Source organism: Pezoporus flaviventris, unplaced genomic scaffold (assembly GCF_033815535.1).
Source record: "Pezoporus flaviventris isolate CSIRO_AGI_PZ_B2104156 unplaced genomic scaffold, CSIRO_AGI_Pfla_v1 ptg000055l, whole genome shotgun sequence".
NCBI lineage: Eukaryota > Metazoa > Chordata > Aves > Psittaciformes > Psittacidae > Pezoporus > Pezoporus flaviventris.
Genome location: NW_026892603.1, coordinates 1,309,893 through 1,436,759, shown reverse-complemented (window position 1 = coordinate 1,436,759; position 126,867 = coordinate 1,309,893). Strand labels below are relative to the sequence as shown.

The following is a 126,867-nucleotide window of genomic DNA, read 5'->3' as shown; positions in this document are numbered from 1 at the left end:
GGAATATTTTGGGACAGAAGTGGGACCTATGAGGTAGATTTTGAGATGGAAAGTTTGGAAGCTGGGAACATGTGTGTAGGAAACCCTGGATAAAAGCTGGACATGATGGGTCAGTACATTTGAATGCAGCAACTACTGTAGTGACAGCAGAAAAGCTGATCTGTGGCAGCTAAAGCTGCCACTCACTTTGGAAGTGGGTAGGATGCCACCAAACCACATCCTTTGGCTTTTGCAGCATTACTGGTAGTGGTGGCAGGATCCTGGATAGCTTGGGAACTGTCCTGGGTTCAGCAGTAGCAGTCATTTTTCTCCTTCTTAGTAGCTGGTGCAATGCTGTGGTTTTGACTTTCAGCCTGGGAACAAAGTTGATAACATCGATGTTTTTAGTTACTGCGCAAATGTTTAGTCTGACCAAGGACTTTCTGAGTCTCACACTCTGCCAGGGAGGAGGGGAAGCCAGGAGGAAGCAGAGACAGGACACCTGACCCAAACTGACCAAAGAGGTATTCCATACCACAGCACATCATGCTCAGGATGCAAACTGAGAGTTACTCAGAAGGGCTGGTTCACTGCTCGGTCAGGCTGGGTATCGGTCGGCGGGTGGTACTGTGTTCTCTTCCCTTGTTATTTCCCTTATCATTATTATTGGTGGTAGCAGTAGTGGTTTTGTGTTATACCTTAGTTACTGGACTGTTCTTATCTCATCCCGTGGGAGTTACATTCTTTTGATTCTTCTTCCCATCCCTTCAGGAGCAGTGGGGAGGGAAGAAGGGGGGAGTGAGAGAGAGACTACGTGGCTGATTTACATCTGAGCTTAAAACACGACAGCAAAGTAAACAGTCACATTCCAGATTGATATAGCATAACATATATGGGAAGTCACAGCCATGTCTTCACTTCTCATTTGACTACATTATCGTTTTCCATTTCAGTGATTTTTTTCTTTTTTGCCTGTTTGTTTAAATAACTACATATTTTAACAGCGAGACCTAGCAATGTTTGCAGAGGCAAAGGTGTCACTTACAGAAAGAACCTATTTTATTTGCCTGCAACAGATTCTGCTGGGGCAGAAAGTAGCATAACTTTTGGACTGATCTCAGTTTTGCTGCAGTTTTTATCAGAAGAACTATAAACACGCAGGCTTTAGTGTACATTAAATATTGTTCTCATCCTGCTTGTTTCAGTTGTTCTTAAAGCTCATGAGAAAACAAATATGATACTGCTGCCCATCAAACCATTAGAAGAGAGGCACCATAAACCCTAGGCTATGTGACAGTCACCTGTACAATTATTTCCAATGAAATTTAGCTGTGGCCACTACACCGTAATTTATGCATGCATGTGTGAGAGGAAATAAAGGTACAGTGTGAGGCCATTCTGGGTATAAAGAAACTACTCAGAAGTGGTGACATACATATGTTTTTTCTCCCCCACGCTCTCTACCATGGAAAAACTTTCATGGCAGGGAATATCCTGGCTGAAGATGTTTACATATGGGGTAGCAGCTTGCACATACCTCCAAATGAAATAACATTTAATAACCAAGAGGTGTGGGGGTGAAAACTGGGTTTCTGCCATGTCTATGCTAGAAAACATTTAACAGTATAGTTATGCTGGCAAAAGCAGTTTGACTGGTTTTACTGATTTCAGAACCCTGCATGTAATCTATACGGGCAAAAGCACATCATCTGCCAGATCTGTGTCCACGTTAGGGCTGTTGCCACAACCAAATGCCACCAAAAATCACATTCCTAAGGGACATTGCTTCAATTAACGAAAGTTTCTAATGCAGAACAGGCTTTACAAACACTAAGGACTACTCCACCCAGGCAGGCAAAACCACCTTTCCTGATAAATAGTGAACCAAAGCAATTGGAAGCTTGTACCTGGTTTCTGAAGGGCGGGATGCAGTTCTGGGCAATGTTAAATGTCAGAAAAACAACTCAAAGCATGTTGTGTCCTCAGCACTTAAACTCTAACACTTTAGTCCAGGTGAAGACTTGGTTTTAAAAAACAAATAAATCTGTGGCATCGCATTTTAATGAACACATAGAACTTGTGGCAACAGTACCACAGTATGGGAAACTACAGCCAAAGTCAGCAGCAAAAATATATACTGCAACTGCTGAAGGCAATAGACCAAATTGAAACAACACTGTGCAGCACAGAAGTTAGCAAGGAAGATGTAATATAGAGCAGCAGAAGCTTTATCTGTATTTATTATATCTACTTATGCTCTGGAAAAAAATTAAATTTGAATCAGTTCTTCATGGTGAGCTTGACCAAGAACTTTAATTTGTTTAAAAAAAAAGATGGGCAGAAATATCACCCAGAAAGTCCTAGTGAAAATACAGTTGTTCTGATTTGCATATGTCAACAACTCAAGGAAAATCATTGGTTTCCTCAAATATTTATCTTAGTGAAGGAATGAGTATACCATACCCTTATTCTGAACATTATATTTAAAAGAAGTTTATCTTTCCTAATGAAAACTTTAAAGAGGATCATTCAGTCATAACATTAATATGGGTAAGTAGCTGGCAAATTGGACTGAAGAATATTAGGACAGGAACCTTCCTGAATGGTGAGCATATGGTTGCCAAAGGGGACTTGGAGTAAGGGCTCAGAAAGTATTAGAGAAATATCTCTCTTGAAATAGCCAGGGGGCTGCAACTTGTGCCCTAGGGAAGGACTCTCAAGATGTCTACTGTAACATGAAAATATTTGTTTCCTTTCTATAACTAAGCTGTTTCACTTGGTAAGTTGGTAGATTACTTTATGCAAAGTGTGCTCATTAAATAATTTCTTCTTGTGGTTACACCATTTTCACTCTGTTGCTATCAAACCTCTCTCTCCCACAGACGAATCTGCTGCAGTCTGCAGGGAATGTTCATGTACTATACTCCCACAGAGAAAAAAGACACCACGTGATTTCAAAAGAAGGAAAACAAATCTGTCTTGAGCATGCAAGCCTACCACCTCCATCAATAAGACACAGGCAAAGACCCCAAGTAATGTTTTGCAGAGAACTGTCCTCCAGTGATGCTTCCAGATCCAAGGCAGAAGTAGCAGTAGATGACACTGCCACATCTCACTTACTCCTGTGCCATTAGACTGGGCAAAAGAATAACATCTTTCAGATTAGGAAAACCCTATTTTTGTCCTATTTCCTCATTAAATCCCACAAACTCATTAAGAAGGATCATTTCACTTATATTGCACATCACCAAGGAAAATGTTCCATATGACAGTAAAGAAAATTCTGCAGGTGGGAGCAACAAGCCTGGACAGGCTGGAGAGTTGGGCAGGGAATAACTTGATGAAGTATAACAAGGGAAAGTGTAGAGTCCTGCATCTGGGCAGGAACAACCCCAGGTTCCAGTATAGGTTGGGGAACCACCTGTTAGAGAGCAGTGTAGGGGAGAGGGACCTGGGGGTCCTAGTGGACGACAGGATGACCATGAGCCAACACTGTGCCCTTGTGGCCAAGAGGGCCAATGGCATCCTGGGGTGTATTAGAAGGGGGGTGGTTAGTAGGTCGAGAGAGGTCCTCCTTCCCCTCTACTCTGCCCTGGTGAGACCGCATCTGGAATACTGTGTCCAGTTCTGGGCCCCTCAGTTCAAGAAGGACAGGGACCTGCTGGAGAGAGTCCAGCGCAGGGCAACAAAGATGATTAAGGGAGTGGAGCATCTCCCTTATGAGGAAAGACTGAGGGAGCTGGGTCTCTATAGTTTAGAGAAGAGGAGACTGAGGGGTGACCTTATTAGTGTCTATAAATATATAAAGGGGGAGTGTCACGAGGATGGAGCCAGGCTCTACTCAGTGGCAAACAATGATAGGACAAGGGGTAATGGGTACAAACTGGAACACAAGAGGTTCCACTTAAACTTGAGAAGAAACTTCTTCTCAGTGAGGGTGACGGAACACTGGAACAGGCTGCCCAGGGAGGTTGTGGAGTCTCCTTCCCTGGAGACATTCAAAACCCGCCTGGACACATTCCTGTGTAACATTATCTAGGTGTTCCTGCTCTGGCAGGCAGATTGGACTAGATGATCTTTTGAGGTCCCTTCCAATCTCTAGCATACTGTGATACTGTAATGGGGTTCAGGAAAAAAACATTCATGTCTTGGAGTAATGAGCAGTAAGACAAGAAAAATAATGTTCCATCTCAGCAGCTTTTCTTATATTGTGTTTCTATAAATTATTAGTACACTGTATCAGCCACACTTGGGTAGAAAATAATTGATTACTAGAGGTGAAGCAAGTAAGGTCTTTTTAGTTGTTGTTTTTAGCCAAATTTCCTCAGGAAACGAGGGCTGTACAATCATGCCAAGTCTGCCCAAGACTGACTGATACCAGATACCACCAATTTGTGGATCCATTAACCAGTTCAGCTTAATGCAGGGATAGAAATTTCAAAAACGGTAGAATGCTGCAAGGTTTATGAAAAGGCTCATCCAAGTAAAATAGAAAGTTGAGCATCTCTATGAAGGAAAGGTTACTATTGTATTAAACCTCAGAGAATCACACAGAAAACAACAAATGAAAGAGGGGCTTTTATCAAAGCACAAAATCCAGAGGAGGTTTCTTTTTTTAACAGTTTAAAATCCAGTTCAAAACACAAATTCATGAGAAATTCAGCTCTGGGAGTTCCTCTTGCTCACAGGAATACATTATTTTTCTTATGGTTAATAAATGTCCACACACAAAAAAAAAACACAAAAAAAAAGAAGATACTTATGTGCATTCATACAACATAGATGTAAAGATTCAGAATCTGAGCTCACTGCAGATCTCAAGCAGCCCTGCTGAATTAGGTAGTAGGTGGATAGCTTTGACCATATAGATTGTCAATATGGACCAGTTTTTCAGCAATGAGTATGTTAAGCACTTAAAAATATGGCCACTCCCTCACTGGGAGTCAGGAGATACCAGATACTCTTGAAAGTCAAGCTTTTTAGGTGCCTATATTGAAAGCAGGTGCTTCTAAAAATCAGATTTAAGCTGCCAGGGAAGGGCTGAAAAGTATATTCTTGCACCATTACAAACTTAAAACCGATTGTCTCCATATTAGATAGGGATTGAACACTAACATAAATAATAGGAGTTTCATGTCCTTTACATGAAACTTTAAAGCTGAAAGTAAGTATTTACTAGCTGTGGATTTTTCCTTTTACTTCAGAATGATCAAAATCAATTTTGGAAAGGCTTAAACTTTGTGTGTGTGTTATACCGTCTTACCCACTTGAATAATTATTTTTCAAATATCTATCAATTACAGTATACTTAGAACTTTTTACCTATAAACCAACTATTCATCCCTTTAACACAGACTGTATCTCCACCAATATAGGTGCTAATAAACCCTGAAAACTAGGGCCCAAATTCAGTGGTTTTTTCATTCTAAAGTGAGAGTTGTTTGTTTCTGTTGTTGTTTTTTTTTTTCTCCAGTTGAGAACATTTCCTCAGTTCAGTAAAAAATATTTCTCCTATTTTAAGTTTAGTAATGCTTTAGTCTATGTTTAATAATACACCCAAATATAACTGATTTGCTGAACTCTGGTCAAAAAAAAAGTAGCTAAATAGCAAATTAGCAGTGAAGCTGTAAATGGAGCTGAAGGCCAGCTTCTAGCCTCTTCTTGTAATCACCTGGCACCCTTAATCACAGCATGTTGCTGCTTACTATGATGTTTCCATGAAATGGAGTCTATTACAATAAACCAGAAGACTGCATATTTCTGCAATAACTGAAAATAATCTAGATCTACTACATTTTTGACCTGTCATACCTGATACCTTATGTCTAATACCTTAGCTATTCATTAGTTGTATTTACTGTGTGGTATTATCAGATAAAGAAATATAAAGATTTCCTTTCAAATGTTGCATACAACTAGAAATATGAGTCAGGGTTTGCATAATGTCTGTAGCATGAAAAACAATATATATGTAAAACTACCATGGAATTGCATAACAGACATGGACTGATAAAGTTTTATTCATCAATTACTTACACACCATTTTCATAGATTAAAAATATAGAGGTTTTGGTTGCATTTTTCATCTATTTTCACAGAATCACAGAATCTTTAGAGTTGGAGGGAACCTCTGGATATCATCCATTCCAACACCCCTGCAAAGGTAGGGCTACTTAGGGCAGGTTACACAGGAACAGGTCCAGACAGGTTTTGAATATCTTTAGAAAGGGAGATTCCACAACCCTCCTGGCCAGCCTCTCCCAGTGCTCTGCCACCCTCAATTGTAAGGAAGTTCTTCCTCATGTTGAGGTGAAACTCCTTTGTGTCTTAGCTTATGGCCACTGCTCCTCATCCTATCACTGGGCACTAACAAAAAGAGCCTGGCAACATACTCCTGGCACCCACCTTTGGGATATTTATATGTATTAATGAGATCCCCTCTTAGCCTTCTTTTGTCTAGACTAAACAGTCTCAGCTCCTACAGTCTCTACTCATAAGAGAGATGCTCTAGGCCCTTGATCATTCTCTTGTGGCCCTCCGCTGGACTCTCTCCAGTAGCTCTTTGTGTTTCTTGTACTGAGGAGCTTTCTTGTATTATTCATCAGGATCAACTAGGGAGAGAGAATCACGTCCCAGCGCAACCCAGGATACCATTGGTCTCACAAGGGCACACTGCCAGCTCATAGTCAACTTGTCATCCACCAATATTTCCAGGTCCTTCTCAGCTGAACTGCTCTCTAGTAGGTCAGCCCCTAATCTGTACTGGTACTTGGGGTTCTTCCTCTCCAGGGGCAGTAACTTACACTTGCCCATGTTGAACTTGATGATAATTTGATCATACTTACTTTTTATAGTGACTCCAGTTAACTTCTACTATGCCTTTGTTACAGATCAAGAGGTAGAACTGCGGCTATGAGCTCTCACTGTGCGCTCATTGTCTGGAAAAAGGCACTCTATTTCTCACTATCAGGTACTTCAAGCAGGGGAAAGATTTTACGACAATGCAAAGCAAAACCAAGATGAATTAAAAAAAAAAAAAAGCCCACACCACTGATAAAGAAACTGTTCAGCTGTGTAATCACTCAGTTGTTCAATTAGGTTTCTGAGTCATCAAAATATCAGTTAAACTTGTTGTTGATGTAATTCTGATGCATATTTAACTGTATATTTAGGTGTTTTGCTCATTAGGAATAGCATTATCATACTTACATTGCATATGTATATGTTTTTGTCTGAGCTGGAATCTAAGCTCTAGAGTACTTACCTCTCAGCTCCACAAGCAACTGATTCTAGCCAGACACTGTCACCAACCTGATAATACTGTCTCACTTTTTAATACTGAGATATAATTTTCCAAATGCTTTAAAAGCACCCACCTGATCTGCAAAGCACTATTTCTGGAGCCAAAAATCTTCTTCATATAGCAAGAAACTTCTGGTACACAATGAGCACACCACGCTTTCTCTCAATGCAAACTGATACCACTCCTTTCAGGAAAGGACTGGCATTATCAGCCTTGCAAGGCAAAAACAGGACCCAGATTTAACTCCCAAGTGACCTCACATTGCTAATCAGAAGCACACCTAATGTCACTGAGACCTTCCTAAATGGTCTTTAAGGTTTTATACTAAAAGGGAAGATAATTTCTGGCTGCTTCAGGAGCGATAGGGCTGGAACCCAAGAGCGTTAAAGCTGAAAAGCCACTCCCAGATTGGCCAGGAATAGGTGCTGTCACCTGCGGGTCCTGGTACTTAAAAGAGATCCTCTTACTTGATAATACCTACCGTCAATTGCCTCTGATTAGCATAATGGCTGTAATTAAAGCTGGTGCTACCAGAGCAGTGTGTGCTTATACAGCAGCTCTCCACCCACCAGCCTCTGAGCACTCCTTGTATGTACCAATATTTTTGCATTGAGACTGCTAATATTGGAATAATAGTAATGCAAGAAGATAATATTCTGACCTCATTGTCTTTTAATATAATGTTTCTCTTTGTTTTCTCTTTTAAGACTTTCAAAAGTTCCGACTAAAAATTATGTGCCAGCTTAGAGAAAACCTGCAAGGTGTAATACGATTTAAGTACAGCAAAAGCTGAGAATGCGTTATAAAAAAGAAATAATGCCAGATCTTCAGCCGCTATTAATCAAAACTGCTGAAGCAAAGGGATTAATTCCAGTTTACATTTTCTGAGAATCCGATTTGTACATTTACCACCAAAGCTGTTAAACATAGAACATCGCTTCAGTACACTATGTCCCTGTTAACTGAAAGCTGTGGAAATAGGAACATATTTTGTTTCAAGGCATTTATGGGACCTGTTCTGGAAGGCAGATTCCTGTAATGGGCTGAGTATTTTCAGTGCTGACTGGCTAAAGGGAGTGCTTACTCAGAAATTTTACAAGGTTCATTCCTGCTGCCTTCATTTTGAATGTAACGATTTATCTTCATTGACACCTGCAGTAGCAGGATAAGATCAAATAATGAACTGCTTTAAACTTCTTCAAATTGCATGGGTGGTTTCAGGAAATGTTTTCTAGCAAAATAACACAACCAATGCTTAACCTGACATCTTCCAGTGTCATAACAATTCCCTTTGACTTTTACAACTCATGCAGTGAGGAAGCTGTGATTATTCAGGGGTAATGATATTGCAGTTCTGCACCAAAGCTGATTGTGGTGTTAACAGCTGCAACGTCGCTGACTTCAGAGAACTTTGAGTTGAGACCAGCAGTGATACTGCCCTGTGGGTGGAAGTTCAAGTAGGAACAGCAAATAAAAACGGCTGTAAAGTCATCTCAAAATATACCAACAAAAACACCCAAACCAGTTCCATCTCAGTAAACACACGCGCAAAAGTTAATTAATCTGTAAAGATGATTTTGAATAACAGTTTGGATCACAGAGGATCCAAGATGATCCCCTCTAGAATTGCTGAAGGCCAAGTTCAAAAACATATATAAATTGAGTAGTGATGCTGGTATGCTTCAGTAAAACTTCCAGAGTATGACAAGTAAGAACTGCTCATAAATATTCACCTATTTCAGAAAAACTACATTTTTGCTACTCTGTTCATGGGCTTAGTTTACTGGAATTTTGGACTTAATTCCTATATAAATAAATACTTTTTGGAATAGGGGCTCATTATCTCACTTTATTAATAATGGACAAGTTTAGTCATAGTAAATACTATTCATTACAATGTTAATCTTTTAAATATGAGGGAAAAGAGCAACTTACAAATCTGTAAAATATCCAGAGTGATCTTCCTGACAAGCACCTTGAAGTGAATCCTTCAGCAACATCTGCAAGTTGTAAGTCATCATTTTTTCCCCCTCATAAACATGTAAAATCATATACAAGTTCAGCTATGATTGTTAAATTGTGGATCAAGGCCACAGTTCATTATAATGAAGACAATACTTAAATATGCCCACAAAGAGCATTCCTTATTGGTGCCACCAAGCCTGTTCTTACTGCATCCACTGGTGTTGAAAACAGATTGTATTGGTGGCTGATTGAACAAGTGTACGTATTTCTGATCTTACTCAAACAATCTCATTGTGCTGATACTGCCTCACAAGATATGAACTGCCTGTCACACTTCACACGCTGAGACTGAAGCTCATACGCACAAACATATGAAGCGTATTTAATAATTAACTCAGCAAGTGGAAGATGAGCTGCAATTGACTCCAGTCTCTTCTGCAGCTTGGGCCTCATCTCCTGCACTGGCTATGCAGTGCCTTTGCTCTGGTTCTTGCTGCTATTTATTTGCTGACCAATTGCACTTGGAGTGTTAGCTTACAGAGAAGGGGAGTGTGCTGGATTGCCCCATATGGAATGACTTCTTCCAGGACTCATTTCTCTGGTTAAAATAACATTACTTTGATGCCAAACCCTTTGACTCAGGTCTCAACCTCAAGTCCCCCTTTCCATCATTCAGAATCTTCCTCATGCATTGAAGCAGATGGATCTTGAAAAGAAACATAATAAATAAATAAATAATAAATAAATAAATAATACTAATAAAGCTGGGAAATCAGTCAGTCAGTTTCAGTGATAACCACCCATCCAAAGCATGTCTGCTTAACATGCTTCTGTTAAGACTGACATCATTATAAGTGTGCAGATCTTATATAATTGGTGCTTTTTCTGTTCAATGTTTGATTGAGTGCTGGATATTGGGAAATCTATTTAGGAGCCAATGCAAAAGTCATAAAATACTGTGATGAATCTGAGTGTCTAGTTTTATTTGTCAGCCATGCTTTCTCTGGAGCTTTCTTCTTCCCTGGAATCTTAGGCATCTCCAAGTATTTCTAACTTCACATCTTTTTGGTGGATTCGGCCTATAATATAACCCTTGGCAAATCATTTCTGCCAAAATATCTGTGGCAGTTCAAAAATCACACTCTTCACAGGTTTTTATCCTTGCTTCTCCTCCAAGGGTTCTGTAGCTAAAGTTCTTCTAACATAACATATCCAGTGAATGCTCTTCATTGCATACATATCTAACATTGTATAATGAAAAACCTCCTACTGCAGCCCCATTTTGCCATTTGGATTACAAGGTGATAGTCTTTGCTTGGTATCTTATTTGTAGATTTCAGCAACATGAGTGAACAGAAGTAAGACTTGCCTTCTTTTGCAAAGGTCTACCCTCCCTGGAATTTTTCTATATAATTAGTATGAATGAAGATGATTTTTAAAACTCACAATACATTGCAATCAGTTCAAACAATCATTTTAGATTCTTTCTTTGCATGTCTCCCAGTTTTCCTATTGCAACATGTTCTCATCAGTTCAGAAATTAAAACCAGTGCTCCTCCAAATGCATGCTATCCTTTTGGTCAAATTCCTTATGATGTCATGATTACTCTTCTTTATTTGGCCTGAAAAATAATATCCTATTTGTATCACTGAAATTAAATTTGATAGTTTTGTAAACAACTACAGGGGTATCACATACAATAGCAGTATTTATACACTCTGAAGCCGTGCCAAATTCCAAGCATGGGCATTGTAAGAGCCCTTGCCAGCTCCATTTTGATACCTATACTAAACTTTCGATGGTATTGGTGTCCTTGCAGAAGTTTCCATAACAGTTGTTGAGCCTCAAGACTGGATAAAGTATTGTAACTTTACCACTCCAACTACTTCTCCACATTGAGTAATCTTTTGGACTCTATATGAACTTTCTTTCATTATCCATCTATGCTTGAATAAAATCAGTTGCTTTTTGCTGGGGAGGTTTGCTGTTTCATCAGCCATAATTGGATACTGTTTACAAGAAACCATAACAAAAATAGCCCTCACAGACTCAAGATCCATGGTTTCTCTTGTCTCATTTTGAGTAACTGGAATTGTGCATTTGTTTTGGTCCTTTTCCAGCTGTTATAAAATACCAGGATCACATCTGCTTGCAAAAAGCAGTTGAATCAAGTTGCACCCAGCTTCTGAGCGGCAGGCATGTCTTCAGCTTGCTTAGTACAGTGATCTTGTGGTGCAAATCTTTGTCTTGCAAGATGATTAATACTATTTATAATTTTGTACCATTTAAATTAAATCATTTGCTCTTTTTCCTTCTTTCTCCTGTGAATACTGAAAACTTACCAAGTCACTGTCATTCTTTGTGGCTCCTTGTAGAGTAAGGCTTTGATGCCTCAAACTTCTTTTCTGATTAGGGGACCAAGGGTAAGTAAATGTTTCTTCTGTGTAGGTAATCAGAGGTTATTCACAATTAAAAGCTGCATAACCACAGAGATGGAGCTCATTGTCACAGACTTCAAAAAAGAAACCCTGAAAAATCTTCAAATTACAGTGAGCAGAGGACGGGTTTCATTTCTCAGAGTTGCACAGAAGGAAATGCTTCAGTGTCCTCTGATGCAATGTTTCAGCTGTTTTCCTGGGATCAAGCACTGTTTGTTCTCATTTTGGATGCTGATAAGTATAGGCCATTATTACACCAAGAAAAATGTTTCAATTTTTGTTAGAAACAGAATTCCATTTTCTATTTAAAGCTTTTTAAATATGTTTCACTTTAAATATATTTAATCTTCTGAAAATCATCATACTTTCTAATTATTTTGTTAAACCATTACTTATTACATTTCTTAAAATATATAGGACTCCTGAGAAATCAAATTGTTCAGTTAAATTCAGGTTTACTTGTTAACTGTTCTTTTAAAGTAATCTGAAATACAGCAGAATAATGGAGAATAAGAAGTTCAAGTTCATACTTGTCCACAGAAGAAGACAGAAAAAGTACCTTTGCTTCTGAAATAACTATTCAGAACCAGTTTGTTAAAATAGAATTTTAGAGAAATAAAAGGGGGGGCAGGGGGGAGAAAAAGGTTAAAAATATTTTGTTCCCTTTTTTTTTTCCCCAAAAAAGACTGGCAAATTCACAAAAAAATACTTTTATTTTAAAATATTTTCAATAGCAAAAAGTAATTAAGCAGAATTTTTTATTAAAACCTTTTGATCACTTTTCACACAAGGTCCACAGGGTCCACCTTTACTTCAGTGCCTTATATGAAGTTCCCAAATGACCTAAGCCAAACTTTCACTAAGTATCAGCTTTTCTGTAATTACCACTTTCCCTCACTTCTTTCTTTTTTCTTTTTTTCTTCAACAGAAAAAGAGATATGTCTGATAAAAAAAACTTACTATTTATTTACTGTTGGAGATGTAGTGCCAAATGCTTCAGCTTCATTTTCATAAGAAAGAGCAATATTACCAGAATTGAAATATGTCCTTGTGGCTCTAAACATCAGCAAAATACTGATGAATCAGGAAGAAAGAAGTATGCTGCCAAATCATAATTTCAACAGAATATATTTTTATTTTAACTGAATACTTTGCTAGAGATAAAACACTGTTTTACCAAATCAGAGGACTAAGAAATATATTTCCATTAAATAAACAGAAATGAATTGTCCTTTCTTCATTCCATCACCAAAAACGCGTGTCCTAAAAAGTAAAAACCCAAGAGCCATGTTTCAGGGGGGTTGGGTCAAAATAGAAAATCTGGTTACATCCATGAAGTATGAAAGGTTGTACTTTTCTCCCTATCCCTTTCCTTCCCCTTCTGATTTCTTTTAAAATTATCCTTTACTCAGTCAGTGTTCATCATGAAGACCAGCAGTAGCCTGCGTATAAAGGATCAGAAAACTTTACATTGTTCTATAAGTTCAGAAGTTAATAGAGGCTTAGGTTTTGATTTTGAGTATTTGGATTTTACTGCCATGTTTCTTAAGAAAACAAATGGTAATTTCAGCATGCAGAATGACTTTATGTATACCTTAAGAACTTTCTTGATACCTTTTCTCATTGTTGTTATATTTTCTATAAAGACCTTACCTCAGTTAGTCATCGGTCATTGAATTCACGCTTTTCTGATGTCAGATATTTAAACAAAAGAAGTCTTTAAAATTACATTTCTACAGTAACAGACACAATTTTTTAAAGTTTACTATTCTGTAACAGATGACACATGGAAAGTTGAACAAAAAGTGTGATGAAGTGATTTTTTATCCACATCAACTTACTTTCAGATGATTTGACTCAAGAGACTGTCAAATGTGATCTGTATATAAACATCTGAAATCAGGGTTAACAGACATCTTGAAAACAAAAATCCTCTAACATTGTTTACAAACATTTCCACTGATGGAACACCCATGATTCATATTTTAAAAGCTTTTCAATAAAAAGCTGCTATAACAGGGCTCTATTCCACACGCACACAAAAAATCCGTTGCAAACTCACACTAGTTTGATAGTGGAATAATTCTATTCCAGAAGATCTTCTTTTGCCAACTATTGGTTTTTTGTTGTTTTTTTTTGTTTGTTTGTTTCCCTATGGAAACAGCAGATCTTTCCCCATGAAATACAGGCTGGAAACACAGTGTACTTAAGCACCAGAAAAGCATATGCATTTTCATAGACCCTCCTTGTAACAGGATAATATAATTAGAAATAAAAGCATATTTTGCTTTTATTTATCTTTCAGTCAATGAACTCACATTTTAAATGAGGGATTTATCCTTATCATTAGAAGTTGAAATAAATATATAAATGAGGAAAACAGAAGTGAAAAGGTTTATAAACCATTTTCTAAAACTTAGAATTTTCAAAACCTAATGAAGCTTTATTTTAGTTTACATAAATTTCTTTTAAAACTTACTTCCTGGATCACTAATTAATATACTAAAAAAACTTGAGTCAGTCTATCACTGGCTTACATATTCCAATTAGTCAGAAAATTAAGCAAGCAGATGTAAATCAGGCATGTTTGTGCCTTGCAGCTTTTGTTCCAGGAACAGAGCTTTTTAAGAGAGTAGCAGAGGGATGCTGCACACTACAATTGCTTTCAGGTGGTGACCTTCAGAGTACTCAATGCGCCTGGCATCCTACCGCCTTTGATAAACCATACAATTTGCTATGCAGATCTTTACTACTGAGGTTCTACCAGAAATAGTGCCAACAAAAAGTGAGGAAAGTATTACAGAGAAATATTAGCCTGGCATTCTTGGATGGGAAGCCTACTGAGAGTTATGAGATAGGTCTTTGGCAGATCCATTCAAGTGCAATCTTTTTCAGAGACATTATGTGGAGTGTTTTATGTGGGAGGGCAAAACAGGTGATCACAACAGTCCCTTCTACTTTTACGGTCTATGAAAATCAAGGATCCCATAAACTCCAGAAGAGTATTTAAGACACTGATATGGCCGAGCCTGTGAAGAAGAGAATTTATAGAGCCAAGACTGGCCTAATGTGCTACAGCAACAAAGAGCAGGTCAAGGATGCTTTGTACTGAAAAAACTGTACTAACACAGCTGAAGGGTTTGGGAGAAAGGGCCAAAAGATGAAAGATGTAGAACAGCTTGGTAGGGCCATGTGATAACTTCAAATGAGTAAGAGCATCAAGAAAAAGCTTGGTTTGGAGTCTTCTCTTGACAATGTAGTTTTCATGCAATGATTACAGTAAGACAGATTTTAAAGTGTATTTTCCTGTTTTAAAAAGACCTGAGAACCCACTTCCGCCCATCGGGCTGAAGAGAACAGTACATAGCAAAGAGAATAATACATAGCAAAGAGAACAATACATAGCCCTTACAAATACTTGAAGGCTGATTTTTTTGTATCAGTATCAGTATCATGTTGAACACAATTTATCATTAGCTCCTTGTCATGGTTTAAGCCTAGCTGGTAACCAAGAGCCATGCAGCCACACGCTCACTCCCTCCTCTTCCTCCCCCGGCTCCCAGACGGATGGGGAGGAGAACTGAAAGAATGTAACTCCCATGGGCTGAGATAAGAACAGTCCAGTAACTAAGGTATAACACAAATCACTACTGCTACCACCAGTAATAGTAATGATAAGGGAAATAACAAGGGGAAAGGATACAACTGCTCACCACCTGCTGACCGATACCCAGCCCGACCTGAGCAGCACTCTGGCCCTTCCGCATAACTGCCCCCAGTTTATATAGTGGGCATGACGTGCTGTGGTATGGAATACCTCTTTGGCTAATTTGTGTCAGGTATCCTGTCCCTGCTTCCTCCTGGCTTCCCCTCCTCCCTGGCAGAGCAGGAGACTCAGAAAGTCCTTGGTCAGACTAAACATTACTGAGCACCAACTGAAAACATCCGTGTTATCAGCGTTGTTCCCAGACCGAAAGTCAAAACCACAGCACTGCACCAGCTACTAAGAAGGAGAAAAATGACTGCTACTGCTGGACCCAGGACACTCCCCTATGTTATTTTTCTTTGCCAAGCAGTGTGAATGCAGCAGAAACACAAGACAGTTTCTGCACAAGTCATGACATGGCTGTGGGCAAAGTGTGTGCTCTGAGGGCTTGTGGCAGCACTGGCTGGCTGAAGCCACCTCATCAGCTTCAGTAGCCAAGGACGACATGAGCAGAGTCTCTGTTGCCATGATATTACTTTCATATTAATTGGAAATGATCCGTGGGTTTCATAAATGATGTCACTCAATTATCAAGCTGAAACGTTGCTAAACACCTTTAAGTTATCAGAGTTTATGCATCCTTTTGCTTCTTTTTCAGTCATTGTCTTTGATGTTCAGACTGCACGTTGTCTTAAGGGAGAAAGAAAAACTTTATTCTTGTTCCAGAGCAGCTTTTCTGTGTTTTCTTTTTGTAATACTGACTGAAAATAAACCTGTAGGGTTTATACTTGATAGCTGCCAGAAACACTGCAAAAAGGTGCTAGTGTTGTTCCAGAAAGCCTACAAAACCTATATTTGAGACCTGTTAATCCCATGGGCCATCAGGATCTCGAAAGAAGTTGCCTCCTGGAACAGAGGTAAAAATACTTTGAAATCATGTAACTGTGCACAGAAAAAATCTTAACTACAATATTTCCTAACTTCTGAGCGCTCGATTTTGCAATATACACTTTCAGTGGAGGAGTGGGCATGCAGACCACCTCTTTATAGTCTTGATTAGATGGAGAGAACACAATTTTCTTGTGTTTAATGGGGTATTTGCCAGGCCTCTGTGGGATGTTAATTGTAACACCTTTTCCTTATGCTAATGACTGTTGGGAGGAAATTACTGCTTTCAGGCTACAAGTAAATGCTGAGGAAAATAGTTAAGATAGCCTTAATGCATGTTTGGTTCCTGGTTATCCAGTAGCTAAGGGTGATGAAAGCTTTCTAGTGCTGTTCATAACAAGTGACTGTTATCAATCTTACAAGTCTCTCATGGAAAACCATCAGTCCTAGCAGCAAAATCTGACTTGTGTATATATATATTTCAATGTTCAGTATAACCAGCTATTGGCCCCCAGTGGTCTGCAGACCACAATTCTGGAATCTGTGCTTTAAAATGCTGGCTAAAATAAACAGAACTGCAAAGCATTGGGATGCTTCTGACCATTAATGGCAGTAAAAAAAAAAAAAAGGTTTGTTTTAAAAAAAGGTCATTGTGTACTTTGTAGGGACAGTTTGTCACTTGGAAATAGGAAGTACTGGTCTTGAAAGCTGATTGTAACAAGTTAGGTGTTCCATTAAAATACCCCTTTTTCAACTTGATTAGGACTTGGAAGCTTCTCTATTTACAGGAAAAGGATTCCACTCCTAGCCTTGTTTTGCAGTCTTTCATCCTACTATCACACGTGTTTCCAGAGGTCTCACTGCCAAAAAAAGCCACAGGTGTCAGAGTTGCTCCAGGTTTTGAAGGAAGATCTCTCACTGAAGTATAATAATAGTATTTTGTATTAGGGGAGCTCTGTGTTATACTCTTTACTGTTTAAAGATCAGACTATGGATAAAATAAACTTGCTATAAAACCACTTTGTATGAGATTCTTACTTTCCCTTAAAAACTGCATCAAAGGAAGTAATATGCAAAAGGATTTTCAGAAATCAATTAAATTCCAGCTTACTGTTGTCATTGGGGTGCAAAATAGTGCAGGGCTGCTTTACCTTGAAGAGAAGCTTTTGCTGCTCAAACTGCCTGGCATCCAAGGGAAGAGAGACTGTTCCCAGCCATCTGGCTGGCTACTCAGTCTGCAGCACAGAGCAAGGAGAAAAGTACATTATAATCAGGAGAATGAATATGAATAGTAGCTTAAAAATGTGCCTGCTCAATATGTGTCTGTTAATGCAATATATAATTCACAGGCTGCCCCTCCAAAGTACAGCCTAGATATAAAACGAAAGTGAAAGATGCCACAGTCATTTGTATACTGCACAGCTCATTGCACAACTACTATTACTCCTTTAGCTCAGCAGATTCAGAAGTGATTATAAACTCTCACAGAATTTAAAGGACCATGTTTTAGAACAGAATCAAGGTTACACACTTAGAAATGTAATCTTGTATATTGGGAATATTGCTAGTTTGGAGCAGAATAGAAAGTGAATATGCTATTCACCTGGTGAATTAGTGTTTGTCATATAGGTAAAGTACAGAATAACAAAGATTGTTGTGTATTTTTTAGCCCAGAAATAGTACTGTCCTGGGTTAAGGACAAAGGTAGCAAATAATGGTGTCATTCTGGTCCTGAGAAAGAAAATTTGTCAAGCAAAAGTTTGGCGGTAGTTCTGCATAATTCTCATTTTGCCAGACTCCTAGTAAGAATGGACAGGCTTTACACAAATATTTTTTTTGAAGATCTGTATTCCCTGGATTAATACAACCTTATGAATAGTTCATAAGTTTATAGTGAAAAACCTTCTAGTAATTCTTTTTTTCTAAGCTTTTGCATTTTCAAAACCATGAATTTAGCTTTTGTGTTTGTTGTTTCTCATGTCTGATTTGAATTTAAGAAAGAAAAAATGTGAAGTCTATTTTTCTTTATTAAGAACAGACTCAAACCCATATATAGGAAAAACATTGTGTCTAAAACCTAAGGAAGTTTTGGGATGGGGATGTTTTGAAAAATTCATCTTTAATCGAGTGACTTGTCAAATTCTCGGAAAGGGGTTAGGAAAGATCTGGGTAGAAAACTCGGTTTATTTGGAGAAAAAGATGCAATTCAAATATGTGAGTGACAACCTAGAACAAAGAATGTTTGAGAGAGTGATTGCACTCTGTAGCATGCATTTCTTTGGCAGAATAAAAAAAGCTCATACATTTCTGAGGACCAGCACAAGGAGTGAAACACTTAATTACACTTGTAGGTGAACACTCCTGTAAAACACTCTGTGCTTTCACTTCACAGAAAAAAATTTGTGGGATCTGAATGCCGGTTCAAACCTCTACACAACTTTTTCTAAAAGATATAATTATTTTTGCCTTTTTTTTTTTCCCCCCTCCTTTTCCCCAAAGGGATTTCAGGAATCTCTTCTAGCAGTATGTTACCTAGCATATTACATAGTGTGTGGAGGGCACTAGCCTTGAATCTGACTGAGACCTTTCCTTTAGGTTTCCCATGTGACCTTAAATAAGTTATATTTTTAACATAAGCTAAAACTATTTGAAGGTCAGACCTTAATCTTGCTTCTTTATCTACCATTCTTTTTGACATATAAAGTGGAGATAACAAGACTTTTCTACCTTATGTGTCACACGAAAATACAAATTGAAAAATTTAATGCAGTTAGATACTGAAGGCTTTTTTTAATAAAACTGTTATGAAGCGTTATACATGTAGTCTGCATATTTGTTCTTGCTGGGACAAATTATTAAATTATGCAAACTATAATTATACACTTGTTAGTCTCTGTCTTTGAAAGCAAGATACTGCCTGTAAATTGAGTTAAGATGCCAACTTGGAATTTAATATATGATAACTACTAAAAAAAATTAAGCTATTTTTAATTGTCATGACAAACCTGTTTAATCAGATCATTTTGAAAGATCTAAAAAACAATATAGGTCATTGTAAATGGAAGATTGAGAATATGAATGCAAACATGAAAGAGTTCATATATCTCCCTTTTATCATGGTCCCAACAGAACAAATTATTTTCTGCCAGAAAGGCTATGGAAAACAGATGTTTCAGGTGTGTGTAACTGGGAGTGATTTTCCCCTGAAATTAATCTATATATGGAAAAGTAAGTACTATGCACAGACTTTCACATACTTATATGTGAACATAGAAAAGTACACATAGGTATGTGTATCCATCTTATACTGACTGAGAAAAGCTAGTAAAAAGCAAAAAAAAAAAAAAAAGGCAACAAAACAAAGCAACTGTAAAAGATTAAAAACTGACAGGCAAATTAAAAAGATGTCATTTCACAATTCTGGGAAATAGAGCTTTGGCTTATTATTTTGAGTTTGACAGTAATTACTCTGTAACAGAAATAACATCAGTAGTTCTGTTTCTTGGGATATTGCCTAGGACAGAATAATTCTGGAATCCATATTTTGTGGCATCATTTTCTCACTTTTAGTTAGTTTAAATTTATAATTCATTTGGAGTTTACATACTGAAAGAACAGGGCCATAAAGACATGCACAAACATATGAAGCGTATTTAATAATTAACTCAGCAAGTGGAAGATGAGCTGCAATTGACTCCCCCCTTCATAGCTGTCAGACATAATGTAGATAGTTTATTATTTTTTCTCGGTGACTGTGATAAAAGACACACACGATCTTGCCTGAAGAGCCCCTCCCTGAATGGCAAAAGGGTAAAAAAAAGGATTTCTGATTGTAAGAACACAACATGCATACTCTTACAGATACACACACCACTTCGGCACCTCACCAGCATCATATGAGGAAATAAAATCCTGTTGTCCTGCTCAAATTGTCAACTCTCTAACTCTAGACAGTGGTTTTAAGTCTCTATTTCAGCAATCAATGATGTGTCTTTCAAATACCAAATTTCTGTATTCGTGTATGAAATAAACTGGAAAGTATAATGACAAGCACCAATTTATTGAACAGATGCAGGTGAGGGAGAAGATCTAGATCAAAAAAATAAAACCAGTAGTAGAATGACCTATCATTATATGAACATTCAGCTGCATGATTAGTCACTCAAGTCTAAAATGATATTTCATTTAGGCTGTAATGAATATTAACTCCAGCATATCAAAGAGAATTTCCTCTGATGTGTTCTGATGTAGATGATAAATATCTAAAAATCTATCTTAAATTTAACATTCCTGTATGATTTGTCCAGGGTCATTTCATTTGCAAATGACCATGGAAGAGTATATAGAGGAAGGAAGTAGGGTGGTAAGATTAAGCAAGAAAAGAGCAGAGAAGGCCTCTAGAAACGTGTGCATGGGAGCTGAAGACAAGCTTATTGTGATGGGGTTTGCTGTGAAAAAAATGAGAGCATGTACTGAAGCATCACTTTTTGTTAATTCAAACATGACTTGAAAAAGAAATTATATATTATTATATTAATTGGGAATAGTAAAGCTATTGGAGCTGCAGAGAGAACACAATTTGTAGTAGGAGGAAGAATGTAAAAAGGCATTTGAGGTGTTTCCCAATGGTAAAAATGAGACATGGAAGGCTAAAAATCACCAAAATATGGAGAAACACTGGGGCTAAGCAGAAGCCAACTCAGAGTCAACTTTTCTACGTGTTTGACATTTTGGTTCATATTTGATGGTTTTTTTCTGTCTCATATTTTTCATTAATTATAATTTTAGTTTGTGTCACACTGAGCCTTTTTATCAGTTGACTCCATGGAGAGACCCATTTATCTCTGATTTTGCCCTTTCTAACCTTTCAACCTCTCTAACCAGAAGAACTGTGTTAATTATGCAAAACTTGAAATATTGAAAAGGTCACAAAAACCTACAGAAGAGTGAGATGTAAATTGCAAATCTTGGGACAGACATTTATGCATGTCAATCTATCAGGTATTCACTCAAATGCCAAGCTTATTTTAGCCTTCTTCAGGCATGCACTTTACAGACTTCCACATCACCCTTCAGCTAAGTTCTCCAGCTCTTTTCTGGTCATTGCTACTTCCAGTTTTCTTTCCACTAGTCTGACTTTTCAGCCTTTTTCTAGGCTATGCAGCAGGGCATGCAATAGGGAAGAAACCGCAGCGTAAAGCTGCTAGAAAGTGATGTGAAATCTGGAAAGGTTCCTTTGCAAATGGGGCAACAGAAAAGGCCCAAAATATGCCCCCATGTTGTGCAGTCTGGGAAAATAGGAATGGAGATAAAGGCGTGGGTCTGCCACCTGGTACGTGAGACTTGACAGGTCGGCCCTGTGTCTGCTACGGGTTAAGGCTCCCTGTTCCATTTAACATCACAGGGGGAGTGCCACCTACTGGGTGACCTTCTGGAAGCAGGTCTTTAGCTCGATCTAAGCTGTCACAGGAATTTATACAGAGCAAAAACACAGCATGGGCCTAAAATTAATAAATCGACTAATCAGACTTGGTGAGAAGGACAAATTGCACTTAAAGTAGCTTCCCTACAGTTTCATTACCAGCTTGCACCTCTTTTCTGGCATGCTGGTCAAAAATCTGTAAAGCTGAGCATAACTTGTCCTCTTTATATGCAATGAAGCTTTTCAACAGGCTGCATGAAGAGCCTCCCTGCTTCCTAAAACTATCACAGACTTTAAGGTTTGATTCTAAGGTGTGATACTGTTGTCTTTGTACACAAAGGAAAAGAAAGAACTGTCCATCAGCTCTTGACAAGGTCTTGCACCTACATGTATCAAAGTCAAACCTAAAATATTCTTAGTCCTCCTGCAGATCCCGAAGGAATTTTCTATGGTTCACTGAGTATAACTGTGACTAGCCAATGGGATGGATCAAAATTTTCCAAGCAGTGTTTTAAATATGCACATGTCACCCTGCCAGTCTGGACTCCAGGATTCCTGAAGTGGGGAGACTCACAGCAGAGGCCAAGAAAGGCAGACTTTTGTCTTGGCTGGGGACATCAGAGAAGATTGATTTTGCAAATTGCTTTAGGCTTTCTTAGCTATTTTGTCTCTTAGATATGCCTCAGAAAGCTGGCCTAATGAAGTGTATGGAAGAATTTTATGTCTAGAAAATGTCGCAAACTGCATATTGAAACTGCATTTCTATTACTTTCCCTGTTACAGGAAGTGTTCTAAACTAAGGTGCATATATAAAAATGTGGTGCTTTATAACCAGATTTGTGCAGCTGTAATGTACATGTTATCTCAATCTTTATCTGCAGTTATTTGTGGGGAAAAGTCTAAACAAAATTCTAGAAATATGTAATATTGTAAAGAAAGATGAAGAATTGGAGAGAGAGCTGAACTAAAAGAGTGATAGAATCCCAGACATTCAGCACCTGATGATAGATCTCAATGGGCTGCCCAGGAAAACACAGCAAGGTCTGTAGTGAATGTCTTGGCTTCAGAACCAGAAAGGAGGCTGCCCAGAGAAAGTCAGTCAGGGTCCAGCACCTGACTTCTGCCAAAATACACATTGGAAATGTGGAAGTGATTGCTTAATTAAATACAACAACAGTGCCATCATTTCCCAATATGACTACTTCCTGGTAAGATAAAATGGTCTCGACCATGATCCTGTGAGAGCTCACAGGAGTAAATCAATCAACTTCTGTGTGAGAAGTCTAGCAAAGGACACAAAGTGACTGCAGCAAAGGGTAAAGTAGTAGAAAAATCACATATACTGGCATTAGTTTAATATAATAGTCAACAGCCAAATAACACAAAAATTTCAGTTCAGTGGCTGTCTGTGGCCAAATAAAAGAAGGAGAATATCTTGCTGAGAGGACTTTAAAGGGACTACCTACAAGAAGATGCAGTGGAACTGAGAAAGTGGAGCCAGGCTGTTCATGGTAATGCTTGAGTGAAGGTTGAGATATAATGGACAAAGAAAGAAAGAATGATGCAGACTAGATATAAGAAAAAACTTTTACCATGAGGACAGACAGACAGCTGAAACAGGTTGCCTGGTTATGAGGAGTGTGTGCTGTCTCCATCTTTTGGTTTTGAGACCACAATAAATCCCAGAGCAACCTGGTCTACCCTCATAGCTGCTGTGAGCAGGAAGTTGGACCAAGATGCTTCCTGAGGTTCCTTTCCAGCCAAATTTTCTGTAAGTCTATGATTATGTTACACTGTGAAAGTAAATAACTGAAATAATGATTTAGACTGATATAAATCTGCATGAGAAGAAAATAGTTTTAAAATTGATTGGCAGAAGAGCTATATGTTACGACAAAAACAAAAACTGCCCAGTAAAATTCAATTATGTAAAGATCATACAAGCATATAAATAGCTGATGTATAAATATCACACAAGAAGTGAAGTACCTCAGCTGATGGGTAAATGACTGAATAACAATGTTAGCTTAAATGGTAGTGGTCAGGATGAATAGAATGAGAAGTTAGAAAATCCCCATAACAGAAATGCACTAAATAAACTGCAATGTTGAGTGAACTAGGTGATGATTAAGCAAGTCACAATGTCAAGTTAGTGGCCAGTAAGGAGGGGCAGAAGAATAACTGCTGCATAGAATGAAAATGGGATTTCTTGGGAGAGTTCTGCATAAAAGGGTAGATATGCAGAGAATTATAATCAGAATGTCACCCTGGGGTTTTGTTCTAAAAAGCTGAAAATCTTGAGATGCACTCTAAGAGGATTGTCTTTTTGTGAGTAGTCTTGCCTTCAGTCTTATACTGATAAATGCTGTGTGAACCTGCAGCTGTAGGCTCAAAACAACTGATGATGATGCAAAGGGAAAGACAAAAACAAAACACAGATATGAAGTTGCTCCATTTTACCTGCTATTATGAATATTTTAAAAGGGTTTCATTGTCATACTAGTACTAATACATAGTATTTCCATTTTCAGCAGATTAGTTTTCTTGAATAGAGTAACTTTGCATCAGAAAATGCCCACTGTCCTTCGCACCTTATTGCATTTCTGCACAAAGAGCCTGTATATACAAAATACAGAATTTCATCACAGCTCCAGCTTCCATACTACACTGATCACTGAGCCTCTTCCCAGCACCAAATCTGCATTTATCTCTCCAGATTGTCTGGAAGCCTATTTTGCAGAAGCATACATGAACGCTTCTGATTTCTGCAATAGTTCTTGACTTAGATGTTTTGGGGTTGTGCTAATACAAGAGAATATGACCTTTTCCCTGTCAAAACTTTGTGAATCAGGTATTCAGTAATTATATTGACAACCTGCTCTTCCCAAAAAGTTCTTTGTGCAGGACATCATTAGCTCATCTTTTATATCACAGCTAAGGGTATCATGCCCAGTTGTGCTTAGGGACAGCTTTCCATTAGATAAAAAGAAAGACAAAAAAAGCAACAGTACCTAAACACCCCCCCCCCCAAAAAAAAACAAAAGTGCAGTTGAAGAACTAGAAAAGAGCTCTTCAGTTTTCTTGTGTAGTTACCATATGTTTGGTCCTCAGCAACAGAATAATGAGTCTTCTCTTGGAATACAGAAGTTATGGACTTGTAGTAAAGAACTGTGGTTTTCCCCTTGGTTTAGCAAAAGAAAGAAAGTTTTTTATTGATGTCAAAGTTTCAGGATGGTACTGAGCCTGGTGGACAGAACAATTGTAACATATCAAACTGTTAAAACCTAAAAGAGGCAAGAAGGTTATAGCTGAGGTAGATAGGGAACAGAAAAGCTGAATACAAAAAATGGGAGAGAGATGTGAAAGTTCTAGGAAGAACAACTGGTTATTTATGAGGGGTCATCTCCTGTCAGAAACCTGAATAATATGAAAAGAGTAGACTTTATTGCTCCTGATTCTCATATTTTTACACTCCAATCAGATATTTGCATATAGGATATGTAATTATGAAACACCTGTTGATAATGTCTTCTGCTTGATTAGAAGTGATACAGATGGAACAATATTCTTAGTGGCTTCAGTCTCGTATGGCTTTTGTGACATAACAAATCATACTGTTTGATTTGAGCCAAATCTGTTTTGACACTGGACCCCTGCCTTGAACTACTACTTCATTATAAAGCTTTAGATATTTTACATTGGGTTTGGTTTTTGGGGAGTTTTGTTTGTTTGCTTGTTTGTTTGTTTTTTTTAAGAAAGAAAGGTCCTCTAATTATTCTAATTATTTAGTATTAGTTTAAATTCTGATTTTTTGTAGTTCTATTAATTTTTTTCATTGTTTTTATCACTAACAAAATCTTGTTCTTAAAAGTGATACCACTTAATTTCTTCAGAGTTATCTACTCCTTGGGGCTCTGGAGACAAAGAATAAAGGTACTTACACTGATTTCATTACTCTGAAATGTCTGAAATGCCATGCTATGGCATAAAAATGTGCCACAGTCAATTCAGGGTGTCAGTATTTGCATCTATGAAAGAGAGAGCCTTTATAAAATACTTGAACGCCTAAAGTAATCCAATTTCAACAAGCTTAAGAGTAGAACATTCCTCTTGGGATTTCTTTCATTGTAAAATCATGCTTCAGTTACATTTTTCATTTTTTGTATTTGCTTACATCTTGTTTGACTCAATTTTATTCACTTCCATTATTCCAAGCTGGACCAAAATTTGCCTGTAGTTCACTTTTATTTTTACGTAGTTTTTAAAATGCCACCCCCAAACTTATAATTTGGATTTTCCCAATAGAAATCTGTGCACCTGCACAAATCAAATTTTCCTTTAAAGCGTAGTATGGATTCCCCCAAACCAGTATTTGATGTCATTTTTTGATGGAAAAATCTAGACAAGCATTACTATCACCAGAAGCCACTAAGCCGTAATTTCCTTTTCAAAGACTCTGCTTAATTGTTTCCCATTTTGTAAGACATTTATATTTCGTTAGTGTTGTGGTTTAAACCCAGCCGTAACTCAGAACCACGCAGTCTCTGTCTCACTCCCCCTCTACTTCCCCCCCACCCCCGCTCCCAGAGGGATGGGGAGGAGAATCGAAAGAATGCAACTCCCATGGGTTGAGATAAGAGCAGTCCAGTAACTAAGGTATAACACAAACCACTACTGCTACCACCAACAATAGTAATGATAAGGGAAATAACAAGGGGAGAGGATACGACTGCTCACTACCTGCTGATCGATATCGAGCCCGACTGAGCAGTGATCTCACCCTGCCCAGTAACTCCCCCAGTTTATGTAGTGGGCATGATGTGCTGTGGTATGGAATACCTCTTTGGCTAATTTGTGTCAGGTGTCCTGTCCCTGCTTCCTCCTGGCTTCCCCTCCTCCCTGGCAGAGCAGGAGACTCAGAAAGTCCTTGGTCAGAGTAAACATTACTGAGCACCAACTAAAAACATCCGTGTTATCAGCGTTGTTCCCAGACCAAAAGTCAAAACCACAGCACTGCATCAGCTACTAAGAAAGAGAAAAAATGACTGCTACTGCTGAACCCAGGACAATTAGCTTATATTTCATCTCCAGATATGACTTTGTCTTCTTCAGTCGCTTTGCTTATCACCTACATTGTGTGCAAACCATTGTGCTGTAAGCTTGTATACATTGTACAGGGGAGCTTTTTTTGTCATTGGGTGAACTCAATGTGGGGGTAGGTGAAGCCTTTTTGTGGGTTTATTTTTTTTAAAGAGTTCTTTTTCACATACTCCAAGTAACATAACCTCCATTAGCAGTAGCTTAATAAGCTTTTTTAAACTACAATACTAAAACCCCTCTCCCCGTTGAGAGTATGTAAAGAAACTGTTCATACCTGGCTTTCTGAGAAACTTGCTTCAGGTTTCATATGACCAAAGTGTGCATGTGTTGAAACTTTTTTAGAGGCAGCAGGAAATATATATGCCAGAGCAGAAAGGCAGACATCCCTGTGCTTCTCATGTCAGGTTTTTAACAAAAGCCAGATTGGCCCCTAAAGTCTGTTTCAAAGGACGTGCACCAGCTTCCAGTTGTGTTTACACATCTGCTTCAGAGGAACACAGGGCTATATATACCAAAAAAAGCCTCTACCTTGAGACTACTGAGGGAAGATAATGTACTACCCTGTCCTGATGGAATAGCTCAAGAATGCCAACTGTGCCACTGTGCAAATCCCTGGCAGGTATTTCATACACTCTGGCAGCAGCCAGGTTCAATTATGGAGACCATCACCTCTGACTAGGAGGCCAGTGCCACCAGTGACAGCAGGGTAACCAAAGGGCTCACTCTGTGCAATGCAAGAGAGGTTCCAGCATTACCTCTTGCCTCTCTGTTCTTGGCCTCTATGCTTCCAGTTAATCTTATCCTATGATGTCAACACTCAGATATCTCACTTTTATGCTATTCTTTGCCACCACAAAAAATTTGACATGATCAAGAATACATGGTGGTGCCACAGCTTATTTAGAAATAAGCATCTGGTTTCAATATCTCTCTTGCTAACATGGAAAGTGCATTTGTTTTCAGTACAGTAGCTCAGGCTGCCTGAATGCAATCATTTTAATGCACTGCTTCTGCCTAAAGAACGTTGCCACTGTCCACCGATTTGTTACCCATGTAGTGTGGAGTGTGCATTCGTTGCTTGATGAGATTTTAATGTAGCTGTGACTCTTATTAGTGCCCAAAGGTTAGATTTGCCATGTTTCTTTCTGATTATATTTTCCTGTCTGTGTCATATATATACCTTTCTCAATAAAAGCAAAACTTTAGTTCTTTTTCACAGCACTAATGTTTTCCCTTCCTGTTTAAGCTTTTAGTTATACCCTGGTTACAGAAACTTGGTTACCCTTTACACTTTTCCAAAGCTTCAATTAATTCCTCCTCTGTTTCCAAGGACGAAACCAGTTATGTCACACACATAAATTAGCCTGTTTCAGACAGCACAGGGAACGTTGGTAGTTCTTGGAAATTAAGTTTTCCCTATTACTAACCTTCACAAGCATACATATATTCCTTTGAAACCTGACCTTACTAATGAGAGAGTAACTAAGAATGAGCCTTTAATAGCCCAGCTGGTGTTCAGGTAAAGAATGGGTTCAAATAATATTTCTGAACTCCTAAGGGCATTATTTTAACAATCTGCTCCAGAACTAAATAAGGAGGTGACAGTCCAACTTAATCAAACACTAGTGACCATAAAAAACTAAAAAATGTCAGTATGTTCCAAAAATGTATTTTTAGAAATGAAAATGCAAGTGATCCAGGGAACTCACATTCAACCTTTAAGTTTTCAAGGAACTGGAGTTCATTAAAAAAGAGGTATTTGTGCATATACAGAAGAACTCTGGAGGAGAGAATTTGGTGCCTACTTCTCATTTGATCTAGCAGTTATTTTGAAGGGCTTCCAAATATTTTAGTTCTCTAATGACATTAATTATGAGCATAGATAGACCTCAATATTAGGTAATACATATGAGATAGAGAACACAGTCAAGTTTATTCGAAAACCTGGCTGTAGAGAAATATTTAAAAATCTGTGACTTATTGTCTCTAAAACATCCCTGAAGAGAAGTCCAGTTGCTTTAATAGCTTCCAGATGTTAGGAATAAAGTATACATGAAAAACATATATCTAACCTATAGCTTGAATATTTTCTTCTTCATGTTGTGGTGCTACACAGTGATGCAATGCTATAAAAGGCCATGTATACTGAATTCCACAAACTACTTGCAGAAAATGAGAGAACTATGAAAATAATGCTTACAAGAAAAAAAAATGAGCTTTTTGAAACAATATACTAGGATTCTTACTGTTTCACAGAGAGCTAGAAAAAAATGTTAATACAATGAGATACTTAATCTTAAATAGAAGATATCATTTTGGACAGCATATGCAAGTAAAATAGTGCTCTTTAATAAATGCAGCACTGACACTGGCATGAGTTTTCTGTTTGAAGAATTGCTAGCTAGAGGACCTGTTACCCAAAAGCTTAATAAAGTCTTTTTTTTTATGCCAAGTGACCAGTGCATGGGTTTCAGAGCAGAAGAACTCATCCTTTCTCTCTCAGAAGTTCAACATGGGCTTAGCATATTTCATAATAATAAAGAAAAAAGAATGCATTTTTACACGTTTGTTATGAATACTGAACTCACAGCATGTAAGATCTCTTTACATCAGCAAAGCCTTCACCACTGCTTTTGTCTGAAAAGTTTTATCCACTTTATTGCTGATTTACCCTTTTAATAGCACTTAGGCAGTAACAAAAAAGTTTCTGTATTGTCCTTTATGACAAAAAAAAAAAGTAAAAGAAATACTGCAAGAATGACTAATCTTCTAAAAGGTGTTGCTAAAACAACAGATTGTTTAGGATTAGGGATATTTTATTGTACTTTTTATGGAGAAAACAAGAATATCAGGACAGTGCTTATAGAGTTTAAGCAGTGTACTTATGCCTCAAATTGCATTCCTCTGGGGAATCTATCTGTATGTATATTTTGTCTTTGCTCTGGTTCATCTCCATAGCAACATGTTTGTTCCTATGGAGAATCTGGATGAATAATTTCAAATTGAGCCTGAAATTTTTAAAACAAGATTTCTGTTCTCTATAAAATAATTATGGACAAAAGCACTTTTAAAAACCCTCAGAAAATAAACATAATTTTGTCCTTGTTTCTTTTACCATGCCCTAGACATAGTTAGCTATGAACAAGCTTTTGATCTCTCTTTCCCGTGATGTTCAGACTGGGAGCAGGCTTATCCACATGACTTCAGCATCTGTTATAAAATCTGGTGGGAAATTTTTCATTCCAATTTCAATGGCTCACTGTATTCACTAATTATGTTGTTATATACACACATTCCAAGTTTTCCCTCAGAACCTGCTATCTTTGCTTTAAAAAACCCCAACAAACAAAAATCTCATGAGGAGAGTGGTGAAAAGACCAGGGCAAGATGACTTTAAGATGACTTTCAAAATAACATGGGTCATTTTAGAAGTGGTCTTTAAATTATAAACAGTATAACTTCCTGATTGTATCTGTATCTGTCTTTGATCTCAGGGAAAGATTCTATGGCTGAGAACTCTTTATGGCTACAAGATAACAGTGTTAAAAAATAGTTGTTTTTCTTTTTAAAAAAAAAAAGAGAGAGAAGGTATTTCCATCAGAACATACAGGAAAAGAAAATAAAGAAAGAGAAAATTATCTCTAATTATATAGTACATTTTTTATCATGAGTTTTCATAGATAGGTACATCTTTTAACTCTAGTAGTAAATTGATCCAGCTAGTTTTTCATTCAAATTATTCCAGGAATTCTCATGGAATTGCCAATTTTTTCTGGCCAATATGAGCTGTCCTGCATTGCACAATAGGTCTAAGACTGAAAATCCCACATACAGACTGGCATAAAAGGAAGGACCCTTTTGTTTAATTGCTCAGATAGTGTCAGCCTGTTGAATCCAGCTCAGATAATACTACTCATCCAACTCACCAGAATTACTGCTGTGAAGTTCGAAAAATTCTGCAATATTTTAAGGCAGACGCAGCATCTGCGTCATCTGGAAGTAATGAAGCTTTCATTCTCTATGCCAGCTATTCAAGTCTTATATCTGATACTCAAAAAGTTTTCACATATGGTCCATTCCAACCTGTTCTTTTTCTGCTTCCCCTGGATTTGTATTTTTTTTAGGCATTTCTCATACGCCTACTTTAAGATCTTTAAATAGGTGGAATATTCTGGTGAAAGTAATGAATACTTTTATTCTGCTTCCAAATTCTTTCCCAGTGGTGCCAAATGCACATTAGACCTGGCACACCCATAGTTTGAAAAGAATCATAAATTTAAGAAGCAAAATATGGACCTGTTTTATATAATAGTGAGTCACTTCTGCATTTTAATCATACACTACAGACAATAAAAGAGAAATGGAGTGTCAATGATTTAATTGGCAGTAATAGGCAAAGGCTGTGTAGAGACAGCAGTATCTCTTTTAATTATAAAAACATGTTCTTTTATGGGATAGGTGCCCTGCCATCAGCCGATGGAGACAACTTTAAAATTCTACATGGCTTAAATAAACAGCACATACAATTATGGAAGTGGTTTCTAAATATCATTCGAAAAATATCCTTGACATAAGAGTAACTGAGAAATAGCTACTGAAGAAAGATGGTATCATTCATTTTGAGTAAAAGTATCAAAAGAAAGAAATACGTTCCTATTCCACAAAATGAAAAAATAAATAAGAAATTAAGCAGTATCTGTGATGATTTATTGTTAATCTAAATTATTAATTTAGATCATTATTTAGATTATTTAGACAACCTTTTCTAGATCAACTAGAGAAAAAAAAAAGAAGAAAAAGGAAACATAGAAAAGTGTGGCAGCTTTATCTGGCACCAAGATTGGATTTCTGTAAGAAAAAATCCCATGTAGCATATGTGGCTTTTATCATTGTAATGTGTGTACTGAACTAGTCAACCATCTTCAGATTTCAACTTGCAATCCACTTGATTTCAGGGGGAACTAGAGGGAAAATCAGCTCCTGCCTGAATCAAATGTCCAAAATCGTGTTGCTCTGTTTTGAGGTACACTGAATTCCAGGCCATTTTTGAAAATTTTGGTTCAGTGTATAGCAGACTATATTCATTTGAAGAGTCCACTCTTATTTGTAAATCAGTACTTCTGCTTGAGAAATCTATGGACACCTGCAGAAGGAAAGAAGAGCATGTTCATCAGAATTAAATGTACTGAAGACAAATTATATTATTACTCAGATTCATGCAGTTTTAGTGTTTTCTGTCCTAAAAATCAAGCTGATAAATATATCCTGCAGTATAACATCTGTGTACCATCTCACAGTGAAAATTATGGGCATTCATCAACTCTGTGGAATATAAATTAAAAAAAACCAAGAGTGTGAAGTACTGAAAGATTGTTTTTATGTCACATGAATAAAAGGGAGAATTAAAAAGGAAGTCAGGAATAAAAAACACTGAAATGTGAGAAGAAAAAACAACAGCGTAATTTCAATAAATTCAAGTGATCAGCAAATCTCATATGCAGTTTTTTAAAAGCTCATGGATAGATACTTCAGTGAGTTATTAAAAGGCTAAAACCCTTTTCCTGACAAAGGAATATACGGAGAGTAGCCATCTAATAGCAAATAGACATGGATAAATTACCTTTACCCTTTAAATCCAAAGACTCTCTAAGCGTGTGGAGACACCATAGGAAGCCCCTGAGAACACTCTAGGTGTTTTGGATCACATAACAACTAAGTGATTTTTAACTGTGGTTATGCTGGAATATGTGTCTTTCTAAAGGTTGTATGAGAATACGTCAGGTAAAAGTTAAACAGTGTAAGCTGATCAAAAAAAGAACCTTATTACTATTTATTAGTCTTTGGTACTGTATATATTTTATATAGCCTCATCTCATTCTAAACAAACGCTACACTTTCCTCATGAAGGACACGGTGGGGTGTCATGTTAGAACAGGTTGTTTTATATATATCTATGTTAAACAATGCTAGGCCAGATAAAAATGCTTTGCACTTGGAAGAAAATAAGGAAATACCGAAGGTGTTTTAAAACTTGTAGAAGGCAATTACTGTTCTTCCACATACAAAAGTTTTACTTTTAAAAATTAAGAATAGTTTTACAGAGCTGAAATAAGGGCATAATATACTATACCATGCAAGAGACAGACAGACATTCACACCCACCAAAATAGTAAACCAGAAGTTAGGGCACAGGCCCAGAATTTGAAGTTTGTTAATATAGAGAGTGCGTTAACTAATACAGCAGCTTTTCCATCTTGAGTTGAGGAACTTGTCTCCAGGACAATGTATCTAAGCCTATGTATTGCCAGAAAATATACATGACTTTTTGCTGGCCTTATGGATAATGAATTAAGAGCATGTTATCAACTACTAGGATAAGACCTAGCTAACTTGGGATAATATTAACAATCAGAAATAGTGCTTTCTGTGGAGCATCCATAAGGAATTGAATACAACACAGACACTACAAGATGAATTAGCCAAATGTAAATTTGTATGAACTGGAAAAAAACCCTTCAGACTTCTCTTTAAAGCTTCTTCATCCCTTCTTAGCTTTAGCACAGTCTTCTATGAAACGTCCTTATCCAACATTCAAAATCATCTTGTTAGCAGCATGGTCTTAAGGGATGAACATTAATTATAACATTTACATTTCACGCTAAACATAGAAACACTCATTCACATAAAATAAAATCCTTCACATGCACCCTTATATATACACACAGAGAGATTTTACATGACAGATGCAGAAAAAAGACATAACAATGTGTTAACAAAATAACAAAGTTACCTAAATACAAATTATCCCCCTGACAGCATTCCCTAAACTCTATCCGTTGCATTGAGTAGGATCATGCAGTGCTTACTGAGCAGCTCTTCCTGAAAAAGCTTACCTGGAAATGTAAATGTAATTTCTGCTTTTTCTACTTCATCACCTGCTCTGTGGCTCTGGCCTTCTGTTGTGTTTCTGTTTAGAGAGTAAAAATACTTCTGCTTTGGTGTTTCTCCCCATTTAATGCTGTTGCATAGCAGGGTATGGGTGTTGCATAATTGAAAAGCCTTGGCCACGTAAAATGTGGCTGTCAGCCGCGGTTGCTAAGAAACTACAACTTAACTGCTTTCAAATACAATTTTACTAAAGTGCAATTACCCACACCTGCTATTGTTATTTATATGAGCTGATGAGTAATTCCTTCTTCACCATACTGGACACGTCCTCTCTTAGCTCCCATTGCACTAAGCTCCTTTCCGGCAACTTGTGAGATCATTTCTCATCTTACTCAAACAAACATTTTAAACCACCCCCATATCCCAGATATTTCCCAGGCAGGGAAGTGTGTCACAAAACATCTCCATGTGGCTCAGCACAAGACAGTGGATAAATGCCCAGCTGGTCAGTGTCACTTACAAAACCAGTGTCACGAGACAGAGCCTCCAAAGAAAATTTACACCAAGAGAGACTGCAAAGCTGAATAGGAGGTGATGGGCATTTTTTAATTGGAAAAAAAATATGTTTATGCAGTAATAAATTATTTAACAAAAAAAGTAAGTAGATCATTTAGTAACTCAGCTTTTAGTAAGCCAGCCTCCTATGTTTTGTTAGATGAACAAACAAAATGCCAGTAATAAGGAATATACATGCAAGAGGAGTGGGTGTCTCCTGACTGGAAAACTTTTGTCTTTATCTTTTTTATCATGTAAACATCTATTGGTGCCTCTTGAATAACAAGGGCATCTTTTATAGTATCTTGGCTATATTCCACATCAGCACAGACCATTCTGTTTCCTAAGTAATTTCAACCATGTGAATTAGATGCCTTATTCTTTCTTTGCTTCCTGGAGGTGAATGCAGACATCTTGTAGCTAGTCAAGTAGGAACTTGATGAGAGGAAGCTTTAGCCAGATGATGGGAGTGAATAATTAAAAAGCAAAGAATTTGTAAAGCATGTCTGCCCTTTTCTACCCCATGGGAGGTGAACTAGTATGCAGCAACAAAGGAGAGGAAGGGGATACAACCTTAATAAGAAAATCAGGGCACCTCTCCACAGGTGGGAAAGGCCAGGCTCAGTTACTTGTTCCTTTCACTCTGCTTCTGCTCAGAGCTAACTAGACAAAAACCAACAAACAGGCTCTGCAGGGAGGCAGATGTACTAGCTCTAGTCCAAGTGTGTGTTAAACAGCTGGAAGTCTTCTGGAGAGACCCTTGCTTGTACCTGAAGATTCAGAAATAGTGGAAATGGTACTTACATATGGCTTCAGTCATTTACATGGGTTCACACAAAATAGAGAATGTGAAAACAGAGAAAGGAAAGGGAGAAAAACTGCATCTTACCTAATAAATACCTACACACTAAGACAGACCTGACACATTCACAAACACTGTGAAAAGAAGTTATATATATTCTAATGCAAATCTTGATGTAAACCAATTTTGTTAGTCATTGAACCATTAGTCATTTAAGTTAAAGTACTTGATTTTTAACATTTGGTGTGCAATCAGGGTACAAGTATTTGTCTCACTGCTGAACTTGGATGTTTGTTCTGCACGTGTGTAAGTTCCTGGCACCACAACGTTCAATACTTCAGCCTATCTGTACGATGATGAGATGATGCATGCTGCATGAGAATGCAGAGGTGGACAACATGATTTGTAGCTGCTTGTGATTGCTAATGACAAAGAAAAATTTGGGAACAGTATAATAAACAGATGAGGTTATTTGTAAATCTCTCATTTTCTGGTTTTCACTTCCCAAATACATAATAAAATGTGGCTATATTTTCTTGCATGAAAATGACAGTAAGTATTTTAAAAAGTAAATTCTATACCAAAAGGTATCATTGCGCAGCTATTTGTAAAAACAAAGATGCATTTTCTTGCCTAAAAGAAAATCTCTGGAGTCTACAGTTTCTTTCAAATAGTTTTACCTTCATTGCCAAATATTTTGATATTTTTAGATGACTTAATAACACATTGTAAGGATATATTTCAGCAGAATTTCAACATGGCTACTACATAATTGCAGCAAACTAACCTCGGGATTTTGACAAGTCCATTCTTTTTTCTTTTACATAACATCACAAAGCTCTGTTTTAGAGTGGCATGGGGATAACAAGCCTGAATTACAATCTCTGAAGATATCATTTGAATGACCATCTTTAGGCATGAAGCCTTCCACAGCATGCCCCAAATTGCCCAGGAGACTTGTTGAGGCATTACAGTGCCAGAGGAGGTGCGTGTCAGGGGACCACCAAATGTTTCCAACCTCCTCCCAGGTCCAGACACACATTATCATTCATGTTCTGAATAAAACATGAAAGCATTATATTGAATGACATTTTTCTAACAAATGTATCAATAGAGATATGATGTTAGTTAAGCTTTAGGGTGTGCTTTTAAAAGTATTTTGAAAGAAACAGAGGGTGGCAGAGGTCCACAGAGGTTCCAGGTGCATTTCTGTATATCCAGACATATCCAGCTTTTTAGAAATTGTTTTACCTGTGTGAAATTTCTTCTGCTTTACTTCTGGATGGATTAGAAATTCATTTGTCATCATACCCTCTTTGCCACCTGAAGCAGAGACCATAAACCACACAACCAATAAATCTACGATTCAAACTGTAGCCCTTGGCTGCCACCTAAAGGTTTTGTATACTTCTTTAGAGGGGTACCATCAGACTCTGTTCCACTGTTTGGAATGGAAAAATACTTGCCTAGTATTGTTACAGACAGCTTCTACATTCCCTGTTACTGAGAGAGATTAAAGGGAGGGGACAAAATTGCTCTGGAAAAAAAAAAAAAAAGGGAGAGGAAAACCCAAAACATATTAAGCCAAGGGTGCTCCAGAAAGAGCAATTCCTTCTTTCTGCCTACCCTTTGGACTTGAAAGCCAATGAAAAACCTAGGGGAAAAATTAGTATATGTTACTTGCAGAAGGGGCCAGTATGCCCAGCCAGTGTTTGAGTAATTCAACAGGAGCTGCAGAAAGGTTGTGTAGGTCTTATGCTCTCCACTGTGGAGAGATTGCTCTCTCTAAGCACTCTTCACAATTCAAGCTACTTGAGAATATCAGGAGCTCAGATGGCAAAGAAAATCCTGGCCACTGACTCCTTTTTGCACCAGCAGGCAGAATTCTGCCTCAACTCTCTAGCTAGCTACAACTTTCATTTATTTTCATCAATTAACTCAAAATCATTGCTTCTTATTCACCGTGTCTGTACTAGGTAGGCAATTTACAGGTATTTTGGATCTATTATAAAATGTTCTATTTCAATTAGCTATCAGTTTTACACAGTGAAATCGTATGTTGGGAAAACTTTTTCTAATGTATGTATCTAGAATTCATAACATTATGATAGCAAATTATACATTTTTCTCCTTATACAAGTGGATCTCATAAAAACTTTCTGGTTGGCTATAGAATACAGAATGAGGATCTGAATAAGGAGAAAAAGAGTGATCTGAAGTGATATGGCCACAAAACCAGAGAATCAACCTATAATTTGAAATGAAGTTGTACTCAATTATTAGTGTTAGAGTAACAGAATTGCACAAGCTCTTTATCTTTTCCATGATATGTTCATCATATATGTCTTACATTCTGGAGCACAAAAAGCAATCAACAGGACAAATTAATTAGGAGATATTCCAAGAGAGAAGAAACTATACTATCATAGGCTCAAAGAATTTCTGGATAACAAAGAACTGTATTTCTGCTTTGGTTTTGCAGTTTAATCCTGATTTACACATCCAGCTCCATTTTCACTCTCCACAGGATCTGTTCTGGTTTATTTTTGGTTTACCCTCTCCTCCTACAGGAATGATACCTCTCATGTTCTTAAAGGGAAGTGGACTGACCAACTGACAACGATGCACCAAAAAATAAACCAAGAGTCTACAGAGAACTAGTGGTTTCCACCCACACATGGGAAGAAGCTTAGTGAAAGCAGCATTTTGGCCCACATTGTGAAAATGAAGACAAGTAATCAGTAAACTCATAACTGTGTGTTTTCAAGCTGTGATCATAGTGTATTTGCAGTATTCTCTGGGAGACAGTTAATGGTTAAGAGCAAAAGAACTAGTTGTTCTCTTTTGTCCTTTTGAGTAGTCCATGTGTCTGTGTCTTCTGTGGCACACAGTTATATTCAAGTTTACTACCTTGAACAGATCTCTTTGAGATCATAACCTTCCATGGCAGCTATTACTATGATGGTTTGTGCATAGGTAAGGTGCATGCCCCTGTTATTTGTACCGCTTACAGTGCTGGCTGTTCTCTCTTTTACTTCAGTCTTGCACCTGTATTTCTCTTCTGAGTATAGTGAAATTTCAGTTTAATTTGATGTTTCAGAGACAGCCAGGACACAGCTCTTACAAATTAACAATTTTACATTCCATTTTCTTCCAAGTACAAGTTATACTGTTTTGTTACTTACCTGTAGAAATCTGGACACTTAGAAGACTGATAGAACTTAAATTGAGAAAGAATTATAACAATCATCTTTTCTGACCCCCCATGTTATATACGCTATACAACTTCACCCAGCAATTTCTCCAGTAACCTTAATACTTCTGTGTGATATATAGTTTGTCTTCTATGCAATCATTGGGTCTTGAATTAAAGACCACCCATGATGAAAAATGGTGCCAAAGAAGAAGTCTAATCAGAAGCATTTTTTTCAAACACAGTTAGGCTTACTAAATTATTTTGCAACCTTTATTTCCCCTCACCTTCCAGTGTTCTTTAGTGTGTCATGTCACACAAGTATTATTTGCCAGTACAGTATTTCATTAACTAAATTTTAAAGGAACAAATTTCTAGTTTGGCTGTAGCTTAATTATGTAAAATATTTTCCATTTGAGATAAAAAGATAAGGTCTGGCAAATCCTAAGGTAGCTGTGTACTCTTATCAAGTACATGCTTACAGTGTGACCTTAATTTTGGTCCTCAGTTCATTCTGACTCCTTAAATACCATTGAACTATTCCATTACTTCTAGACTGCTTTAACTCAGGCTAGAAGTGTCTGTTCCAAACGAAGTGATGTCTGCTCCTTAGCAATACAGAAATCCCATAGTTCCTCGCATGCCTTACCCTGACTTCAGTTAACAGTTAGTACCAGATGCTTCAGCAAAGGTAGAAATCATCTTTAAAGGACTGCATCATTATGTGGCTGGAGGAAAATTTCTCTGCAGCCCCAGACAGTGGTTGATTCTTGTTCTGAAGCATGAAAGCCTACCTTCGTTGTGAACTTTTATCCTGGCTAGTGTAAAGGCACATAAAATTTGTATAAGTATCTAATCTGTTTTTAAATCCTACAAAGTTCTTATCTGGAGCCACGGAATTCCACAAGTTACTTATACATTATTTTTAAAAGAATCTTATTTTATTATAGCATAAAGGAAAAATTAATGCCTACAGCTTTACTGGATCCTGGAATTAGACAAGAGAAGGTTTATTTATATGAATAAAAAAAAAAAAATCAGAAATGGGGATATCTTTCAGAAGTAGGGATGAACTCATGTGAGGTGCTGCCCAAGCATACATGCTCCTATGCCAAAATGATAACAATCAAAGAATAAGCAGAATGTGAGGAGACATATATATAGACACATATTTGAAACAGTTACAAAAATCAGTAAGTAATGGGGGTTTTATTATTTCTAAATGTCCCCATCTGCCTCCATTCTTTCTCAATTTCACCATTAAATATTTCTTGATTTATTTTAGCTGTCACATTAGCAGTGAATCTTGAGCAGCAATCTGGTGAGAAAGGAGAGGGAATATACCCCAGAGAGAACATCCTGGCTGTAATGGGCACACCATCTTTCAAGACTGAGGACAAGAGCAGATGAAATCCAATCAGACAGGCTCAAAACCTTCGATAATTCTGGAAAACATACCTTTCCTGTCCCTGTTCCCCCCCCCCCCCCCCCACTTCCCCGACTCTGCCATGTGCACCCAGAGTTTGCCTGTGGGATTTTTCAACCCATGCACTAGATTGAGCAGCTCAGCCACGGACAGGAGAAATTATTTGTACTCATCAATCACCCAGTTACAAACTTCTGCATTTAACTGTAGAATACTTCTGAGCCTGATCTGTAGAGTATATACTGTGCTAAAAATAAACTTTAATTTCTATTAATCAATACTTGTGCTCTTTCTAAAACCACAATTTCGCTTTCCCTTTCAACCTCTAACACTTAAATTTCTCGGGAGGAACTTTAAGTCCAAAAAAATACTTCCTGATATTTCTCCACTACATGCTACCTTTTTCTTTCTACCAGCTCCTTGTAAAACATTACATAGGAAACATCAGGGAAATATGAGTGAGCTAACGATGACAGGGGCTTACCTGGGAATTTTCTCTGAAAACTTTCCAAAATGTTGTCAGGCCTGCTGTATTATTATGGAATATTTCATCTTCCCCTTTGGTAACCCAGTATCTTAAATCCTGGGGTCAGAGAAGGGGTAAAATCATCATGGAAAGAGGATGAGGGAGAAATTGCAGTGCTGCTTGAAATAGCCGTAGAAGCAGCAATCATGACCTTAGAACTCCATTAGGGAAGTGAGAGAAGCAGAGAGGGGGTAGATGGGGAAAAAAAAAGACCCGTAAAGTATCATCTGAGGATCCATCGAAAGTGACTGATGGAAGAAAATAATTAAAAAAAAAAAAACATGAGAAGAATTAAAAAAATAAATCAGGTGAGGATGGAGGCAGATTGAGAGTAATAAAAAATAAAAAATAAAAAGGAGGAAAACCTAACTTTTGAGGAAGAAAAGAATTTAAAAAACCTGATGTGAAACACAGTCACTTGATTGGCACCTAAGCCGGCTCTCAGCGGTAGCTGGAGATTGCACACTTTTCTCAAGTACCAGGAAGAAAGGTAGGAGATAGGCAATAAGAACAGAAGGAAAAGGTGGAGGTAAAAAAAAGAAAAACACACAGAGTGCCAGTGTATTATGGATAGTTTCAGCTTGCAATAATAAAAAAAAAAAAAACATAAAAAAGTGCATGACTGTTGCTGAACTTCACAGAGGTTTTGCTCATCTGTAGAAAAGAAAATGCTACTTGTTTATGTTCACAAATGTTCTTTGAAATCAATATTTTCAGAGGATTTCAGCAGCCTTAGTGTCTGTGGATCTACACCTACATCTATCAAGAGGAAACCTGGCCTTCACCCATCCTCCACGGAGCTGGAAAACCACACAGTGAGCATCAAAATTGTAATGACTGGTTTGGTGTGGGCTGCAGTCCCTTGTGAATATAAAACTAAGTAAAATGATATGCTCTTCGCACTCTGTTATTCACTGAAGGAAAACAGGAAAGACAGCAACACAAGGTCTGGTCTACAGTCCCTCAGGCAAAAGTTCCACTGAAATAAGGTTAACGAAATAACTTATCAGGCCTACTGCTCTTCTATCCTTCTCCTTCCAGAAATCAAGATGCAGTGTCTGTAAATCTGTGATATAATATCTAGAAAATATCAATGACTGCATTTAGAAGAACCCCAGGTAAATTTTGTAAAGACAGACTGCAGGGGAGCTCTTGTGTCTGAAGTCAGAAAAGATCTCAAAGCATACCACAGGTTTATTTGTCAGAAGGAAGAAAACACTTCCATCTGAAATACGAGTTCCGTCACATGAAAAATCATAGTGGAAGTACTGAAAAATCCTACTGAAGAGTGTTATTTAAAACTCTGCAAGTGACAACAATTAAAATGTTCTTCTTTCAGGATACATCTGTTCAACTGTATATACTGCAGGGTTTCTTTCAGTAAATACTTCCAGAAAGAGCATTTCAATAAACAACCCTATGCTTTGACGACTTGTTATAATACATGCTTTTATGCTTTTGAGCATCTTATTTGAATTACACAGATAATTTCTTATGCTTGTTTGTCTCTAGAAAAATCATCCTAGTTTTTCTTAAACAGAGGACAAGGACACCTTCACTGAGGCCACCTCAATGCTAATTTACAGATCAGCTGTCTGAAATACAGATGCCCTAGGAAACGAGTGCCTGTATAGAGCTTAAAGCATTGGTTTTGACCTAGTAAACCCTAAACAGACTGATACCTTCTTACCTGAGAAGCCACTGCTGCCTCTGTGTCAACTGCGTGCTAACCGTTTTGGTTCAGAGTCCATCTGTACTGCAATATTTCTTCTCACAAAGCTGTGAAATGTCTCAGGTTTATTCTTATAACACTTTCTCAGTGGGCTTCTGGCAAGCACTAAAGCACAGAAGATCAAGATCTAGGATTTCTAGGGGACTATATATATTTTTAATACACAAATTTTGGAATACAATTGGTGTATAAGAAAGGAAGAGAAGTGCACTGCTGAGTTTTGCAATTAATTCTCTACAGGAAAGCAGAATAGATGGAATATTGCTGGCACTTAGACCAGGGCGGGGGGGAACATCATTTTATATTTAAACCCATTCAAATAAATTGTGAATAAAAAGAAGACACAGTTTACACAAGTCACTAGGCTGAGTGTATGGAAAATAGAAGGTGTTATTCCACCCGTCTCTGCATAACATTGGCCAAACTGTTAGTGTTAAGAAGGTAAAAGCAAGAAGAAATGTTGTCTGATTGTTTCATGCAGACCTACTGAAGTCACTGAAGTTACAAACCCAAACAAGATTTGTGAGCCCATAGGAAATGCCCTTGTGAAATCAATGGAAGCCTTCATGAAAAACTCTTAAACAGAGTATCAGCCATTTGGGATTATTGTTTTTCCTCAAAATGCACCATTTTTTCTTTGTGCCTTGCGCATTGGAAATATCAGTAACTGGTAACTATGGTAGTCATTAATGAAAAAAAATAATGAAAAATACTATTTTGGGAAGTAAATATTCTATTTTGAAAGCTGACATTGCCAGTTTTCACTGTGAGAACTGAGCCCATAAATGAGAAACAAAGAAGATAGTTGCAATATCTTTTATGGAAATACATCATAACTTTGTAAAAATTACAAAGTTACATTTTTTCAAAAATTTTGTGTATTGCATCAGGCAGTTGGAATTTTATATAGATTTTTACTGGATATAAAAACCAGCATATATGGGTTGTTCATAATCTGCACTGCTGAGGGAGAGGCCTATAACTCTTTGGTAATCTGTTTCTTGGGAACAGCTATTGAATTTGAATTGTTCCATCGCTTTAAATTGATGGATTATGAAAGATTTGCAAAATACATTGACTGCTTTATCTGAAACAGATGCAGTTTAGATTCAACTGTTGTATAAAAAAAAGAACCCCAGCTATAGCAAATGCAATTGTATCTGACAGACAAGAATGTGATCCTTTTACTTAGTTATATAGCAAAGAAATACAATTTACATGTCAGTGGGATCAAATGAAGCCACCAAATCCAAAACAATTACTGTTCTCGAGCAATGCTTTACATTATTAAAATAGGGAAGTTGAAGGAAAGTGCAATTAAGTATACCAAAATGCTTTCTGTGGGGATGAAAGATGCTAAGTAATCATGTAACAAGCTAATGAACCCATAACACATTTTTTATTTAAAAAAATAAGTTCTGTTATTAGAAGTTGCAAAACACCAACAATCTGGCAGTGTTCAAGGCCAGGTTGCACAGAGCCCTCGTCAACATGGCCTAGTGTGAAGCATTCCTGCCCATGGCAGGGGGGTTGGAACTAGATGATCTTAAGGTCCTTTCCAACCCTAAATATTCTATGAATCTATGATTCCCTTTGCAATCTTACTTTGGACTCTCCCCCCATGAAATGGCACATCAAAGATGGTAGGGTGTGTTCAACCAAAAAAGGAACATGTGTTTTGTAAGAAATTCTGTGGGGTTTCTGACCAGCTCTACCCTCTTCGCAAATGCAACATTTTCAAAACTTACCTGAAAAGGGAGGCTATCACCAACACTGCAATAGACAATTATATTTTGTTTTCAATAAGGCAAATGTAAATACTAGAAAGAAACCATAGTGATAACACTTCAGAAAATTTGGTATTCATGTAATGAAAGAACAGAGAATTATATGATTTCCACCATAAAAATCCAGAGTAAGGTTGGAAAAAGACCCCCTGAGGCCCAGCTAGCCCAGTGTTTTGGGGTCAGGCTGCTTGGGAACTTGTTCAGCTGTTTCAGATATATCCAAGGACAGAAATTCCACAACCACATTACTCCAAGAATGCATGGCTCTGTAGATAGGACAATGGAGTGAGACTTAAATCTATTTCCGGTGGTCTTAAATAACTTGTTACAAGTCTTTTATGTGACCTTCAGCTTCTCCACTTGCAAAACTAGCAGAATTATTCAAATCTGTATGATGTTCTTTGAGATGCAACTTATTGCATTATAAACACTGTGTAAACAACAATATACTCAAAGATGTTATCGCTGCAAAGTAAATATTTTTAAGTCTTTGGATTTCACTAGGGAAGGTATGAAACAAATAGGGAGAAACTGCATTTTACATAAACCATCAGACCACTTTCAACAACAGCTACAGCAGCCTCAACTCATAGAGGCCTCAACTATTGTTAACTTCAGCTCTTGGTTTCTTTGTTACTGCTGATACTGGTGACTTTTACTGCTCAGGGTACGTAGTTCTCACCCTAGACTGGCATCCTTTTCATCATGTTCTCAACGTTTAAATTAATGACTAGTGTGTTCATTTTGGTTATCCTCAGATTTTATAAGAAAATCACCAATTTATTTTTCTTTCATGTTAGACTGTAGGTCTAACATGAAAGAAACATTCTGCCCAGAATGCTGAATCCTTGGGTGGCATTCTCATCAGTTGTACTGCACGTAAGGACTCTATTTCCCTGTTCGTTATGGTGAACAGCCTATGCTTAGAAATGCATCAACACTACTTAGACTATGAAGGTGAAAATCCCAAAGCAGAGAGATCTCTGTTTCAGCAACTTCTGCTTCCGCTGGGATTTTGTTTAAAGATAATTTCTTTAATTCTTCATGTCTCATCCTGGACGTTTTTTTTGCAGATACATGTGAATCACCATGACTTTGCAACATTGTGACTGAGGGGACAGATATTACAATGTTAAATTCAGGATTAAGTTGAATTTAGTTCCACCTGTCAGAAGTGTATCTCATTTCAAAGGAGAGTACCCAGCTGAGGTCTCACAGGATACATAGCTCACCTATTACACAGCTTGAAATTATGATCTCTGAAATCAAAGAGCTTTTAGGTCACAAATGCCACAAGATTTGGAGTCATGCAATGCTACCCTTTCCTACTGCCACCACTGCTTTCTCACATCCCATATCCCCATCTGGGCTGTGGCCACTTCAGGAATGACATTCAAACGTCTGAAATGGGGGATTTCTCCAAGATGAAGCAGAAGGGTGATACAGAGATTAAAAGCTCCCAGGAGTATGAGTGTAGGTAGGACTCACACTCCATGTGGGTGGCTCTACTGCCATCTCTTCCTCAGTGACCTCGAGCAAACACAGTGTACATTCAGTTTCTGACCTTTTGCATGCAGATGATAAATCGTCCTTAGCTCTGTGAGACTTAGCACAGGATCAGAAAATACTTCAGCAGCCTTTCATCCATGAAGACTGAAACAGCACAGTATTTACACTGGTTGTGTTTGCATGACTTGTGCTGTACCCCGCACTGGCAGACTCGAACAGCTCGTTGAAACACTATTTTGGGAACCTGCATGCACTGACCTCTGCTCGATTGTATGGGGAATGAGGCTGTGGCATGGTGATGGCTAATGTAAATAGCCCAGCCCGGTGACAGGACGAGGTGCTCAGGCGCGTTTCACCTGCCGGTAAAACTCTGCCGAGGCCGAAGAAAGATAACAAACCGAAGGGCAGGGGAGTTAGGGATCAGCGCTGGGCTGGGCCGTGCTGGCGGGCAGGAGAACGCACCTAGGCCTGGCGGGGCTTTCCTGGCCCGCATGGCGAGGTACTTTCCGCCCTGCAGCAAGCACAGTTAACCTTTGCGTTACTCCCACTTCGTCCCAAAGGGTGGAAACTCCGAGCAGAAAATACTCGGGCAGGGCGATAGGAGCGATAAAAGGAGGGAAGGTATTTTTAGGTAACTTGAGGTAACCGGAGGCGGCGGGGGGTGACAGGGTGGGCTGTGGGCGGGAAGCGGTTTCCTACCCCGCACCACGGACCGGGCACGTAGCTGCGGTTGCAGTACAGAGAAAGGGCCATAACCGCGGGTAGGGCGGGGAGCTGCTGGCAGGGCAGCGAGGCCGAGGCAGTGGGCAAAGGTGCCATGGCCGCGGCCTTCGCCCGTCCCCCCTGCTGCTGCCGTTGTCGCGGCCGGGGGCAGATGCGGTGCGAACAATGGGCGCCGCCGGCCGCCACAGAACAAAGGCGCGGGCGGGCGCAGTGACTTCACCGCCGAGCCCGCCCCCGCCGAACCTGCCCCTCTGCCGTCTCCTAGCAACCGCGGGGACCCACGGGCCCGGCGCGCACCGACTGCGGCGGGGCCCGACGCCTCTGCGGGAGGCCTGGGTGGCAGCGGCGCCGGCCGCGCTCCCGTGCCCGTGCTCCCCAGCCCCGGACCCGTGGCGCAGCGGCCCCGGGGGAGGCGGGTGCAGCCGCCGGGCGGTGGTTTCCCTGAGGGAGGTGCTCGGCGGTCGCCGCTCCCCGCGCAGTGGCAAGTGCCTCCCCTTGCGCGCCGGGCTGGAGGCGGATGGAGGGAGCAGCCCTCAGCGCTCGCCCGGGACCGCGCCGCTGCCTTCGCCTCCCGGGGGCTGCCCTTGGTGGGGTGCAGGGGCGCGGCAGGCACTGTTCCTGAGATGCAGTGTTACGTGCCCGCCCCGCCGCGCACCCTACCTGTGCTGGGCCCGCTGCCGCTCCTCCCCTGGCCCCGCCGCCGCCCCCGCGGGGGCCGGGACTGAGCGCGCCGCGGCGCCGAGACGCTGCCCCGAAGAGAGGGAGAGGGAGCGGGACCGGAGCCGGCCGCGGCGCACAATGTGGGTGCCGCTGCTGGCGTGCCTCACCGCGGGGATCATGTCCCTGCCCAAGTGTCAGCGCGGTCCCGGACCCCTCCTGGGAGCTGCCCGTCTGCTGGCCGCCGTGCCGGGACTCTGCCAGCACCGTAAGTTGCCAAGCCCCTCGGGCTGCTCGCCGTGCCTGTGGCTGGTCGGGGTTGTACTTGGGGTTGGTTTCCGCGCGGGGGCCGTGCGCTGGCTGGGGGCCATGTTCGGGCTCGGCGGCGGTCTTCGGGGCACAGCCCTGACAGCCGGGGCTGCCCGGCGCCGCAGCACGCACTGCCCCGGGCGGCCGGGAGGAGCGGTCGGAGTGTACCTGCGGGGAGAGCCGGACGGGAGCGGCCGGCCCCTGCCCAAACGTCACGCTGCTTAAGTACTGGTAGTGAGAGCCTGTGACCTAATGGTACGTACCGGAGGCGGCCAGCCTTTGACGGAGCCATGGCAGCTCCCCGGGAGCGGGTCCTGAAGTGCCCGCTCACCCACTGGAAGCCTCCGAGAGGCAGCGTGCAGGACCCCCGGGGGGTCACAAGCTTTGGATGGGCCATTCTTAGGGATGAAAGCTCTCATGTTTTTATCTTTTATGTGACATTTAGTGGCGGGTTTAAAATGGATAGAGTTATAGGGAGGTGGCCTTCTCGTTACCTTGAGTAACGTGTATGCTGACAAGTCCCGAGAGCTGTGGTATGCTGGTAGCAAAGGCTCTGGTACATTTGGGTAACCCCTCAGGGTGCGGAAGGGCTTCCTCAACCCCTGAGCATCAGCTTTGGTGCATGCAGGCTGAGGAGTTTGTGCAAATGTACCTTAGATCATGCAGTATTTGATCAGACAGAGCTATCAAGTTAGTCATGTACTTCATAAAGGATCAAAAAAGCATATCAAGTTGTCAATCACTTTTCCGTATTTTTCCCCCCTCTTATGGAATAATTGAGTATTCCAAATTTAAGCCTGGAGTTAATTTAGAATGTTAACATGTAACCTCTAAAAATAAGACTGACAATGGGAACGGTGTATTAGTCTTAAGTTTTTCATTGCATATGTGACAAATTCATGCCTAATTCAGTAGGATTTGCCCAGTGCCGTTTAAAACAATGGAATAATTTGTTAGTTTTCATAAGATAATTTGGTTTGCTTTTTTGGCTTCATATTTTGGATTCAAAACCAAACTAAATGTCAATAGGAAAAATGTAATATTATTAAATTTCTTATGAAACATGGCATCTTGTGTTTGGTATCCCAGATTCTTTTTTATGCAGTGTAATTGAGTGAAAGATTAACTGAAACTTTATGAAGAGGATAGTTCTGTGCCCGAGTGGGTTGTTGTGCTTGCTCATGAGCATCACTCCTGAGTACACACTAGTGCAAGAAATGCATTGGAAGAGAATGCTGTAGGGGAAGATGGTGCACGGTACTTTTGTGCCACAGGATGCTTGCTCTCTCTGTTGTGCTTGATAGTGAAAATAGTGAAATGGTAATGAGTTACATGCTTAATGTGACAACAGCTCCCAGATTGGGCAGACTGTAACTCAGACCTTGGTTTTTGCTCTTCATTTGAAACCTCTGCTAATTCATGAAAGCTGAAATTCCTTTCTTCACACTGAATTCCTTTCTTCATACATAATCACTTCACAGACTTGAGCCACAGTTAAAGCAAGAAGAGGGTTTGTTGTGTTTCTGTGAATGGACACATGAAATTTTTCATTGTTATTGTTGTTATTGTGTGCTTTTTACTTTTGTTTGTGGTAGCTCTCTCAGCCACTGCAGCACCACCTGGACTCTTAATCTTCCGCAGGCTGCTTGGAGAGAGACTCTGGGCTCCAGCTCCATGTACCGCTATTTGTCAGCACAGCTTTGTTGAAGCAGCCACTCCTCTTTGCTTCTGCACTGACAGTGCTCAGCATGGAGAAGAACATCCTGTTGTTCCCATGCCATCAGCAAGTTCAGTTTATTTGTGTGCCAAGTTGGCAGAACCTGCATATCTGTTGCATGAAATCTCCAGTTCTAAAAGAGACTGGAATTAATATTAAATGTACATGGAATTCATGTTTATTCATTCTTGTTGGAACATTTATGGCTCTTCTAATTGAAAAATGAATGGTTTGATGCTACCTGAGTATGTGTTCTGCTAACCACATTTTGAGATGCCAGTTACTGCTTGGGAATAAGTCAAAGTAGAACTTGGCCCTGATTTTGGAGTTATGAGGAGCACAAAAGGAAATCTCACAACACTGTAAGTTTGCAAATCGTAAATTAAGGGTTCTGTAAGCTCAGATAAAAAACTTAGTGTTGCCTCCTTCTACAAAGGGTCCCTTGTTCAATATGTCTCACCAAAGGAAATTTGCAGTTCGCTAAGCCAACTATAACAAATACCTGGCAAGAACTGAGGTAGTTCTATAGTGATTTCTACAGATCACAAATTTATATTTGCATGCTAAAGCCTTACAAACTCCTAAGGATGTGAACCAGTGAACTTAGTAAGAACTGGATTCTACAGTAAGAGCATGTGTTTGCAGTATGGTAACCAGTTGTGTAAATGCTCATTTCAGTGGGGACAGTTAGTTCCCTTGCCTTGTTCAGAAACTGAACTGTTGAAACCCTTTAGTTTTTATCTGCTGTATAAGCACATGGAATATGTTGGTCTTAAATACTGAGCAATGACTAATTAGTCAAGGTTAACAGAGGACATTGGTTCAAATCTCAGCAATGTCTCAAAAACAGTTTTTATGTGCATTAAAATTTGAAAAATTAGGTATTTGGTGCTTTCAGAAATATCTAGGTGGTCATTGCTATGAAGCTCAGGTAAACAGTTTACTTGTGATGTGCACACAGGGATGGGAGGGTGTGAACATCTGTCCCTAATTTAAGAGTTGGAGAACAATCTCACAACAATTCTCTTACACAGTCATGGCTGACAAGTCTCTTGACCATTTAAAAGCTGTTTTTTCTTCTTCAGAGTGTCATTTGGAACAACTGTTTAGTGGGTTTGGGAAAGGAGAGGATCTGTGATCATAGCAAGAACAACTATTAATTGATTTATTCCCAACAGCATGACTTCTGATGCCGAACAGATTCATCAGTGTTGGTTGTCTTATCTGGCCCTTTGGTGTTTTGCCAGTCTTGTCACCTGAGTTTCTCATGTGTGTTCCCTCTAGTTAGAAAGTTCCATAAGTCATTATTGTGTTACTTCTCAAAGGAATAGGAAAGGTCAGTCAAAGGAAGAGCTGTTTTTGAAGAGAGGTGGTCAGGAAATGTCCCTGCACACACATAAAAAAGTCTGAAATAAATGATACATTATTATAGCTTTAACTGGTGTTTGTTGATTTCTCTTCCTGTGCTGGCCCATTTCCTTCTGGGGCTCAGTGGAAGAAACTGTGTTGCATGGGATACTCAGCACTGAGACAGTTCTGCTTTTACTAAGGTTTGAATCAATCCAAGAAAAAGAGAAACCCCATTTTTAATTTCCTGAGCCTGCATGGGTGATCTGCTTCTGGGGGGTAATGGACCATCTTCGGGAAAGCCAGCCTGGGTGTTTTTGAGGGCTGTAGGTTGCAGTTCTAAGGAACAGCAAGGGGGAGGTTTGTTTATCTGCACATTGCCCAAGGAGCACATTATGGCAATGGTATGCATAAATTTGCTTTGCAGATTGAACACTTCCCATAATCTGTTGCAATTTCATGTCTTTTCGGGGGGGGTTATGTGGTAATTTATTGTTTTTTTAATTTATGGGTTTTGCAGGTTGAATGATACTGGTGATTGCATGTATAGTATTTACAATGTTTCCATGCTAAAGATGTTTGAGATGGGGTGACACTGGGAAAAGAGATGGGCAGTTTGCTAACTAGAAGAGCAATACGCGTACTTTTGGTGCTTTGGGAAGTTTTTGTCTCTATGTCACTGAGGTCATGCTGTTGCTGAAGGAAGCTGTGAAGGCAGCCTGAAGATTGTATGTAGTAGGAATTCCCTGTGTAGAAGTTTGAAGAGGCAGTAGTTTCTTTTCTGGTCCTTAAGCTTTCAAGGACTGGAACTACAATGACTGAGTAAGCATTTAAGAGACCTGAATGAATAACTTTGATTTTGCATTAAAGTATAATCTAAGTTTAATTTATCTCCCCTCCCCAGAACATCAGAAAGATGTCATAATGTGAGCTTTATGGAAGCTTTAGAAATTATCCATCAAGTAAGCCCTCATCTGGTTGTATGTTCAACATGAAGATATTAAAATATCAGATTATAATCTCCTTTATACTTCACACAGTGCATAAATACTGGTAACATTTTTTAATTCCCTTGAAAGAATTCATGATGACATGTCCATGCTAATTGTGTCTTGAATTTGGGACAATTTGTAGGAGGTATGAGAAGAGAAACATAGAATATTATTTTTACAAATTGTGTAAATTGACATGGGCTGCTGCTATTTATCAAGACTTACTCAGAAAGTCAGATTTATCATCACTGTGTTTGTGAGTAAGTCCTTTGTTGGGAGCTCCGAACCCCAGTTCTTTAGAATAGGCTCATATAAGAAAGAATAGCATTATCACACAAATAAACTCTACACTACATACAATAATTATTTATCACCAATGCACATTTTTAAAACTGCATGTTGCTAAACTGTACTTTTGTAGTATTGGGATAGGTTTATTGTAAGCAGTGATCAGGATTTAATTAGTTGTATCAGGGTAAGAAGGACAAGTGGAGTGATTTTGTGTCCTGAGCTTTAAAGTTTGCTCAGTGTTCTTAAAATACATTAATAACACTAAAATCATATGTTACATGTACAAGACATACATGAACTATCCTCTGCTTTTACTGTAACTGGTAGGGCAGATGTCTTGGTATTAATCTGGTTTCTCAAGTTGAATGTACTAAAAACAAAAATCCAGAGAGGTGTATCAATTCCTTTGTGTTAGTAAACTTTTTGTGTTTGAATTTGTTTTTTAGGGTTGTTTTTTTTTTTTTTTTGGGGGGGGGGGGGTTGGTTTTTTTTATTTGTTTTTTTTTTAATCAAATTCTTACAGCTTTGGTGTTTCTCTTTCTATTTAAATCCTCCTTTCAAGCAAAATATTTCTCCAAAGCTCCTGTATGTGTTCATTACTAATTGCTGACTTCTGTCTAACCAGTGGAAAGATGTAATACTTCTTTCTGTTCTGCTTAAATACGCATACTTTATGATGGACAAAGTAGAATATGGTCTGTTATTCTTTCCTAAGCGCTCAAACTTTATTAAAAGATAATTTTTTTTTTTCTTTTGGCAGTTTACATAAATGGATTTGGGCTATTTAGTTTAGCTTTTGGGAAGGAAGTAGAGCTCTAATGAATTAGTTCACTGTCCACTGTAATGGAAGCTTTCTTCAAGAAGAAAAGTATGCTGCTTGCCAGCCATTCAGGATTTTCCCTTGTTCTGGTGGCAGAACAAGAATAACCCCTTGAGCAAAATCTAAGTGTTTCAGGATGATCAGAATTTACAGCATTAGAAAGCTGCCAAAAAAAGCAGCTTCTAGCTGAGGCTGTATTTGCCTAAATTGAAAAGTTTGCAAAGCTCATAATTGACCTTTTTCTTCATATGTTTCTATGCTTCCCATGACCTCATTGTCATATGCCTGCGGTGACTTCTTCCTGCTACTACCTGTGGTGACAGTAATGAGTCTGAAGTATTTATAATTATAAAAAAGTTATTAAGACAGAGATTTTAACTACAGTTATCGGAAGAATAAAATTCTGTAGCTTTAGGCAGGGGGAATGATGTTCTTGGAGGCTCGATTTTTCTTTTTCTTCAGGCCCTGTTTCTGTTCACTGTCTTGAGAGTTAAGTTGTTAGCAGCTGTATTTCATTGGGTTCAAATCTTGAAAACTTAAGTATTTTTGGTATTTTGCTGTTGTTGTAGCTATGTTATGAGCACAGCTGCATGATATGTGGTGGCATCACAAAAGTAATCCAAGCCTGATTAAACCAGTCACTACGTTTTCCAAAATAAATTCTGTTCCTTCTTGGTGTTCAAGGGAATTAGGCTAAGTGAATTCCACTTGTTCTATGGTACTTAAGAGTATGATTTATTTCCATGTCATCACTTCAGGGTGATAGGGGTTAGTACTGTGCTGAGCACAGCTTGCTTCTCTCATATGGGAGCTTCTTGCTGGAAAGCTGAACCAAGATCCCGTCTCCTTGTACAAACAGGACTTCCAAGAAATAAGAAAACTCCAGACAATTTATAATCTGTCACAGAAGATGCAAAATTACCAAAATAAAACTAATGAAATCAGCAAGCATGCTCTCCCAATCTAAGCGAAACTGTTGAATTGCATTTGCTGTCAAAAATGTTTTGGTATTAATTCAGAACATTAAATAAACCACTACCTGTTTAAAATCCCGAATTTGTATGTTTGAAGGTTGTCCCTTCAAGAGCATTTAAGCTGCACCTGCAGACCAAAAACATGTGTGAGTACTTGCTTGCAGAAGCACAAGCAGAAGCCTGCATTCAAACAGGATCATATACTGCACCAGCAGTTATAGTTAATATGTGAGTCTGCATATTTTATAGCATGCAGTCATGTTTTGTGTAATCTTTGCCCTCAAATTATAAAAATCTAGGAGGCTTATATAAACCTAAAATGGAGATTGACCAGTGTCTCTTCCTAGAAAGGTATGGTTGGGTTTCGTTTTTTTGTTTGTTTGTGAGCAATGCATGTATCTTCTAGTTGAGAAGTTAATTTCTCAGTGTTCTGTGAGAAGATCTTTGTGTTCTTCCATTTTTGATCTGTATGTTCAGAAAGGCCATGTGGTTTAACTCACCTTTGAAGGACTTTTAATTCAGCTGTTGGTCATCAGGTTGGCTCATAAGAGGTTTTTGTGCTATGTTATCACACAGTTAATTAAAATATGACATCTGTTTCTGCATTCAAGGAGCATATAAATAGCAAAAATAATTTAAAAGAAAACCGCAGAAAGTTTTTACCACATTCCTTTTGTCTCAGGGCCAATAACCATGTTTGGAGATTGAAAACCCTATTGAAAAGCAAATTACTGAAATAACAAATATCAAACACTTTGTATTATAGAAGGCAATAACATTTTAAAAATAGCTCTGCTGAATAAATGCTTCTCCCAAACTTGTGTACTACATACTACAAGTCCTTAAGGAGTAGTGGTTATCTTCGACACCAGTTTTAGCTCTTGTATAATATTCTTTAGGCTTTATCATTGTGAGTATAAGCTATGTATTATGTGTTCAAAGCTTTGTTTTTATCCTGACATGTCTTCCTAGTATATACATGTGCACAGATTTTGGTTTTGGGGCTTTTGATTTGTTTCAGGAAAATCTTTCGTAGAAAGAAGCACAGTTTGGTTATCATTTTGTGTTCACAATCGAGGGACTGGTTCCATTAGTTTTTTAGCTTTGAGAATCAGAGTCTGAATACGGAGTTTGTTTCAACTTGCAATGTGTGCAAATAAAAGCGTATGAAGCAAGCTGTTTGCATTGCTATGGGCATAGATCCTGTGGTTTCAGTGGTCTATGGTAACACTCCTTGGGAAGAAATAGCTCTGAGCCCATCTTCTGCACTTTTAGGTGAGTGACGATGCAGGGCCAGGAAGAAGTAGTGCTCTTACAGGACAGAAAGCAACGATTTGGTGAAGACTAAATATGCAACAGAAAGGTGAATTAGGGAGGCAGTTTGGGGTTGGGAACCTGCTTTGAGGAGATGGTAGGATATATAGCTTGGGCTTGTCTTTTATTCAAGGTTGAACTTCTTAAGCAGGAATAAAATAGTCATTTGTGTCTACCTTTATATTTGTCATGACCTCATATTTAGGTAAAGAATTTATAGTATACACAGAAATATATTCTAGGCTGTTGATGTGCTACTTGCTAGCAGTGCATAGTACTACACAAGAAATTAAATTATCAATGAAATACAGCAGTAGCTGTTCCAGGCTTTGCTCAAGCAGCATGACTATATCCAAGCTGGCCACCTCTAGGGGAGATTCTAGCAGCTGGAACTGACTAGAATATAATGATTCCTATGCCTGTGTTTGGTCCTAGGGAACAAGGGAATTAACACAGCTCTGCATATCCTGAAGTTCCTTTTAAATCAAGTGATTTAATAAAAAAATTTTCAAGCTCTCTAGCTCCATATGCTTTGCATTTTTATTGGTGCAAAGCTGTGCAAACAGTACCATCAAACCCGTGCCGTAAAAGCTAGTGGCTGTGGGAAACGAGTCTTTTCTAATGATATAATCAGAATAAGTTGTCCAGTATGTTTTTATTTGCAAAAGACAGAATAGTTCGGTTTCAGAAGCCAAATAGTGGTTGACTTATTGTTTGCAGGCATGGACTGCATCAACAAAATATAACCATGCTCCTGTAAAAAGCAGGAAGTTTCATAGAAAGGAGAGGCTACAAAAATTGTGTTGTGAAAAAATTCAAGGTTACATTGCTTGTTTTCATTCTGTATTGCGGCTTGGGAGCAAAGTCAGTCTGGGGTAGTCAGTAGCTCTGCCTCCCACAGTCAAGGTCATGTTTGAGGCTGTGGTTTGAATGTTGTGTTTTGTGAATCCTAACTGCTATATACCTGTTGCTATTTTGGGTAGTACCTTTTCCAAAATTGTGTTATGTGCCTCTTTCTGACAAAAAGCAAAAACAAACCACCCCCCTCCCAAAAAAAAACAACCTAACAAACAAAAACAAGCAAGCAAAAAAAAACTATATTAAAAAACTATATATAATAAGTACTTATACTTTTAAACCTGAGTTTTTATGCATTTGCATGAGGCTTCTGTGCTCCAAGTTGTCCTCTTGAGTGATGTGCAACACTGATATAAGTTAACAGAACTTTTCAAAGAAATGAGGCTGAGAAAGGCATGTGTAGACTCATAGCAGTGTCAGGAGTATCTCTTGGAAGGCTAATGTCTATATTATTCCCTAATTATGGAAGTGTCCATACACTGCCTGGGAACTCCATCTCCACTGCTGTTACACAGCAGACTTCTGATAGATTTGCTGCTCTCAGCATCAGCTGCAACTGTCCTTTTCTGCCAGAGGTTTTCCAGTGCTGTGTTGACAGAGGTCACCCCCTTTTCCTCCTCACCCTTTACCTTTGCCTCATTCACCTGATACCTGCCATCAGCTCACACAGAGCTTGCACAGTGTGAAAAAAAAAAACAGGAAGATCTTGGTATTTTGCTCCATAGTTTGCAAAGGCAATATTGCATACAATGAGGCAGACTGCTGCATTACTTTGCATTTTGATGGCTTTTTAAAACTTTTCTGGACCTCTCAGTAGTGACCCTCATGTTCATAGGGTGATGTGTTCATATGGTCATGCTGATTAATTGGGGAACCCAAGAACTGTCTGGGGGATGTTGGCAGAGTTAGGAATGGGAGCCCGTTATCAGTCATCAGGACTTGTTCACTAGCGATGCTTTTCAATGAATTTATCCAGAAGTGCATGTATAGTTCTTATTTGTTTCATTTACATCTCTTCTCCAGTTACGGTGTATATCTACCAGTATTTATAACAGTATACCAGTATATATATATATATATATATATATATATATATATATATACCAGTGTATATAACAGTATGCCAGTTCCCATATTTGTTATTTTCAGGAACACTGTAACACTTGACTATTTTTTCTTTATTAAGAAGGTCTAGGATGGGTTTTGGTTTTGTTTTCTTTTTTGTTGTTGCTTGCTTGTTTGTTTTCATGGAAAGGTGTTTTTACTCACTTGCCATGTTTACAGAAGTAGTTTTCTTCTTACTCACTTGCCAGGTTTACAGAAGAGTTTTTCCAGGGCTCAGCGTTTAACAGTGCCTGTCATGGTTTGCACCTTGTTTTTGACACATCTTTTTCTTAAAAAACACATGTGTCTCTTACATGCTTGAGTATACTGCTACCTCCCTTCTGCTAAACGGTATTTTCAAATCATTGTGCAGCTTAGCTCCTGTCTGAATAGTGAAACTAAAGTGGACAGTCATCAATAGAGAATTGATACCAATTAACAAATCCAGTATGTTATAGAAAAAAGGGAGAGGGAAGAAAAGGTTTCTGTTTTTTTTTTCTCAAGTAATCTTAGGAATGTATTTTAAAGCATAATAGATCTACAGTATGGAAGTTGAAATCTCCTTTTCTGGGAAAGGGTGAGTACCTCTTAAAGCTGATTTTGAGGATTGCCTTGTAACACTTGGAATTACTAGTAGTGCCAAAGAGTGTTTTTAAAGCATAGCATTGGGCACAAAGAATAAAGAGAATTATTGCTTGTTTGGAAAAAAAAAAAGAGGTGAAAAAAACTGAATTCCAGGATTAGGTTTTAGGATTGGCATTTAAAGCACAGGCACTCATTTTTTTCCTTGTAATCTGAGCAAGTAAATGTCAGACACAATAATCATGGAGGAAAAAATACCCCTCTGTAGTATTTTTACAATGCTTTTCATTGTATCTGCATATTCAGCCAAAGTGAATTGGGAAGCTGTGTGTTAGCTGGGACAGTTACTGGCTGTCCCTTCTGCAGGAGCCATGTTGCTAAGCTCCTGAAGACAGAAAGGTGATGGTAACTGCTGTATACTATATAAAAGCTCTGCAGCTTTCCTCCGAAGTGATGCTACACACAAGTTACTGACAGCCACATGAGAGGGACAGCCTGGATGATTGCAGCCCTAGAACAGGATTGGATACAGAATTTAAAGAAAAAAGCTCTGCAGAGGCTAGATAATTTTGTATTGCCTTTCCTTAGTTAGTGTTCAACAGTCTGAGTACCACAGAATCATAGAATCATGGAATGATTAGGGTTGGAAGGGATCTTATAGATCATCTAGTTCCAACCCCCCTGCCCTGGGCAGGGACACCTTCCACTAGACCAGAATGCTCAAAGCTCCATCCAACCTGGCCTTGAACACTGCTAGGGATAGGGCAGCCACAGCTTCTCTGGGCACCCTGTGCTGGTGTCTCACCACCTTCGTAGTGAAGAATTTTTTCGTAATGTCTAATCTAAATCTACCATCTTTCAACTTAAAGCCATTCCTCCATACATATCCATGTAAAAAGTCTCATTCCAGGTTTCTGCTTAAACCACAACAACCTCCTTTACTGTTCCATGCTCAGGGACTATAAGCTGCTAGTTGTATTTTGTCTTTCTCTTTTAAGAAAACAAATCATACACCCTCCAAAATCAGCACAAATGTGTACCAGCAGTGAAGTTGATATAAGTCCAAATTCTTGGCTGTACTTGAACAAAGTGCTATCTGTCTGAAAACCTGTTTAACATCTCCTCTCAAACATCAGTGTGCATTATTACTATTCCGTCTCTGAGATAAATAACCCTTTCATGATAAAGTTATTTTCATAATAGTGAGGCAGGATATAACACATCATATTTGTCTTGCGTTGATCCATCTTGTTGCTGAGATTTTAGGCTTGCCACACCTGTGATCACTGTAAATAGCTGCAGTCATTGGAGCGGTTTATTTTGTGGATGAGGCTGGAAAAGTGCTGTTTAACCTGCTGCACTCACTTTTTATTATATGCATATGCCTGTACGGCTCTCAGCGCAAAATTTGGCCATCATTGAAAATACCTTTTGGCATACATCAGTTATAACTGAAGCCAGTAGAAACTTGCCCTTAGCTTTGGCTGAACAGTAACTCAGTCTTGTCTGGACTCTCTTTTTGGTGAAGTGGCAGGAAAAATCTCTGTTCTTCTTTGAGCCAACTCATTTAAAAAAAAAAAAAAAAGTTTCTTCTTTTAGTATATGATTTTTAAAAGAAACTGAGAATTTATACTAAATCAGTTACTGGTTTAGAGTAGGCTTATAACCTTAGAGTAGGCTTATAACTAGATAATAAATCTTTGGTGAATGAAAACAAACATGTCCATAAACGTTACTGCTATAAGGGACTATGTACTTGGGAACTACGGTAGTCATGTAGCCAGAATGTGTCTCGGGCATTAATAACCCTTTTTCAAGTTTCTCTTTATTCAAAAAAAAAATCAGCTTTTTGAGCCAGTGGTACCAAGCTTGTCAATTGCCAATCTGTGACTTCACGTTGCGAAAATGGATCTCTGGAGACAAGAGATATCAGCAAAGAGATTTGCATCCAGCAATACTGTATAGGTCATTTGTTAAAGCATTTCATCTGCCATGATCACATTGAAAACCCAAACTGTATTTTAAGATCTTTTCTACTGCATTAGCAGTTTTGAAGATATAACTAAATCAATCTGCAACAGATTCAGTAAACTGACCATACACAAAAAAAAAAAAAGGAAAAGTTGGTACAGTTATTTTTCAGTCAGTTTTCCAATGCATCTGGAATTGGAAAGTGCAGTTGTTCCAGCCATAGACACATACTATTTTTGTAATTTTTTTTGTAGCCCAGGCACAGGGCTTACCCAGGTAAGAGGGTAATGTTTTGTTACATGGTCAATGGCATTTAATTTTGGGAAACTTGTATTATGTAGATAGGATTATATGTTTTAAGAAAGGAGTCTCAGACATTACTGCAGGAGATTAATTAGGCTAACCTCATTATTTGTTTTACAGACTAGGAATTGACTTACTCCTTATCTGTATAGCTAGAAACACAGGTCTCTCATTTTTTCCTGTCAACTATTCCTTCTAATCAGAACAGGCCTGCCTCTTGGGTGGGTGTTATCTTAATTGGTATCTTCAAAGTTCATATCAGCTCCTCTCTCTTTTGCCCCATGGTGGTCTTTAACCACTATTATGCTGCAGATCAGCAGTTCATATCTTTTCTTGTCCTACTAAATCCATCATTTTCTTTTCCTTGCAATACCTTTCATCTCTGCTGTCTTTGGTATGTAGTTGAAGATGGGAGTGATGTTTCTGTGCCAAGAACAATTACATTCCTTTTATTTGTACTCCTTCAGCAGCATTTCATCCTGTGCCTTTGTGCTTTACCAATACTTTCCAGGAAGGAATCTGTACAAGCTCTATAACCCTGTGCATGTCTGTACCTGCCTGGAATCTTCATCCTCATTCTCCTCTCCTGTGGTTTGTGGTAATTTTTTTCTATGGCTTCCAGGTCTAATCTTTCAGACTGCAGAACATAGTGCTGTTGCCTTCTTCCTACAAATGCAAAGTTTTATTGTGTTAGTGCTGAATGAGCTTGCTGTCATTCCACATCCGAGTAAAACTTGCTGTGTTTGGTTTTATAACAAACAAACAAAAAACCTTTGTATTTTTGTCTTGTTCTTTTCTCTCTTCTTAGCAACTCCTCCTTTATTTATCCCTATGCACCTCTCCCACCCTTTAATCAATTTTCCTTCTGTTCCAGAACCTTCCTGGCCTGCTTTTCAGCTTACTGTTTCTATCATGTATGTGATTCTCTCCCTTTCTCATAATTTATTTTCTCACATTGTCTGCATGGCAAAAATTATCAGCAGCAGTTTATATGAAACGGAAATACAGGTATGACCTTTGAAATTAATGAAATGGCCAGTAACCTATATGTTATCAGTATAATGCTGCATTTGTGCTAATACTAGGCTTTTCTATCTTGTTAATACTGATAATGGTATATATGGTGTTGATACTAATAGCTTACAAGCTCTGATAAGTTCCTTGGATCATCAGTTATTCAAAGTGACCTATTGAGGACTAGCTGTTGATGTGATATGGGTTGTCATCTTTGAATCCATAGCTGAAATCAGTTAAATAAAGACAAAGATATTTTAGTATGTGTTTTCCTAATACAGGTTTTCACTGTGAGCAGTAGCTCTCATTACTCTAAAAAGAGAGATGGCTTGTATGATTGCAGGTTGGAAAGAGATAATCTGACTGTACATGTTGCAAAAACTTTGGATGAAAAACAAACTTTTCTTCAGACTGTTTTGATATGATGATATGCATATTATCACTGTGGACCAGTTAACAGATGCAGCCTTTCCAGTATACAGTGTTTCCATTTATTTTGTTTCCAGTATGTTTTATAATATACCATGCTGAATATGCCACAAAGCAGTGTTGTTAAATAGTGCTACTACTGTGCTGTGTGCTGAAGGGTCATGTGCCCTCTGAATAACTCTGGGCACGCAACTTCTCTCATGTGGAGGCACACAGATCTATAAGAGCCTTGTGCTGAATGTGCTGAAAGGATACACTAATGCTGACATTCATAGAATCATAGAACCATAGAATAGTTAGGGTTGGAAAAGACCTTAAGATCATTAAGTTCCAACCCCCCTGCCATGGGCAGGAACACCCCACGCTAAACCATGTCACCCAAGGCTCTGTCCAACTTGGCCTTAAACACCAACAGGGATGGAGCATTCACAACTTCCTTGGGCAACCCGTTCCAGTGCCTCACCACCCTCAAAGTAGAGAACTTCTTCCTTATATCCAAACTAAACATCCCCTGTTTAAGTTTTAACCCATTACCCCTTGTCCTATCACTACAGTCCCTAATGAATAGTCCTTCCCCAGCATCCTTATAGGCCCCCTTCAGATACTGGAAGGCTGCTATGAGGTCTCCACGCAGCCTTCTCTTCTCCAGGCTGAACAGCCCCAACTTTCTCAGCCTATCTTCATATGGGAGGTGCTCCAGTCCCCTGATCATCCTCGTGGCCCTCCTCTGGATTTGTTTCAACAGTTCAGTGTCCTTTTTATGTTGAGGACACAAGAACTGTGCACAGTACTCCAAGTGAGTTCTCACAAGAGCAGAGTAGAGGGGCAGGATCACCTCCTTCAACCTGTTGGTCACACTCCTTTTGATGCAGCCCAGGATACGGTTGGCTTTCTGGGCTGCAAGCGCACAATGCCGGCTCATGTTCATTTTCTCACTGACCAACACCCTGAAGTCCTTCTCCGCAGGACTTCTCTGAATCCCTTCTCCACCCAGTTCAATTCTCCACCCAATTCAAGTTGAGCTGACAGTCCTTTGAAAAGGCTGTCTCTTCTTCTCAGTTTGACTGCCAAAGTTTCTTTACAAGGAGTACTAACTTAAACAATGACCTATAAAACAAAGATGTTAAAAGCATATAAAGAATTTGCTGATGATACAAAGCTGGAGTGAGTACCTAATACACCTGAAGGTTGTGCTGCCATCGAGGAGGACCTTGATAGGCTGGAGAATTGGGCAGGGAGAGACCTAATGAGATTCAACAAGGGCAAGTGTAGGGTACTGCACTGGGGAGGAAGAACCCTAAGTACCAGTTGGAGGCTGATCTACTAGTGTGGAGTTCAGCTGAGAAGGACCTGGCAGTATTGGTGAATGATAAGGTGACTATAAGTCAGCAGTGCGCCCTTGTGGCCAGGAGGCCAAGAGTATCCTGGGGTGCACTGGGAAGAGTGTGGCCAGCAGGTCAAGGGAGGTGATCCTCCCAATCTACTCAATCCTCATGAGACCACATATAGAATACTGTGTCCACTTCTGGGCTCCTCGGTACAAGAAAGAAAATGAGCTACTGGAGAGGGTCCAGCAGAGGGCCACGAGGATGATCAGGGGTCCGGTGCATCTCTCTTATGAGTAAAGACTGCAGGAACTGAGACTGTTTAGTCTAGAGGAAAGAAAATTGAGACAAAATCTCATTAATACATATAAAAATCTCAAAGGTGGGTGTCAAGAGGATCATCAGACTCTTTTCAGTGGTGCCCAGTGACAGGACAAGGAGCAGCAGCCATAAACCAAAATACAAGAAGTTTCACCTCCTTACTTTGAGGTGAAACTTCTTGTATTTGAGTTTAAGAACTTCCTTACATTGAGGGTGGCAGAGCGCTGGAGCAGGCTGCCCAGGAGTCTCCCTCTCTGGAGAAATTCAAAACCCACCTGGATGTGTTCCTGTGTAACCTTCTCTAGGTGGCCCTGCCTTGACAGGAGGGTTGGACTAGATGATCTCTGGAGCTCCCTTCCAACCCTAACGAGTCTGTGATTTTGCTGATAAACTTGTTAGTAGGCACATTCTTTTGCAGTTGTTAGTACAGAATGATGTATCTTCAATCTGTGACACATGTAATGTTGGATAAATTTGTATTTCCTTCAGGAAAAACAAAATAAAATCTGGCTCTTCTGGGAAACCATTCATTCCAGAAAATGTAGAGGGGGAATACTTTTAAAAAGTGAGAAAATATTTTGGGTTCCATACGGAGTGAATAATGAGTAACTCAGTCAAGTGTAAATGACTTAAAAGAAAATGTCTATGAAGAGATAAGCTACCTGGTAATTTTTTTTCTGTTAGGCAGTAAATCAGCAAGGGGCATGCCAAAGGTAAACTTTCACTTCAAAATTATTCTAAATTAGGATCTTAAAATTTGGCCTTGGGAATCTGTACATAGAGTTCTGGATGGACTGTGGGTAAAAAAAGGTATGCTGCGAGTATTCTACTCTACCTTTGTTCTGTTTTACTTCCGTTTGGATACACTGTCATCACTCTTAATCTGGTGAAGTCATTTTTGAAATTGTGGTTTAAAATCAGGTATTTTACAATTCCCACATATCATCATAAATCCTGAATGTTTGGTTTTATGTTTCATTGCAGCAGAAAACAGATGTGCCACTTCAAATGCAGCAACATGCACAAGGTGCCTTGCTTTGGGTCCAGAGTGTGGGTGGTGTGCTCAAGAGGTATGGCAGTTTGCTTATTTACATTTGACTTTATATTTTAGCTGTTTCTGGTTTGTAAAGGTAGAAGACTTCTAAACTGTGAAAATCATAGTGAGAAATAGCAAGAAAATCTTTAAATGACCCCTGGAGACAGAACCTGAGAAATTGTGTGAAATATACTTTCCAAAGGAGAAAATACAATCTTTTATTTCGGAAATTGCAGTAAATAATAAAGTGAGACATTTTTAATAAATAAATACATGAAGTGAGAACTTTTTAATGCATTCCATGTGCTTTGTAGACAGCTTTGGCAGACTTATAGTAGCTTTTAGAGTTCAGCATCTTTTGGCTTCAAAAGCAAAATTACTTATCAGTAATTTATGTTAAGTCCTTATATATCAGAGCAAGTCTATACATATGCCTGTTGCATTTAGCAAAATGCTTTACAAACAGTGGAGTTAACTTTGACTTCACCATATATTATGACCCTGTCACAAATGGAAAAAAATTACATTTTTCTTGTTTTGACACTAGAAACTATCAGTTTTGAGACTTACTACAGAAGATAGATCTTAAGTAGCAAGGATTACCTTGAAATTGTTATTGCTTTCTGAACTATAAGAATATGGGAATCTCAGGTTTTGTCTGACAGAAAAAAAAAACGGTTGAGAACATAATTTTGAGTGAGGCTGATCCATTTTAAGCACTTCAGAGAGCAAGGTTTTGAAGACTACCACTGACAATTCCAGGCTTACATGCTCTTGAAGGTCACACGCAAATTATCTGTAGTAGCTTTCAGGTTAGCACAGAAGGTAAATAAGTTCCTAGGGTGTGCCTAGAGGCAATAAGAAGTGTAAGGCACTGGCATAACTTTATCTGAGATACAGTATTTTGGAATTATTAACTTAGTCTGCAACCAGTCTAAGGATAACTAATGCAAGGATGAATAGAGGGCATGGAAGTCTCGATTTCCAAGAGGAGCCTTAGGGCATCTGTAGGTGGCACAATGGATTATAATGTGGAGAAGTCCATTTAACCATGCCAAGCGCAAGGTCCTACACCTGATCAGAGCAATCCCAGGCACAGCTACAGGTTGGGCAGAGAAGATATTCAGAGCAGTCCTGCGGAGAAGGACTTCGGGGTGTTGGTCAATGAGAAAATGAACATGAGCCGGCAGTGTGCGCTTGCAGCCCAGAAAGCCAACCGTATCCTGGGCTGCATCAAAAGGAGTGTGACCAACAGGTCGAAGGAGGTGATCCTGCCCCTCTACTCTGCTCTTGTGAGAACTCACTTGGAGTATTGTGTGCACTTCTGGTGTCCTCAGCATAAAAAAGACATGGAACTGTTGAAACAAGTCCAGAGGAGGGCCACAAGGATGATCAGGGGACTGGAGCACCTCCCATATGAAGATAGGCTGAGAAAGTTGGGGCTGTTCAGCCTGGAGAAGAGAAGGCTGCGTGGAGACCTCATAGCAGCCTTCCAGTATCTGAAGGGGGCCTATAAGGATGCTGGGGAAGGACTATTCATTAGGGACTGTAGTGATAGGACAAGGGGTAATGGGTTAAAACTTAAACAGGGGATGTTTAGTTTGGATATAAGGAAGAAGTTCTCTACTTTGAGGGTGGTGAGGCACTGGAACGGGTTGCCCAAGGAAGTTGTGAATGCTCCATCCCTGTTGGTGTTTAAGGCCAAGTTGGACAGAGCCTTGGGTGACATGGTTTAGCGTGAGGTGTCCCTGCCCATGGCAGAGGGCTTGGAACTTAATGATCTTATGGTCCTTTACAACCCTAACTATTCTATGATTATTGTGGCCTGATATTCTGTCTTACAAAGGGCACAGTTTTATCCTACTACATTTGTATTTATCACGGAGCACCCCTTGCTAGCTTTCCAGTACTATGGAGCTGCAGTAGGTCTCCTTCTGACAAGGTGCTCAGATTCAATCAGTTTCACTTCTGGTCTGCTTCTCTTGCTTTACTTCTCACACTTCTCATGTCAATCCTGAGATCTGTTTATGGAAATCATGGATTTGTCAAATCCTCTTTGACCACACTTTTGATAGCCAGTTCACCTACCAACATCTGTGGCTGTGGAATGCTAAAACCCATACTAATGGAGATCAAAACTTCCCAAAGTAAAGTTACAGGAGCAGATTTCAGCTTAGCATGCCTGCTTCATTTAAACATTTTTAATGAGAAAATCAGCCTTGAGGAGTACTTGAGATGCTTTGACTTCATACCCCACACAGTGAACTGCAGAAAATGCAACATATCAATTGTTAGTGGTAGCAATGAGAGCAGCTAATGTCTTTAAAGATCTACCTTTTTGAAACATGCATACATCAAAAAGAGTATTTAAATAGCAGTTAGTTAAAATGCTATTCTCTGTAACGTATGTTTAAGCTTGTGGAAAAAATGTATCAGAGGTCAACTACAAAAATAAGTTGAAACTTGGAAAACAAGATATATGACTGTTGAGTCTCATTCTTCAGGGGCTTTCTCTGGTCTTTTCAGGGTCTGGATGACTATTCGCATACACAGTTGGCTGTATGCACTTTTTGATTGTTTATTTTGCCCATTTGCCTCTGAACTATCAGATTGCCCATTGTTTGCTCTCCAGCTGTGGCTGGGATGGACTGATGCTTTGAAAGAGTACAAAGGATCTTGTCTTTTTTTGTCTTTTTTTTTCTGTTCATGTCATGTTAATCATCAGATTTGTGGTCAGGAAGGAATTTTGCATTGGATCATGCTGGCACAATTTTAGCAAATATGCCCTTTCACTGCAAGAAAGGATATGCTGCTTCCAAGATCATCCTACTACTAATCACTCTAACCACTTTCATGTTGTTTACAGGGGCTTTTTTATATTGGTGGCATCTTAAACTGTCCAGTCCTGTAGCATATAGCTTCCTGTTTCTGGAGATTGAAATGATGTAGTCAGCTGGTCCTTGGTTTTGGTGTAGGGTACGGATTAAGACATCTGTGATAGACAAATTCAGGTTAGGTAAATCTAAAGCTATCTTCTGCTGCTACTTTTAAATATTCGCCTGAGGAATATTACTAGTGGATTCCTCTGAAAACTAACCTGTGTTGATGTCATGTGAATGACACTTTCTTGCTATAACTAACTCATAGCATAGCACAGAACATTTTTTAGTGGTATAATGATAGTACATTTTCCTTTTCTCCAGTCGGCTTGTTCTGATTGTGCAAGATCCTCTTTCTCCTACAAAAGTTTTGTCGTTTGTAGAAAAAAATTATTGTGGCAATTAGGTTTAACTTATAATTTAAATATTTTGTCATTGCTCTTATTAAAAACATATGGCTTCCATGAACTTGTTCTACAATTTATGTAATTATAGTAGCATTTTTTATTGTTTCAAAGACTATTATTTTGTTCTCCTTTGAAGATATTGCAGTTGCTTTTTCTGTTCAGATTGTTTTGTACTTTGTCTCTTATTAAACAGGATTTCATGGCTGACACAACACAGAAGGGACGCTGCGACACTGTTTTCAACTTAATGAAAAGAGGCTGCCAATCAGATTTTGTAGAAAATCCCACAGTTCATGTGACAGTGTCCAGTGACCATGAGACAAATACACAAGTGACACCTGGAAAAGTTTCTGTCCAACTGCGTCCAGGTTGGGTTGTCTCTAACACATTGATGTTATAGTCAGTTTAAAGTGCAATAATATTGAGTACAGATATTTTGTGAAGAAGTGGCTGGAATAATTAATTTGAAGAGCAATACTATAATCACACTGTGATGGTGTTGCTCTCATATTCAGGTACTGTCTTCATCGAAAAGTGTTTCTGTCATATACTGCTGAAGATCAGAATAATGCAAGCAATAAGTGGAAAAAATATTTTACGTAGTCTTTTCTGTTTTCCATTGTGGTTTCTTGAACTTTTTTCTTTAGACACTTCACAAATAGCTTTCCCTTATGTACATATAATACGGTATCAACTGTATTCCTTACTGAAAAGAAATTGAGTTAGAATTTCTGAATTTATCATTTGATAATTGTCATACACTCTCTATAGGTATATCTACATGTATACACTATATGTCATACAAATACTTGGTTACTTTTAAGTGCATTGACTAGACAACCACAAAGATGTCATAGTCAATGTATAAGAATGGACTGGATTCTTAAAGGAGACAGGTATTCACTGCCTGACATTTCACCTGCCTCTAATAGAATCTACAAGTCCCTTCATGGATCTGAGATTTTCTGCTTGCCCTCAGCTGAGCTCAAGTTAAATCAGTGTATGTTCTCCGTCCCTAAAATAGTTGTAGACAACAGCAAAACTGGAAGGTGGTATGAAAGGATGCAGGGTATGTTTCATATTGTAAAATTTATTTCCTTTGGCAAATGAGAGTTGGAGAAGAATATGTCTTTTCCAAGGGATCAGTCTTTGGTAGAAAAACATTAAGTGAACAGGAAAAATATCTTACTGATCTTCACTGTATAAAAGATAATTTTTTGTCAGTTACAGGAAGACTCTTCATGGGTGTAAAGCACAAATGAGCTCTGGTTTACCGTCTTTATAATAATAAAACTGAGAAAGTAACTTGAGCACTTCCTCTCCTTTCCCCACTCTCCCTCCAAAGAAATGAACAGTACTCTACTTTGTACTGAGAAATGGTGAGAAACTGAGCTAGCTCTAGATGTGTCTGTAATCACATTTATTTTCAAAGGCATACTTGATTAAAAGAAAAAAAAAATATTTTTCTGAAATTTGTTTTAATGAACCTTTTTGCCACTAATCAGTGAGATTAAGTTTAGGGTTCCATATGCTTTGTAGAAGTTCTTCCATCAGGGAGGCAGAAGACTAAAATCTCTAGAAGTATAACTTTTGATATATAGACATCTTGCCCGTATTTTATAGCCCAGGGAAATACATAGATGTACAGCTATAGTCATGCCTCAAACCAGAAATCTGATACAGTATAATCATGCAGGCAAATATGTTTTTTTGATGTTTTGATGCTGGGTTTTTTTGTCACTGTTTACATACAGCCAACCGTCAGGATTGACATGGGAAAAAAACAAAAGCTGCACTCAGCATCTCACTATATGCAAACTAGAGATCTGCAAAGGTCATTTACAAAAAGTAGTTCCATTTACATTGGCAAAGAGGAAACGCACAAGTTACAGCACACTGAAATTCTGTTTTTCTTGCAAGACCTTATACAGGCAAATCGTGATATTTTCAAGTAGATTATGTTCAGATTGCTGAAAGAAAGCACTTTGCACATTTAACTTTTCTGGGTCAGATCTTTGTTGCATGTACTTGAATTATGCTATCTAGCAATGTCATATGCACTAGTAAATGTCATAGAGAAGTCACATTTCAGAGAAGGCATGTTTCAGTGTTCAGATAGCTTCTGCTGATGCCTATGTAATTCTTCTATAATGTCTCCCTTCCTCCTGTTCTTTGCTGTATCTTCATTGCATAATATTCAATTAGATTCTGCACTTATCATGCGAAGATTGTACTCCCTCATTTCTTCTGTGAGCTTGCAGTTTGGGTGACATAAAATAATGAACAAATTGAAGTCATGCATTACAGTACCTACACTGCCTGTACTCTAAGCACTTCACTCTTTTTGCAGGCATTACAATATTAGGCAAGCAAAAATGTAGGGACTATTTTTAGTGACTTCCAAAGCATTAACATTCTTATTTCATACAAGAATGTCATGTGCTTCTGCAGGAGATACAGACATTTGTCATCCTAGCTAAAAGAAGAGTTCCATTTTGTATACACCAAAAGATGGATTTTCTGTTTTCGTTTTAGATTAAACCCTCTTTTTTTAAAAAAAAAAATGTTGATCCTACTGAGTTTTCTCATCAAATCTTTGGAGGTAGATTGGTATAAACTTGAAGTATAATTTACTGTGCTGTCTTTATGGTACACATGTAGTTTTAAACTTAGATGAGAGACGATTTGCAGGATACATGTACATACTTAAAAGTGTCAGCCTTGAAGTGACTGGCCACAGTTTCTATGCAAATCTGTGTCCTTTGAGTCGTAACTGCTTTTTGGGGCAATGTGAAAGGGATTGCATGACCATGAATTAAAAGAAAATGAGGAGAAGTCAGATTTTTACAATAAATTGCTCCTTCAAGGAAAAAAAAAAAAAGGCAACGTGTTCTACAAAGAACCCTTTCATGGCTTATATTTGAGTAATGCTTCAAGGTTTCGTTTTCTCTTGGGAGGTTTTCTTGTTTGTTTGTCTTCTGTTTGCTGACATAAAGAACTTTGTGCTGAGGTTCCTGCAAAACTAAATGTTTTTTAAGAGTGTCCATTAAAAATAGTGAATAAACTTATTTGTTTCCTTTGAATTAGGAAGTGAAGCAAACTTTATGTTAAAAGTTCGTCCTCTAGAGAAATACCCTGTGGATCTTTATTATTTAGTTGACGTCTCAGCCTCTATGCACAACAATATAGAAAAACTAAATTCCGTTGGATTTGCTTTATCTAAAAAGATGGAGAATATTTCTCTTGATTTTCGACTTGGGTTTGGATCCTATGTGGATAAAACTGTGTCACCCTATATTAGCATTCATCCGGGCAGAATCCATAACCAGTGCAGGTATGTTGTCTTTGTATATTTATTGTACAACTGAGAAATTACTTAAGTACACAAATATGCATTATGCGTATTTATTTTTAAAGCTCTCCAGAGTCTGTCTGTGTTTCATTATACCTTGGTTCTCCAGCAGAGTTCCTAAGAAAATGCTGAAAGTTATTATATAATGATTACTTCTGAAATATCTGGTGAGTGATTTCAGAAAAACTGTTTCTGTATCAGATAAAATGTGCTGGGTTGGTTTTGGGTTGTTTTTTGTTTTTTGTTTTTAGCAAAACAAGCCAAACGACATGCTGCTTTGGTATACTTGAATATGTTTTGCATTTAATTCTATAATCTAATATTTTGTTCTTAGTTACTTTGCATATATGTTGCATATGTTGCCTAGATTCATCACAAAGTTTTGTACTTCCTGAGTTAGGACTTAATGGTGTATGGCTGTATATTCATGAACTCTTAAAGTGCTACTTCTGTCTCTGTGATACAGTTTCTTTCAGCTAATTTAATGAATAATTAAAGAGAATCCTCTGATCTAATTCCACTGTTGTAATATGAAAGAACTCCCATTTTAAATATGAAAGTTGGTTTGGCTTGTGGTTCTTTTTTCATCCCATGTCTTTTCTTTCTTGCGTTCAACACTTACATAAAGTGAGGGATCACTTCCAAAAGCCATGGGAGAACAAGATTATTCATGAGAAATTCAAATCTGTATAAACCATAATACTTGGAAAAGTGAATATTAACTGTTCATACCTTCTTGATTGTTATTATCTTTCCTGGGAAGGCATGATTCAAGGTTCTGTGAAGTCCATAAGTGTCTTTTTTTATTTCAGTGGTGTTTGAATTGGGCAGTAGGAGTGGAATTCATTAGGTTGATATAAATGTCAGTGTATAAAGCAGTCATCTAGACTGTGTAGTGAGTGGAGATCAATTACCACTTCTAGGACATGATTCATTTTGCCTAAAAGCAGATGTCTGAGGAAATATTAATCCTTACAGTGCCAGTTTCTCTTCCTTGACTGTAAACTGAGTTGGGCATGGGCAGGCTGTAGTCTGGATGCCTGCACTGCTTCTTCAGTGCCATGAACTCCACTGCTATAGATGGATCACAGAGCAATGACTCAAGTAAGCGCTGTGGCACTAGCTTACTTACTTCAAACTTCATACTTCTCCCTTATGCATAATTTCAAAGAGTATAATTTACAGCTGTTACTGAAAGTGGAGTTTACCATCCCTTTAATTGTCACTAATCTCAGCATTCACTTTATATACACTTACTGCTAGTGGATGTAGGAACTTATATTTTATTTTAGTTTTGATCCAGTCACCTGTGTATCAATACATTAAAGGATCTTAATGCTGCAGTGTGATAGCTCTTTTTCAAGATAATGAAAACAAAGCCGTATCACTTGATAGACATTCCTAAAGGGATTGTATACTCTCTGAGTCATACCATTGCTCATGTTGTGTTTCTTTTCATTCTGGACAGAAATACTACATATGTACTGTTACTATATTAAATTATATTATATACATTTCCATAAATGCCAAAAAATACATTTTTTTCATAGTAAATGAGAACTAATTCCTACTGAACTTAATGTGGAGTTATTCTTCTTTCAGTATTTCTTCTACTGTGCATCTATGCACTATGTAAATTACTAACAGGAATTTATAGGTTAATAGAGATTCAATATTTACAATTCAAATGAAAAATACAGAATGTGCTAGACTTTTGCTTTTTTGGTTTTTTACAGTGATTATAATTTAGATTGTATGCCTCCTCACGGTTATATTCACGTGCTATCCCTGACCGACAATATAGCAGAATTCAGAAATGCAGTTAATAAACAAAAAATTTCTGGGAATATTGATACACCTGAAGGGGGTTTTGATGCGATGCTCCAAGCAGCTGTGTGCCAGGTAAGGAGCTTATTAACAGAAGACTAAATGGTAGTTCAGACGTGTGTGTATATATATGTGTATATATACAGTTAAACAGCGCTCAATGTTCCTGATTTCAAAATGTCATTTCCAGGCCTGATAATGAGATTTCTTCCTCCTTTTCCATTATTTCCCCCTTAGCTATACATTTCTGTTTCCCACTGAAACTGAAAAAGGAGGGCCTAAGGGAACATTTGTCAGTATTGGTTCATGATATTCTTCAAACTCTGGCTTTAAACAGCCTAACTGACATAGGATGGACAATGAAAGCAACTGCTTCTTGCTTGAAGAGTATTAATTTCAGTTCACTACAAAATTAGTTTAAAAAATCATTAAAGCCCTCCTTGTGTTCCTAAGTGAAATGTCAAAATACCATCTGACATTTTTCTGAAAAACCTACTTGAAAACTGAAGGATCGGTTACATATCTGCTTGTGTAGATGAGGAAAACAAATGCATGTCAATGTTATCTCAGGTTTTAAATAATTTATATTTGAAAACAATACGAAACAAGTAAAAATTAACTGTTGTATCTCAATAAAATTTCATCACCATCTCTCCATGCAGAAAAGGATGGAAAAGATCTGCATCAGTAATTCCCAAGCTATAAACATGTTAAATAATAAGAATTTGTTTCTTCTAAAGGGCTATTTTGCATGTTGTTTGTCTTCTTTGCATAGTACTGCAATAGGAATTTTGAAAATTGGCTGATACATGGGTTTGCTAATTCTCTACTCTTTCTGTTCTCTTAAAGAAAGTAATTCAGCTCGTGTCCAAATCACAGGCTTAGTGTGTTTCTCATGCCTTGGGATGATGTCAGGACAGTTCTTTTATCTTGTCCATCCTCACTTTTTTTTTTTTTTGAGCAGTCAAATGAATCAAGGACAAAAAGTAACTCTATGCTAAAAATTAACAGTTTGGCCCAATTTTATTTTCAAATTTTGATGAGAGGTAAAACAGGTAAATAAAAACTACTCTTCGTAGACACCATTATCATAGCTGTTACAAAAAATCATTCTGAAGCTTTCAAAAAAATCCTTAAAATTCAGCGTTTGTCATTGGACACATTCCACACTTATGACATGTGAGCTCTAGAATATATGCTTCCAAAAACAACAGAATGGAAACATTCATGAGAATGGGGAGGTTTTCCTGGTAACTGAATTGTGAACCAAAATGAATGAGAACAATGTGCAATTCATAACAACCATCATGAACTATAATTTAGATTAATGCAGACTCATTTTGCCTAGAGTAGAACTTCATAACTTGCTCCATCTTGCTTTAGCCAGTACAGCCCTGTTACAAGAGGTAGCAGGTTAGGTCATAAAGCTCCTTTAAAGTTTTGGTTGCTGTGATGTAGGTAGGTAGGAGTCTTGAGGTGACAAGGTGAAATGATGGGAGTCTTAGGAACAAGAAGTTTCTGTGGTGCTAAAGGAGAAGTTGGGGTTATTTTAGATACAAACTGCTTATAAATAAAACTCAAAATATGTCTTCTTTAGGGGAAATGCTGTCTAGATTTATCTGAGGGAGGTTCATGCCTAATGTACTAGCTGGAAAACACACCACACCCCTCTGTACTTATTATCCCTACTGTTATGAGATACTTAATCCCCATTCAGAGGTAGGAGGGAATGAGCCTGAGAAGGGAGCTAAATCCCTCTCTGCAAAGCAAAGAAAGGAAGACAGAGAATAAGACAAAGCCTGGCTGAGTACGTGGGCTGTGTTGCTAATACGTTTCACGTGAAATGAAAGACACCTGGACATCTTAATGGTAGAGGTGAGGCAGAGTCATAGGATGGAGGAGCAAAAAAAGAGGAAAAGAGAGGAAAGCGGAATTAGTGAGTAAGATGGAGTAATCATGAAAGGGAATCATGAAAAATAATATGCAGTGATTTGTGTGTGCCTCTAGAGTTTAATTTAAAGGAGCCATTTATTTCTTGCAGGGAAATAAATGTTATGGAAATACAAGTTGGCACCTAACCCAGTTTAGGTATAAGCTTACCCTTCTACATTTTCACATCACTGAATTCCAGAAACACATTAAATCCACCCTTGTGGATGATGCTTTGTTATTAATCCCTTAAGATGGTGGATAGATGTAGTATTTTGCTGCATGATAATGAATTTCTCAATTTGCAGGTGCATGAAGACACACTCATTGATTTGTTGTTCACATTCAATGTCCTTTCTGGAAAGCTGTATAAGAAAACAAAATTATGGAATGCTGAGAAAATAAAGTAGATACATATAAAGTAAAAATAAAAGAAGGCACCAACTACCAGTACAAATGAATGCCTATTAACAGTTTGTAGTGCTTTTTGGAGCATGGGGTATTTTACAAATGCAGTGCATTTGCATTTGTACGTAACAGTGACACACCCAATGTGGCAGCTGTTAACCAAGCCCCCTGTGTAATGCATGACTTATGTATGTTTTGAGAGATCTTTCTAAAGAAAGATTTCAAAGCAAAGTGGTAAGTGAATCACTGAGTACAGTGGTAGCTTTCAGATGCAGGACATGATACACATTTCAACAGAAAATGCTTTATATAGCCTGACTTAAACTCAGTGCTGCTAAGCAGTGTAATATCAGAAACTAGATTTCAACATTCATTTTTCATGTTGTTAGTTATTATTTTAGAAAATAAGTAGCTAGTTATGCTGGGTTTTGGTTTTTTGTTTTGTGGTTTTTTTTAGAGCCATATTGGTTGGCGGAAAGAAGCAAAGCGACTGCTTCTTGTGATGACAGATCAAACTTCTCATCTGGCCCTTGATAGCAAATTAGCAGGGATCGTAATTCCCCATGATGGAAACTGTCATTTGAAGGATAACGTGTACATCAAAGCTACAAGTATGGTAAGGTATATGTCATAGATTCTGCCTTCAGAGAAGCAGTGTAAAACTACATAAAGGAAGGTTTATATCACTGTCAAAGCATTGCTCTTATTTCAGTTATCAGAATAGTATTTTTCTAGGTAGACAAGTTGTGAAATGAAGAATCAGTCACTTGGAACTATTGTCATTCTTTCTGTCTGTGATAAAGTATTTTGGAGTCTGAGACAGCAGCACCCAGCAGAGGAGGCTATGTTACTGCTTTTGGTGTGTTTTTTTTTATTGCCATCTAATAAGCATTACACACATTTTGATAAAATACATGTAGGAAATACCCTGTGTGGTATTTTGCACAAGAAGAAGCTGGTAAAATGTAAGAATTGCACAGTCCTGCTATACGACCAAGGTAGTGGTCAGTTTATGGTCACAGAGGCACAGTTGCATTGAATTTAAAGGGTTGGTAGGAGTAAAACAGAAGATGTACAGCAGCAATGAGTTAATCAAACATAATAGACTAGAAGATATTCTTGTGCCACAAAGCTTTTGTGGCAGTAATGCAGCATTACATTTGAATCTCATAGTCTAAAGACAATGTATGGTAATACATACCTGTGCAAAAATACTGTAGAAAATAATACTTCTTTAGCAGATATTTTTTGCTTATGAAATAATTTCTTCAGGAATTTATAAAGTAGTCATAAGTGATTGAAGAAATTATTGTTTTCCCTGAAATTTTTAATAGTTTTGTCTATGTGCTTAAAAAATTGAGTCATTTATGTAAGAAAAATGAATCACTACTTACTTGCCATGTAATCATCAGAAAGCAGAATTATGAACTGTGGTATCATTGGAGCACATTACAGTTTTATTCTTGCTGCATTTAGTTAAAGTATATGGCCTGTGTTCAGCCCAACCCAGCAACGTGCTGGTGAAAGCAGTGAGGGCTGTGTGTAAATTAGACTTGACCTGAACTTAATCCCAGCAACTGGTACTTACAAGGATAATGGGGCAGCAGGAAGCAACTGCCATATGGTATGTGATCATGACATTTTGGGAGGTTTCTGGGAATCAGTGGGTGTTCCAGGGCCTTGCTGAGTGGAGGAGGGAGCTGAGCATGTGCTAACAGGAAAGTTGTTTGGATTTCAAATTATCTGATGTTCTTGCATACATATACTCCCCCTGTCACCTCCTGGATATTCCCTCTCAGATGTCAGGATTATTTATTTTCCTCTAGCCAGTCTGTTCAGTTTCAGTAGTTTCAGAACAAGTCGAATCAGAGCTACTTGATAATTAAATGAAATGTCATGGGAGACTGACACTTTTTTTAAAAAATAGGTCATATGATGTAGTTTTTGCCCTCTTTTTTTATCAGTGCATTTTTGTTGTTCTGTGCACAATTAAAGAGCCATCTGTAATCACATTTTCCTACCTTGGTTTTTGGCATCTGAGTCTTGAGAACATTTCATTTTGGAATATTTTTATTTCTTGCTTGTGCCAGTTAAGAGGACTTTCCTTTATTTATTTGCATAAGCTCAGCCTTTACATCAGAAATGTTTCCAGTCACTTTTCTGCCTGTTTCTTTCTAACTTTTGCTAAGCAGTCACACAGTGTCAGCAAGAAAAGCATAAGACAGGAAAGAAATCTAGTCCATTTTAATTAGATCTGTGCTTGGTCAACTCCCTTTCTGAAATATTTAACATCTGTATTAGTTATCTTCACAGCTTAACACAGTGGGTTAAAATAATAAAATGAATGATGTAATTGGAACAAGAAAGATGATATAAAGTACATTTGCCTGAGCCGTAGTGGGAAGAGATAAGGTAAAAACATATAAAGTACAGCAAGCTTTTCACAGAAATCAAAGTGAGGCTTCACAAACAAGCAACAGTTTCTTATGTTGTCTTTTCATATGCTTAAATGAAAAAGGTAAGTGTGGGTCTGATGATGTTTGTTTGGTTAGACTTTTTTTTAATATCCCTTCTAAAATTAAGAAAATTTTTCTTTCCAACTTGAAGTGAGACTTTAATGTACTGCTAAGCAAGCTGGACACTGTAGTGAGTTAGAGCTGACAAGTGGAATAAAGTTCAACATTACTTGTAAGCAAACTAGGTAACTTGGAGATCCAGTCCCTGCAACCCTTGCACATCTGTGCATATCATCTCTTGACTTCAGTAAGCTCCATCTGAGTAAGTTTTGGTTTCATGAGCACTTGGAAACCCATCTCTGATACTACTGATCCCAGAGCCCTGCTGTTAGTTGCCAAGATGCTGAGGGGCCCCTCTGCTGGAATTCTGGCATGTCAAGTCTCAGTTGTTAAGAAGGAAGACTGATTTAATTGACAACCATCTCATGATACTTTGACACTGCCTGTCCTTCACATGCTGACAGTGCACATAGTATTTACAGAATGTCTGGATTCACTCTCCCTTGTCCTGGGACCACTTGGTGAGTCAGTGATCTGCTAGCCAGCTGCATGTGTCCTGTAGGGTTGTGCAGCACAATGGAGGCCCCACCACTGTGCTTTGTGGTCATGGAGAAGGAAGAAGGGCTTAGTACAAGCTGCAAGCTGCTGAAAATGGCAGCAAAACCACTGCTGCTGCAGTTCACCCACAGCTACTGTGTAGTGGGAATGCATACTCACTGGATCCTCATGTATGGCATACTCCCCAGTTGAAGCTGAAAGAAGGCCTATTTATTGCTGCGTTACCTTCATCACTTATCTTAAAGAATATAATCCCTTACCAAAGGGTGGAAAAGTAGAGAGAGGTGTGGACACTGGCTAAGATCAAGCCACAGTAAGAAACTCCTTTGTTCTTTCTATACGAGGTTCATTATAATGGTGTGATACGATGGAAAATTAATTTTGCCTCCTTGCTATCTCAGCTGTCTTGGCATTCAGATTACAGTTAGGAGAGCAGTTGACTTGCAGGGTGCCTTGAGTAACAAGTGGTACTCTGTGGAGAAATGAATTGTGCAGGGTAACTTGAGTATGGTTTTGTGAGAGAGAGACAATATGGGGCAGATGGTGAAAAATGCCAGGAAGAGAAAGACAGCAGAAGTATGTGGGGGGAAAGAGTTTGAAGGACCTGACATCAGTGGAGGTGTCCAGATGAAATCTTTGTAAGGGGAAACATAGTTCAAGTCCCCAGTCACTTCTTTGTGTTCAGTCATGAATTTTAGGTACTGAATTTACTTCTTGAGAAGTATTCACAGGTGTGTGATAAGTAAGCAGTGATTTTCAGATACAGTTTGTTTTAGTGAACGGGAACCAGAGGGATCTCACATAGCCAAGGTGTGAGGTGTGCAAAGCCCACTGGGACCACACACATCCTTGTGCTTCCCCTGATCTTGGATGAAAGCATAGGCACCTCTTGTTCTGAAATCCATGTCAGATCTCTCAATGAGAAGTGTAGAAAGGCAGGTCACTGGCACAGGACATGCCATCATAGGTACCTCACCAAACAGAGAAATGTCATTACTGGGGAGAGACATGAATCTCATGCTACTGTCTTTAAGAGCAAGTGTGGTTAAGAAAATGTAGTAGGTCATTGCAGTGGAGGCATCATTCCTAAGGCAGGTCTTGGACATACAGAGGAGGAGGAGAAAGTTGTCAGCTCTAAGTAAGATATGTGCAGAATACTGACATTGCTAGAACCTGACCCAGTGGCTGCATTTAGTTGATGTGTCTGATCCGTGGTGCCAAAATACATTTCTGAGAATCAAGATTACTCATTAATTACTCGCCTTGCTGTTCCCAAAAGCATACTTAATCTCAGTTTCCTTATGTTGTACTTTCTCCCTGAGTTTTTCACAAGAACCTACCTGTCATTATTAGGAATCTTGTTCTAGATGGATCAGGGACAACATCATATTTCTTAAGCATCAAACTCAAACCAATAAAATAGTACTATATGAGTTATTTCTCCCACTGTGCAACTTCCCTATTTAGTTGGCAACAGTAAATGGCCTGTTACAGTCTGTGTGATTCCCTAGTAACTTTTTTTGTCATGATCTGTTTATTTGGTTCGTCCCTCCATCTTTCATAAATAGGCCTAGCATTTTTCTGTACTTTTAGAAGTAAGGATTGGGGTGGTTTTGGAATCCTGCATTGTGTCCTATGCTAAATATAAGGCTTTTACCTACTAATCTGCAATCTTCTCTTTTCTGGTATATTTTGCAGGAGCATCCATCCCTTGGCCAGCTCTCTGAAAAGTTGATTGACAATAACATCAATGTTATTTTTGCAGTTCAAGGAAGCCAGTTCCACTGGTATAAAGTAGGTTAGAAACCTGTTTTTCCAATTTTACAAGTACAATAGTCATATTAAAAATTAAAATTGTGCATAAATTATTGTATTTTTCATAGGATCTGTTGCCTCTGTTGCCTGGTACTGTTGCAAGACAGATCGAATCACAAGCAGCAAATCTCAATGATTTGGTGGTAGAAGCCTATCAGGTATGATGAGAATGATAGCTTTGTATGCTGTATTTGTTCAGGGATTTTTACCTTTCATAGTCTAAAGCTGGAATTTCTAGGATCTTGGCATCTATCTGAAATCCACAAGGATAAGTTCCCTACTTTTCTGAATGTCCAGGTTGGTGGGTGAAGCTGTCCCACAATGGCTGTCAAATTCACAGGCTGTCAGGGTCTCAAAGCTAAGAGCTAGCACTTTTTCCTTTCTAAGCGTAATTCTAAATAAGCTGTTTGATTTTCTGCATCTGTTGCCATGTACTTTCAAGAGAAATATCTGATATATTTGAATTTTGGCATTAGTTCGTAGACCAGACACCACTGTCTCAGCACCATATAAATTCAGTGCAAAAAGATAGTGCACTATCAAGAGAGTTTTACAGCATAATTCTTAGAACATGGATAACAGGTAGGAATTCATGAGGAGGTAGTTTGAGTTAACAGTGGATATTACGGAAAGCACAAAGCAGGGTAATGACTTGGGGGTTTGAGGCATGGCAGTGTGGAAGACTTTTGATATGGCTTTGGAAAGGAACAATGGAAATGGCTCTTGCCTGGAGTTCTCAACTGCAAGTAACAGTATGGGAAAGAGAACACAGTCGTATGGGAAGAACGTGAAGTCATTTTCCACAAATGATAGACAGGGAATGGCAGCTTGAAACTGGAAACTGGCATCCTGATACTGAATGAAAGATAGTCTGGTAAGAGTGGGCGTAAACAGCTTTGAAAGTGAAGCCAAGTATGAATGCTGTTAAGGTGTGCAGGGTACACAAACATGCGAGTTCCAACAGCTGAAAAATCAGTTACAAAGCTATATGCAAGGTATCAACATGTATCACATTATTTTTAATTAGTTGGACATCAGAGGCTGAAATTATCCATTGTACTTGGTTAACCATATAAATCAGACTATTTGCTTTCAGCAAATTGGCTGTAATGAGAAGCCCAGTCCCATGTCTTTTCCTAGTCAATAGAGTGGTTTTGTGCACATTTTTCTCACTGTCATGTTGGCAACATCATGCAGAAGGTAAAGACATTCAAAAGCAGAGGAGAAAATTGTAGAGATGTTCTCACTGATACTGTACTTCATCTTATAAAATCAAGAAATGTCATTTTGAATATGGAGGTTTGCAGGAAATTGCTGGCAAAAAAAAAAAATTGAAGATCATAGTCCTTTTATATGCCACTTTTACACAGTACCCCAGTTTTTAGAGCACAATGGAAGGCAAACATACAAGGAGAGGAAACAAAAATTTACAAAACAAGGACTTAGTTCAGTGGAAGATTCTGTGGGACTTTCCTGCTCCAAGCACCCCCAGTTTCCTCTTGCCTTATTTTCATTTTTTAGACAGTGTCTTCCTTCCCATCCTAAACTTCATTGGATTTTATACTTTGAGATTTTTATCATAGTTTAGGGGCTTTTAGTATACAAACAGTGAACAGGGCTTAAATATTTTGCTTTCTTGAAAGCAAAAGTACTTAGATAAGAAAATAAATTAAGTGTTGATGTTTAATGACAGTGGGCCTCTTGCACTCTTGTTCTGGGCAGGCAAACCTTAGGCTTAGTTGTGGAAAACCCTAGCTGAAAATCCCTGGCTAAAAAGCCGAAGATGAGTCACTAATTTTCAAAAAGTTGCCAAGATAAACATGTGTTCAGATCTATGCAATTAAATATCCAGTTGTAACAGTAAATGTGACCTATTAAACTAATTTTTTGTACTAATATGCCAGGAATTTTAATAATCAATTTGTGCAGTTTTCAGCTTATAGATTTGTACAGAGTTTTAATGAATTTTTAAAAGGTCAAGTAGCAATATTCCTTCTTGGAAGTAAGTAGGATTATAAAGTATGCAGTAAATACAAATTGCAAAGTAGCCAGCTTTTTCATTTATATTTCAGAAAGCCTAATGGGAACCAACCAGTTGTTGACATGTATAGATCTACCTGACCCAAATAAATCAGTAAGAATAATTGCAGTAAGCCAGTAAGCCTCTAGATCACCCTAAGGTTTGTTCAGAGAAAACTTTTCAGGACAGGTGCAAAACATCAGACGTTTAGAAAATACCAAGTCAATTAGGAACCTTTTCTGCAGGATAATAATAGTTGTATGTATGTTTACTGTTTTATTTTAAATGTGTGGCTAAAAGGCAGCATAGCCTCTCAGACAAGAAACAGGTTTTGTTGCACATGGTTGTTACAATAGATTTTCAAATTGCAAAAAATACAGTTTCAAAACCATTTTCAAAAAACTGAAAGCATTTTTTATCTGGAAAACGTAATCTTCTTCATCAAAATTACCAGTTCACTGGTTCTGTATATTTGGAATGTAATCGGGTCTTTATATGGGAAACAATGCTTTAATTCATTCCTTTATTCATACAGAAAAGATTTCTTCATTTTTAGTCAGTCATAGTACTTGGTACTAGTCACTGATGCACATTATATGTTGAGATACAATGCAACTAAAACTTGTTTTCTGGTTACAGAAACTAATCTCTGAAGTGAAAATTCAAGTGGATAACCAGATCCAAGGACTTGATTTTAATATCACTGCAATCTGTCCTGATGGAAGTAAAAAAGCTGCCATGGAAGGATGTAAAAATGTGGGATATAATAAAGAAGTATGTCAATAATTCTTGTTCAAGCAACTGAGATACTTATTTTTCTGTTTGGTTGGGTTTCAGTGGTTTGATATCTTCTAGGGTTTTACTTAAACTGAAAATGGATTTATGTGATTAATGATCACAGACTCTCTATTATTCTCTGGTTTTATTTTTCCTGAATCTTATTTTAATTCTCACTAATCTTGTGGAACTAAGGCTCAAAGCTTTTCTTGAAAGCTAATGTCCATTAAAACTCTCCTCCTTTGTCCTCCATGGAGCACAATGGCCATGTACATTGTGATGAAATCTGTATGTAAAGGCATTGAAAGACAATCACCCTATAGAAAAGAATCACTGGAATTTGTGTTTCTTGGGTCAGTACTAGACACCACCTTTTCCTCTCCTTGCTTTAGTAGTCTTCATGCACAGTCAGGGTTGTGGATAATTGGTTTATTTTATAAATTAACTTAACAAAATTACTTATCCCCATTTGGATCAGTGCCATCTATTGAATGAAATTGATTGTAAACCTGGAGCATCATGCACCATGAAAATGAGGGGGAAGATGTCTGGCTAATGTAAAGAACATGGTTTTCTTCCCAGAACAACTTCTCTGTGCCTTGATATATTTATTTAATTCCTTAGACAAGTAGAGTAATTCATTTTGCTTGCCAGGAAGAGGTTTGTGTTTCTGGAGAGTAGGGTCAAGGAGTTCTTTCCTTCTTCACGTGTACATACATCTCAGTTGCTGTGATTTCACTTGTGTCTGTGTGAGTAAAAATAGCAAAACAAATCAGTAGATTAAATATGTGCATTTTAAATACGTTCATTTAGATGGATTTTATTCTCCTGTGAATTTTGTCTGCATGACTTACTACTGATTAGCTTCTACAGTTTAAGGGAGATTTGGTGTGTTTTTCTTCTTAAGTCTTCTCCAGTGTTGTTCCCTGTGCATGTCTTAAGAAATGAGGCTGGTATTTGTTCTGTTTAATGAAAAAGAAAATATTTATATCTGTTTCTTTTTAACAAAAAGCCAGGCCAGTTGATTGTAAAAGATTGCATGTGGTCCTAAACCTCAACTGCTGTTGAAAAGGAGCCACCCTCAAGAGATTAATTTATTTTAGCCATAAATCCTCCTTTCAGTATTTGTTTACAGGCAAAATGCTTTTCCTTCATTTTCACATTGCTTACATTGTCTGATCCTTCTTCCTTCCTTTTCTTACCAAAACACAAAGTGTGTTATATTCTGGAAGAATACTACGGCCTCTTCAGGGTGCAAAACTAACTGGCTATTAGCAAGTGTTCATGGTGTTGCAATTACTTAGTCACAATGTGCTTAATCTTTCTGCTGCTGTGTTCAGACCCATCAAATTTCACAACTCATACTCAAGACATGATTTGCCCTTCTCTCCCATCTGCCTGTCATTCTTCCAGTATTGTGTTGTACACGAAGATGACATTTTCTAGCAGGGCTCTGCGTTAAATTAAAAGCACATTCTCTAGCTGCAGCGTGTCCTCCTTGTGTGATACGCAACTGCTGCATGAATTCATTACTGCATAGACACACTTTTGTCCCAAACCCAAAGCCTACACCGAGAGTGTAGGCAACTGAGGGGTTGTGTGTGTGTAGGGCTGCATTTGAGAAACAAGAAGAAAAGCAAAGGGTGAGACAAAGCCCAAGTGCCCCCTCAATACAACATTAAGCACAAGCTTCTGCACAGCATTCTTCTCCTGTTGTCCGTGTAGGCAGCCACAGCCCAGCTCACCACAAAGCCGCCATTGTCCCCAAGGCCTCAGCTGTTCTCATGTGGGAGCACAGTGGGAGGGGCAGACAGTGATGAGAAATGAATGGCCTTAGTCTTTGTGCATCATTTCAACCTTGTATGTAATCTGTTTCTTAGGTTTTCTCTCTTTTTACTTGGAAGTCTTTGTTCTTTGGTGGTAAGGAGTAGAGGTATTTGCTCCTTTTGAGTCTCCTTTCTCACTTTTTCCTCTTGGTTATATTTTCTCTGTGAGAAGGCAAGGAAGAGTTGTTTACATCAGCAGGCTAAATAGCCTTAGTGAGAATGACCTGTCATAAGCCCAGAAAAACCCCAATTTTGAAATACAAGATTGCTATCCAGTCAAAACCATCAAAGAGTTTTGGTAGTAAGGCAAATTCAGTGGCAGTCATCTACTCACCAAAATTATTCAAGTTCCTGGAAAGCCACAGAGGCTGCTGCTGCAGTGGGTAATACCAGGGTGAGGACCTGGAGCATGGTTGTGATGGCCATGACACAGCCACAGTGTCATGGCCGCATGGACACAGCCACATGGCCAGGACGCTGGGTCCACTCTGAAGCAGCACTTGGTCTGCCCAGGACCACAAGAGCAGTAAGACTCTTTTGCATGATCCCCATTGCAGGAATTGGGAAAAATAAGCTGCTGCTAAGGCATGAGCCATTTCTGGGTTTTGATAGTAGATAGAGCCATGACAAAAAACTGCAGTTTCTATTTTCACAGACTATTTCTACAGCAAGAGCATTCATTATAGATCCTTTTTATAAAGAGTATCTGTTTCTGTTTGTGTATTGTCTTGCTCAATCCAGTCCCAATTCTCATCTGAGTATTTCTAAAATATAGCAGAACATACACATTAAATAATAATAGGAGGATGATGATGGTAATTCTATTGCTATTTAACAAGTATTAAACATGTGTTTTGCAGCTGTGCTTTCTTAACATGAAAAGTAGACTGCTCTCAGTCTTACATTATTAGGAATTTAACTGTATTTGTGATGCCTATCATTACTATTGTATCATATTTGACAAATGGCCACTGTGTGTTTTGTCATTATTAGCTAGTGCACGTTTGTATACAGTGTCAGATTCTGCTTTATTTATGTGTCAAAAATTTTATGCAATTTATAGGAAATAATAATGGTGTAAAATCTGTCTTTATTTTTTCTTAGGTACTTTTCAATATATCAGTTACAATGAAAGGATGCGATACAACTGGAGGAAGACAATATGCAATACTTAAACCTATTGGTTTCAATGAAACCGCCATTGTTAATGTGCAGAAAAGCTGTGCCTGTCAGTATGGAGACAGTACAAGGCACAAAAGAGTATGGACTGATGAAACTTTTTCTGATGGCAAACAGTCCCCTTGCAGTGACAATAACTGTAGCTTTAATAGAGATACAGTTCCTTCTGAGAGGTGCAGACAACACCAGGACCAGCCCATCTGCAGTGGTCAAGGAAATTGCATAGATGGAAAATGTTTCTGCTACAAAAACAAGCTAGGCAAGGTCTTTGGCAAGTACTGTGAAATGGATGACTTTTCCTGCCCATATCACCAGGGAAACTTATGTTCTGGTAAGATGCAGAGTTTATGTCTGTATTTTCTTTTTTTGGTTTTGTTTCATTTTCTGAAGGTTATGTATATGCTGCAGCTGAAAACAATGATGTAATGCTGTCAGGTGCTAGAACTCTGTGTGCAGGATTAGCATGTGAAATGTCCTGAACAGCCTGGTAGGAATTCTGGAATCCTGGGCTTTCTTTGCCACAGAGTTATGCACTGTCCTGGGTTCAGCAGTAGCAGTCATTTTTCTCCTTCTTGGTAGCTGGTGCAGTGCTGTGTTTTGACTTTCGGCTTGGGAACAGAGCTGATAACAATGATGTTTTGGTTTGGCCAAGGACTTTGTGAGAATCATGCTCTGCCAGGGAGGAGGGGAAGCCGGGAGGAAGCAGAGACAGGACACCTGACCCAAACTGACCAAAGAGGTACTCCATACCACAGCACGTCATGCCCAGGATGTAACTGAGAGTTAGCAGAAAGGGCTGGGAGTCTGCAGGGTTGGAGGAGGTATCGGTCGGTGCTTGGTCAGGCTGGGGGGGGGGGGCAAGTTATCGGTTGGCTGGTGGTGAGGTGATGTATTCTCTTCCCTTGTTATTTCCTTTATCATTATTATCATTGGTGGTAGCAGTAGTGATTTGTGTTATGCCTTAGCTACGAAACTGTCCTTATCTCAGCCCATGGGAGTTGCATTCTTTTGATTCTCCTCTCTGTCCCTCTGGCAGTAGGGGGAGGGAAAGAAGGGGTGGGGGGAATGAGTGAACGAGTTGCCTGACTGGGTTTAAACCACCACATGCACTGTCTTCTAAACTTCAGCCCTGCTTTTTAGGGGATTTATTGAGTTATTTTTAAGTTTAGCTATTTGAAGATTTAAATCTCAAACTTCCTCAGAAGTAACAATACTGATATCTTGGATAAGATGGTAACATTATTCCAGAAGGTAAGTTGATATATTCAGCCTGGTGGGAATAGAGATGCTAAGAGATTAGGAAGGAATCATAACTTCCAGATGACGATCTGATTTTCTTACACCCAAAATCAGACTTGTGGAAGATACAGTGACACTTGATTCAAATAACTGATAAGTATGGTAAAACCATTCAGAAAAGGAGAGTGTAAGTGAAACATAAACAGGGAGAGTTGTTAGAAATTCTTATTCTTTTTGTGGCCTACTTTATGTTTTTTAAAGAAAACATGCAAATGAAAATTGTGTATGAACAAAATACAAAAAATGTACTTCTAAGTTAGTGTTAGAAAGAAAAAATGGGATTGAATCAGTATCATTAATTTATCACTACTGGATTTTTTTTTCCCCTCAGAAACATTTTAAAATATGTACTGCTGTTCTGCATTCTTTTGTTTCACTGCATATTAACCAGTGATGAATTAAGGGACCAATTTTTTATCCACAGTTGGATAAATTGAGAGTATTACTGTGGACTTCAGTAAAGTTACTTTGGTTTTGCTCTGCTGGTGACTGTGAACTTTACATAAAATGAAGAGCAGTAATGTTACCTAATCCTTTAAATACTTCATTGAAACAAAAAGTATTACATTTCATCTTTTAACTCTTCTTCCCAACCCAGTTTGCAAATTTACTATCTTAGTCATACGCAAACCTTCTAAATTTACAAATTCCTGAAGCCTGAAATACGGTGCCCTGGTTGGCAGAGGAGCCAGGGAGATCTTTGTATAAGAGTTGTTGGAGACTGTCACCTGTATGGAGTTCTGCTATAGGCTACTGCAAGGGGAATCTGTTGCCCAGAGCCCCACGGCTGGGCAGCATGCCTCTTTGTGGGATGTTTTCCAGTGCAAAACATTGTTCTGGTATGTCCTGGGATACCTTTCCTCTCTCCATTTTGCCCAGCCCAGGCAAAAAATGGGGCAGCCTGTACCTTGGCCTGACTCCAGGCCAGATCCTGTCTGTTAGGTGACACTGTCTCCCTACAGCTGCTCTGGAGCACAAGAAGGGCCATCACAGTCTGTGAAACTGAAGTACTGCTGAGGTGTAGTTAAGGAGACCTCATGAGATTTCCTAGGCCTGCCAGTGTTTTATGTGATCTCTGTTTCTGTATTTCCTAAGGGTGCTCTCACATGCTGTAAAAATGTGGCTAAACATTATCAGCAGGTTAGTTATGCACCTGCCTAAATGTGCCACAACATGGAAAACGTGGATTTTACCCCAAAGTTCACACTGTTTTGCCTACAAAATTGTAAAGGCCACCAGAGATTCTTACAGTCTTTGAGTCCTTGATGTTGTCTATTTTAAGTTCTTATTAAATAACCTACAGTTCATAAGCACAGCATATCTACCTGTCCAGCTCAGTCATCCGTCCTTTAGAAAGGCAGGAACCAGTGCTGTCATACATGCTCCTGAAAAGGAAAAAAACCCAACCTGGCATGTTCACATGAACTTGATACTCCTTCTGCTACCGAATCTTTCTGTTTATTTGATTTGAATGGTTTCTTGCTAAAGAGAAGTTTGTTTAGTTTGTCTGAAGACCATTTTCCTGATCATTATGTAATTTTTAATCCCCACTGCTTTGATCCAAGGCAACAGGGAAAAATTTTAGTAAGAGGTTTTAAGGATGACATCAAGGTAGAAGCTTTTGCTCAACCTAGCAACAAACAGCAACCATAAATATGTATCAGGCTGGTAATTTCAGTCAAATCATTAACTTAAAAATTAATTAGCAAGCCAAGGTCTAAATTAGCTCTGTTTAATGTGAAGCACCAACAAATACAAATGTATGCATATAAAAATCGACTCCCTGTGTTTTCATGAAAGTGTATGACTCAGGACTGTCTGCTGTTGTAGGTAATGGTGAATGTGAAGCTGGTAAATGCAAATGCTTCACTGGCTGGGAAGGTGACCTTTGCCAGTGCTCGTTACAATCAGCAAAATACTGCCTGAATTCAAATGGCCAGATTTGCAGTGGAAGAGGAAAATGTGTATGTGGAAAATGTGAGTGCACAGATCCAAGAAGCTTTGGCCGTTTGTGTGAATATTGCCCTACTTGTAACAAAGCCTGTGAAGAAAACTGGTAAGTTTCTTGTGCTAGACTTGACTTTTTAACTCTGAAGTGTTGAAACTAGAATTATTTCTGCTTGGCTAGACGTGTGCTACATGTCTTAGATATTTAGTTTAGGAAATGGAAATAATTTATGCTTGTGAATTTTCTGTATGTAACTGAGGGGTTCACACTGGCAGTTAAGAGAATTGCATGTCTGTATCTGTGTTCACCTGTCTGTGTCCTATTTTCAGCTTTCTGAAGTCAAAGGAAGTGTGTCCTATGAGTATTGTTTTTTTGTACTTTTATTAAACAATTGTTCTTCATATGAAATCATCTGGGCAGGAAATAAAGCCTGTGAATCTGGAGCTTTAAAAGAGACAGTAGAACCTACTCTTGAATGCCACCAAGTGCAGTAGTCTCCAGATTTGTTTTTTGAACATTCCTTGTGCTTCTCAGATGAAAGAAGGAAATGTGAGTGTTGAACAAGAGCAGATCTGGTCTTACACAGAGAACAACTTTCTCTGCTTCTCAGTTTTAGTCTTTGCTGTGCTAAAGTATGTCATTTTTTCTTACCCTTGTAAAAAAAAAGGGACAGTATGAAGGTTGAAATGAGCAGTCCAAGGAGAAGAGAAGCTAAACCAAGCCTCAGTGGCTTTAAGCCAGCACTGAAAAGGTGACTGCTAAGACTTTACTGTATAAAATGTGTTTAGTCCTGCTGGCTTACACTTGTTCAAAGTCACTGTGAAATGTATGCCTTTAATAAATTCAGAACATGGCGTAGTCAGGGCTTTTGCAGGATAACTGGTGGTGTCCATCTTCAGCAAGGCTATACAGTGAAGATAGTAGGTAAGACTGACAGTGCTGGCTTGCACTGTGCTGCTGACCACTTGAACTGCCCAGCAGAGGGAACTTAGATGGCTTTGTCTTAACATAGCATCCAGAAAAACACTAACAAAGCTGTGTTTCCTACACCTATCTCTACCTTTCAGTTCCAACATGCATCTTAATGATATTTCCCCTGGAAAACTCACATCTCAAAATGCAGAGCAGAGGCCAGATGAAGGTGGCTTGAAGCATGGTTTAACTTTACAACTTCTGACTAGTTGGTTCAGAGAAACATCACAGGGATAAAATGCTGAGAGAGGCATCACATTTCAGAAATAAATAAATGTTGCAATGGTTTTAGTAACAGCAGGAAAGCATTATGTACAAGCAATACATCAGCCTGTTGATACCATCTCTGTAAGGGGAGTGCAGAGAAAGACATAGGTTTTTAATTACATCTTTATTTTACAGGAATTGTGTTCAGTGCCATAATTCTAACAATGCATCCCAAGCCATACCTGACCAGTGCACAACCTCATGCTCTTACCTGCTGCATTATATTGACCAAACTTCAGGTATGTAACATTTTCTAGGTAATTTTAATGACATGATAATCCGTTGGGATTAATAATAGAATTTACCACTGTTACAGTGTCTTTCAAAAGTGTGTTGTAGTATCACAATAATAAAAGAAGAAAACAGGAAAAAGTGAAAAATTACTCATAGCTTTAGGGAAAGTAGAAGATAAATAATAACAGGAAATGTGATTGGCAAGCATTGCTAAATCAGATTTCCCAGCTCCTTGAGGAGTCACATCTAATAATAATGAATCCTGCTTGAGCAATGCTTAAAGAAATATTTATAAAAATATACTATGGTATATGTATATTTATTGGTTTGGATATGCTTACATTATTTGACATCACCAGAAATGAGGAAGAATTAAGTAGAACGCTTACCTCATGTTCAGTAGTGTTTAAATACTCCTTTCAAGTATAAAATACTTTATAGTTATGAAGGCTGTGAAAGAATACATTTTCTTTCATAAAATCTCCTAAGAGCTTAATCAGTACATGTTGCAACCAAAATGCAGGTAAATGGTTACCTTTTGTCACTTCACATAGTTGTACCTCTTTTTATCTTGTGAGGAAATTAACTGTGAATACTTTTCTCATAACTTTAGAATTAATTAATAGAGCTTACTCTGTGAAAGAGGTCTACCAGTGAGGAGAGCACTGGACAAGGATTCAATAAACCACATTTTCTGTCATATTTCACCAGTGATCTACACTCTAATCTTGTGAAGGTTATAAACTGGCTTGGCCCTGTATATCCCTAACGCTTCATCCTCTATTTCATCTATAAACTCAGCGGTTTACAAAGAATTTATGGTGGTCAACACAATGAGGCCTGAGTCTTAGTTTCATAGATTAAAGGAATAATAGTTCCACCATTTTTCTACAGCAGATCTTAATCAGAATTCCCTTTTTTGATATGCCCACTTTAAAAGCTTGTATATGGCAACTTTTCATCTTAAGTTATTTTCCCTTAACTTTTATCAAGCTAGTGTTACATTTATGTGACATTACTAGGCAGTGGTAATACCTGTTGTTTGAGGGATGTGCCTATTCCATACATTAGACTTTACACTTGTGTTTTCCTTTCATTGCAGAATGTTTCCCTGGACGAAGCTACTTTAGGGTCTTTTCCATAATCTTTATAGTTACCTTTCTGATTGGGTTGCTTGTTGTCCTTATCATCAGGCAAATAATTCTGCAGGGGAGTAGCAATAAAATTAAATCTTCAGCTGATTACAGAGTATCTGCAACAAAGAAGGTAATTGATTTCAATACTCAGTAATCTTTTTCGAGCATATACGAGTTAGCTAATCATTGACAAAAATTGTATCTTCTCCTTCAAGGATAAAATGTTTTTGCCTACTGTATGTACAAGAACAGTAACATACAGACGTGACAAACCAGAGGAAATAAATATCAACATCAGCAAGTTACGATTAAATGAAACTTTCAAGTGTGAATTCTGAAGACTGTGTGTTTTCTGCAAATGTCTGTCTCCATCACACAACTTTTTTAAAGTTATCTTCTGTACTCTATTGGAGTTGTGACTGTTGCCGTATGGTTTTGTGTCCTGCGATGCTGAATACTGTAACGAAGTCACATGTAAGCATATTCACATAATGTGACTATGTTTGAAACTATAGCTGCTGTATTTTTTAATGGTTTATTTTTTTTGAAAGAGAAATGTGCGTTACTACTGTTCAGGAACATTAGTTTGATGTAGCACTTTAGCATATTCTAATTTATTTAGTTTTGCCCTAGAATGTAGATATGAACTGGTCTGACAAATCGCTGATCTCAGTCTACATGTAGCTAGTAGTGTTGTGCTCTGTGGGAACGGACAAAAGCTGTGACTGAAATATTAACACTGCTGTATAGTATAGCAATAGATGAAATTTTTCAAATGCTCTTAAATAGAGTAAATGGTACTTTTATAGTTCTCTCAGTTGACAAATTCCACTGATTTGTCTGCTTTAGCCTCTTAGCTTTTCCTCATTACTTAATAGAAATAATTGGACTGAATGAGTTACTAGTGTGGGTGTACAGTTGTGTGTGTACACACACACGCATACACACAGAGGTAAATTATATGTAAAGTTTTTTATATGTATGAAGTCACTTAAACATAATTTATATCTGGTAAAGATTGATTTTTAGCTTTTTTACTTGTTTCAACATAAACACTTTTATACAAATTTTAAGGTATTTGGAATCTGAGTGGCTACAGAAAACAAGAGTTCTTCTGTCCAACAACATAGTGTACATGATGATCACTGCCAGCTGACTTCAGCTCTGGAGACAGCATCATTTCCATTGGAAATAGATAAATTACACCAGAGCTGTGCTTGTTTGCTAGCTACATGTCAGTGTTTTGCTAAATGAAGACTTTGTTCTTTTTTGTATGATGTCAGATGTAAGTCTGATTTTACACATGTGCTCTTCTTTCTATGCAAATTAGTGGACAGAATTAGTTTTTGTGAATTCTGATGTAACCACTTCCATTTTTGTGACTATTCATTTGTGACATAAGAAATATGTCCAGTGTGATGTGGAAAAAAAACTGCAATTTGGAAGGAGGTGGAGAAAACAGGAGTCTTTTTTTCTCAAGAGAACACATTAAATGACTTCATAAATGTGGGATCAGATTCTTCCTTCAGAAATGGGCAAATCTCTTCTAAACACAGTGGGACCAATATAAGCTTATCTGAAAGCAGAATTTGATCTGCATGGTCCAGCAGAAGTGTTTTCTTACCTCTGAAACTGGCTACAGTGGTAGAAGACGAGTTATTGTTATAAGCTAGTTGGAAGAGTCAGCCTGATTTACTAACTTTATGCTGCCAAACCCTATGAAAATATTCAAGGTCTAATGCACTACAATTTTGCTGGCAAAAAGGAAAATCATCTCAGAAGACAGTATGCAGTGTATCATTTTAGGAACATTAATTACTGCTACTGAATATTGGTCTGTACTTGTCATACATAAGAATTACAGAAACAAAGCAGGACCACTTTATATGCAGTTTGTAGAGATTAGTATATATTCTTATTTCTTATTCTGTATTTCTTCTGTAAATTCACGCTGAAATCTGAGGAGTATACATGTGAAAGGAAGGCAGGACACAGAACAAATGATAAGTGCTATGTGAGTGTTCATGGTTTCTTGGGTCATGCATGAAGTGGAATTGAGAAAAATAATATAGAGACAATGGGCCTTACATTAAATTGACATAAAATCTTAGACCTTAGGGGTTGTTGTTTTTTTTTAAATGTAAACTGGACTATTCATTATACTAAAGCAGTCTTCAAAGTAGTCCCTGAGCTTTCTACCAAACAGGTAAAAGTGTCTCTTATAAACAAAAGGGTTTTTCTTACACTGACCCCGATTTTAGTGACAGCTTAGTTGTAATATATTTATTAGAGATTAATTCTGTAATCTATCATGTATACCTTAAACTTTAATTTTCTTTTAAAACCTGTAGAAACATTTTCCTCCTCTGTAAATTAACATATTCCAAACAATTGGTTTCAGTGGGATAAAGAGAGAAGATTGATAAAGGTTTTTACCTGCTATTGCCCTTGTCACAATTCATTAGTATTTTTGAGTAGGAAACAATTTGTGGTTATCAGTTTCACTTAATAAACAAAAAAACAACTGAAAGCTTAGTGGAGGATATCTGAGTATATAATGAAAGATGTGATTGTGTTCTTTAAACAGTGCGGTAGTTTTCTTTGTAACAAAATCAATTCCTCAGAATGTATTTCCCATAATGGCCTTTAAAGCATTTACTGAACTGATAGCTAATGTTTTTTCTTTAGAAACTACTTTTTGCTGTTAGAAGGTCTCAAGTTATATGGGTAGGGGACAATGAATGTTCTTTGTGGAAGAAAGATTTAAGTTGTAACAGCTGTCTTCCAGATAACATCAAATACTTTTCTTGTGTAGCACTTAGTTGGCATTGCAGTGCTGCCTGCGAAAGGGCAGGGCCAGTATTTACTTATGAGACACCTGCCTGAATGTTTAAAATGCTCTGGTCAAACAGAGCAGGTTTACAGGATGAATTGCACTGTAAACTACTTGGTGTCCTGAGATTAAAAAAAAAGTATATTAACAAAAAAAAAAGGAAAAAAACAAAGCTTTTATTGCATCTTATTGTGGAGGAGGCCAGTGAAAATGAATAAGCTGCTGCTAATGTGACAGGTCAAGGCTTTTAGAAGGCCCACGAGGAGCTTATACAGAGCAGGATCCTTTGGGGGAGGCTTTGTTTCTAAGGATTGAATCTATCCATGAGAAACTCTGGCTTTGCTTGGTACTTGTATCCCTCTGCCTTTGACCATGTTTTTCGGAAGAGCTGCTGCAGGAGATGAATAGCCCAACAAAAGCCTCACTATTTAGGGAGCTGTGTTCCCTCAGCACATGACCTTAAATGAGAAAGCAGCCTGTAATTCACAAGGAATTTCCACAGCGATTGCAGAAGGACTCTGCTTCCTATAGTGCTTAATATGGGAGATAGTAAAGACTAATTAGTTCATATTCGTTTTCAATTTATTGTGCGTCAAAGATGCTTATAAACGTGGCAGGGGGGAATATCTAGCCTCAGAATAGAATGTTCCAAACTTCTTGAATAAAACTTCTTATACTGGGCTTCTTAAAAAAAAAAAAATTCAAATAATTCAACTGCATGCCTATTCCCAAAAATACACCAGCAGATACTCTTGCATCTTATAATTGTTTCTGGGAGTTGTTTTTAGATTTGCTTCCATAAACAGAGCATGTGTATGATTCTTCAACAGCAGATTTGTTAATACCAAAATCCATATGTATACTTTCCAAATTCTAATCCCATTTCTTTTGCCTTTAACTAGTTATTTTTCTAACATTTCAGAATGACGTGTTTATACAATTAAAAAGTATACATTTTACTTCTGATTTTCTTTAAAGACTTCACAATGAAGAAATACCATGAACTGATTATTTCTAAGCATAAGTACATTAATAACATTGCTACAGAAGTATGTGGGAAAAGAACTGTTTCATGCAGAAAACGTGAACATGGTATGCAAGGAATTTTCATTGTGCCCAGCTGAAATTCCCTTACATTCACAAGGAATGTTGAAAGAGAACCTTAAAAAGGAAGGACATTTGTATAGGCATAGCTTACATTTTATCCATTGTTTTCAACTGGATTTATTTTTTCCCTTTCTGTAGTATCATGAAAACCTGCTATGTAAGGTATTCTTCAGACAGCAGTGGAAAAATTTTTTTTCCCAGTCTGAACATATATAATACTTGTTTCCTGCTTAGTGTGCTTACCTAAATGTACATCTGTTGCAAACCGTGGGAGTGAATGTGTGAAGCAACTTCCAACAGCCCTTAGTCCTAAAGTGGCCATAAGGCCTAGTGATGTCCAAGGCAGAGAGATGCAAGAGCACTGCTGCCTGTACAAGGCCTTGAAGAAGGATAGCATCCTCAGCAGGCGTGATGTATCATGCAGTTCCTGCAGCATCCATACAAAGGTGGTGCTCTGAGAACACAGTTCTCCATTTGCCAGGGCAGGAAGCCTCTTCAAAGTAGGTTGGCTCAGAAGACATGGTGCGGTTTGTGTCCAAGCTGCTTGGCCACACTTTGAAACTGCATTTCGTGCAGCCTGCAACCCTCAGCACTGCAGACTTTAGCATCTTTACTCATCAAAAAATGATTGTATGTAACCTAGCAAGGGACTGTCTGTGCCAGTACGTACTGTAAACCTGGATGCTGATGACTGACATTAAAGCTTCTGGGAAGTCTTTGGGCATCTGCCCACTGATTTCTCACCAGATCCAGGATCTCCACCAGCCAACCTTAAGGAACATAAACTGTAGCTGGAAAAAGGCACTTAGCATAGAGGCATTTGTGCTGAGTCAGTGCTGGGTGACACTTCTGCTCTGACTGCGAGTGAGGTTACTGACAGTGCTCAGGCTTTTGCAAGAGAGGGGAAAGATTTTTTTGCTAAGCAGATTAGAGGAGCAGTTGAGAAGAACACCACTTTTTAATGATAGTGCTCCAATGCACAGACATCTCATGGATCTTGCAGGGAATTGAAATTCATGGAGGGGGAAAAAAGGTTAAAATTAGCCAGCATGAATGCATTTCCATAGCGAGCCAAACCAGTGGGTTTCACCGAGTGTAAGCCAGCTCAGAATGGTTAGCCTTTCTGGGGTGGGAGGTGGAGGAGAGAAAAAGAAAAAACCTAAAACTGGTAAATTCTTAAGATTTATAAATGCTGCTCTGGATTGCATGTTCTCTTTGTTTCCTTTTCTGCACACACTTTAAAAAAAAAGGTACCTACTTAATAAAATAAAAATAAATCAGACATTTGTTAAAATAATGGCTTCTACCCAAATCCCAGCATCCTGATACTTGTATTTGGGCTGTTTCAGATTATTTTGAAGGGACATGTTGAAAGATTCTTTTGGGAAGGCATTAGAGTTCGATGAATTCACTGTGCTAACATCTTCACTTTTACCTACTACTGCTTCAAAAAATAAAGTATTTTTAAACATCTTATTTAGCAATGGTGTGACAGCTATTAATAATACTACAGTTTTAAAATTCCTGTTTAACATATACTACCTTTTGTAAAAAAAGTATATACAGACAATGTTTCTCTAGAGAATGTTAGTAAGGGAAGAGGTTTTTAATAAATGTATAACTTCTTACTGTTCATCTTACATTTTAAATGATACTTTTAAATCACTACTTTTGTCATCTGAAAATATACTGAATATTTTATTATTTAAAATAGTATACTTTTATAGCTGTTTATTAATTTCAGTTGACTACTAACTTCTGTTATTTATTAATGACTTGACACTGTAGTATATTGAGATGTTTATTTTTCTATCAGAGCTGTAACAACTATGACATTGCATTATTATAATGCAACATGATTGTACTTGCTCTCTAAAAAAATAAAATCAATATTTAATCCATATGGATTTTTCATATTTGTAATGCTTATTATGTCTGTAATAAGTTAAGGAACAGATGCTGCCCTCCTTTTAAAAATTGAAGGCACCTTCATTGAAGAGCAAATGTCTGCAAAGGGAAGCAAATGATTACAACTGTTTTTTAAGGGAATAATAACTGTGTTGGGAGAGGTAAAACACAACACCATGTTCAGGATGAACTTTGAGAAGGTAGGAAGGGACACAGTAGCCATTAGCAGTTTGGAGGTGCCGCTGGTTTGCCTTGCCCAATGCAGAGGAAGCATTAATGCATAAGGAGGTGTTAGTACTTGGTAGAGGACAAGATAATTTTTGTAGAAATATAATCTATAGACTGACAGGTGGTTATGGTAGTGTTTGCTCTGTTGGGTGGTAGAGGAGCTGGTTTTGTGCTTTTAACATGCTCCAGTTTTTGCTCTAGGCATGAGAGAGCGAACTGAAGTAACAACTGATATTTGCTCAGTCATCACATCACTTAGTGTACGGGACTTAATACAACAGAAACACCTTGGAAGAGCTGTACACCAAAACTAGGGAAAAAAAGAAGTCAGTATCACAAGGGCATCCATTCACCTTTGTTGCTTCTTCTGTCAATAGTCCCAATAGATGCCTGATGAGGTTAAGGCTGAGAATTTCCTTCCACAGAGGCAGGAGTCACCAGCCTTCACTGGCACATTGAGCAAGCACATGCAACCAGCCCTTGACATACACATTTAGTCCTTGATTGAGGGAACATTAATGTTGTCACCACCTAGAGTAAACATAAACCTAGATCTGAATTTCATGCACACAATTTGAGCTACAGACATAGGGCTTCATTTTGCCATCTGATAGTAATCTCAAAACTAAGGTTACTGTTAACATTTAAGTTTCCTACAGACAGTGATCCTGGCACCAAGCTGTGTTGCATACCCTCTATGTTGTGGAATGACAGTAAGCGATCTAGATGAAGTTCTTTGTTTCTTCCTATGTTCTGAAATCCAGCTAATAAATCTTGCCTATATAACTTAAAATGTCCAGTTAATTAGAGAAAGAAGTTTTGACATGAGTGGCATTTTATTTCATCAGTTTTTATTCACATCCACAAAGTTGTCAATGAGGGCACACTGCCCTAATTTGACTCCAACATAACACAACTGCTATTTTGTTGCAGATACCATTGACAAGAAAAAGGCTTGCTGCTCAGTCTCTCCAAAGAGGAAAGATACCTAAATTACAGCCTCTAAAGCCGGCGGAGGAAAGAGATCCAGGTTTCAGCCACCTTTTTGACACCAGTCATGTAGGTGCACACTATTACAGAATTTCTCTCCCTGCATGATTCCCGTTGTTGTCCGTGAAGAATTTGATCGAATGCACGGACATTAGGAACATGGCATTAGGAACAGCTGGCTTAAGTGAAGATTTGAATATGCCTGGTGAGACAAGAAGGCACAAAGTACAAAATGTAATCAGTTCTAAGTAAAGTTTGATGGCTTTGTAACGGAAAATAACTGCGGTGCTTGAAGGTAGTTGACATAGTGTCAGGTCCTCAGGACCTTAGCACAAAAGGTTCGAGAAAAGCAGAAAAAAAGGAGCTGGAGAGTATCTGGGACTAGCAGATGTCCAGGGTGGGCACAAATAAACTAACTGATAAGTAAAAGGACAGGATGATTGCTATGTTTGGGGTGTTAATAAACCCATTAAGCTGGTGTAAGCGTCTACTAGGGAGTGAGAGCAGTTAAACTAACTGATAAGTAGAAGGACAGGGTGATTACTACGTCTGTAATGTTAATTAAGCTGGTTATGAACACTGTTGAGAAAAACGACCCTTAAAGACCGCCATCACATTTTTGTATGCATGCAGGAAACTTTCTGGAAAATGATGTAATATGCTCAGTGACCATATAAGGATGACCTGTATAGCAATTTGGAGACACGCGTTAGGAGGAGCTATCCCCCGTGTCTCCCAGCGCCGCAATAAAGAATACCTGCTTGCCAACTTGAAACTGTTGGCGAGTTTGTTCCTGGAGTTTTCTCCGAATCACTGGTGATCACTAAAAGGCAACAAAAACTTTGTTAACAGACTGATTTCAACTAGTAAGGGGTTAATCTGAAAAGTGAGTGCTTTCTTCTGCTTTCAGGTCTACAACCAAGAGAACCTTGGAAATGCATTCCTGCTACCCTGGGTTTAAAACTAAACAGCTTAAATCTGTCATATGAATTAAATAAAAAATCTAGTCTTACAGAAAACTAAATGGTCTGAAGCTGTATTTAGAGCACAGGTATTCTGTGTGGTGTAGCGGCTTCTGGCTGCTCATCTTCTCCTTGGAAGCCTTAGACTGATCCACATTGGGTTGGACTGTACAGGATTCGTATTGCCTAGAGGTAGGCTGCCAGTCTGATTTACTAGAAGAGGCCCCAACATTACCATTTCCTGGCCCCTTATCCCAGGAAAACTGTGGTAGGTGGCAGAAAGCAGTGTCTTCCTTTTTCCGAACCCTTCTATCATCTACTCAGCCCAGAGCATAACATGGCCTCTGATTATTTTCTTGGCCTTGAACATTCATGAAGGATGGTTACTGTTTAATAAAGATGACGTGCATGCAAGCTGATTAAATGATTAACCACAAAAGTATAATATTGCCAAGTTATGTCATATATGCTTTTTGAAATCAGTACACATGATGCATTTCTTTCAGCTTTCCAGCTTGCCCCCTTCTGGGGCCCTAAGCCTGTTGTTTATGCCTCAGCAATCTGGAAAGCTCAGGACCTGCTCCTGAGTGGGGTTCCTCTGCTCTCAAAATTGCTCACAGGAGTGGCCTTTCCCACAAACCCCCTTCTGACTCTGTGGTCTTTGACCATAGCCTTAACACATCCATTCTGAAAACGTCACCGGGGCTGTAAGATTTGTGGCTGAACTGCTGACAGGACACGTCAGTGATGTGTTCTCCACAGAATTTTTAGACACACTTTCACTTTAATCTGGACAAAGCAGGAATTTCAAAGATTTCTACAGCTTAAATGTGGTGCTCTCTAGATTACCCTTGTCTTCAGAAGTGTTTAAGGTTGGCTTCTGTCCTTGAATCATTCTGCAGCTGCACCCAGGCTTCTGTGAAAAAAAAAAAAAAAAAAAAAAGCTAAAATAAATACTTCCCATATTTCTCAGTTTCTGTTGCATCTCTCCTGATCTAAATTGGGTATCAAAGAAAATTATCATCACTGTGCCTTTCTTGAAAATTTGCAGGCACTGAATCGGAGGGTTTCCTCACGAAACAGCTGATGAGAAGAGCTTTTTTATTTTGGGGCAGACAAGAACAAGTCTGTAGTACAGAGCTAAACAGAGCATCTCTGAGCCTGGTCAGATGTAGTCACACTCTTCTGCTCCTTTCCAAAGCTAAGAAGTCAGGGCTATTTCTTGGTGAACTAGTCAGTCCTCACATACCCACTGGAATGCTCCTGCTGTAAGCTTTGAATCTGATACCCTCACAGCTTCTGCAAGCTGTATGCAATATGCAAACTCCAGAGACACATTTCCCTGTGGCATTTCACAGCACGGACTCGAGTTGATGCAGAGACTCAAATCCTCGTTTATTATCACCAAGCCCTTTTTATCCCCTTGTTCGGTCCTTTCCCAACCTACACTTACATACAATGTTTAATCTCACTGACCCCTGTAAAACTCTCCACACAAATAGTCCAATAACAATGTTGCAGACCCTCTCACAACCCCCACATCCTCTGGCCTCCAACGGAGATTCCAGCCACAGCTACATCCTGGCCCATCACCTGAAGGCTTGCTTGTTTACCTTTCCTGTCCTTCAAGGGTCCAACTCATCGCCCCAGGGCTTGTCAAGCACCAAGGGCTCAGAGCTCATTCCCAAACTCTTTTTCATGCAAATCTTATCACCTTCACTGCCCACATTTCTCATATAGTACCACCATTCTGGTGGCAATTTTTATCATTTGTATTTCTTTATATATACCTTTATGTGTGTGTGTCTGCATGTTCCATCCAAATCAACTTTTCCTAAGCATTAAGAAGTCCTGTCAGACCAAATTTTATAAGTACACGTACTATATATAGAGATACTGTCTTACAAAACTTTTTGTCTATATTTAAAATGGGATACCTCCCCAAATTTCTCATGCATAGCAGGATTTTCCTTTAAAAATTCCTATACATATCCTGTTTTCTGTTAATGGCTAGGCTGCTATCATGTTGAAAACACTACTTGAAGTTTTCCTCAATGGAAGAGAGACACATCACCTTACACAGGGATTCTTTGTTCACAAATAGGTTCTAAACAGGAAAAGGAGTGTGACCATCCAGAGGGACCTCAACACACTTGTAAGGTGGGCTGATGCCAACCTCATGAAGTTTAACCATGACAAGTGCAAGGTCCTACACCTGGGTCAGAGCAATCCCAGGCACAGCTACAGGTTGGGCAGAGAAGAGATTCAGAGCAGCCCTGCAGAGAAGGACTTGGGGGTGTTGGTCGAGGAGAAACTGAACATGAGCTGGCTTCAGTGTGCGCTCGCAGCCCTGAAAGCCAACCATATCCTGGGCTGCATCAAAAGGAGTGTGACCAACAGGTCGAAGGAGGTGATCCTGCCTCTCTACTCTGCTCTCGTGAGACCTCACCTGGAGTATTGTGCGCACTTCTGGTGTCCTCAACATAAAAAGGACATGGAACTGTTGGAAGGAGTCCAGAGGAGGGTCACGAGGATGATCAGGGGACTGGAGCACCTCCCGTATGAAGATAGGCTGAGAAAGTTGGGGCTGTTCAGCCTGGAGAAGAGAAGGCTGCGTGGAGACCTCATAGCAGCCTTCCAGTATCTGAAGGGGGCCTATAAGGATGCTGGGGAAGGACTCTTCATTAGGGACTGTAGTTATAGGACAAAGGGTAACGGGTTCAAACTTAAACAGGGGAAGTTTAGATTAGATACAAGGAGGATCCTTCTTTACTGTGAGTGGTGAGGCACTGGAACGGGTTGCCCAAGGTATTTGTGAATGCTCCATCCCTGTTGGTGTTCAAGGCCAAGTTGGACAGTCTTGGGTGACATGGGTGAGGCATCCCTGCCCATGGCAGGGAGGCTGGAATTTAATGATCTTAAGATCCTTTACAACCCAAACTATTCTATGATTCTGTGATTCTGTGTCAAAAATAGTAAATAATTTGTTAGCCAATATATTCCTCATGCTTTTGTAAGTAAAGTCTTGCTTTTTAAAAAGGAAAGAATCCTTAGGTTAAAAGAAAGAAAAGATAACCTGTCAGACAGATCATTTTGCAAAGCAATAAAAGTGGCATTCCCAGAAGGACTATTTATTGTCATACGACAGAGTGAGATGTTTCACGCTGCCTAAAATGAAATCTGAGTAGATTAATTTCCAGGGGAGAAGGAAAAAAAAAAAAAAAAAAAAAAAAAAAGGGGGGGGGGGAGGAGGAATAAATAACTAAATGAAAGAAAAGACACCTTTGCTTTTGTCCAAGGTTCAATTCTGTGAACTTGCTGGGCCCTCACAGTTCAGCTGAAGGCTATGCTAGGAGAGAACATGCTGAGCATCTTTGAATATTAAGTCCATAAGATCCCCTTTGAAATCAGATAAATAACAGATTAAGCATGTTAATGTAATGTGTTATATTCCGCCTTTGAAAAAAAAACCAAAATCTTACCTGATTACGAAGCCAAAACTTAAGATGCTTTTTATTTGTTGTCTTAGCTGATACTCCCTTTCGGACTACAAAGAATTTATGCTAGCATCCATTGTGGAGTATTCTTATATTTTTCATTTATCCCCTTTTCACTCATCCAAAACCTTTTTGGATTTGAACTACCTGAAAATAATGCAGTGCATAATTGACTGTAAATTCCTGTGCTACCCAGGAATTTTGCTTGTCTGGATTTTTCTCAAGTGTGTGAATGCTCTCAGTTATTTGGGGGGTGGGGAGGGAGGAGGAAGGAAAATTTAACCAATGATTTCCAACATCACTTGAAATGTCTTGAAGTGTGTTATGAGGTTAATCGCTATCATTTAAGCTTTATGATACATTTGGTTACCAAGTTCCTATGGAATTCAATTGCTTTTACCTTGCCACATTTTACTCCTTACTTTGACAGTGCCCAGCTCCTGATGCTTCCCTGGGCCGGTGAAGGTGCTTGCCAACAAAGTTGAGTCTGCAATGTCTGTTGAACCAGCGAGATAAGGGAATTGTTATTCTTGAGCAAGCTTTGGCGAAGAAAATGGTAGTATAATTTTGCTCTGATTACAAACCTGGGTAATTGAAGTTTTATTGGATGTAAGATTTATAGTCAATTTATGCACAGCTACTGCTGAAGTCACCAGCATTGCAAACCTGAAATATTGCTAATTCTAAGGGCTATTGATTGCATGAGAGACTTACTTAAATAATCTTTTTGAGATGTCCCTTGGAATGATATTTTTTCAGATACTTCATTTCCCGAGGACACCTTCCTACAGGATGATAAAATAGGATTTCGTTTACAGTATTCACAAGGTGGCACTCAGCCTTCGCTCCCTTAGGGATATAGAATTGACAAGTGCTCTCAATGTTCTGACAGGAGTACTGCCTTTTCATACCAGTCTCCCATGAGAATAGCCAGATTTTTTCAGACCTAGAGTCCATCTAGCTGGGTGTAGCTCTCTCCAACAGTGGAGATGAGCTGCCATGGGAAGCATAAGCACACTCCAAGTGTATACTTCTCCGAGTTTCCCTCAGCCTCCAATCATTTTTCAGTGGAGGGAATTTCCTACATCTGATTAGTTTGTTTAATCAGTAATTCTCACTTTCAGTGCCATTGAACTTACTTAAAAAAAAAAGAAAAACTTCATTGAGTTTGGAAATGCTGCATGAAGAACTGTTTCCTTTTGTTCCTAACACAGCACTTTGCTCAGTGGCCCTGCATTCAGAGTGGACTCTGAGCCCCAGCCACTCTCTTCTGTAGAAATTTTCACATCTCCCTAGGTCACCTTTCCCAGACTGCAGAGTCTAGCTTAACCAGTCATTCTTTATACTGAAGCCTTTCTTTGTCTTTGATCATCTTTTCTGCCCTTTTCTGATCCTCTCCTGTCTCCTTTCCTTCCTTAAGCATAAGAGAGTAGAGCTATTTTTAAGATTCAGAATATAGATGAACCACCTATTTACAAAGGGACATACTGATGTGAGTCTTTTCCTATTCCTTTTATAATGCTTCCTAACATTCATATAACTTGATTTGATACAGAATTTTCATATCTTTCTCCTTAACAGAGGTCTTACACTGAATTACTGTCCTACCATGTTTTTAGCTCTGAAATCCTTGAATGAAGGAAAGCTGATCACTCACAGCTGTCTTGAATCCAAACTCTAGCAATTTGGTTCCCCTTTGGTTCGAGCAGAAGTTATCTTCTTCATAGCTTCTACTTAGTCGGCAAGTAACACCATTCCTAGTGAGGCAGAAATCTCCTCCAGATACCACCCTCCTAGCATTATATCTCTGCCTTTCTACTTATCTTTCCAGCCCTGTACAGGGTACAGTGACTGTTTCAGAGAAAGTTCCCAACAATGTCCTGATCTCCATCTTTTTTTCAGAGTAATTTTTTTCTCCTCCAGAATTTCTTACCTTATTTCTTCTTTATGTGGTTGATGCTCACCTAAATACTACTGGCTGCAACCCATTGCCTCTGAGCTTTACCAGCTTTGCACAAAGTAAGCAAATAGTATGCTTTTCTATATGTCTGAACACCTGTTTGCTGGATGACAGCTCCTCTTTTCCTTCCTGCTGGACACCCTAATTCCAGAAGAGCACTCTCATTAAGAGAGGGCACATATATATAAACTATCTAAGAGAAACCTGTTACTGCAGTCATGTTTCCTTTCACTTGCCAGTATGACACTACTGGATATATCCTCCGTTAGCCCAGGTCTCAGCAGTAGCAAATTGCTTTTTTGCTGTTCAGCAACTGCAGTATGTCTTCAGTGAACATCTCCATTACCCCCCTTTCCTCTGGGTCAGCTATCATACCCTGATATCTATACACACATATGCAGTCTTCCCCAAATGGGAAACACTCATGTAAGTTTCTCTCTCTCCTTACAGAAAAAGTGCTTCTAGTGTTCTTCTTTCCTTTCACCTTTCTGAATGGGTGCAGGAGCAATTCCTAACACAGCCTCTTTTGTCAGCTGCCCCTTCTTACACTAACCTCCTACAGCACAAAAAAAGAGGGAGACACAAACCTCTTCTGCTCCCGTCTCTCTACCAGAGCAGAAAATCTTGTCCAGCCGCTTACTTCTAAATTCCTACTCACCCCATCCTAGACCTGGCCTTAACAGAGTAAGGCATGTGAGGCATCCTGACCTTGCCCCTGGCTTTATACCTGTGGCTGGCTGTCTCCCACTCATCCCCATCCAAACTCTTCTCAGAGTGGGTTGCTGTCCTGGAATGCCCCTGGTTGGCTACTTAGCTAATTATCACTTTGGCTCTTTACAGAGGGTTCTTCAGAAAGGGAACATTTCTTAAATGAGGTAATTGTATTGGTCTTATAACCTGCAGAGTTTCAAAAGGGATGTGGAAACAATTTTTTATTTAAGGAGATTATAAGATTTACAACTGAAAGGATTGCAGTACTTTTAATTTTCCTATGACAGAACTAAGTTCTTTAGCTCCTAGCTCAGCCTATTACTTCTTTTTAGCTTTTCTACCTACTAGCCAGTCCACAACAATGGGAAAGGTACCTATAACATCACAATTACCCAGAGAATCTGCTACCTCCTGGATAAATTTCCATGTCCATTTGCCATGGTTCATAGCACAGCTCCTTCAGTGTCTTAAACCTGGTTTATTGTGCACTGATTCTGCATCCTTTGGGATCTATCCCTTTCCTATCTTCAGAATTTCTGCGTAAGTATTTCTGAGGGTAAGGGAGAAACAAAAAAAAACAACAACCTTAAGCTGTGGTTGGGTAACTTAGACTCAAACTCAGTAAATCTTAGAGAAAGGGCCTAGAAATCTGAGGAAGTTTCAAGTTTTGGGGGCCAGAGTTGAGGGATTTTGTCTGAGTCACAGAGAAGAGGAAGTTAAACTGCCCTGCTGTAAATGGCATCTTCAGATCATTTTACACATGGGGCTCCCTTCATTATAAACTGAATTGTTAGTTAGACACAACTATGGTAATGGGATTGTTTCTAAGGTAAAACTTAAATGAGACAGAAACAAGGGTGCATGTGAAAACAGTTAAAACAAGGATCAATTATAAATGTCCTCTACAACCTTGAAAATGTTCTTTAGGGGGTGGGAACTCAGCATTTCACTCCTAGGCTTTGTTCAAAGTTTGAAGTTCTGAACTTAAAAATTTTGGCAGAGATTCCTCCAACTTTTGGCACAGCACAGGACCAAATGAACTCCTACATTCGTTGAATACCAAGAAGTGGAAAGTTAATAAACAAGAAAAGACTACTGGGATAACTCTGAAAGTAAGAGTCAGCACAGTGGAAATCCATTAAGATATTTTCCACAGTATGAGATTTCCACAGTATGACTCTCTAAGGTTTTTCCACATGGGATGAGTATTTGGATTAAGGTAGACATCTTGACATGCTGGAGAAATGGGCCAACAGAAGTCTCATGAAATTCAGCCAGAGCAAATGCCAAGTCCTGCACCTGGGGCAGATTAACTCTTTGCACTGATCCAGGCTAGGGGCTGCCAGTTTGGGTAGCAGCTCTGCTGTAAAGGGACCCTTGGTGGACACAAACTGAATGGGAGACAGCAGGGAACCCTGTCACCAAAGCCAGTCAACAGCATCCTGGGCTGTACTAATAGGTGCATAGAGAGTAAAATGATGGAAGTGATTGTTCACCTTTACTTAGCACTCATTAGACCTCATTTAGATGTTACATCCACTTTTGGGAGCTCAATACAAAAAATACATCGAGAACCTCAAGCAAGTCCAGTGGAGGGCCACTGTGATGATGGGGTTTGCAGCACTTGCCCTGTGAGAAGAGGGCAAGGGAGCTAAGCTTGTTCAACCTGGGAAGAGATGGCTTCAGGGGACTAAAGAGCAGCCTGCCAGCACCTGTGGGGAGGTTATTACAAAGATGGAGCCAGCCTCTTCGCCAAGGTCCATGGTCAGATAACAGACATAAGCTGAAACAGGAGATTGGATACAAGGGAAAATATTCATTCTGAGGGTAATTAAGCATTGGAAGAGGTTGCTTAGAGAACCTGTGGGGTGTCTGTCCTACAGGTGTCTGTTTGCCAAGCTGGGCAAAATCCTGAACAAACCAGTCTGATGCAGCGTTGACTCTCTTTTGAGCAGAAGCTTGGCCTAGAAACCTTGCAAGGTCCCTTCCAGCCTGAATAGGCCTATAAGTCTGTAATAAATGTGGTTCCTGATTAACTTCCCCAAAGACACTGTTGTTCCCTTCTGTATTAACTCCATTAACTTCAAGAGGCTTGCTGTATGCAAGTGGTAAGTGCTACTGCTAGCAACAGTAGAATCCGCTGGGAAGGAAAAGTTGTGATTTTCGAACTCCTTTATAAAGCAGAGAGATCTTCTTCACTGCAGAAACAGCTATATAAGGAAATTCAATGCAGTGAAATTCATAGCATATGTTGATTTTGTCATCTAAAGCAAGGGATCATATTCTGCTCTAAGGCATATACAAACCCCCTTAGCTTCAATAAGAATAGCATATACATATCTGAGAGCACAGTTTGACCCATGGTCAATAGCTTCCTAAAAGCTTTTTCCTACATTTTTTTTCTTGCAGTATTCATATTTTTCCTTTCCAAAGGCTCTGATGTCATTCCTGTTGCTGCAGTTATAGAGTTCAATTTAGTGGGAACATCTTTGAAGTCTAAGTACATTTCTTGAGAAAGACCATGGGTAATCTGAAATACAAGTTCACAAGATCACTTCAGGCCAAAAGTGTCACACAGCAATATTAGACCAAATATTATGCAATTATTCTCTTCCCACTCATTAGTTTGGTTTAAAAAGCTTGTGGAATGTATATGATATTTCAGAGAAGTGCCAATGTTCATCATATAGTCCATTCTTGCATTTTCCGTGGAAAATGTCCCTTCTTCCAATCTTCCCCTTCCCACATTAAGCTTAAGTTTGTCCATTACACCAGGGTAACATAATCCACATCCCCAGAGTTGCAAAGCATCACTGCAATTCAGAGGTACTGCAAAGTGTAGTTAGTTTATAGGGATATATTGCACATGTATGAGAAATATCACAACAGACTGACATCCACCATGTGTCAGCAAAGCATGGGGTACCAGTGTAGAAAACTTTCTATACAGTGTCAACATGGCCAGAAGTGGAAACTGCCACAAAGCATAAGAAAATAACAACACAGGACAAAATGTGCTCAAGCCCTATCTCACTGGGCTGGCTCCATGGGCAGGATAGCTCCTGTGACTTTCCCAAGGAAAGCCTCACATGTACACAAGATCTGTTCCAACTGCAGTGTCCAAGGCCAGGTACAGATTGCATTCATAGAGCTGGCAAGATAAAATATTATAAAATAAACGCAGCTGGCATCTATGCCCTCTTTCTAGATACTCAAAAATGATCATAATGAATTATTCACATATGACTATAGAAACTTGAAAATTTAACCTTACAGCCATTCTGAGCAAGTCCTGGCCTCTTCCATCTGCTATGGTGTTTGCAATGGGTGTGAAATCAGGTCTGATTTGCCTTTAGAGGCAGGAGCAGAAAGCAGGAAGAGCAGGGTATGAGATTATACATGTGCATGCCCTTTACTCATGTGGCCCCTCACAAGGTGCACTGGAAAGTGCTGGGGAGTGGGGAGAGACTCTTTATCTCATCTTGTAGCATCTCATTGTTTCCCTCATGCCCAAGAAGGAAGTGACCCTGCTTTGCAGCACAGAAGGTAACACAGCATGGACTGCTCTTACTCTATAGCAGTATCTTGTTTACAATCACAGCATTTTCATCCAAGAATATCTTGAAGTAAATTTACTCTTAGTAACTTACTGTAAAGCCACATTCTGTCTTCAGTGAGGTAACGACAGAAAAGCTTGTGTCAGCCTTGTCCTGAAATGTGACTGTCTCCATGGGCTGAGCTCTTGAAACACCACAGATGCCTAAAGCAGCCAGCACTGCTGTGCATGAGGAGGGCATGCTATAAGGAAGGGCTTTCCTGGATGGATTGTTGTAGGAATTTAACTGGAGAGATTGTAATGCCACAAGATGAAATATCAGTGACACAGTGGCTTTAACAGTCTGAGCAAGAGCAAGTCACCTTGGTGCTGGTGGCAAGTTCATGTCTCCTCAGCACTGTCCCCTCTGCTAGGCCAGGGACAGGGACCTCCCAAAGCCTTGCTTTCCTTGGAGGTTTCTCACTGAGGTACCAAGCAGGCACAACCCTATTAAAATATTAGGGGACTGTAGCCCAGGGTTGTACCACCACAAGTCATTACTAACAAGCACTGTACAAACAGGGATAAAACAGCTGAGTTTTCCATGTAAAAACCTTGAACTGATACAATGGAAACCATAAAATAGGTATGCATACTGCTCGGTGTCATACAGAAATATTTTTTCCTTTGTTGTTTGCTTGTTTTTCCCCCTCTGGACATCTATAATATTGCCTGAACTATTGGGATGCAGCAGTAACATTTTTCCTATAAAATTGGGATGCTAAGGGGAAAACTCTTCTCATAAATTTTTGAGGTGAAAACAACTGCAGGGATGGCTATAACTGAAGGAGAGACTTAAGCCCTTAACTGTTGACTGACAATTTATTTAAAAAATAGAGTTTAGCAGAGAAAAGTCTGATTATGAGAAAGCTGAGCCCACTGTAACATATTTTATTGCATCTCAGAACCAAATTGCAGGCTCCAAGCTATTTTAAATATTAAAGAGAAATATAGCAGAGAGATGCTATAAACAAAGCAAAATGTGCTGCCACTCACAATAATTTCAGGAAGGCACTCTAATACTACAGGAAAAAAAAAGGAAAGGACACTAGATATATGTATATTCTTGCTAATGGTTTTCTTTTCCTATCAAAAATGGACTTATTGACAGTTAAAAGTGTCAACAATGTTTTAAAGTGCAGTAATGTTAGTATTTCAAAGAAAGAAAAGTGAAGACTCCTCAATCTGGTGTTAATTTCCCTTTTTGTAATAAAAATATCAAGAATGAGACTAAAAAAAAATAGTATTAATTTTTTGTATCTGTGCCTTCCCTGATGATTTGATATTTCTTTTTTAATTTAACAAGGAGAAAGGAAGAAGTCCTAGATTAACACACAAACTGAATATTTTCCAATAAAAGGCATTTTAGGTTCATTTGTAGAGGATGCATTTCTATAGTGCCAATAAAACACTCTTCAAAATAAATGCTGAACCAATGCATATTCATTTAATCTCCCATAAATTCAAGATACAATACCTGTAGGAACTGGAACTAACAAAAAAATGGAGTTGCAATTAACTTTGTAATGTTTAATGCTAAGAAACCATACTTTCTTTCAGTAACTTTGTGGTCATGTATTTACAGAAACACGTCATCAACTTACTGTCTTCCGTTGTCTCACATTTTCAAGAATGAGTGCAACAGCTACATCTGACAAAACCTGATCTCTTTGCAAGTACTCCTGTCTAATTCTGCAAGGGAGAGTCTTAGAGAGGTGACTGTGGATTGGCTAAGGAACCGTGGACATTTCGTGACCAACCCAGACATCTTAGCCTTAGGAGATGGCGGCTACGAAGAATACAGTTGAACAATGGACATGTGAGCCATCCCAGCTGTTTGGTCTTAGCCAAACTCTGAGTTAAGTTGTAAGGCCTGAACTCAAGTTACCCAGGCTGCAAGGCCTAACCTTAGGTTACTAAAGGATGGCTATGTGCAGTAGAACAAGGAACTTGGCGTTTGCTCAAGGTTAACAAGATGTAGAAGAGGGATGGGAAAACTGTAAGATGTGTGCAGAAAGTAACAAATGGACAAGCTTTCAGCTAACCTATTGTCTACTTCGAAAATGTGTGGACAGCACCTTTGAGCCAATCAGAATCTATATTGGTTACATCAGCTAGTCCTATAAACTATATAAGCTGTTGGTTTGTGTGAATAAATTTGGCAATCGCTCGATCACATTAATCGTCCCTGCATTGTCCGTGACTCCCGCGTCAGGCGACCAATGTCCCACACCTTGATTTCTTAAAAAACAAACAAACAAAACAAAACAACAAAGAAGCAACAGAAAACCAAAACCAAACCAAACAAACAACAAAAAAAAAAAAAAACCACCACTTTTAACTTCTTTGTTGCTGTTGTTTTACCACTTAATCCTGCAATAGGTGCCAGTTCTGATGATTGCGTTGTTTGCTTTTCATCAGGGTAATAAAAGAGAAGGGCAAGGCCTGACAGGACTTTAATAGTAGACCTCTTATGTCAGTAATACTGTTTTTTTTCATGTTTACAGGTAACTCAGTGTTGCAACCCAGAAAGGTAGCCACCTTAAGCCAGCTCATACTGGCTTCCTTCACACTATTTTGTCACTGGTGTCAGAAAAGCCCTTTGCACCTCCAGCCAGGACATATGGGTTGTTCACGTGTAAACTGTGAAGCACAGTTATATTCAACAAAGCTATCACACATTTAAGTTTCCACATGACAGATTAGCACACCACAAAAAATACTAACTAACCCAAATATATTGCCCAACACTTCTGTTCTATAACATGTTCCAATTCTTAGTCCATAGCCACAGTCCTTTTCTTAGGCAGTGTTAGGAGACCTGCCATACATTTCTTCTATGATTCTACGATTCTATGATTCTATTCTATGATTCTTCTAGTGGACTCATGGCCATGAAAGTTACATTCAACTGTTATTTTTTTAACAGGTAATGACTCCGATGGGTAAGAAACACCTAACTATTAAAACACTAAAAAGCCAGATTCATCCAAGCATCATTCTAAATGATGTTACTCTAAATGCCATTTATAAAACTGGCCTTATGACAGAATGAAACAGGCCTCAAAGCTATGCACTGTAAACCATGGCTGTAACCAATATAAGTTTTAATTCAGGTGTTGCTGTTTGTGGGTTGCGGCATCAGTAAAGCTCTGAGAATAAATTAGGGGCCCACAGTATATTTATACTATAGGCTCTATTACAATTGCTTTAAATTCTTTATGAGAAACAAGCACTGAATGTACAGAATGGAAGGCTTTTATTCATAAAGCTTTAATATCAAAGACACCCCCTGGGTTGGACCTCTATGCCCTATCACTTTCCCCCCCCACACTTTCTGTAGCAGCTTGTTTATAAACCAGGATGGGAATGAAAGTAGCAGAGCGGTGCCGGGGAGCCAGGGCCAGCACAGGCTATCTCAGGAGAAGCCACACAGGGAATCCTAGCCCAGGCTGAGGATTTGGGCCCTGCAACTACTGTCCCATTGTCACAGCTCCTCTGCTCAGCAGCCTCAGCACCCACAAAAGTCAGCCTCTGCCCTATTTATTAGTGCATCGTACTCCTCTTTACTTCTTTTTCTGCATTTTAAATGCTCTGAGGGGAAAGAATTAGGATCCCTAAGTCATGTGCCTTCTACAGGAGAGCCAACTTGTGTGCTAGACACTGGTGGTGTGCCAGGACTTCTCATTACAGAAAAACAAGCTTTTCCTTTATGCTCATGCCTCAGGTTTGTGTAGGAGTCTTTGGTAATACTAAGTACAGCTTTTTTTTCATTTCTATCCAGCGGTTTTAGGTCTCAGGGGTACTACTCCATTTCCCTGTCAAGGGGTTCCCTCCTCCACACATGAACCAGTCAGCTATTCATACAAATACTGTTTATTCTTCTGTTTTTGAATTATGCCTATTAAAGAATTTGCTTCGCTGCAAGAGTGGCATCCCTGGGATTTGGAATTGGCAACTTGCCACCGTTTCCACATGCAAACCCTTGGAGCTACTTTCAGCCTTTCCATTGTGGCTTTGTGCTTCTACAGCCTTCATGGGTATCACTATTAATTTAATTCCTCTTATTCTTTGATGTGCGTCTGAAAACAGGCATCTGATTGTGCCTTTCAACCTTTAAAACAAGTAAGAAAGCATGAGTCATGGCTCTGATGATGTCTGGTTGCTCTCCATACACCAGAAAGAAGCCTTCCCATCTTTCTCCAATAACCCCAGCACTCTTTCCGATGCATCCATGTATTTAGTTGGCAGACCAAAGGTTGAAGCAATGCGTGTACCACTCAGCAGGTTGGTGTGCCAACAGGCCAGCAACAGCCAGCTTTCAGAAAGCGTAAGGAGACACTGCTGTTTCCATGTCTTGAGTGCCCAGGTACTGTTTTACTCAACCACAAACTGGGAGAAATTTCTACATTTAAGAAAAGTAGGCTGCTGTCATCTTTCAGAAGTTATTACAGGCAAGTGGCCAGCTGAAAAAAACATGTGACTGTGAACATTTCTCTCTCTTCTGCTTTTTTAAAATTGTTTTGGGTTGGGTTGTTGTTTTTTTTTGTTGTGTTGGTTTTTTTTTTAAATAAACAAACCCACACTAAAAGTTAAATCAGTAGCTCTTAAGCTGTCTTTTTTCTGTGGTTGATTTGAGCAAATAATGGTGCCCACCCACTTTGCAGTTGTCACTGGGTTTATATCTCCCCACAAAAAAACAGTCAAAATCACAGCTGAAAATGGAGCTGAGGAGGAGAGGTTCCATATAAGCAATAGGCTGCAAGTAAAGCATATCAATAAGATGCTGTTGCTGCGTATTATTATTGTGCTACCAAGGTTATCAGCCTTATATGACTGCTTGTTTTTTGAAGTATTACATGGGTAACTAGTAACATATCTCACTGGAGGTGCGCAACAATCATGTCACAGCCTTCCATGCTATGACTTACAGAAATTTTCACACCACTTTTCCTGAAGGGAGGAAAAAAGGTGAGATCCAACAAATGTCAGCAAGAAAAAAATCAAGTAATAACAGTACACTCAACACCATGATACAGATTCTTTGAAACAAAATAGGCGATGATCTTACAAAAAATTCAACTGGGAAATTAGGCACACTTTTGTAATTTCAATATTTAGACCTATTAATTGTAATTTATTTTTATTACAATCAGAATTTTATCAGGAAGCCTAATTTCACTTTGTAAGATCTTTATACTTCTACATTTTCAGCCGTTTTACATTTCTTTTTTTAACAAATCTGAAGATAGTGGAAATGTGTAAACAGAAAGAAAAGTAAAGCTCAGGGGTTTGACAACTGCTCAAATAGTTTTGATTGATTGGTCAATTAAAGTAATGTTTGTGGGACATCATAAATTGTACAATGACAAATTGTACTTCCTATTTGGTGTATGACTTTGGTTTTCTAGTTTGATTTATTACACTGTAAATAACTACTTTGCATCTGAGTTGATTTGTTTATTCACTTGCATATGAAGAAAAGAGCAATCCAGTTTTGCAATAGTTAAATAGAGCAATTCTGCCATCCAGTGGCTACCTAGGTTAAGTAATTTCTTCTCTTTCCACATGATCATTTGCTATTTGTTATTCAAAATGTGTAATTATTGTAATGTACAATGTCCATTCCATTGCAGCATTCTGTTAATTTATGTAATAAAAATTCTAATTCTATTCATGCTTTTTCTTCTAATATACTACTCAAACTGAAGGCCCCAAAGGGAAGAAAGATATGCCTATATATCCATATATCCTTCTGGATCAATTAGAGATAAGTAGAAGTTACTACATATCCTCTCATCAAATGTCATGGACTACTGAAAATAGTGAGGCAAGAAAAACATAGCTTGTCTACAGTGTCCATGGCAGAACCTTTGATGAAGTGTCGCCAAAATAATAACCACAATTGAGTTTAAATTAGTTCATGAAACTTCTCTGTGACTGAAAGAAAAGCCAGATGGTGTTGTGGTTTAAACCCAGCCAGACAGCTCATTCACTCACTCCCATTGAGTGGTGCAGGTTGAAGCAGTCGAGGCCCGCGTCCCCCCCCGCCCCCTCCCCTGGGAGCTCTCCCCTTCCGTGCTCCCAGAGCGATGGGGAGGAGAATCGAAAGAATGCAACTCCCACGGGTTGAGACAAGAACAGTCCAGCAACCAATGTACAACACAAATCACCACCGCTACCACCAATGACAACAATGATAAGAGAAAATAACAAGGGATGAGAATATGATACCACCCACCGAAAAACGAATCCGACCCAGAAGACCCCGTGTCCTTTCGGGTAACTCCCAGTTACACCCCCAGGCATGACGTGCTGTGGTATGGAATACCTCTTTGGTTAGTTTGGGTCAGGTGTCCTGTCTCTGTTTCTTCCTGACTTCCCCCTCCCTCCTGGCAGAGCATGAGGCTCACAAAGTCCTTGGTCAGGGCAAACATTACTTAGCAACAACTGAAAACATCGGTGTTATCAGCACTGTTACCAGGCTGGAAGTCAAAACACAACACTGCACCAGCTACCAAGAAGGAGAAAAATTGACTACCCAGGCCAGATGGGCAGACAATATGACAATCCTATAGTGTGATTATATTCTTACATGATCAGTCGTATTCATTTCACCTCTATAATTTCTAAAGCAATTCTCTGGAGCACAAAGTGGTATCTGGTCTTTGTTGCCTAAGCCTGTACTAAGCAAAATGGTAAATGGGGCTATGAGTTACAACTTGAAAAGGTCTCCTCATTTCCAAACCAAAGTCAACTATGATCACTTCTGAAGAAGAAAGGCTTTCCTGATCGCAGTTTTGTTGGTGAACCACAAGCCTGTTTTTGGGGAAGGCCTCATTGCACAAATTAAGTGTCTGGCATCCACGGGAAGCTTCCAATTTGAACAAAAGCAACATGTGGGAAGAAAATCCCAAGGAAGCAAGAAGGTACCCAGTGAAGGGGAAATGCATGGGAAGAGGCTCACACATGTACAATACTACACAGTTGCGACTGTGTTGAAGAAGGGAAACAGATTCTGATAGGCTCTGTTGGCTCCTTTCTCTACTCCTGTGTTTTTAGACCTGCCACTGCCCTGAAACAATAAAATTGTGCAGATGAAGTTACACATCCCAGGGACTGTCACCTGGAGAAAAAGCACAGTGTTAAAGTAGAGTGGGGGCCTCATGCTGTGGGTGCAGTTCTGGCTTGGAAAATTCAGTCCCAGCGTACAGTTATGGCTTGGTTCTCATACAAAAGCCCTGTGCTTTTGTGACCCTGGCAGAAAAGGGGAGGGGAATGCCCAACCACCTCTCCTAACAGATAGACTGACTGCTTGTTTTCACTTGGGTTTAATTGCAGCTTTTCTGCTTCCTGGGCTTTGCACACAGTCCAGCTGTGGAGTCCTTCCAGGAGCAGCATAAACACACGTTGTGACCCCACACAGAGAACCCTACTCCAGGTACAGCAGCCAATCCAGCTCCTATTCTGGCATGTCCTCCCCATATCCCATTCCCAACACAGGTGTGACTCACTATATCCCAGTGTGATTCCTCTAGGTTTAAGTATTTCCCAATGTATTTTCTTGAACACAAGCAGCAACTTCTCCTATGCTTCCCATGTTGTCCTGCCTTTTGGGGGCATAAATCAATGCACATCACTGACTTAAATACTCTGCCACACTATGATATGAGAGACTAGTTAACACACTGATAAGCCTTTTGTTACAGAGACACAGGAAGATTCTCCTACAACTCTTTGATCTAACCAGAATTGTACATTGGCCTGAAGTTTAGAAGGTGACTACAGATTTAGAGAGTGTCAACTTCCAGAGGGCCAACCTGAGAGTGACTTAAAACAACTTCTCTCCTGGCAAGAATCCAACGTTTTCAAGGCTTCTTAAAAATGAGTCATCAAAATCTGCCTGGTCACTTTTGAAGATGTTCTTTGAGATACTTTGCTGCTGATGCACATAACTCACATTTAGAAAACAGCGTTTGTTCACAGCATACCTCCACATCTGGAAAGAACATGCATACTATTGCTTTTATTTTAGATATTACCAGTTCTTCATAAATGAGAGATTATATATAATATACTATAATATATAGTATATACTATATATGATATATAGTATATACATCCATCCATATTACATGTAGATTCTTTATATTATGCTGTTATGTTGCATAATGTATATATATGTTATATTTATTGTATAATTTATAATTTATACAAATGTGTTCTCAGAAAAGAGACTAATATCAGCTAAATGCAGTTATCTGCTTTTTTTTTTCTTTTATAAATTAATAGAAGAAAAAAATGCATTAAAAAAAATGCAAAACCCAGCATGGAGAGGTCAAGAAGAATGGAGAAGCAGGAGCTTCCTGAGCTGTACTTTTCTCACCTCCTCAGCTGCAAAACTCTAAGGAGACCAAATGACGATTTTGAGTATTGCGGGGTGGGATGAGGAAATCCTTCCCAGGCATATCCCAAGGCAGATGAAGAATTCACTGCTCTGGAGCCCTTTGAAGAGGGAAAGTGCTGACAGTCCTCACTATCTCACTCCCGCTGAGCATGTGTCCACTTGGCAGAGCTCTGCTACCCCTTCTGCATGGATCTTATTTATTAAATCCAGCTGAAGTTGGGGCCATGAGAAGAAACTCGAAGCTGGTCCCTCAGTGATGCTGGGTGGTTTGGAGAAGCTAAATAATCTAAGTTTCTTAACTGTAGCGAAGCCTCAGTGATTCCAAAGCATCTTTTTAGGTGAGACTTTTGCAATATTTCACGGGATTATGCCAACCGCACCCCAGAAACCCAGTGTTTGTATGTATGGCTTCAGTAATCCCAATGTGTTCAGATTCCTGTGTGGTGGTTTTTCATGGTTTCCTAATGAAGTCGCTCCACTCCTTTCCCATTCATTTTTACCTTCCTAAGCCTTTCTACCCATGTCCCTTCTCCTGAGGGAGCTCTTGGCTCTGCAGGTATGAACTCCTGGTGAAGTTTGTTAATCTCTGATAGTTTTGATATGTCCGGGCTATGTTCCAGGGTCTGTTCCATAAAAGAAGAAATACGTGATGAGTCAGGCTTATACTTTTTAGGACTGTATGTTTGTCCCCTCTGTGGCTTATCTGTAGCAGAAAATAACAGCCAAGCATGAACTCTTCTTAGGACACATTTATTAGCATAGTGTAAAATGGCCATTTTCGTTGTAAAAAGCCATTACCACAATATCAAGTTTGTAAGGAAATTTGTCAAGTCAACCATCAGAGATGATTTGCTGTCTTCTTCCAGCTATGAATTCTTCTGCAGCAGTAGTATTTGAGAGCTACTCTGACACATGTTGCTGTCAATAATTTATTTCTTTCACAGTGGTCGCTACCCAGGGGAGGATGCCAAACTTCTTTTTGTTCTGTCTCATTAGTCACAAGTAATGAGGATGAGTATAAATTGCAACTCTGATTCCTGAAACTTCAGACAAGGAGGCAGCATCAGAAATAAACTACAGAACTCAGCGAACAAAGTTTTCTTTTGGCTGCGCTGTTTCATGTTCACATCCAGATCTACAGCTACTTGGTAAACTGTGTTCACTCATCTTTTCTCACCATCTAAGGTAATGGTAAATAGACATTTTCCTCATTTATAGTACTGTGGTCCTATATATAATTTTCCTGGGGTGTTTTCTGATGAACTTTTCATGTCTAAGATTCTTTTGTCTTAGGAACTCACATTCACTTTTAGAGAAATGATGGTTTTACTTTAAGCATCTTCAGTAATATGTTGCATCAAAATCTCAGGACCCAGTCAGCAAACGCTGCCCACTTTCGGTGCTGCTACAGAGTCTCGGAGATGCAGCAGTTCTCCAAATTCTTTCTAACATTCTTGTTCTCTTAGAAGTATTTCTCTTGCTGTGATTGCTGGTTCATATAATATAACTGTGAAGAGAAGCAGGCTACCTGCAGAGGGTTCTAATTTGTTAGGCTACCTGACCTTAATCTTTAATGAAGCTGCTTCCAGAACTTCACAGTCACTTATTGCCTTCTTTCACATCTGGACCATCACTAACCTTTTGGAGAGAAAGCAGAACAATTAAGTAGACAAGCTATGGCCTTTTAAAATATTGATAGTGTTGAAAAGTATAGGCCATCTGGCATTGGCCTTCTTATGACAACTGTTCCTCACCCCTGACAACCTCTGGCATGCAAGTATTAGTTCCAGGTCTGTTTTTCACACATACCTAACCACAATAAGTCATAAACGCACATTGTCTGGTTACAGGTGGAATAACTAATAAGGTAAATCATTAAAAATGGCTACAGGAGCCATAAACTCTAATTGAAAGAGGTGATCCTCAGTCAATGTTAGTAACAACCACAGATGATGTCATTTACAGGTCAAAGATGATGTAACTTACAGATCAAATTCATGGCATCTAAAATAATTTCTCCTGTTGAAAGTTCCCAGGCTTCCTTTCTGCCTAATTTTGGTTGATTTGATGAATAGTTAACTGATTTTAATGTGTTCAATTTTTCTTTTGTTCTTACAGCTTGATAACCATTTCATACAGCTTTTTTGGGAGAGCCTTGTGGAAACACTTTTTTTCCCATTTGGAAATGACTCGCCATGGATGACTCACCTCGAACTCAGATGACCAAAGTGCAAGCAGAGCTTCTGTGGTCATCAGTTAGAGCCCAGTTGTGGAGCAGAAGTGTGCTAGCACACGGTGCCAAATGGCAGCTGTGCAAGCTGGATCACCAGTGGGGAAGAGAGGCTCTGTCCCCCACGGAGATCACGACACCAGAAACATCACGGAGCTAAGCCTGTGTCAGGGCAGGGGCAGAGCAATGTGGAAAGCAAGCCTTTTTCTGTAGGTATGCTCTAAGTCACTGACATCCTTTAATTTGGGGTAGCCCAAAACACTGAGAGCACCAGTGAGAATAGTTATCACTATGAATGATATAACATGAAGATGAAGGGCAAAAAGATGAGGTTTTTCTGAGAAGAGGTAGGATGAGTAAAGAGATAAACCATAGCAAAGGAGCAAGGTTCATACAAATTTGAGTTCACCTTACTGTAGGAATTCCTAGGTGAATTCCCTTTTACCATGAATTAAAAGTGCAATTAAGATAAAAGTAATTAAGTATTGAATGAGAGGCAGACACCTCCTGCAATTATACAGATATGCAGTTGTCTCTCTAGCAATTCTCTTCCAAATCACTGGGAGCTCTTCTGCCCAGATAGACATTTCACCCCTATACTGCAAATTGAGATTGGCCACAGTCAGTTTGCTAGACAAGACCACCAGGCCAGCTTTGGGATGGGAGAGCAAAGCTGAAGTGCAGAGTAACATTATGGGCTGTTTGCCTATGATCTCTTGGAGCCACTGCCGTATCACTAGCATAAAATGTATGTGCAGAACAAGGTTGAGCAAAATACAGCTGAAAATTTGCCCCCTGCAAAAAATGTCTGTGCAAGTACTAAGGGAGTTTTTAATTCCAAATTCCTTTTGTAAAATAAAATGGGCACACAGAACCATCACCAGGTTTTTCTGAGATGAAATCACAGACTTAGAAACTTGTGGTGGCTTCATTGATTATTCGTTTACTTTCTTATTATATTTTAACAGGCTGCCGTAACTTCTTTCTAAAAATGAGAACACAGGATTTTGCTGGGTATTTGCTGGCAGGATCTAGGTGCTAGTTGTACCAGACTGAGCACTGCTGCTTAGCAATCCAGTTGTGTTTTGCTGAGGACAATGGAATTGCATTACTGTATTTAATGAACTTCTGTTAAAGTGGCACAAAGATGCCCTAACCAACATCCAGCCTTTTCATGTCAGATGCAATACACAGAGCTGTATGACTTAAATAAATCTGTTAACACAGTGTAGGAAAAAGAAGTGCTTAATTTGGGGGAGAGGAAATAAGGAAATTCGGGCAGGACTTGAACAATGACCTTGAACAAGCAATGAACTTGTGACAGGGATACCCAAGAACATGCATGTGTCCAAGGTCAGCTGCAGGGACATGGCTTTGCTGGCAGTGAATAGATATGTTCCTGCCTGCCTCAGGATGGATTAAATGTCTAGCGCAAGCACATGTGGAGCTTATTCCCACATAAATGCTGCTGCTTCTTGCACAAATTTCTAGAGTTGAAGGTAGTCTGTAGCACTGGAAGACCTGCCTCTCCTCTCCCACTGACAATTTATGAGCAATAAAGAAAAATACTGCCATTCATACTGGATCATGGAATCACAGAATGGTTTGTGTTGGAAGGGACCTTAAAGCTCATCTAGTTTCAAGTCCCCTGTTATGGACAGGGACACCTTCCACTAGACCAGGTTGCTCAAAGTTCTGCCCAACCTGGCCTTGAACACTACTGGGGATGGGAATAGTATAGTACAGTATAGATGGGATGGATAGTATAGCCTACAGTTCCTGTAAAAAACGCACTTGCAGGTATCAGTGACAATGCTGACAAATGTGTCTGCTCCCAAGTATAAAGGTGATGTTTTCAAATGTTTACCACCTAGAACACATAGGTCAATGGGCACTTGAAAGAAAATATGTTTTCATGAAGAGTTCTTCTTTGCCAAGTGCCTTATTCAACAGTGTGTTGCCTCCCAGCCTTGTTCTGCACAATTAGTTGCTGATAAGCTGTTTTAGAAAGTTGAATAAATTGTTGGTAAGTTGTTTTGGAAAGAACCCTGACAATGGAATTTTTCTCCTTTCCATTTAGATAAAACACAATAAAAGGTTTGGGGAAATAGTCAGGGCTTGGAGCCAAACCGAATTTATGTTCTCTCATCAAAACAAACCCGGTAATTAAAAAGAAATATTCTGGGGAGGGATATTTTGGGAGGGGACATTTTTCCTCAGTGAAAAAAAAATAAAAAATTAAAAATTGAATGTTATATTTGAGAAGAAAAAGGAAAAGAGAAATCTATTTCTAAAAAGTAAAGGGAAAAAAATGTAAGAAGTTGCAATTCACAACTGAAGAAAATCAAAATATCCTGCTTTTGAAATCCCAGTTTTGATCTTTTCCCTTTTTTTTCTCTGGCCAGAAGTACATGGTGGATTTGGTAAAAGCTTACAAACTGTTTTGGCCAGCAGGAAGCTGCATTTTTCCATGGAAGAGAAGGGTTGTTTACAGTTTGGATCCACTCCCCGTTGTAGGAGCTGTGTTAGCCAGCTCTGCTGGTAAGAGGAACGCATGCACTACACCTCCTCCTCACTGCTGGTATCTCCAGCTGTACCCCGGAGCTATTAGTACAAGAAGACAGAGTCTTAGAGGCCATTCTTTGCTTCCAGCTTCTTCATTTGTATTTTAAGGCCAATCAGCAGATGAAGAGTCCGGAGAAGTGATTGGCCTCTAGAACCTCAGTGCCACCCAGCAAGGGGCTCAAACCTCAGAGACAAAGTGCAAAACTTGGTCTTCATGATGCTGGTCTGTGCAATTTGCTTTGTAACCAGCTTTATCAAAGAGAACAAGTCCTTTCATGGTTTGGGGGTACTGAAAGGCTTTGGGAAAACTCCAGACTTCAAACACCATTGATAGTTGTTCAGTACAAAAGTACAAATCACCAGAATGGGTGAAAAGTTTAAATTCATTTTTGATGTTCCTATCCAAAGGTAATGCCGTTCATATTTTCAGCTCATGGTTTCTGTTTATTGCAGTGGGTTTATTCATACAGCACTACAAATTCTAACTGAAGATGTGTTTATTTTCCAAACTTTCTCCAATATGTGGGCTGGGCAATTATCTCCTCTTAGAGCTTCCTTTTTTTTTTCCATTCTGCTTATCCAACAAAAGCTAGGCTACTTCTGTATATACTCCATATGATATTTCAGTGAATTACTTGATCAATTTTTACAGCCCAAAATCCAGTCAGTGTGAAAAAGTAGTTAACTCTCATTTTTACATTACCTAATCTGCACGTCTGGAGTTCTTAACTCAGTATGAAAATATAAGCCTTCTATTATGGTAAACCTTCTGTTTCCTGCTTTACTTCTGGGGATGCCTCAGAAGCCTTCCAGTTGGTGCTAGACAACTGATTTGACCAAATGATCTCTTCTTTCTTTAAATTAGTCCATACTTTAATGTCTAATTCAAAACAGACCGTACTTTTGTTTCCTCATTAAGTGCTGTATCAGATCAGATAACAGTCAGTAACTACTATCTCAAGGTGAGCAAGGTCATAGTATAACAGAAAGCCATCAGATCATAGTATTTTCTAATACTTTTTGGTCAATTTAATAAGCTTTCAAAAATGTAATGAAAAATTTATGGAACAGTTCAAGCTAGACAAACTGATGTAAAGCACCTGAAGCATCCTCTGCCTGCAATGGCAAATGCATAAACTGACAAGACTACTCATATTAAAAGGCTTATATTAAAAGCCTGCCACACCAGTCAGCTGCCACTGCCCTTGAAGCTATGCAGCTCTCTCCTCTGCACACCAGTAGTGCTCCTGCCCTCTTTCCTTCAGCTCTAATGCCTACTTCTTCCCAGTATTAGCTCCCTACATGCTTGTTTATGTGGTCTCCCTTTAAAATTAAAAAGCCTCAAAAAAATCATTTATAGAAGCATCAGTAAGGATATGACAAAGTACGTAAGAAATGTTTGTATATGCTCATTACCTAACAGAATATCTTCCACAGTGTTAATAACCTCAGTCTCTTCCATTAATCACATGGGGGCAGTATCCTTTAATACCTCTAGTGCCGTCAACTGGACCACTCTCCCCGTGCAAGTTGATTCAACAACTTTTTTTCCCAGTAATACAGGAGGCATTGGTATTTGGCTGAAGTGCACTATATTGTGGAATTTGTTACTTTGATACAATTTAAAAATGCTTTGCGTGGTGATTTGGAGGCAGTTTTCTCTTCAGATGCAACTTCAGTGGCAGGATTGCAAGACTGAGCTACCCAGGTGCTTTCAGTGAGGTGATTCCCAAACCAGCCTTAGCAGAGCTGGCTTTCTGTTCTCTGAGAAATTCATTAGCAAAAGGCCGACTGTGAGTATATAGGCTTGGATCATTTAAATTATGAAGGAAGACCCTTGTTTGGTTGGTTGGTTTTAAAGAATATTCTGTATTTATCTGTTCCACTGCACCTAATGTCAGCATAATGAAAAATCCTTTCCAAATAATATAATTATGGAATTATACGGTGAACTGTTGCACAAACTGGAAAGCACTTCTAACTGGACATCTTTGGGTTGCAAATGGAGGGTATACTTTTCCAAAGCAATCTTCCTTTAGAGCTTTAACTGAGCTCTGCAATATAGAAATACTATAAGCATAATTTTTTCTGACAGCATTTTGGCTTTTCTACTTGCAATCCTGGCTGGGTCCTTCAATTTTGAGATAAGCATATACAAAAAATAAACTTTGCTAACAAGAGAGCCAACTTGAGCAAACATCCGAAAATGCTGGATACTGAGATTGGGATAAAGCCAAATACATTATTTTGTGTGATCCAGTTCTGTTACCTAACACTTGAATGGTGAGTCAGAAATAAATCAGCATTTCAGTGAAGGTAACAGCAGTAAACAGCTAACTTTCAGGAAACGCACTAACTGCTTTAACATTTCTGGGCCACTGGTTTTGATTTGTTTGGAGTTTGTTGGTGTTCTTTCCTCCCTTGGCTATGAAGGTTTTTTATTAGTTTCCTGAAAGTGCGCAATGTGCCTGTAAGTTCTCTGAATTGACCACCTCCCCTTCACACAATTTACACAGTAGAGTCTGTTTTCCATGTTTTTTATCTTATTTCAAGTATCAAACATATGATAAATACAAAGTCAGAAAGCCCTATGATTTTTGCGGGGCTAGCGAGGTCTCAAGTAATTAACCTGCAGAGTAGGGCATGAAATGCTAAAAAACCAAATGTTCCAAGTGACAGGAATTGCACACAGTAAATGGAGTAAACTATATTTAATGCTTTCTAGAAATGGTTCTGCCTTGTTTTCCCCATGGTAAATGAATATTTTATTATTTTTGTCTGAGTTCTTCCCTGTGAGGCTGGTTAGGTGCTGGCACAGGTTGCCCAGAGAAGTTGTGGATGCCACATCCCTGGCAGTGTTCAAAGCCAGGCTGGACAGGGCTTGGAGTAACCTAGTCTAGTGGAAAGTGTCCCTGCCTCTTAAATACATGAGTTTAAAGCTTAGCTAAAAAGCCAAACTGTTCTGTTTCATTTACATGTCAAGGCCACCTCCATTAATCCAGTAAACTGGATCAGGAGGTGATTTAATTTCAAAGTAGCACTTACTTCTAAGTAGCACTAGTGTTTAGATCTGTCGGTGCTTCCAATAACTATAAGTTATAGCTAAATCCACACTCACACAAAAGTATTTTATTTTGGACCCTAAAAATCCATCTGGAAAGGATCTTGAAGCATGAGAAAATTTCTAACCAGCAGGGAAACATTCACCCAAACTTTGCATGACGTTAAGTCAACTTTAAGTAAAATCAACTTGCAATCCAGCCGTGTTTAGGGCAGGATAATAGTTTTGGGGAACAACTGCCTCCACAAAGATACAGGAGAAAATTTTTACTTCATATTGAATTTTTTTTTCTTTGGGCAAAGATCCATTTGATTCCCTTTGCTTACCCAGTTGTTGCTTCACAATATTTGGTCAAATCTGCACCTGCTCCAGTTTGACTTGCCTTTCTCCATGTAGTGTGCAAATGCATTAGGGAATGACAGGTACCCTAGAATTAACACATCTTCCTCACGTAAGAAATCAGTGGTCTAATCAAGAAAAGTTACGAATTTTAGAAAGATCTCACTGTTTTATCCTGTTTTCCCTTTGCCAAAGAATTTGCTGTATTCAAAGTTCATGTAATCCTGGAGTAAAAACTGGTTCTAAAATATGTCTGGCTGCAAGACATGCAAACCCTGTCACAGCCTCCAGCTGTCTTCCTCTTGTTCAGGCCTTTCATCATTAATGTTCTATAAAAAGCAAATATTAAAGGACTGGCTCTTGCATGCCTCTGAGTAGAGAAATTAAATATATGTATATAATGGAACTAAAAAATGGAAAAAGGATATCTCAGTGGCTCACAGAAGTTTTTTTGAAAACATCTAATGCCTATTAGGTAAAAATAATAAATCTACCTCCGATGATATTTGATTTTTCATTATTTCGTGCATTTTCATTATTTTCATGCATTTCAGAAATCCTCTGCCTAAAAACCCTGTCACTTTAAAGTTGTTATGACAATGTCCTGACAATTGGAAATAACAAGGAAATTAGCCACTGGGATGATTTGAAAAAGGAATGAAAAAAATGTTAATGTATTTTGGAAAACTCCAGCTGAAATGGCACACTGATGGGAAAAATGTTTCAAGTGTTATACAGATGTCAAATTTGGCTGGAATTTGGTTCTGTGAAGATAGGTCAGAAGGAAAACCGAGAACTGGTACTTTTTTAAGGAGGGGATGATGCGGTTTTGGATGCCTTCTAGGGAAACACGAAACAATTCCAACTTTTCTGGGCATGGTTTTCCCAGGTCCTCATGGAAATGACAGAAAAATTCATCTTTACTGTGTACTTAAGACTCTCATTTCTTAAGCACAGAGATGTCGGAATATGTAGAAATTTGACAAAGACTTAACTTTTGCGGCAGGTTATTTTATCAGCATTTCATTTATAATTTTCATGCCATTTCTACCCAACAAACATTCACACAATATCACTAAGGCTTAAAATGCTCTGTATTGTATGGAAAATACACTTTTTTGTATTAAATGGGTGGCAATTTACCAATATCATGTATAACCTCCTGGAAAACAATATGATTTGTGTAAGAAGAAATACATCATTTTTCACTGCTAGCTCCGGCGACTTTGTTCTATTTTTGAGAAATTATATTAATTTCCAAAATATAAAACTGAAAGATTGATCTCTCCACCTCCCAAAGCACATCACTGTGCTTCCCCCTGGACAAGATCATTGTGGTCTATGACAGACAGCGATTCAGAAAGTGTCTGAAATTTCTTTTTAGAAAGGAAATATCAGAGACAATAACTTACACCTCTGAAGTTTTTACATTCTTTTGTCACCTTTTACGCCCTTGCATCACCATGTTTTTATAATATAGACTCTGTTCTGCTCACAGTGCTCTAAGTGTGTTTCGCCTGGGCTGACTTACAATGCAGCAAAATTCAATGCAATGTGAGGATTATTCCTTGAGTTCTCTGCCTCCTGGTGTACATCGACCTGGTAAAATACAAGATCTGATGAGCAACTCTTCTATCTTCTGCACAACTAAGAAGCTGTGCAGCTTGCCCAGCCCCCCTGCTAGTGACGGTTGTTTGGATTAGTTAACACTAGAAAGGAATGTGTCCTACTTGTTGCAAAGTCTTGCTATAACTTCACTACTTTATGGTGTGTGGCAAAAAGTAACCTAAAATTCACTCCACTCCCTGTTTCCTGGTT

At 38.8% G+C, this 126,867-nt stretch overlaps 1 protein-coding gene and 1 long non-coding RNA gene across 9 annotated transcripts; one reads left to right on the top strand and one right to left on the bottom strand.

Moving 5' to 3' along the window:
- Positions 1–31,163: 31,163 nt before the first annotated feature.
- Positions 31,164–35,152, bottom strand: LOC133277410 (uncharacterized). The gene is made up of 2 exons (XR_009746193.1): positions 33,696–35,152; positions 31,164–31,945 (listed from the first exon to the last, which is right to left on the bottom strand). It is a non-coding gene; the product is annotated as an uncharacterized LOC133277410 (long non-coding RNA).
- Positions 35,153–45,603: 10,451 nt separating this feature from the next.
- Positions 45,604–91,550, top strand: ITGB8 (integrin subunit beta 8). 8 transcript variants are annotated; one of them, XM_061469191.1, is made up of 14 exons: positions 45,674–45,719; positions 63,256–63,341; positions 66,787–66,961; positions 69,681–69,927; positions 71,682–71,847; positions 74,567–74,725; positions 78,882–78,977; positions 79,067–79,156; positions 81,658–81,792; positions 84,726–85,131; positions 87,930–88,155; positions 89,422–89,525; positions 90,623–90,786; positions 90,872–91,550. In XM_061469191.1, exons 3-14 carry the CDS (start codon positions 66,793–66,795, stop codon positions 90,992–90,994), a joined length of 2,085 nt encoding a protein of 694 aa, XP_061325175.1. In that variant the 5' UTR covers positions 45,674–45,719; positions 63,256–63,341; positions 66,787–66,792; the 3' UTR covers positions 90,995–91,550. The 8 variants fall into 8 exon arrangements, with proteins under 8 accessions (XP_061325170.1, XP_061325175.1, XP_061325171.1 ...); XM_061469190.1 differs by lacking the exon at positions 45,674–45,719 and adding an exon at positions 45,836–45,851; XM_061469185.1 differs by lacking the exon at positions 45,674–45,719 and adding an exon at positions 46,442–46,868 and having other exon boundaries at positions 63,259–63,341.
- Positions 91,551–126,867: the final 35,317 nt, after the last annotated feature.

Excerpts from the sequence above, each read along its gene's own strand:
- ITGB8 (XM_061469183.1), top strand. The coding sequence starts at position 46,742 with ATGTGGGTGCCGCTGCTGGCGTGCCTCACCGCGGGGATCATGTCCCTG. Across the intron at positions 46,869-63,255 it reads GCCGGGACTCTGCCAGCACC|CAGAAAACAGATGTGCCACT; the intron begins GTAAGTTGCCAA and ends GTTTCATTGCAG. Across the intron at positions 71,848-74,566 it reads TCCAAGCAGCTGTGTGCCAG|AGCCATATTGGTTGGCGGAA; the intron begins GTAAGGAGCTTA and ends GGTTTTTTTTAG.